Here is a 121,896-nt window from a genome sequence, read left to right as displayed (position 1 = left end):
GGAGCAGGCCTGTAATCCCTAGCACTAGGGAGACAGGCAGGATCAGGAGTTTCAGGCCAGCCTGGGATGCCAAACTCAAAGTGAAGGGCTAATATGGCTCAGTGGCACAGAACTTGCCTAACATGCAAGACAGGAATTGATAACTACAACTGTGTCTTCTGCCCCAAATTGAAACATGGGAACTCGAGTGCATTCAGTGCCAGGCTACTTGCTTAGAATTTAGCATAGACAGGATTGGTAAGGGTGGCTAAGCTGCTGCTTGAGAACCCCTAAGGCATCCTTGTGTGAGAATGAAACCAAGAGCACAGGGAGACAGAAGATTCCATCCCCTCCCTCCTCTGTTCCGCTCACCCTTTGGCCAGGAAATGGAGACTGGAGACAAAGGTCAATGCCGTGCCTTGTGACAGAGCTCCTGGAGGTCTGAGGAACTCCTTGGACTGGACTGGATCTGAGGAGGATGAGAGCCTTGAACCTTGGCCTGGGGTGAATATGGCAGCCTCCTTGGAAAACTTCACTAGGAGGTACCCGAGATGAGATTCTCAGTTCTCGTGCAGAAGTGCAACTGGCTGAGCATCCTCCCTGCTGACCCATAATTCAGATGCTTTGACTTCACAGTAGCCTCACAGAGGAGAGCTGCCACCTGAGTACCGTGGAGCAGACCGGGAGGCCACACGCCCATGTTGGTTCCGCTTCTCTATTCCAGCTCTGCTTCCTAGTGGTCAGCCCAGCTCCTACACCAGTCTCGGTATTCACTTAGTCCCTGCTGCTCAGCAGTAGCAGTCTGGAGTCACAGCTCTCACGGCACTGAGAAAGTCTTAGAAAAAGGGCCAGTGCCCAAAAAGATCAGGGGCCTTAAAAATTAAGATCTTCATTTTCAATCCAAAGAATGCAGCTCCTTTGGATTCCAGGAAGACACTGGGGATATACACTTGCACAATCATTAAATCTTTTATTTACATATAGAAATTAGTAAAACTTAAAACCAAATGCAACTTGTACAGAAATCCTTTAATTTTCTTTATTTTCACACATTAAAAAATGAAACACACTATACAAATGGTTTCCATAGCAGATTACACGTGGGTCCATTCAGACTTGCTCTCATGTGCTGCCCCGGACGACAGCGTTAACCAGGGAGCCAATGTATTGATTTAAGTGCAGTAGCATGCAGCCTCAGCATGGAAGGTTCGGTTCCCCTTTGTCCGTAAGTTAGGGGAAAATGGCGTTGGCGTCTGTTTACAGACTGAAATGTGTCAGTCCTGAGCAGTCCGGCTGTAGCCTGAGACCAGCTGGTGGGAACTGTGGTCTCAGCTTTAAAAAGGGAGGTCCAAATGGCGGCAGGCTGGCTGCTATGAACTTGAGTTGTTTCCATTCTAGTCACTGGAACTATATGCTGTGGGTCGCAGACCCTTTTAGAAGGGTTAGGCCAAGTAACTGTAGGTGTCCTTCTCACCATCGACTCGCTCCAAATACTCCTTTTCGATGAGAATATCAATGCATTTCTAGACATTATTTTAGGAGGAAGAGGGAATGAAGGGGGAAAGAAACACAAACAGCCATCAGGACAGAGGTGCCAGCCACCCTCCACTGAGCTCAGCAGGGAGCAAATTCACCTTCTGCTTCGGAGGAACCTCACTGTTTCCTGCGTGCAGTCCTTCAGTAACTCCCGCTAAGACAGCAGCCAAGTGCTACAGCATATCTAGGCTACAATCTCCTTTCCTAACAAAGCCTAACTGCCTTTGGTCAAGGTTCTGTGCCTTCATGGGACATCAGAAGCAGGACCCGAAGGACATACTAGCATTGTGCTAATAGGTCCCTCAGATATTTTGGGCCTCCTGACTGTTGAGGACTCACCATCTACTTCCACCCTTTGAGGCTCTCCAATGGCTGAGGCTTACTCAAGTAGTTCAGGAAAGGAAAGACCTGCAGATTATGGCCAGCAGAAACTAGGCAGGTGAGATTATCAATGCCCTAGATACAGGGTAGTACATTCATACACCACAATCCCTGCACAGCAGCAGATGAACAAGCCTTTCCTAATAATGCAACCTGGCCCTCCTCCTGCCAGCAGTCTCTCAGCAGTACGGCAGAGAGCACCCTCTCTCCACTACTTCCTAGCGAGCAAACCAGCCAAGGCTGAATTCTGGCTCACAAACTGGGATAGCTAATTGCCACAGAAATGTAGGCATAGGGGAGGACTTCTTTTTCCTTATTAGGGTGTCCACTACAAAGGTGTACTCATTGACCCATACACCTCTCTATATATTTATTTCAAGAAGAAAGATAGGCTGACTTTCCTTTGTTGAAGTTTCTTGTTGAGTAAGCCACCAGTTCCCATTTTCATGAAACAGTGATTACTTCTTTTGCTCCATCTTTCCTAACATGAGAAGGGATAGCACTGTAATTCCTGTACCTTGATCACTGGGACCCGAGGTTTGAACCTGGAGGAGAGCTGAGTGAGGACTTCGCCAAGTAACTGCTGGTGTTTCAGGACCTTCCTCATTTTCATGATTCTCACGATGGCCGCCTATGCAATCAACAAGGAAACATGTCTTAGGGCTTTAGCAAGCTGGAAAGTTAAAGGCAGCCTGTACACAGGCCGCTTCAGCCCTACTTCCATGCATAACAAGTAACAAGTACCCTACAGGCGAGAGGATGCAAGCAATCAGCTCTGCCCACATTTCAATCCTAAGAGAACAAACATGAAAATGGTTTAGCCACGGGGCTAGAGTGATGGCTCAGTGCTTAAGAGCGGGTTGGGTTGCCAGCACCTCCAGAGCTCACAATGCTCCAGATCCTGGAGATCCAGCACCCTCTTCTGACCTCTAGGGGCACCAGTCACACACATATCCTAATATCATATAGACAAAACACACATTTAAAATAAACACACATCTTTAAAAAATGTTTTGGCCAACAGCACTAAAAAATAAAAAAAGTTCTCTCTCTGAGGCTACGGAAGCTACCCACCCTTGCCCTTGGCTCTGCTATTCTCTTCCTTCTTCAATCTGCCAAATTTATCTGTGCCCCCGTATTTAGGCAGGAAGATAAGATTATTTTCTTTGGGTAAATAAAATATTCCATTCCCAGAGAGCCATGTCCTGGTTTCAGGTGTTGTCATCTTTGGCGATCACGAGCCCTGTGTCATCCTGGCAGCACTGCCAATCAGAGCACATGCCATGCAACACATCTCTCTAAGTGTACAGTACAGACATGGTTCAGTCACCTGAATCAGGAGTTTGCGGTCCTCCTCTATATTTTTGTGTGTGGTTTCTTGTTCCTGCTTCTGTTCCGTTTTCATTGGTACATTGATATTAACCCTTAATTTCTTACTGTCAAGACAACAGAGGAAATAGGTCACTGAAAAGTCTACTCCCCCTCTTTCAGCACTGGACGTTTTGTTTCCCTGGACTGGGGCAGAAGGTGGTTCACACCCATCTCTTCTGCGACACTGCTACCAGTCACCTGGGAACTGACCCTCCACCAATGCTTTGTAACCACACAGAGCTGAGACTGAAGTGACATTCGATCCCTAACCTTGGTCAAGTTAAAAACACCAAAATAATTAGACATAAAGGTCTAAACATTATTCTTTAAGAGTCACCCAAGAAGACTTACTTTCAAAATAAAGAGAAAACCAAAACAGCATCAAACAAAGCAACACAGAGGACTGGCAGGCAGCCACCAAGCCCCAGATTCCAGCTTCCCTGGTGTGTGCTGATCCTGAAGTATGCCCGATGCCAGGGGAGAAAATCAACAGCTATCTATTAGATTTTTCTTACTTTTTATAACCAAGGTATAACTTTATTAGGGTGTCTGGCTTCAATTCCACCTCATCAACATTTGCATTTTCATCTTCCAAGACCTAGAAAAAAATAACTGTTACTAGGCACATCCCAGGGAAAGGCTTTCTTTTAGCTTAATACAAAGTACACAAACATACCAGCAACTTTGACTTCAGTAAAATCTGTAGGACTTGTGCCAAAATGTCCTGCAATGAGACAGAAAGATGGTAAGCAAGAAGGAAGAACACTTCTCTCCAGGGGCTGTTTCAGAGACTCAGCTCACTGTCTACAGGATCGGGCCTCACCCCAAAGCAGAACCCACCCAGAGAAAGTAGCATGGCTTCTTCCTGGAGCTTCTTAATGACTTAGATGACCAATCATCAAAGGCATTAATAGTTTCCCATAAACACGGGACACAATTAAACCTACAGGAAATTATTCACTCCTTCAATGTTTGAAGGCTTACAAGAAATTTCTGTGGTGCTGGGGATCAAACCCACGGCTTTGTGCATGCCAGATAAGTAAGTGTTCTACCACTGAACTAAACCCATGAACGCGCAAATACAACATCAAGAAGCCCCAGCAGAACCAAAGCTATACTGCATTCATGAGCATGCAGGGGTTCCGAGCCTTAGCGAACGCTGCATCATGTGACTGCTCAGCTGGAGGAGGTCTGGAGATTTCCAGCACCATCAGCCCCATGGGCACTCACTACCTAACCCGGACTCTTAACCGACATTAGACAGAGTTCTGCCCTCTTCATAATGGCACCCATGCTGCCTGAGGCTATGCAGGTAGTTTTGTCAGAGAAGCGGCTGCTACAAGCTGGAGCTTGAAGGAGGGCAGCTCGAGTCCCACAAGTGTATTCTAATAGTACAAAAGAACAGAAAGACTGGTGTGACCTTGAGGAAAAGGCCGTGTAGAGACCAGAGAGTCAGACCTATCAGCCCTTCCAACCAGTAACAAAGGATAAAAGGCTTTATTAAAATAAATATGTGCACAGTGGTGCTGACAACTATGGCCATCAGTGTGACATGTGTCAACTAAAACACAAAACGAGCCTGGGATGACAGCTTAGTTGGAGGAGCGCTTGTCCAGCACGCACAAGGCCCTAGACTCGATCCCCAGTGCTGCATGGAAACAGGCACGGGGAGCATGCATGCCAGTAATCTGGTACTCAAGAATGTGTGGATAGAGGTGAAAGGACATTAAATTCAAGGCTATTCTCTGTCTACTTAGTGAGTCTGGATCATCCTGGACTAAAGGAGATCCTGTCTCAAAAACCAAACCAACCCAAACCCTCAGCCAAACAAAAACTAACGTGAATGGGCAAAGTTTGAAATCATGTATCTGCTCCCAGCGCTCATGTAAAAGCTTAGCCTCGGAGCTGCAGGGATAGCTGAACCCCCTGGGGCTTACTGGCCATGTGGCCTAGCCAAATGAAGAAGTTCCAGATTCAGTGAGATGCTGCCTCAAAATGATAGGGTGGAAATGGCTCAACAGCAACAGCTGCCTTCTAGTCTCCAACACACATGCACACAGTGCACATACACACACGCACACATGCAAACAAAGTACTGACACCTGCAAACCTTGTAGGCAGAATATACTTAGTAAAATAAGGCAAGCACAAAAAGACACTTCTATGCTTGGTCCAGAAAAGAGTCCACTGAGATTAATGGGTGTCAGGTGCCCCCCCCTCGTGCGCGCATGCGCGAGCGTGCACACACACACACACACACACACACACACACACACACACACACACACACACACACCAGAGAGACAGGCAGACAGAGTCAGTGACTGACTGAAAAGAGCGCTCCGTAACGCTCTTCCAGTGCTGGCATAAAAGTCTGTAGGAATTCAGCTAGAATTGGTCCCCATCATCACCATGCCTGCCGGAGCACCCATCTGTTTCCTCCAAAACATTTCCTCACAAACTTATATAGTCAAAAAAGCATTACAGTGGCGCATGCAGCTTCACAACCTCTAGCACCAGGAATGTCCCACGCATGAGCTTGAGATAAGTCAGGTTAACTTTTGGCCCAGATGAACCCTGCCTGTTATATAAACGTCCTTGACACAAACCATGAGTATACACTGGTCTTGCTGCCACCCAAGGTATGTCCAGAGGTCCCCGTGAAGAGCCCTCTGTGGATCTGGCCTGGTCCTTGGTGCCTTGTGGCCAGAGAAAGTTTGCTATTTTGGGGGATTTCTTTTATCTTTTCATGCAGCAAACATGTATTAAGTCAAAGACACCCATGCCCTCTACTCTTTCTGCAACACCCTGACGAATACAGAAATGGCGGCCTGCAAGCACAAAGCGAGAGGACGCGACAGGCTACCATTTTAATCTGCGTGCTGTCGGTCAGCTGCTGCACGGTGTAGGCGTCTTCTGTGTTGTACTGCAGCAGGATCGCCATCTGGAATGTGGATGCCTTCAAGGACCCCAGACAAGAGAGAAATGTAAAAACGGGGAAAGGTCTCACAAGACAGTCTTCCAACAGACGCAGAACAGAGAAGGGAACACGAAGCCTCACAAGGCCGGGGTAATGTAGTCTTCTTAAAGTCACCTTGGGAACACTGAGGGACTTCCTGTTTTCTGCTGAAACGTGTCCTCTATACAAAGATAACTACATAAGCATCTCCATCCTTGTGCAAATCCACACCAGGTCTAAGACATTAATTATGAATTATATTTTTATATACAGTAGAATAAAAATGTTTTTGTGGTATACACCATGTATATATTATGTGCGTGTGTTCAAGTTGATAGAGACCTCCAGACCAGGGATAACGGCTGCCTCATCAATGCAAGAGTTGAAAGGTTAAACTAGTGCAGTTCGAGTCACCATTCTAATGCTCAAAACTCCAAGAAATACTTGCCCCCAGGCCAAAGAATACGAGCTCAGCTCACGTGACCATGACAAGCATGCTTTACTTTCTACACTGCTTTGTCAGAGGATGGATTCCATCTCACTGCCTGAGTTATCTACCAGGATTTCTATAATTTGTCTTAATATCATTTAGTACTAAAGTACCCCTCCCCCATTAAAAGATGATTTTACCTGCAAAGTGTATCTGTTTTTGAAGCAATTGGTGACTAGTTCCCCTTTGGATAGTTGATACAACCATGTCAGTTTTCTGCCACTGTGACGGCTGGCGTAGAAAGCTGTAAATCGCTGATAACTGCGCTCCAGCTGGATGAAAGAAAGGCGCTGCATGGCATCGATGGCTCTACATTCTACAGTCAGCATTTCTAAAGAAAGCTCCCTGCCCCAAGTTCTGAGAACAAAATTAGTGCTCACAGAGAAGTGAGCTACAGCTGTCGGGTGCAACTGTCTCGTGAGCACTGGAAGGCGCTGGAGAACAGAACCAAGCAGGGCTCTGCTTCAGCTCAGTAGGGACCAGAGAATTTACATTGACCAGCAGTCAGTGAGAGTCCCCACTTTACAGGAGGTGACCAGTCTTCCACTACCCAACCCAGCTCCATTTCACATTCTTTATGAACACTGCCCTGACTGCTTAGCAGAGAACTGCAGTCAGCACACCCACGGCCAGGCTGCCCCTCTCCACCCAGCTGAAAGAGACCAGGTAACAACTCTTACCTCTGACGGCAAGGCGAATGTGCAAGACTGCTGAAAGGGCCACGACCCGGAACTAAGGACCTGAATGCTGAAGTCCACTGCAGGTGGGAACACATTTAATTAATCTTACAAATTTAAAAATCCTCGTTTCACACACACAGGAAATGGTCAAAATTAAAAAAAATACATTAGAAGGCTTGCTTAAATATAAAATTAAGATCTGAACATAGAGTTTCAACTTATCCAGCTAAAATTAGTAAAAATGGAAGCCTAATGTGGAGGTGCACACTTGTAATCCCAGCATCAGCCACAGGAGACCCATAGTCCCAGGCTTATAGGCTACACAGCCAGATGCTCTGTATCAGAAACTCTAACTGGAAGTTGAGCAGGAAGCTGCTTTCCTCCAGGACAACAGTTTCCACTTCATTGTCAAGTTAGAGTTCCAATCAAGTCTGCCTTGTTCAATTTCTCCCCCGCCCCCCTTGATATTAAGTTCACCCTGCTCAAGCCGTGTGTGGTGACCAGGAACGTGGTGACCAAACACAAGGACATGGAAAGCTCCACAGCGAACAACTACATACATCAGAGCTGTGCAGCCTCACTGCTGTGAAGACAGGAGACGTATAAGCTAAGAGTTGGGGCAACTTCATCTTACAGACAACCTTGATGTTCACTAGCAAAACTGTTAAGCTTAATGATGACAGAAGTTCTGATTTGGGAAAAATAAAATTCTCAAACTTTCATCAAAAACATGAGAGAAGAAAATAATCAGAAATGTATTCAAACTAAGGTTCAAAAGAAGACTAGACAAAACAACTGCACACATCAGCAAAGCCCAGGTCAGAACTGTGACGTCTGATCCTGACAAAAGCTGCCACCCTACCATCCTGGGAGTTAGAAAACTCCTGCCTCTCTGGAATTCTGACACCATCCACCACCCTCACTCCGTACCGTCACTGCTCTCATCTCATGGAGAGCCCCAAAAAGTCCGTCTATGAGCACTCAATACTCACAGTCCAGTGGTTCTGAATTCGTTAGGTGCTTTTTGAACTGCTCATTCAGATCTTTGCTTACACCAATGTCTTGAAACATTCGCTGAAGTTTGGAGGTGTACTCAAAACCACAAGCTTGCTGAAATGAACCCAGGCAACTGTCTCATTAACTCTTACATAGACACGAATGTATACAATGTATTAGGATCAAGTCACATCATGGCTAAAACCCCTTCAATTACTTTTAAAACTTCTTTTTTAATTAAACTTTTTCATAAAATATATTCTGATCATGGTTTCCCCTCCTTCATCTCCATAAGCGAAGTTTTAGAGAAATCACAGTACAATATATCTTAGTTGTATGAAACTACTATTAGTGCTTAATCGCATCTTATGGTATAAATATCAAAATTAGCATGTCATAAAAAGATTAAAAATTGAACAATTATGTTTTCAATATACAGTAAGCATACTGCAACATTTAAAGCAAAGTGTTCTACCACTGCAACAGACTACAACTAGGCCATGATTAGAACCAGGTGCAGTGATGTGCATCTGAAAGCCCAGTACTCAGGATGTGGAGGCAAAAGGACCACACATTTGAGGCTAGCTTAGGCTGTCTTAAATGTCTCAAACCACCCCTTCTTTGTCCCAAATAATCTGTTTGTCCCTTATCCTACTAACGAACTGTCTCCTCTAGAATGTGCCTGAAGTTTAAACCTCTGGGCTGGAGGTGTTTGGAGGTGGGCCCTTGTGAGTGATGAGCGGATGCTGCCCATGAGTACTCTGCTAGGTGAAGAGGTTGACTGCGAGACAGAAAGACAGCCCTCTTCAGGAACAAGACCTGATACCCCAATTTTAGATTTCTTAGCCCCCAGAATGGAGACTTAATTTCTGTGCCTAAGTTACCTGGTTCATGGCATTTTGTTTTGGCAGCCTGAGCTAAGAAAGTCACTAAGCATCCACTCAAAGTCAACAAAGCTGAGTGTACGGGAAACAGGTGAGGATAAGGAGATGGGGAGCAGAGCCCAGCCAAAGGGCCACGTAAAACAGAAGGGTCCCAAGACAGGGTTGCAAAGCAAAGAAAGCATTGCAGGCGTGGCTGGGAAGCAGGGCTCACACACAGAAACTCCTCGTCCACTGACAGCATGGAGAGACTAATAACCACACCAATAAAGCCCGACAAGTTGGAGTTCTGCAGGAAAAGAGCAGCACCTTTAACTTGGAGATCATGCTTGCTTCAGCATCATCACTAGCACTGTTCTGATGCACCAGTCTCTTGGCAAGCATCTTTGCATAGAACTTCTGAAACACATCTTTGTCCTCGATGTACTTGAAGACCACCATCTGGCAAAGCCAGAGAAAGAACACATTAGTGAAATAAACTCTCAAGCAGATTATCTCTGGCTACCACCAGGAGCCAAGGATTGCTTGGTTTTGGGTGGGCCTGTGCACTCTCCTGTAGTCAGCATAAATTCGCCTCAAAATGTTTATAATAAGTACTGCCATCCCTTCCTTGAATCCCAGTTGATTAAACTAGACTTGGTAGCAAGAAGCAAAGTACTAGGGCTGGAGAGATGGCTCAGTGGATTAGAGTACTTGCTGTTCATACAGAGGACCTGACGTCCCTTCTTAGCACACAGCGGCACACAACCATCTCTAATTTCAGTTCCAGGGAATTGGACACTAGATACACATGTGGTGAATAAACATGTGCAGGCAAAATACTCATACACATATAATAAAATACATCAATCTTTGAAAAATTAAGTGAAACAAAAAAGGAAGCAAGGTACCAACACTGAAACTAGTAACTCAATTTTAGGAGTAAAGCCATAAATTCAAGATCAATGCCTTTCCTCTCCACATGTCAGGCTCCAGGTAAGCAGCCTCACAAAGGGCAATGGGTGCCCAAGAAGCACCTTACCACTTGATTGAGGGTGTCTTCTAGTTCTGCCTCTTCTGGGTTCTTGGAACTGAAATGTAAAAGGCAGGATGTTTACAAACAAGCCACAGATGTGCACACACACTGCTCTGCCAAACTGGCAGGGCTACATGCGGTTTCAATGATGAGCTGTCAGATCAGCTGCTGAGCAAGGGGAGGTCACTTTCCTATGGCAACTTGGCAGTCTCACACTGTATCCGATCATGGAAGAGATTATAAATAGTCATGATATCTAAGATGAAAATCAACAGAATTATCAAGTTTTTCTTTAAGATACCCATTTAATTGTCAGTAAATGAGCTTCATTCTTACAACTGCTCCCTACAATCTCTATACTTTTATTTTTAAAAAATGAAAATAACACATGGTTTCTGTTTAATTGCCAAATAATTAAAGACAATAAAAGGTATGAGCCATGGGTGAGGTATGCTTTCATCTGTGGTCATATCTTTAAAACTGATTAATTTAGTCTATGGATATAATAATTACACAAAGGTGAATTAACTAAGAGTAAATTGGTCTTTAAAAAAATTGTGAGTTCGAGACCAGCCTGGTCTACAGAGCTAGTTCCAGGACAGGCTCCAAAGCCACAGAGAAACCCTGTCTCGAAAAACAAACAAACAAAAAAAAACCCAAACAAAAAAAAAATTTGGTAGAAAGATCCTGTGAAATGAACTGGTTTGCCTCAACTCTAGACAAAGAACTTCAGACCAATAAAGGATGTAAAGAGCCAAGAACAACACCAGTTGGTTATCTAATACCAAATGCCCAGCCCTGAAATCATATACATATCTGTAACATTATACAGACTGAGCAGGGTGTAGCTTTAGGAACACAGCCACAGCCATCACCCCACCACCAAACAACAACAACAAACAACAATAATTAAAGAAAAAGAAGCCATTAAATTTGAAATTGTGTGGGTGGGGGTATAATGTGGAAGGGGGTTTGGAAGGAGGAAAAGGTAATTATAATATAATCTCAAAAAACAAGAAAACAACAAAAAACCCAACTCAAACAAAAAAAAATGAGCTGGTCACTAAACAATCTCTAATCAATGTGATCTGTTGCTGTTTTCAGACCCCTCCCGACTATCATCCAACTCATGGAAATCCTCCTGCCTCAGCCTGAGTGCTGGAATGACAGGTGTGCACTGTCATGCACACTATGAAAAGGGGGTTCTTAAGAGATGTGGCTCAGCAAACCTGGCCCTGTCCTGTCTTGGCAAGTCAGGTAGTTGTTCTCTCCTTGTGGCTCAATGCCAACTAGACTTTGCTCACCAACACACGCTCGCTAAAGGAGCTCTCTGGAATGTCGTTACCATTCAGTTTTAATAGCCATAACTAATTGGTTGAAGACAATTATGGGCACACAATTGTTCTGTTACACAAACTGAAGGCCTCATGGAGTAGCTCTGAATTTAAGTCACTTAATCATCTACAACGGCCTGAGAAGCAGAATCAGGTCCGAAGAGGCACAAGTGTAAACTCCTTTCCCCAAACCAGCAAGATGGCGTTTCTCGCCAAGACTGATGACCTGAATTTGATGCCAATATTTAACATTGTAGGAGAGAACTGATTCTGCAAGTTGTCCTCTGACCTCTACAGATGCACCGTGACACACAGCCCCCAAAATAAGTAAATAAAACATAATATAAAATTTAAAGTCCCTTTTCCTCAATGGAAAGAATAAATAATAAGTGCATCTGACTAGAATAATGTATCAGGCCAGCATGACAATACACAGAAAGATAATAAAATACTCAAGTTCCCACTTGCTCTGAGAGGACAGCTTTCTGGCAAAGCTAAAAGCAACGGCTATTATAAAGTAATTAATTTTTAAAAATAGAGATAGCAAGTGACCTTTACTCAATGTTTGCCCACCAAGTACCAAGCAGACAGCACAGACACCACTGGGCCACCATCACAGTCCAAAGATGCTGTTCATTTGTTACCTTAGAAAAAAAATTTGTGCATGTGTGTGTGCCTGGTTGTCTGTATGAGCATTATATACCCACAGGAGCCCACGGAGGCCAAAAGAGGCCACATTCTCTGGAACTACAATTATAAGTGTTTGTGAGCTGCCCAATGTGGACACTAAGAACTGAATTCAGGTCCTCTGCAGGAGCAGGAAGTGTCCTTAACAACTGAGCCATCTCTCTGGCCCTGATAGTGAGACTGTCTCTGCTCACATCGGCATTTGTGGGTGTTCTCTTAAGCCTTAGAGAGCTTTTAAAAATACAATATATTGGCACTATAACCAGGGGGTCTGTGTCCCCTGCATAGCATTTGGCGATATGGCATGTGGGACACTGAGGCAACCTTGAACATTTTTGGACCAAAAGAAACTGTGATAGGGAGAGAAGCAGAGAGAATCAAGGCATACACAAGTAGGGGAACATAACACAGAGGAGGAAGCCATGCCTGACCACACCTCCTCCATCTCAGAACACAGGTAAGAAGATTAGGAAAAGTGTCAGGTAAGACATAAAGTGACTGAAAAATACACAGCACAACAAACGAACAAAGAAAAACAAACTTTAAAGTATGCAGATGGCCAGACATGGTGGTTCACTCCGTAAACCCAGTATGTGGAAGCTGTGCATAGGACTGGTGGGAGTTGAGGCTAGCCTGTGCTACCCAGCAGCTCTGTCAAAAGCCAAGTTTGTAGACCAAAACATAAAGCGAGTCATAGCATTCAGGCTTCTGCTGTTCAGAGCCAGTGGGAGCTGATGCAGGGTTCAACAAATGTGATGCATCGCAAGCAAATGCAAGACAAATATTGATTCCTCGTATAAAAATTGAGGTTTAAATAGGGGTACACAAAAAACACAAAACCAAGCCAGTACCTTTTCTTCAACAAGGAGTCACAGTACCGAGCAAGCAGCTCAGGAGATTTACTAGATGACTGTGCCATTTTGGTAACCGCATTGTTGTTTATGAAGCGACCGCAAGCCTGTGTTATAGAAAAGACAGTTAGAGGAAAGGTGTCTTGTTCATACACACTGAGCAGGCAGCACAGCGACATGTTACTGCTTACCTTATCAAGTGCAGCCACGAAGCCAGCGTCATTGTTGAATGCTGACATCACCAGGGCATTGTATTTCTTATGAACATCCAGAACGGTCTGCACATACATCTTCGGGTCCTTGGTCGAAGGGAAAACCGGAAACACACAGGAATTAAAGTGCATATTCTGCTGCTACTGTAAAACATTCTCCAAGTTTTAACTATATCTTCAAAGAAGTTAGTAAGATCAGAATGCCTTTGGTTCCACCACTGAAACACACAGGACATCATATTTATGTATAAAACAAAACAATTCTCCAGATTAAAAATTAAATACCTTTAAAAATAATGGAAAAGATCATGAAAATATTTTCTCTTTCAAAATGACAGCAGGTCTGAACACAGGTAGGGGATGCACAACGGCAACTGTGCCACCAAGGCAAGGGACAAGCACTGGGAACGTGGTGGTGGGCAACAGAAACTCTTTAGACAAAAGAGCATAGTGGAAGATTAGTCCCCAGGGAGAGCGTGTTGCATGCTAAAGGAGACAAACAGTACTGGTGGAAAATAAAGGCGATGGACGATGGAGGAATCGCACGGTATCAAGTGTTGATCAGCAGTCAATGTTTGCAGGCCAAGGCAGGTACCGCTTCTAATGCCTATTTTAGATGGTTCGCTAAGGTACACTTCTTACTGAGTAAGTGGCAGCAGAGCCAAGCAGGGACTCAGGTAGATGACTCCTGAATCTGACATGTTCTCTTCATGTCAGTTTTCAGAATGGAAAAGGCCCAGCTAATGAACACATGGCAGAAAGGTCTTTGACTAGCTCTTCTAACACTGGAGCTACCGGTACAGAAGTGAGCTGTTCTAGCAATGCCTCCAAATTCCCCATGTGTCACTTCACAGTTGATACTTAGGAGACAGTATTTCTCTATGTAGCGCAGACTGATCACAGACCTGTGATCTTGTTGCTTCCCCTGCTGGGATTACAGGTATATCACTGTGTCCAGACCCCAGTTCCTGACACACTCTCATGTACAATTCAGAAATGAGAAAAGAGAAACCCTTGAATACAAATTACTTTACATTTTTGTAAAATTTGTTAAAATTAATGACTGGTAAAACCAGAACTATATTATGCAATTATTCTCTATAAGTAGCAGGTATGTATTGTTTAAAATACAATAAATGCAAAATTATAATAAAAATATATAGTGTGGTAATATAATTTCACTGAGATAGAAAGATAGTCTTTTCCTGATATAGTCATATAACCTGGCCCCTGTCTCATGACAACTATTCCTGTGTGTTGCACAGATGGTACAATTCTAAAGAAAGCATCCAAGAGCACCTACAAGCTAAGTATGTATGCACCTTACTTCATATGGGTTTTTATTTTTTAAGCAATGCATTTTTTCCTTCGCTTGATTTAATTTTGGTTTGTCATTAAAGCCCATATTCCTTTGGTGGATTCAGGTTTTACATTGCTTTCTGATCTCACATCAAATTCCTACAACACTCACACACTCTTCCCTTACAATCTCTACAGTTACTCATTTTACAAAGAACTCTCTCCTACAGTGAGCATCCAAACAGGAAAATGCAGTAACCACTATTGGACCACTCAGATTCCATATGGAGGTTAGCATCCTTGCTAAGAACCAACTGAATACCAAAACTGCCAATTTAAAGACTCAAGATTGCTTATAAAACCTGTTACTTTGGGTACTACCACTCACAGAATTCATAAAAGGAATATTATGTATATAGACGTTCTAGAACTTAAACGAACGACTCAAGCTTAGCAGTGGAGGGTTGATAAGCTCATTTATTGAGAAGGCAGATGATGAGACTGCATAGTGCCTTTACCACGAGCTCTCGCCTCTCACTGTGGCTCCTACAAGAGCTGGCTTTAGTCTTCCCCCCAGGAACCAGCTCTCCTACTTGACTACAGATAGATTCCTGGACACCAGTGCTGACTCTACATTCACCGTAACGTGCTAGGAGAATTACAACCCTTACTTTGGCTTTTCCCTTTAAATTTTTCTCTTGGATTCGGAATTCAGGAACAAGTTTTTCAGTAAATGCCCGGAAGAAATTCCCATATGGAGATGCAAAGCTTTGCAAAGAATAAAGCAGCTTGCAGACTGAGTCTAGATTCTTCATAATAGAGAAGACCCAGCAGAGTAGGCTGACATAGTGAAATTGACAGGAACCCTCAAAATAATGTGCCAAGATAGAAGTCCCGGAAAAGCAGCTTTAATAATTCCATTATTATTGTGTGTACGCATGACATGCTGGAATATCAACATAGCACCAGCGTGGAATGCAGATGACAACTTTTTGGGGTCAGTTCCTTTCTTTCATTGTGGACCCGAGGAATCAAACTCAAGATGTCAGGCCTTTGGCCTCCTTCCCATCAAGCCATCACGCTAGTCCTGGGTTTTGTTTTTTGTTTTTGTCTTTTTGGGGGGCAGGATCTCAATATTCAGGTTATTTGCCTATGACTACATAGCCAAGGGTAGCCTTCCTGCCTCTGCCTCCTGAGTGGAAGACTTACAGACATGTGCCGCCACATGTCTTTGAGGAAAAAAATTAGGTTTAGGTGGTGCACGCTTTAATCCCAACACTTGGGAGGGAGATGATGGCAAATGGATCTCTGTGACTTCAAGGCCAGCCTGGTCTACAAAGTGAGTTCCAGGACAGCCAGGGCTACAGAGAAACCCTGTCTCAGAAAACAAACAAACAAAAAACAAAAAGAAAAAACAACCCCAAAACAACAACAAAACCCAAAATGAACATAATAGTGCTAAGACTAGTTCACATCCATAGTAGTACATGAGAGGATTCTTTTTCATATAAGAAAAATAACTTCTCTCAGTCCCAAAGGACCTTATTCAATGTCCATGATTCTAAAAGCTGTTATTACATCCATGACTGCCACATCTAACATCTAGATCACAGTCCCCACCAACTTTGCACAAATTGCCCTTCAGAGCCCTTGTGATCGTCTATTTCCTAAGCTAAAACTAACGGACTGTCCCCGTCACTGTCATTCCATCTTAGTTGTTTCAACAGAGCCTATTGCCATTCTTACAGCCACTCTTATTAATTTCAACCACTTTCTAGATGAAGTAATGTTCTGAATACAAATTCGGTCTATCAAGTGCATGGTTATTAATAACACCCTTAGCAGCTTTCCTTGTGCCCTTAGGGTGGAGTTGACATTTACATGCTTGCAAGTTCTCCCAACATCTGCTCAGCCATCTCTACCTTCCCAGTCTCTCTTTTATCCTCTGTTTTACCTCTTAGACTGTGCTTGTCTGGCATAGGTGACTGAAGACAGTCCGCATTGACCTTTGGCCTCTACATCCATCTCTACATACACGTGTAAATACCCCCAGCTCGAATGCACACACAAGGTGGACCAACAACACTGGTCTTCCAAAAGGCCTGAGTCAGGCATTGGGGCATCATAGTAAGATGACCTGAGACAAGAGGAGGCTACCCTAGTCTGTATAGTAAGACTCAAGACGCCACATCTGAGGATCAGCTGTGATACTAAATACTATAACACGCAATTCCTTTGGAACCAGAATACTGTTAAAAAAGTAAACTGGGATTCTACAGGTTTTTAAAGAAACATTTCTCACTATTTCTACGTATAAATTTGTGTTCTCAACATCTTTTCAACCTAAGCCTAGAGCCACCTTGAAGGGCAAAGTTTGCACCTGCATTTCTCACAGGGCTACGGGCTAATGAGAGCCAACTGTTACATGAGTTTTTCTGTCACAAAGCAGTTAACCATACACTACAGGATACATGGATCCATCCTCAACACTGACCTTACCTCTGGATAATTTGCCTTTGGGAAGTTAGGGGAAAGAAATCAACCTTTGTTCCCAGGAAAAAGCAAACACATCATATAAACATCTGGGGGCAAATGTGTGACCCTTCTCCATAAGCACCTGGTATTCAGCCTAACTTTGCCTCCATATAAATCATCTATCACAGCATAAAGCCGAAGTCTCAGAAACACTATCATATAAATCATATATAAATCATCTATCACAGCATAAAGCCGAAGTCTCAGAAACACTCTCACCGCAAACCATCAACTGCAGAGAAAGGAACAACAGGCTGTTTGCAGCACACACACTATATGCTTAACCCCGAATTTCCTTTCTCTATCAGCCACCAAGACACCCCACGACCATGAGTGTTCAGGAATATAAATTTTTTCTTTCCTTTCTCTCTTTCTTTCCTGCTTTCCTTCTTTACTTTCCTTTATTCCACCTAAGACAGATTCTACACAGCTCTGGCTGTCCTGAAATTCAATGTGTAGACCAGGCAGGCCCTGAACTCAGAGATCCATCTGCTCTGTCTCTTGGGTGCTGGGATTAAAAGTGTGTTACCATGCCTATCTATAATTAATTTTGATATTAACTAATTGGGAAAGAAAAGGGAAATAAACATGTGACTTAGCACAAACTTATATTTTCTTAATGGACTGTTTTTCCTTTGACCAATAAGCAGAAATAAGACTGCATGTGGCGTGAAGTCTGAAAGAGAGACAAACGCCAGTGCTTTAAGATGCTCTACCTCATCTTATTATTACAACCTCTGTTTGCTCCTTTTTGCTCCAAACATTTATGCCTGGCCTTTGAACAGTCAGCTCTAAGTTCCAGACATAATGAACAACTTCTGGGTTTGTTTGTTAAGATATGGTCTTATTCTATAACCTAGGCTGGTCTAAAACTGACCAGGTAGCTTAGGATTCCCTTGAATTCATGGCCCATCCGATCAAAGATGGCAGCAACAAACAACTTCAGTGACAGATTTCTAGCTGGCCTTGAACCAACCGGGGCTCACTTTAGTACTGCCACTGCACAGCACAGTGTACATTAGAATTTACTTTGATGTGGTATAAAGACTGACTTGGGAATGAACTGTTTCCACAGTCAGTTTGCTTATAGAAGCGTTAAAATCTTTCTTTTGTTGGGGAAAAAAATGAGTATCCTGGATATAAAATGATAGCTTTGGTCAGGTTAGATTAAAAATAATACTGTATATTTTTCTTTTTTTGTTTCATGGCAAAGAAAACAAAGTTAAAATATTCTTGTTCACCTGCGGTCACAGACCTATCACACACAACCTTAAGGTAAGCAATGGCCCAGTATAACGCCCTCTTCTGGCTGCTCTGGACACTGTACCTAGGAATATAAACCCACTTTTGACACAGTGAAAAACACATAACAAAATGAACAAACAAATAAACAAAATGAACAAACAAATAAAAAATAAGAAGCTAGAGAGATCACTCAGTGGTTAAGCTCACTGGTTGGCCCTTCCAGAGGATCAGGTGGTCAGTTCCCAGCATAATGGCTCACAACCATTCTTAACTGCAGTTCCAGGGAGGTCCGCAGGCCCCTCTATTGACCTCCTCAGGCATACAAACACTCAGGCAGAAACACTCATACATACTAAAACAAGGAAAATAAAACAGGAGATTATTAATTCTTATAAAGGTGCTGGAGAGGGCTGGTGTTGGTTGTGTAAGCCTTTAATCCCAGCACTCAGGAGGCAAAAACAAAGAGGCAGGTGGATCTCTGTAAATTCAAGTCCAGCATGAGCTACACAATGAAATCCTGTCTTTAAAGGGGAAAAAAGATGCTAGAATAATTTAAGGATTTCGAGAACTTCCTACTTTCAAAAGTCAAAACAGGCTCTGTGGGCATGTCAGTAAAATCTTAACTACAAAGATGCACGGCATACATCTGCAGTTGGCATGTGAAAATAATGGGCTCAACTGCATTCAGTCAGGCACTACTTACATTTAAAGCAGCTTCTCCACACTTCTCAATTGCTGCAAGACCCTGATTATGAATATGTGTCTCTAGAAGTTTTTTCAATTCTCCTAGGCCATCCTGAATTCTAGATACAAGATTATACATGCGGCCCAAATCTGAAAGAAAAAAGGAGCCAATTTTATGCATGGAAACCAACTGTGCATACCTGTTCTGCTTATTACAAGCTTATATCAAGTGAAGATACTGAGAAACAAGAAACCAGCTAGATCTGGTGTGTTTTGTTAAATCTGACAATGGAGTCAGGCTATTAGAAGTTTATTTCTCCTTTACCATGAGAATCCACTAATGTAACAACAGAGAAAAAGTACTCATTACCTTCTAAAACCCTAATGAGATACTGTGTTCCAAAAGGCACTAAAATTGTTTTTAAGTTAAATAAGCTTAATATAGATACCCATTTCAACTATAAGTAATGGAGGGATCCCCCAAATAGTCACTTCATGTATGTGTTCAATCTATGATGGTTAAAGATGGGAAATCCTAAATCCCACAGCAACGTGACCAAACCACTAACAGTTCCCACTAGCATAGAAGGAACAATTAAGGGAGGTGAAAACATCTTTTCATTTTGTCAAAGGAAGAGTACTCAAAAGAACAAAACAAAAAATCTGTCCACCATTTAGTAGTTCCAACAAAAGCATAGGAACAAATTATATTCACCTTCATTCTTGTCAGCATCCAACAAATTCTGGAACTCTGTGTGGAAGATTTCCAAGTGTTTTTCGATGAGGACCTGCTCACACTTCCGTGCTAACTCATCCTGCGTGCTTTCATGGAGGTAAACTTGCACTCTCCGCTGTTCCTCAAGCAAACGAGCCTCAGCCTGCAGAGAATTCCATCAAACCATTCATGGTTTGGATTACTTTTAAAGAATTATTACGTGAACAACGACACATTAAATTGACAAATATGCTCTAGTAAAGTATGATTAAGAAAGGGGGAAAGGACTTCAGACCACAGGGTGGCTGACAACTGACTGTTATACCTCTGGTATGCTCTACTCTCTTTGCAATGCAGGCTCTAATCCTTCAAGTGCCCTAAGAACATTATTTAAATTCATAGTTCAACTGTCTTCATACCATTTTTCTTTGGGTAAGTGGTATTTCACATTTTGTGACCACAAGAGAAACCTACAGGTCTATCCACATGTGGACACTGAATTAAGAAGTACTACTTTGGTCTGAAAGCTGTTTGAAGGAAAGGGTCACACCAATATAATCTCAGAAATGACCACTCAGGAATAATAATCAGCAGTAATGAGGAAAAAAAAAAAAGGAAGGAAGGAGAGGGAAGAAGAAGGGGGGGGAGAGAGAATATGGATATAGATATTGTGTTTCTCTTGCCAATTACTGAACATGTGCCTCAAAAGTCCACTTGGCCACTTAAGAATCTCAACTTCTTGGATTTCTCTTCAAGGAAAAGAGGCTAACAGACAATATAACGCAACAGAAACCCAGGTAAAAGACAGTGTACTTTAGAATCTGTCACCAGAAATGTGTGTGGCGCAGAGTCACTGAGAACTAACATGATCAGAGTAAGCTAGAAATGTCAATGACAATCTCGAATTATTCAGGTAACCTGAATAAAAAAAGACAAAAGCTTATTTTACTCTCCACAGAGACCTCTCAGATTTGGTATAACTGTGGATAAATCTGGAGAATTATCATTGGAATTGAATAAACATTCAATACCAAGAAACAACTGAATAGGCAGAGCTTGGATCATCAAAAGTAGGTAGTTATTAAAGCACAGGAAAGCTAGAGCCGCAGCATACACTCACACACACTTGGCAGAGTAAATTTAAACACAACAAACTGCATATGTATCACAAAGCCTCAACACAGAATGACCTCTAACCTCTAACCAAGTATAAGTACAGCAAAAAAGTCAGGACAAGGGAAAAGATAAGCCACAAAGAAAATGAAAGTTTTGAAGTTAGTAAATTTCTAGTGAGAAACTTAGTTAAAATTCAATATATACTAAAATAATTTATAGCACACTATAAATGAAATATCCACTAAAATATACTAAACCATTAATGCTTAAATTCAAACAAAACAAAGAAAACAGCCACTACCAGTATCCCCAAAAGAGCCTGCAGCAACATTCCAGTCTACTAAGTATCCCAGGCTTGTGGGTTTGTCATTGCATATTTCACAGAGTCTTTAATTTGTATTTTTGTTTCTACAGAGTTCTTTCTTCTGGAACAATAAATTCCAGGTTCAAGCTCCGCTAATGGGGTTCATTCCATTTGATAGTGAAGAGCAAGAGCAGACACACTGAAGCACCGCTCTTCCTGTTTTAAGTTACACCCGTTTCTTGGAAGAACGCAGGCCATCCTGTCCAGGAACACCAAGCTTTTACTCCTGCTCAAAAGGCTAGGCTTTGATGTCCTTGGGGGTTGGTAAGCAAACTAATGAGGTAAATTATCTTATGTGAAAGAGTGTTCAGGCTCCATGTATGTACACTATGTATTCACAGAGGCCAGAAGGTTGCTGGATCCTTTAGAACTATGGTTACAGATGGCCGTGAGCTACCATGTAGGTCCTCTGCAAGAGCAACACCTATTCTTTTAACTGTTGACCAATCTCTCCAGCCCATATTATTTTTAAATAATAAAAAATAATAGGAATATAGAATATTCAAACAAGTCCATTTTTTTGTTTTTAATAGGTCAGATTAGTCTCAATTACATGAGATATATTTTAAAGTGTTAAATGGCTTGTAGCTATTTAGCCATCAAAGCCATCCTTAGATGGACCATCAACTGTTTGCACTAAAATACTCCTGATGACAGCAAACTAACAGAGACCCAACACACACAGAGACTGTGAACACCTAGCCACACACAGAGACTGTGAACACCTAGCCCAAATAGGCTGTTGAAAGCAGGGCATTTCCTGAAAGCTCATTTTTACCTAAGTATTATTCTACTGAGATGTTCTGTACTTGATTGTTTTAATATTGTACTTGTGTTATAACTGCAGAAGTGAACAGTGGCAGAGGAGAGAGCATGCAAAGCCTAAAGGTATTCACTGCCTGGCACTGCATAACAGAAAGCTTGCTGACTCCTGACAGTCACTCCTCGGACACTACATTCAGAAGAAAGAGCAAAGAAAAATCTTAGAAGTTCATAGAAAAATAATCCCATAGTAAAATAATGCATGGAGGACACACAGCTCTACCTTGGTCTTCTCCAAAGTTAGAATCTAGATCCTCCTTCCTAATATAATCTAGATCCTAACATAATCTAGATCCTCCTTCCTAATATAATCTAGATCCTCCTTCCTAATATAATCTAGATCCTCCTTCCTAATATAATCCAGATCCTAATATAATCTAGATCCTCCTTCCTAATATAATCTTCAAGACTAAGCTACAGAATATTAAGGAATATTTAAGAGAAAAGCAGAACAAACAAACAAATAGCAAGTCTGGGAATATCTGCTTAATATTTTCTCACTGACAAATTTTGAGGGCCACTCAAGAGGTGATAATTCAGAACATGAAAGGCATGCACAAAGGGAACACACACTCATGGTTTTCAATTTGTAAAAGTCTCTCGGAGAGTTATAGGAGTTAAACCTGCTGGACACAGTGTGACTCGGTGCCAAGTCTGATTTGTAAAGGAACATTGCACTGCCAAGAACTCACTGAAGGAGCAATGACTGAGTTACATACTATGTTTAAGCTTACCTTTTTCATATATTCAGTTACTGGGTTCTGCTGCAAGAATTCAGTACTTTCTCTGGTATAAAATCTCTCTGTGTCAGCCAAAAATTGAGATTCAAAGGATTCTTTATACACTGTTAACGTAGGCCCCTTTGCAAATGCGTCATCTTCATTCAGTCCCAATTCCACTAGAAAAAAATATGAGCTATATTTCAATTATCCTATTTTTTGTTATTATGTCACAGATAATACTTTGGTGTAGCATTTGGTTTAAGTTACACTTGAAAGATCAATGTGAAATGGAGGGTTATATGGTAACTGTTATTCACTAGTATTGAAATATACTTGTTTCGATAAAAGAAAAACAAAACAAAACAATAAACTCCAAGATGTATAGCAACAAATCACCTCTATCTAGGCCAGGGATACTGCAAAATTACCACAAGTTCAGCCAGAAAAAGTTCATTTCCAAAAGTGATCTAAATATTGCACTTTCACAAAAATGCAAACCCACTAGGACTTGAACAACATGTCATTTAATCAGTGTCTCAACCTCAATTTTTCAAGCTGATAGATTTCTGGTTATTATTTAGGTCCAAGACAATCACATTAAATATAAGTATTTACTCATGAAAGCAGCAAAGAAAATAGTTCAATTTTATCAATAAAAATTACCTTAAAGTACAGAGATTAAATAGCTATGATTTATAAAATTATTGCTTAAAAGTACTTAAAAATGGAATAACATTCTTGATATTTAAATGTTTTTAAACGAATGTTAGAGAGCTATCATAGTTGCCATGTGATATGAAAACTGAATAAAGACAAATTATTTACCATAAGATTGTACAACTCCACTAATTAGTCTTGTATTGATGGTTTCTCCATTTCTTTCCTTTTCAATCAGTTTTAAAACAGCATTTGTGACCTTTAAGAATATAGAAAACATATTAGGTAGACACAATGTACCTTACATATCCTTTAAACATTTAGAGCCATTAACTAATACAAGGTAACAAATATTTTAGGGGGATGGGTATGCACATGCTCAAGCACTGCTCCTCAGGAGTAATCTCAGGGATCGGTCTGATCCTGCTCTCCAGGGCTGGACTCACTGGTGGGCATCGTATACCTGCTCTCTATGGGTGCTGGGGATCTACCCACCCCAGGCCCTCATGCTTACATGGCAAGCACTTCCCTGACTGAGCCATATCCCCAGCCCAACAAATACTCTTTAGATAGTCAAAGGCTTGAGAATCAAGACAGAAGTGGGAAATATTTTTAAAACAAAACACACAACATTTCACAGTAGATACCTGTTTATTCAATGGCCTGAACAAACAATCTCTCCATGTCACCAATGCAAGCTGGATGAAAAGGGGAAAAAGATGTATTAAATAACTGTATTTCACCATGGTTCCCAAAAACTGGTCAAACGGTAATTTGAATTCTTAATTTTACAAAAATTCCTAGATTACAACGTAGTAAAAAATCTATTATCACAATGAAATCAGAGCCACCCTTTCAAGTTAATCACTTTGTACAGATGTTTACCAGCTCACATTTAACTGTCAAGTTCTAAAAGAACATTCTGATTTAAGGTGCACATTGTATCAGCTTAAAAACCAGTAGTAGACTCACCCTATCAATGTTTTCCCTGGATCAAACAATTTCAACTAGATACACCTGATAAAAGTAATTCCAGTTACTAACACGGTTTCCTAATACATCAAGATAAACAACAGAGAATATAAAAATCTTCCAACTTTTATATCTGGATTGTGTATTTTTAGTGCAGTTTCTTGTACATAACTTACTAAAACCTCCTATTGTACTTATGTCTTCACGCGACTGTGTAAGACATACATTTTTATGTGTACATGGTATATGCTTGCATGTATCTATGGATACACACACAAATGGAGACTCAAGTGTTCCTGAGCCATCTTATCTCCTCAGCCCCTCCTGATAGAAGCATTTTAATGCGAATATGTAAATACCATGGTCCATTTTTACATTCTTAATTTTTTCACAAGTGTTATACTAAGATTAATTACTGCAAAAATGGTTCCTGAAAGAAGAAAGAATTCATACATGATTTTTAAACTGTTGGGAGAGGTTTAGAAAGTTAAAACAGAACTGAAATTTACAACACTTTAACACAAACAAGAAATTAATTAAACAAAAATGTCATTAGTCTCCTTCCCAATTTAACTAGAGATAAAATTAAGCTTGTAAAAATATGTATTTTTGAAAATATTACATACAAATTTAATCTATGAAAAGTATTTCCTAAGTAGTGTCTCCAAAAAAATGAATTCCATAAAAGCAATATTTAAATTTTTTGTTTGCCTGTTTTCCCTCCCTATGTAAGTAAGCACTGGCTATGTATGTAGATCAAGCTGGCCTCATAGAGATCTGCCTGCCTCTGCATCCTAGAGCTGGGATTAAAGGTGTGTGCCACCAAGCCCAGAATTATTAGGAATTCTTGACTGTGGTCTGCCAAAGGGCTTAGAAGACTGAGCCTCACTGTCTAGAAGAGAAGCAATTTGCAGATGTATGCTTAACCCTAACCCTTCTCTCCCTGCCTCTTCAGTCCTCAGGTAGGAGTAAGGCAGCAGTGAAAATACAAGGCTGTGGTTATCAGCTTCTAACAGAGCCCCACACTTTAAAAAATAATTTGTTCCAGCTATTTTCTAAATTACCAACCACATCCTTAGACAGACATAACCCAGCTCTGGATGATTGTCACTTCAAAGGAAGGAAGTCAAAGAGCAAAAGAAGGCAAAGAGGCAAACCAAAGAAATTTCAGAATAGGTTGGCATAACAAGTCTTGGTGTCAGACTTCAACATATTAACAATGAAATCAACTTGGATTCCCTGGGTGATTTGGAAGGAAACCAATAACTTTCTCTATTTAAAAGAATTAATTACGAAAAAAAAAAAAGAGAGACTCTGGGCCTAAAATAAAACCAGAGGCTGAAACCATAGGCTGTAACTGGCCCACTGAGCTTTGATACAAACTAGCAAATGACTGGAGTAGGCTCTTGAAGCAGTGCACTTGGGACACAGATAGGAATACTATAATACTATTTTTAGGTGGGGGCGGTGACTGTCCTCTGCTAGAATTTATGGCGGGGTACTGCATTTCCAAACACTAGCTACACTATGTGATGATACAGAAACTGTGGGGTTTGAAAACAGATTTAAAACATAATGACAGTGGCTGATTCTTGTCTAACGGGGCTGGCTGGCCTGCAATTCAAGAGATAACCTACTGCCTCTGCCTTCCTAGTACTGAGATTAAAGGCATGTACCACCGAGTCTGGCTGAATCTTAAAGAAACATTATATAGCTTAGTACTTTTTATTTAAGCTTGTTTTAAATGTTGAACAAAGTAGATGCAAAGTGAAAAAGCAGGAATGAGCCTCAGGAGTCTGTGATGCTGCTGCAGAGCACACACAAGAACTTTAGGTCAAGCGGTGTCCAAAGGAAACAGACGAGAACCATGCAGAGTCGTCCTGCAATTCTGAGACAAGGAAAGCACACCAGCCATCCCTTGATGGACAGGGTTCAAAACATGTTCAATGGGATAAACATAATTTTTTAAATATATTAAAAAGAAAAACACAAAAAGCTCAACTCAGAAAACTGAGCCTAGAAAATGTGATTAAAATCATGTAACTAACCAGGTGTGATCCCAGACCTTGGGAACAGTCAGGCATTTCAGCTTGATGCCAGTCTGGTCTCGCAGTGAGTTTCCAGCCAGCCAAGGTTACAGTGATACTCTGTTTCAAACAACCAGAACCTCAAACAAAAGCCTATGTAACCACACAATAAAGTGTCACTGTGAAGCACAGCTGGGGCACAGAAACTGAGCTCTGTAAGTGCTAAAAGTCCTGCATTTGAGCTGTTTTTTTTGTCTAATTAAATTTGTCAAAAGCAAAGAAACAAAATATTGCCATCATCAGAATTTTTGGCTCCAGGGATCTGCCTGTGTCTGTCTCTTGAGCACTGGGATTAAAAACATCCTCTTTTCACATAGGTTCTGGGCGATCATCTCAGGTCCTTGTGTTTACAAGGCAAATACTTTGTTGACTGAGCTATCACCCCAATTTTGTGGAGTTTTTTATCTTTATTTCTTATTCTTTTTCAGACAGGGTCTCATTTAGCTCAAGTTGGCCAGGAATGTGTCATATAGCAGAGAATGACTCGAATTTGATTCATTTTCCTCTATTTCCCAAGTGCTGCGATTACAGGTGTGCCTAGTACATAGACTGAATCCAGGACTTCATACACATTAGGCACTCTCCTAACTGCTTGCCCTGCCCCCACCTGTAGCCCATTTCAATTTCCAAGTTTAGAAGGAGGCCTGAGAATCTGCATCCCTATCGTGTTCCCAGGTGACGTGGATGACACAAATTTAGGAGTCATACTCTGAGAAACCAGAGGGCCTAAAACAAAAACCCCGAAGACTAACAAAAATATTTAATTCAGGGTCCGCTCTCAAATACAGAGCTCTCAGACCAAGAAAGTGCATCAAAGTCCAGTTAAGAGCTTAATCCTTAGATAAGGTACCTGATTATAGTGCTAAAACTCAAGCAGTTCCAGGCAAAGTATGGTAAGTGGTCAATTAATTGAAGATAGTTTAAAAGTAAACGCAGAACTGTTTGTTTAACTGTGTTTATTTTATAGCTCCAATTTCTCACCTCTCTGCTTTCTTGCCACAACATATTTTGTTTTTTATTCTTTTTTTTTTTAAACTTACTGAATAGATTTCATATATTCCTTTTCGTCCTTCATCACATTCGCGGCGAACCCAATGTCTATTGAGGTAGGCACAGATTCCATTCAGCACTTTGCTGGAGAATCGGTAATCTTCCCACTGCTGAGTGTAGAACTTCAGTACACTCTCATCCATTAGATCTTCTCCATCCTAAAAACAAGTACACTAAAGCTTTAATGTGACTTGGTTTGTCATATAAGCAAGACAAAACTTACTGAAAAAGCTACCACATCAAAATACACTAACACATATGGCTATAATGGGATCTTTTTATTGCTGTGTATGAAAACATGCTAATGTAAATTCTCACAGAACACAAAAAAGTTCACTATCAAATTAAACTGGAACTTTCATTGGTTGAATACGCACATGCAGTCACAGAGTACACCCTAAGTTTTCAGAATGTAAGTGTGATTTTTCTTTCTTTCATGCTTTTTCTTTAGTAACTGAACCTAGGGGTGGGTCTAGTGCTAGGCAACTGTTGTACTTTTAATTCAAGACAGGGTCTTGCTAAGTTGCCCAGACTGCGCTTAAATTCAAGTGTGCAGCCCAAGTACACCTAGAACCTGTGATCCTCTTGAAACCCTGGGATTTTGGGTGTGTCCACCACACCCAGTATGTTCTCCTGTTTTCCAAGGTTGCCCTTGAACTTTTTTCTGTTCCTCTGCCTCCACCCACTGAAAGCCAGGATTATAGGCCAGTGCTGGAATTATAGGTATATACACCTCCGTATCTTGCTTTGTTTAGTTTTTAAGCAATTTCTTCTTAAGGAATCTACCTCCACAGCATCTCTATGTTTGACATTTTTCTAGTTTAAAAAAAAAATGAAACAAAAACAAAAAAACCTATCCTCTTAATTATAATGGAAGCTAATATACTTATTTTTTAAAATTGAGCTGATTCACAAACTTGTAAACCTACAAAAATATTCATATTAATTGTGACATTCTTAGGTATTAATGACATCTCCATTTAGAAGTGCTACACCGTGTGTGCCAAAGAGGTAGAGGAAAGCCAGTGGGAGCCTGCCCTACACTCCTGCCTCGGTGTGTCTTCATGTGGAAAGCCACAGCCCAGTAGACCTGTATTCTACAAGTAGCAACATTCAAGTGACCCAACCATCTATGTAAACATCTGGACACACCCCAACACAACCAAAGGTTTTGTTTATGTAAATGATGTGAATTTTAAAATGCAAAGCTGGCCTATTCCACATGTAAAATGCAAATGTGTTGCTGATGGAGCCACTACTGAAAACAGAACATACTTCGCTTACAAGTGCTGCAAATTCAAAAAACAGGGGCTATACAGCAAGACAGTTCAAGTTTAAGAACTTTAAAGTAGAATATTAGTTATAACTTGTCAGTCAACTACAATCTGTTATAATGCTTCCACTTAGCTTGTAAAATAATGAAGAAAAAAGCATTGTGCAGCATGCAGAAAACACTCTATACCCTCTTCATAAATTAAAAAACAAAAAAACCTATATACACAGAAGAGACTCAGAACTTTCCCGGGTAGAGTAGCAATCCTACACTGACTGAGTCTTATGTACAACAGCAGATGAGGGAGCTACCTGCCCACCCAATGGCTGAGTGTAAGGCAGCCTACTTCCTTTGTTACAGAACAGACCAAAGGCAGAAGGCTAAGAAAAAGATTCATCATTGACAAACAATTGTTTGAGCTAATGCTTTTAAATCACAGGATGTGGGTAGTTGTATCAATGGCCAATCCAGTCTAGGCCTAGTGTCAGGACACACATGATAGTCATGGCAAAATTGCTGTACTTAAAATAAACGAGGCGGTTCTGGCGCACACCTTTAATTCCAGCCAGCACTTGGGAGGCAGAGGCGGGTGGATCTCTGTGAGTTTGAGGCCAGCCTGGTCTACAGAGTTAGTTCTAGAACAGGTTCCAAAACTACAAAGAAACCCTGTCCCCAAAAACCATAAAAAGAGAAAAAGAAAGAAAAATTAAAACAAAGTATTTTTATATGTTTTGTATATCAGTGAGACATCTTACCTTGAGAAGATTTGTCAAGTAATTCTTCAAAAACTCTTTCAATCGCTTGTATAACTCCAAGCCAACAAACTGGGCTCCCCCAGGAGTCTGCCCCTTTTTTGACTTGGAAGGAGGGACTCCAGCTCCCCGCGCTTGGTTGGACTGATGCACACTAGTGCAGTAGTTATAGACATGACTTGGACAAAGTTAAGGAGATGACATATACCTTAGATGCTAACAGTGATTAACATGAACATATTTCCTTCTGTTTATGTATATTCTCAATATATTGATCAAAACCTGCTAAAAGCTCTTCTGGTCTGTATGGGCTCCTGCATGTACATGGTAAACATATACTTACTCAGGTTCATGCCCACATATATAATAAAACAGTATCTTTTTAAAAAAAATGAAGACAATCCACAAAGTAGAAAATATTGTTAAGCTATAATCCAAGAAAGGACCATAAGTAGAATATATAAAGAACTCTTAAAACATAGTAACAGGACAAATAATTCAATTGAACATAAGCAAAAAAGATCTAAAAGATATATTAATGTCAATAAACACACAAAAAGATCCTTAATACCATTAACCTCCAGAGGAATGCAAATCAAACCACAATGACTAATTCATATTCACTAAGATGGCTAAAGTTAAAAATAAAATAAGGATTGGCCAGAATGGGAAAAAAACAGAGCTGCCGTACATTGTTAGTGGGTAAGCAAACTGATGCAGCCGCTTTATCAAAGTCAGTTTGGTAACTGTATCAACATAGACACAGATGCACACACAGAGCTGCACTATTCATAATAGCCAAAAAAGAAAACAACCCAAATGCCTACCAACTCTTGGAAAAACAAAATGTGATCTAGTCACATATATTGAAATAATTCTATTATAAAAACAAATGAAATGCTTATACATGGGATAAAACGGAAGGTATCTAAAAATACACTAAGAAGGGCAGAGCTAGTCATAGGTATTTTAAATCAAAAATAAAGTACAATGTGACAAAAAATGAAACACAAGAATAAAGAAGAAGTATATTTAGCAGTAGAAATAAAAAAAAAAATCTAAAACGCAATAGATAGCTGCCGACAATGGGTTGATGACGCATACTAAGTCAGACACAGACCATAACAAATTCACACGCTGACTTTTAAACACTGAATCTTTCCCAAGGACCCCCTCAAAGTTTCTTTGGCAGGGAAGCTGGCTGGAAGCTAAGCAGTGATCTAGGATTTTCTTCTCTCACATCTGTTGGGATTTCCTACTAGCAGTGGTAGGAAATGCTCTGAGACAGTGTGGTTATGTTACAGCGCCAAGTTGGAGTCAGGCTCCGAAAATGACCCCCCAACTCTCCCAACATCAGTGAAATGACTCATTTTCTACAAGTTCTTCGGGCTTAACAGGAATGAAAGTCTGTAGCAAGATCCTGTTGGTGGCTCTTGCACAGGCACTCCCGGAGCAGCTGCCCTGCCAGGCCTGGTGAAAAATCCCACCTCAAAGTTCATCTCCAACCACTCACTCGTTACCTAAGAGAGAGGATGCTGCAATGTTTTCCCCACGGTCATCAATGCTGAGGACCCAGGCTGCCTCAAATGGCTGCTACCCACAGCATTGAGATCATTTCTATTTTCTAAGGCAAAGTCTAACTAAAACAACAAAGCTAAACAGAGCCACTTTCCATCCACTTTTTCCCCAACTACAACTTAAAAGTGAAAAGCTGAACTACACCTCCTGTTGAGCTGGCAAAGGAGACCCTGGGTTCAAGTCCTAGCACCACAAACCGACCAGAACCAGCTTCCTGCCCTCATCAGCTAGTAGAATGCTTTTACAAAATAACAACAGCAAGAGGCAGAATATCATTGGTATAATCAGACTGACAAGTCATAAAACAGCTCTCTCTGGTCTGCAATTATATACATTTCTGAAAAGATATATCCCACCAAAGCAAGTAATACACCTCATGGCATATTTCAAAGGCAAAGGCTACTTGCAATTAAGTGTGACAAAGTACATAATTTTTCTTTTTAAGGATTAATTTATTTTTTTATGAGTATGTGTGAGTGCCTAAATGTTGTCTATGTACCCAGTCTATGCCTGGTGCTTACAGACGAAAGTACTGAGTCCCTAGAACAAGAGCTCTGGGTAGTTGTGAGCCACTATGTGGCACCAGGAATCAAACCCAGATTCTCGGAAGATCAGTCAGTGCTCTTAACCACTGAGTCATCATTCCGGAAACCCATTTTATAATGTTTAATCTGAATATATACACCATGCATCAAGTTTGGAAGAATAGTGAACATACCATATTTACACTAATAAAAAACAAAAAAGTCATGAAGCAATTTCTGTGGAGTATATATCAAGAGTTAAATAAGAAAAATAAAAATTTACCTTCAAATGCATGTTTATACTGAAAGGAAGAGAACTGTTTAAAAACCAGCTCCAACTCCAACACACAACCAGAGCCTCTCTCCACACAGCACAACATGTTTATCACCTGTTTCTAAAGTAGAAGAGTTTATATAAGGTATCATATGAGCATTATATAAGGTATCATATGAGCATTATTCCAAATCAATTAACAATCTTCAGGGCACTCTGGGTAGCTGGGCCTGTCCCTACTACTGAGGTGCACATCCTTACACATTTATTACACATCTGGTAACTAAATATACAGATAAGACCAAGGCTGTTTTCTGCTGTTTCTTATTACCAAATACAAAGAGCCTTGAGCACATAATTTAAATACAACTATTTCTTCAAGGTAGAGTTAAAAGTTAAAAAGCAAATAAATTGGTGAACCATTGTGTACTTTTATCTTTTGAGAAACGGGCTTCTAAATTTCTATCCAGAAATATCATAGCAATACTTCCACCGGCACTGTGGGAGCTTAGCCCACTTTCTCCCTAATATCCCTAACACTGGCTATCAGTTCTTTTCAACTACTTTCCACCTTTAATCCCTTATTTCTTTAGAAGTCACAAGGTTGAGTATTTTTCCATATTTTTACTAGCTACATTTCTTTATTTAAACTAGTTACTTCCTTTAGAACCTTAATTTATATTTGCAGCACTGGAATTAATCCAAGACCTCATATGCTAGGCAAGTGCCACACCATTCACCATTCACTGTGCTGTATATCTTCAGCTCCTTTCTTTCTTTCTCTTTCTTCTTTCTTTCTTTCTTTCTTTCTTTCTTTCTTTCTTTCTTTCTTTCTTTCTTTCTTTCTTTCTTTTTGTTTTTCCGAGACAGGGTTTCTCCGCAGCTTTTGGTTCCTGTCCTGGAACTAGCTCTTGTAGACCAGGCTGGCCTCGAACTCACAGAGATCCACCTGCCTCTGCCTCCCGAGTGCTGGGATTAAAGGCGTTCGCTACCACCGCCCGGCTCTTCAGCTCCTTTCTGTTTACTTCACTTAGTTGCCGAGGCTGGCTTTGAACCTGCCTCTGTAGTCCAAGGAGGACTTAAACCTGTAAGGACCCTAGCCTCAGCTTCCAGAGCAACTAGAATCAGACATCTGTGGTGTAGACTTGGATGAGGATGAGGCATATTCTAAAACTTTGGACAAATGCAGACCAAGCAAAATAGATCACATTTGATAAAGTTCTAAAAACGTTCCTGTGTTTAGGTTCATCTGATGTAAGACATGCTAATAGGTGAGCAAAGACTCCTAAAGTACAAGATGAAACATCCAAATATATTTATTGGTTTAGACAGTTATACCAAAAAGGATGTAGATCATCAACAATCCGTTTTGAAAACAATCTGCTATTTATTCTTTTTGATCTACTTTTATGTAATTATTTTCTACAGAAGGAAACAGAAATCTGCATTAGGCAGGCAGAAATAGGAAGCGTCACCTGCAATACTTCCCACCCCAGTATCTACTGAAGAGAATGCAGGGAAAACTGCAGATCTGAGTAGAAAACAGCAGCCAACAGTGAGGAGACAACTGCCAGGTGCTGCAGCATTGGGGACAAGCGTGCTGTAGGTATAAGAGCTAAGCACACTGGCTGGGTAAGGATTCTAGCCCAAGCGGTATAAATTCTATGCCATTACAAGACACATGCTTAAGTTCTGACTTGCTGAGATAAACGGTCAAGGCTGAACATGGATGAGACCCTTACAGGATTGCTGGGAAAAAGAAGACGCTGGGAAAACTAGTTTACAGCACTACTGAGAGAAAATAGAAGGGTGGAGTTTTGAGAATTCATTCACCAGCATGAATGCTGCCTCACGTGACGGAGCTCAGGAAGCCTGACTGCTTTGTCATGAGGCTTTCTTCCCTGAGGACTGGACAAAGGATAGAAGTGGAAACAGCAGAATTCTGGGCAAAAGCTTTGATTGCTCTACCTAATGAAAAACAAATTGTGTAAACATAATCTTTTTTTTTTTTTTGTCATGCTTGGAATCAAACTCAGAGGCTTGGGCACCTGCATAGACAAGCACGCTACCACCGGGCCCCACTTTCTACTTCAAGGGCCAGCCTGAAACCTACGAGTGGCTGCACTGGTAGAAACAGCCGGACAGTTACGATGTTCTACTGATTCCTTTATTTTAATTACCTTTCATACATGTAATATTAGCAGACAATGAAATGTTGCTGAGGGTCTCATGAAGAAAGGCCCAATTTATGAGTGAGGAAATTTTCTCCTCTGCGTCAAAGGCCTTTCTTGAAATGTGGATCTATTACTCCAGTTTTGTTTCTTGGTTGTTCCACCTGACTCTAGCACTCAGAATGATTTTTACTAAGCTAACCTCTTCCTTCTGGAATGGAGAGAGAACCCAACAGCAGCTGTTCACACTGAAGCAGCCAAGTACAGAGCAAGTGGCTTCTTCTGCGATGTGATCTTTGGATGAATGCTTCTAATACTTCCACTGCCTGCTGATGTTCTCTGCTGGAAAATAAACTTTGAGTGTTTTTTTGATTTTTTTTTAAACATTAGAATTTTTTAAAAACTAAAAATTTCCTGAGCCGAGCATAGGGTATGTAATAACCTTGAGAAGTGAATACAAAATTTCATTACTTAATTGAAGTTCAAAAGGAAAGAACTCTATTATTTACTCACCTCCCTAGAAAATACTTCCTATTTCTTTAAGAATAGAAAGTTTCTACTTTCTCACAGCTCTATAAAACAAAATAATCGACCTAATTTTGTGAAAAACTACATATTAAAGAAATTTTGGGCTGCTGAAGTTTACATAAAAACTTGTCAACTTGAATTTGACCTTAAAATCCACATAAAGATAGATGGAAAGAAGTACCTCCATGAGGTTTTCTTCTGCACACCATGAAAAGAACTCCTTCCCCCCTACCATGCATGCACACTCACACAAATTAAACAATCAATTTAAAAAAAAATTTCCCAGGGCCAGGCATCACAACCCTATAATCCTAGCACTTGGCAGACTGAGGCAGGAGGATCAAATTTAAGGTTAGTCTGTATTGTAATAGTGAGTCCATCTCAAAAAGGAAAATACTTTAAAAATTAGACACACACACACACAAAAGGATAAGCAGTGGAATTTCCTTGGTCACCAAAGTAATGCTGGTCTGCTTTTGTGCATAACAGAAACCCCACCAGGTCTCCTGCCTCACCGCTGAAACCTGCCTTTTAGTCTACTACAAGTCAGTCAGCCACTAGTCAGACCTAGCAAGCCAAATCCTGTGAGACATACTATCCACTCATTTGGCAAAGACTCCATTTTTCTTAAACGTACACAACATATCTATGATTCAGCAATTTCTCTCACAGGCATCTACCCAAGAGAATGAGAGAACATATGGTCACTCAACAACTAGTACATGATGTTCATAACAGTGCACCTAACAGCAAACACATGGGAATAACAAAGATCACTGATGGATATGCACAATGTAAAATATCCATACAGTCATGAAGGAAATGAAGCTCTGATTAACACTGAAGGACGAAGGTTCTGATCATTACTCTAAGTGAAAGATATCAGACACAAAACCATATACTGTATAATTATTTACAGGAAAAGTCTAGAATAAACAAATTAATAGAAACTAGAAGTGGCTGCCAGAGATGGTGGTGGTGGTATATGTGGATTCAACTGCTAATGAGAACAAGGAGTCTTTCTGGGGCGATGAAAATACCCTATGAGGACTGGAGAGTTAGCTCAGTGGTGTACCAGCTGCTCTTCCAAAGGACCTGGTTTCTATTCCTAGCACTCATATGGCAGCTCATAGCTGTCTGTAAAACCAGCTGCAGGGGATCTGGGACATATACATACATATAAAACACATAAATATATATATCTTAAACATTAAATATACTGAACACTGCACTGTACACTTCTGAAATGAGTTAATTTTTTAAGTGATGAATACTTCAATTAAGCTAATACTACTTAAAAATTTTTTTAAAGATTGTATTATTTGCGGGGTGGTGGTGGCACACACCTTTAATCACAGCACTCGGGAGACAGAGACAGTAGGATCTCTGTGATTTTCGAGATTTTGATCTTCTCATCAATAGAGCGAGTTCCAGGACAGCCAAGGCCGTTATACAGAAAACAAACAAACAAACAAACACAAAACAAAAAAAAAAACCCTGTCTTGAAAAACCAAAAAAAATAGGGGCTGGAGAGATGGCTCAGTGGTTAAGAGCACTGGCTGCTCTTCTAGAAGATCCAGGTTCAATTCCAAGCACCCACATGGCAGTTTACAGCTATCTGTAACTCCAATTCCAGGGGATCTGACACCTTCACAGCAATGCACATAAAATAAAGTCAATAAATTATAAAAAAGAAAAACCAAAATATAAATAAGCAAATAAATAAAAGTACATTATTTGTATGTGTGTGCCCAAGGAGGTCAGAGGAAGGTATTGGGATCCCCTGGACCTGGAGATACAGGCTGCTGTGAACTGCCCAGTATGGATGCTGGGAACTAAACTCAGGTTCTTCAGAAGAGCAGAAAGTGCTCTTAACTACTAAGCCATCTATCTCTCTAGCTCCAAGCTTTTATTTAATTTTATTTTTTGAGGTAGGGTCTCACCCTATGGCCCTGTCTGGCTTGGAATTGGTAGGTAGGCCAGGCTGGCCTTAAACTCAGAGGTCAGCCTGCCTCTGCCTACTGAGTACTGGGATTAAAGGTGTGCACATCACCACATCTGGCAGCCCCATATGCTAACCAATTATTTTATGTATATTTTCGGGGGTGGGGTGGCACATATGCCCCAGTGTGCCTGTAGAGGTCAGAGGGCAACTTGCAGCAGTTGGTTCTTAACTTCTACCATGTAGGATCCGGGGACTGAACTCAGTGTGGGGCTTGGTAGCAAGGGCCTTTACCAACTAAACCACTTTGACAGCCCAAAATTGTTTTTATTTTTTTAACTTATTTTTAATTATGTATATGCCTCTGTCTATGTGTATGTGTACGTGAGTGGGATTGCCTGAGAAGACAAGAAGAGTCCAAGTCTCTGAAGCTGGTTACAGGCAGTTGAGAGCCACCAACATGGGTGCTGGGAACGCAGGTTCTCTACAAGACATGATGTACTCTTAAGTTAGGGCATCTATCTCCCCCCAGCTCCTCAAAGTTGCTATTTTTTAAAAAGTTCTAGAGTAAAAATATATTTAAATATGAAAACAGATATATACTATGCATATACATTCAATTTAGTTTAAATATAGTTTCATTTATCTGTTAATGTTTTAATATTCTAAAATTAAAATATTTGAAATGTTATATAACCTATTTTGATAAATACTGATATTACTAAAGTTTTAAACTTACATCTCCATTAAATGAGCAACTTTAAAGTCCTGGAATCAGTACCAATCTGCTCAGTTAGCTGAGCTCCATTCATTCATTCATTCACTCATTCATTTTTAGAAGGGCTCAAGTAGCTGAAGCTGGCCTTGAACTTGCTATGTTGAGGATGGCCTTGAACTCCTGACCATCCTGGCTCTATCATCCTGGTTACAGACCTGAGTCACCAAATCTGGCTGGTGAGTTCTAATTTCAATTTTATATCTGTATAGAATCAAGAAACTACAAAGTAGCCGGGCAGTGATGGCACATGCCTTTAATCCCAGCACTTGGAAGGCAGAGGCAGGTGAGTTTGAGGCCAGCCTGGTCTACAAGGGCTAGTTCCAGGACAGGACAGGCTCCAAAGTTACAGAGAAACCCTGTATTGAAAAACCAAGAAAAGGGGGGAGGGAGGGGAGGAGACAGACAGACAGACACACACACAGAGACAGACAGACAGACTGACTAACTACAAGTTAAAAGCTGGAAAAATGGCTTAGTTGTATAGAACACTGGTGGCTCTTGCAGAGGCTCAGGGTTCAGTTCTCAATCATCCATAATTCCAGTTCCAGGAGATCCGATGTCCTCTTTGGGTCTCCTCAGGCACCAGGGATGGGTGTGATATACATGACATATATGCAGGTAAGACACTCATACACAGTAAATAAAAATAAATCTTTATAAAAATACAAATATAACTGGGTCTGAGTGCTGTAACAGTAGGAACTATGCCTTTTATAATCTCATAACCTTTGCAAGAGACAGCATAGTCCTTCATACACATTATGGACCAAAGACCAATGAAAAGTTTTTTGTGATGTTATCAATTGTGGAGTTGCTGGGGGCTCAGGATCGCCTATAAGGAACACCTCTGGGTGTGTGTGAGGGAATTCAGAAAGAGGATTAACCTGGGGTGTGAGCTGCACCACTCATGGCAGCACAGCATCTCTGGACTACAGGGAGAGAGGAGCAAGAAGAACACAAGAACTCATTGCCTGCTTGCTGTGGGCACACTGCCTTTAGCAGCTGCACATTCCTGCTACCATAAGGAATGTGTCTCTCTGGCTGTGATGAACTGTGCCTGTGAACTATAAACACATTTAAATCCTTCTTCCCCTAAACTGTTCTGTGAGAACAGCCAGAAAAGTAGCTACTGTACTCTTAGTACCGCATTTGTAAGACAAAACCATAATCATCAAGCTTTTGTTGTATGTGAGCCCTTTAAAATTGGTAAGCAGTTTTTACCTGGTAAAGAGCAAATAGAAAATATTTTAGGACTTTCTGGACCAGATTTTCTGATACAACTACCATATTCTCCTGTGAAATGAAGGCAGTCACAATGATTTAAACCACTTAGGTCAATACTGCCCACAAAACTTTCTATAATCTAGTCAGTCTATTGAACATCTAGAAATATGGTTATTATTGCTAAGGACCTGAATTTTAAAACTAAAGTTACTTCTCAGTGTTTACAGGTGTGGCTCTCATGGGCTCATATTTCAATGTTTGTTCAATAGTTGATGAAACTGTTTCTGAAGGACTAGGAGGTGTGTCATTGGGAATGGGCTTTGAGGATTCAAAAGCTCACACCTTCCTTCCCCACAACCCATGGGAGCCTCAGTCACTGCCTCAGCACCATGCTTCTCTGCCTGCTGCTATGTTCCCCAACATGATGGTCATGAACTCACCCTCTGAAACTCTAAGAAAGTTCCTACTGAATGTTTTTTATAAGTTGCTTTGGCCATGGCATCTCATCATGGCAACAGAAAAAATGAAAAGCAACTAATACAAGAGGATCTCCCCAAGGGGGCATCTAAATTATTAGATTATAAATAATGACAATATATTTGCATACAATTCATCTGTATCCTCATACTTTAAATCACCTCTGGATTACTTAAAATGCCTAATAAAATACAATACAAAATGCCTATACAACAGTTGTTATACTGCTCAGAGAATGATGATCAAACAAGGTCTACATGTTTAATAAAGAGCCTTTTTTTTCAAATAGTTTTCAATCGGTAATTGTTGAATCTATCAATGTAGAACCTGCTGATATAAAGGGAGGCTATAAGGTTGGCAAGAGGCTCAGCAGGTAGAAGGGTTTGCTGCCAAGCCTAAAGTTGTAAGTTCAATCCCCAGACCCAGACTGTGCTGGCAGGAGAGAATTGACTCTTACAAGTTATCCTCTAACCTCCACATGTGCACTGTAAACACTTGCGTGCACAAACACATACATGTGCACAGTCCCTGCTAAAAAGCAGGGGCGCGGGGGGGGGGGGGGGGGGTAAGTTTCAAATGTAAACATCTGCAGGCACTAGTCAGCACCACCTTAACTAATCTGAAAACAGAAAGGTAAAAAAACAAATTTTTGATTTTATTGCAGATAAGAAATATGACATAACATTTCTAATAATTAAAAGAACATACCACTACACAGTCACGACTCTAGACACACCAACCACAGCTCAAGCAAGAGGATACGTGTAGAGCTCCATGTATCTGGACTTCGCCATGCTTTGTCTGGTGTACACTTGCTGAATCCCAGCTCTGAGGTCATCCCAGATCTGGTCAAGCCCGATCTGCTTCAGTCCATGGGGATTCTGACTCCTGTTTGATGACATTATGAGGGATGTTCTGAAGTTGTCCAGTACAGCAACCTTTGTAAAGACACAGCTAATTCTCCATTAGTTGAAAATAGACAGTATCATTCCAAATTTATTCACAGCAGCTCAGAAAGAATGTTCTTTAAGTGTAGAGAGTAAAATCTCATTGCAGGCAAACCTGAAAAGAAAATAAAGAAAAACTGATCAATTCTAACTTTCTGGGGTAGGTAACAGGGCAGCCCAATCCAACAATCTGTGGGTGTCCAAATAATAGGTCTGAATGTAAAATATGCTTAGACATTTCATCCAAAATCATTGAAAAAAGTTGAGAAAAAGAAGCAAAAAGAGACTGCTGTCATTCTTTATCTTCTAAAGTCATTTAAGGCTGAAACACAGCACTGGACTTTACAACAGACAAACTCTAAAGAAGACATGCTTGGGAATTCCCAGAAAAAAACAGGAAGAGTTAGCTAACTAGTAGGAAAAGTAGCACAGTCTCACTAGTTGCCTTTAAGTTTTAGGAATTCTTTACTCAGCACCTGGCAGAAAAGCTAACATTGAAAAAAGTGAAGATGAACACAGGGCTTTCTTTTAGTAAGGGAATTTGGTAAGAATTATCAAAACATACAATGTACCTTGGATTCAGGAATCCTGATAGTAGATGCTTACCAAATGGCTGTGGTATTATTAATATGGTAATATTGCAATAATATGGTTATTATTTCTAAATGTATGACACTATTTCAAAAACAATCAGTAAAGCTCAAGGACCTTATAAAATACCACACTGTATTTAATTGGTACTTCACAATGCACACATACTTTAGAATTGTTTATGCACGCAACATTAAAATGTAGAGGTTTAAAAAAGTACTTCTAAGTGCAAATGTTAAAAAACATTGAGCTCTCTTAATGGCTTCACGAAATACAGCACAGGCTGCCATTCTACAAATCGAAGCTTGAGATACCTCAAGTCATTCAGCACACCGTATCTCCTGATCAACATCATGAAGCTCCACACAATACAAGGCCCGTTTAAGGCCTTCCAGGTAGTGCATATGGATTAAGTTTTGACTACTGAAACTTCAATTATTCTAACATTTATAATGTGAGCTATAGCACTAAATATTTTATGAAACCAAACTATCATTTCTACCCTAAAAGTATTTTATTTCATACATCCAAACATGTTCAAATGTGAATTATAACCAATGCAATATAAGACTCCTTTAAATATAAAGAAAGCAACAACTCAGCAAATGTTTCCTACATAGTTTCAATCTTCCTTTTATTCACCTTGGCGGAATCACAGTAACACCACACTTGATAATAATCAGCATTTGGGCTGGTGCTGCCACCTACGAACATCAACTTTACACATACCTCCCCCATCACTTCTTTCCTCATTCCCCATGGGGAACTTAAATTCATCAAAACTAGAGTCAACAATGCAGTTGAGTTGTTCCTGATTGCTACCAGCAATGGAGGAAGCTATTCTCTACCACCTGAATCTAGCCCAACTCAGAACATGGTGAAGCCGTATCCACCGTTCAGGACTCTTGGGAGGATTTTGATACAGAGTGCTATTGATGCTGTCAAGGACCCGTCACATCGATTAGTTCTCTGTTGTTTCCTCCTCCAGTGATCATCACCATTTCTCTAAACTGGACTCTCACACATCTGTCCACTTGGATCAGGCCATTGTCCCTTTTCAAAGCAGCAGAGCCTGAAACTGTCATCCTAATTCCTAATAAATGGTCAATCTCCAGGACCACATGGTCCCGCAAGCTGTCCTCTGACATCTTCTATACACTTGCATAAACAACATTTTCCATCCCAGCATAAGCAATATGCTTGCCACATACATACCCTATGCAGTGTTTTCTACTGTCCCCTTTTTGTATACTGTGCCTTAATTTCTAACCACCTGCTCCCTTTTCTCTGGTTAACCATACTGAGTATCTAAAACTCAAAAATAATCAGAGGTTCTCAAGGATTTCCAAGTCAGTACATACATAAATGGGCAACTTCAAAGAACAAACTTATCTTACATTTTATATATCCTCCAGAGAGCCTCACACCAGCTTGTTGTAACTAATGGACAGAGGAATCCAAGCCTAAGTAAGAATGGAACTGTTAGACAGAAGCACTGCAGAGATGTCTGGAGGGCAGACTGCAAGCTGCTACAGTCCACAGTGTAGGCAGAACAGTTTTCATAAGTTATAGGCATTTGTGAAATAAAAAGTAGAAAGTCAACTGGGCTAAGAAGGTATTTGTGATTCAGGCTATAAAACTCAAGGTCAACCAAGGAGCAAACTCTGTCACTGCTTCACTGGGTCTCCAAACTTGCAGGGACCAGGACACGCAGGGCAGGCAGCTTGTAGCTAAAGCCGATCCTATATTCACTATCTCTGAGCAGTCCCTCTACACAGGACACCTCAGCAAGTTAGGGTTGTCCACCAACCGCTCCAATAGCCTGGAGAAGATGAGGCTTCAGTTTGCCAGTCTAGGTCACGTGTGTGCCTCCACAGCACCCAACGCTGGGGAGATGAACTGACTGTAAAACTAGAGCAGTAAAGCAGAATATTGGTATCCATAAATGACTGGTTATTGTCACTGCTGATTTTTCAGAAATATACTATTTTACCAGTTACACATCCTCCATCTTATAACTAAGCCATCAAAAAAAAAAAAAAACCCAAAAAACAAAAAACAAAAAAACAACCCTGAAAATTTCAGCAGATTTTCTAAGACAGAACTCAGGTAGTTTTAACTAAGAAGTAAAAAGTTCCTTAACTTAGCCCACAACCAGAAGGCTAGAAAATGTTCCAAAACTCAGTTAATTTCAACAAAATCTTAACAAGACTACTTAGAAAATCGAGTCACAGTGACAAAAGTTCCCCAAGCTCTAGAGAACACAGCATTTGCGGATCCACTACTTCACAATTTGGGAGTGTGGTCCAAGTAGCCTGAAGATTAAGTTGCCAATGAGAGAACTGATGCCAACTAAGGCAGCTAAGGATCCCCTGACTTCAGTGTTCTCTAGGAGCCCCAGCCATACAGGCTCCTTCCAATTCCTGGACGATGCACAGGTCACATATTCCTGACAGGCAACAAAGGCATAAAAGATCACCAACTAAGGATAGACAGATGGCAGAACCAGTTGTGGCCACTGGCACATGAAACCTGTGAATTACAACAGCTTCCAGTCTTCACGTTTCCTTACAGTGTGGCACATACTTATGAAATGTACAGTAAAATTATTCAGACCTAGAGAAACTCCTGCATGTGTAAAACAGACTTTGGGGAGGACAAGCAGAATTCACAAATAAGCTATGGGATAGCTAATGAATTAGTTACTTATTTCATTCCTATGACAAAATACCTGACATAATTTAAAAGAAAAAGAATTTGTGCTAGTCAGTTTCAGGGATCCATCAGGCATCACGGCAGGTAAATGTGGCTGAATGTTGATCACCTTCAGGAGTGGTCATCTCCCCTTGCATAATCCTCCTGGAAAAGCCCTCAAAGATACAGAAGTGTATTTTACTAATGTGTCAGGTACTTCTCAACCCAATTAAACTGACAATCAAGATTAGCCATCACATGACTGACTACTCCTTATCAACCTGACACCCAAAACTATCTCCTTAAATTAGAACAGTTAGACAGTCCATCTCTGGCACGCAAAACACTCAAACTCATCTCATAACGCAAAACGCATTCAGTCCTTCTCCAAGATTATCCAAAAGCCTTCACAGTTCCAACACTATTCAAAGTCCAAGTTCAAAGACTCCTCTGACCCTCAAGACAAATGCAACTGTGAATCCCTGAAAACCTAAAAATCAAAACCAAGTCATACAATTCTAGGATACAATGGCACAGAACACTCCAGGCAAGAAATGGAGACATAGAAAAGGATAAGACAAGAGGAAGCAAATCTGAGCCACGTGCAGTATCTAGGGGTGTCCTGTGTCAAAGGGTTTCAGCAGCTGTGTCTGGATGACCTTCCTATGGTAGGCCACCTGACCTGTTAGTCTGGTTTTTATCTGACTGCAGCCTACAGGTTTCCTTGAAATGTTCCAGGTGCCTGGCATCTTCAGCAGGTTAGATCTCACCTGCAAGTTTTATGCATTGCAGGAGCTAACTGAAGGGTCTTCTCATTCTGTCATTGGCTGCCTGGCCTTCCAAGCTTTACTTTGAGGTCTAGGTGAGTTCTCTATGATCTCATACTCCAGGGCATTTTCCATGTCTGAAAAGCCCGCACCATGCAGTCAAAGTCTGTCAGCTCAAGCAGCAGACTGGGGCCTTCAAGATAAAAGTCACATTGGCCTTGGAGTAAGGCATTGGTGAGTCCTGGGGAAATTCTAAAGTGTCCTTGTGGAAGCAGGGTTCCCCTGTTAGTATTCTTCTCAAGGGAAAGCCAACCAAATTCACTCCTTTCCACCCTTGAGTCTGTGATGGGTAGTAGGTATCTAGCTAATTCTTATGCTTGCAAAGTATTTTTCCTACTGTGCCATGTGAAGTTCTTAGCTTACTTTTAATATCACATTTTCCTTTGGCCTCTATTTATCGTCACTTCTTTTTTGAAAAAAACTACAAAATTTTCAAACATCTGCACTCTACTTTTTACTGACAGCTTGTAGCACAATAAGAAAAACCCAGTAGCAGATATTGGGAATCAAGCTGAAGATCAGAATAACAAAGCAGCCAAGCCACTAGAAAGTTCTCGCCTCTACCAACGCTCAGACAAACAAAGGAGCCATCCTGTCCTCTGTGTGACTTTAGAATGCTATGCTCTCCAAACCTTAAGACTATCTCCTTCCCCTTATATACCTCTCTCTGCCCAGCCATATCTCTCCTGTCTCCACCTCCTTAGTGCTGGGATTAAAGGCGTGTGACCCCAAATTCTGGGATCACCTTTGTGTGAGCTCTGCTTCTTTTGTAGACAGATTCAATCTTGTGTAGTCCAGATCTCTCCGCCTCTATCTCCAGTGTCCTGGGATTAAAGGTATGTGCGACTACTCCCTGGTCTCTAGTGGCTTAGCTCTGCACTCTGATATTCAAGCAAGCTTTTTGTTAAAACATAAACAAAATATCACTACAACAGTTCTCTGTTTATTTGGCTCAAAGCAACCAGCAATAACTCAGACACAGCTTAAAAGGGGCCTACCTAATATTTGGTCACCATTATACTTAGTATCCCAGTCTCAGAACAAATAAAAATGCAGGCAACTTCACTGCAAAAGTCCTATCTGAAACTTCCTAAGAGCCTTTCCTTCCTTCTTTCTGATGGGTCTTCTTCTACCTGACTTTTCCTTAGCTCAAAACTGGGAGAGCACAGTTTCTCCTTAAAGTACTTACACATCACACCCTTCATTTTCTCCCCGGACCCTGAGAAGGAAGGGTTTCTTTTACAAGCCAAGTCTAGCCTTATGACTCATCTCTCCACTTTCAAACAAATATCCTTTATTTCCCACCTTGGTAAGAGAAATGGCTTTGATTCCTCTTGCTCTTATCCAAACAAACAAAAAAAATCAGTTTTATTAATTTTAACTTTGCCATTATTTCTTAAATCCAGTCAGTCTCTTTATATCCAGGACTACTAGAGACTGGACATTATCTCCCTCTGGGTCAGCACCATTAAAAGGTCTTCACTGCTCTCACTGGCACCAACCCTGCCCTTCTAGTCATTTTCCACACTGCTGCTCCAGGAAATCTCTTTAGTACAGACACACACATTTTGTTAAATTAATTAATTAATCCCAGTGATTTTCTATAGCCTGCTTTTGATATACCATTCCAACATGTAGAACTGTCCCATGTCCACTTATCAACCACAGAAGGAAATAAACTAATATTCACTATAGGGCATTCCACTAGACTGACCCAAACAGCACCTTTTGTTTTGTTTCAGAGGCAGGGTCTTGCTGTGTTGCCCTATACTCAAGAGCCTCCTGAGAAGCAGGGTTTGCAGCTGTGCATCACCATACTTGCTCTGACAGAAGCTGCTTCAGCTAACTTAATCCTTAAATAACTATTCTCTGCATGGCACTATCTCCACCTTGAAAACAAAGAAACAGGCTCAGAGACATTACATATTTGTCCAAACTCAGTATTACTGAGTGGTAAGGATTTCAACTTAAAGACTTGAAATTCTGCAATCTATTTTCTATCCTGTCACAAGTTGTTTCCTTAGGAAGGTGGGGCCTCTTATTCCACTTCCTCCAAGAGTCTGTTTCCAAGAGTTCCTCTAAATTCAATATTACAGCAGGTGCTCCCAAAAGAACCATGCAAAAGACAGCTGAAAAGCTTCATGGTGCAGGTGTGATGACAACTCTACTGTTGCTACCAAGTGAGGTCAGAAAGAGCTAGTAATTGTACAACCTTGACTTTCACTGGTACATTGAAACCTACACAAAGCTTCTGTTTGAATCTTCATTAATAAGTTATTTCTAATCTTCACCGCTTTTGTAAATCCATGTAAGCACACCAGAAAAGAAACTGGTATGTTGTAAATATAACCTGTATATTAAAAAATCACCATTCTTTTTGTACATAACATTTACTGTTTTATGCAAAGCTACATAATTTCAGTACTGAAATTTAAGGCTCACAAAACTCACTTAAAATTTAGATTATCTCTTTTAAATACAAAGTGAAAGGAACTTCTAATCAAACTACGATTTGACAAGAAACACATGAAAATTAAATCAGGACTGACACTGTGGTTCAATGGTAGAATGCTACATATTATCCCCAGCACATATAATTTTTAATTAAATTCCTAATAAAGGTTTACTACAGATATTAGTCAAGCTTATCTATACTTCTTTAGGCCATTTCAAGGTTTTAAGTCAATGGCTCTGAGAGGAGAAACAAATATGTGTCCAAAGGAGAATAAAGTCTGCTTCCTGAACAACCAAAATCAACTCCTCAAGTCCCAGGGATATCATAAGAAGTATTTATATCTCTTTCCAAGTCAGCAAATATCTACAGAACTTAAGTTAGTTAAAGCAAATTTAGCATGTGGTTCATCAATTCCAGTAAGTTATCTAGCCCCAATTTAAAAAAAAAAACAACACAAAAATGTTTATACCAATGTCTGTGGCACATTATTTATAAAGCCAAAAAGTCTAACAATTCAAATGACCATTGATCAACAAGTAAATAATAAGCAAAATACAAGGCAGTTCTACTATTAAATATTACTAATAATGTAAAAACATGAAGTACTAGGGGCTGGAGAAATGGCTCAGTGGTTAACAGCACCTGCTGCTCTTGCAAGAGGACTCAGGTTTGGTTCTTGGCATCCACAGAGCAGCTCACAACTACCCGTAATTCCAGTTCCAAGTGATCCAATGTCCCGTTCTGGCCTCCAGGGACAATGTAATATATGTGGTACACACACATAAATACAAGCAAAATACCCACACGTAAACTTTTTTTAAAAAAAAATAAAGTACTGATACAACACAGATGAACCCTAAAAATATATCAATCAAGTGGGTGCTAGGTACAAAACACCACACATCACACAAGTAATTTTTGTATTGTATGAAATGCCCAGAAGAAGCATCCCTAGACAGAACTAGATTAGTGGTTGCCTAGAGCAGGGTGGGAATGACTACAAATAAGCACAGGAAATCTTATAGGCTGTAGAAACATTCTGAACTGGATATGTATGCATAACTCTAACTTTCCTAGAGCTAAATTATTTGTAAATTTAAACAAGTATATTTTAAGATATATAACACCTAAACAAAGCCATTTAAAGGGAAAGGGGACTAGAGAGATGGCTCAGCAGTTAAGAGCATGGGCTACTCATCTATAGGACCTGGGATTAGGTCTCAGCACCCACATGGCTCTCACAACCATCCTTAACTCTAGTTCCAAGGCATTCAGTGCCCTCTTCCAGCATCCCTGGGTACCAAGCATACATACAGAAAAAAACACTCATACACTTAAAAAAAAATCCTATGTGGTGGGGGTCAGGCAAAGATGGATGGGGAACGACCGCACTTAAACATGTTAGTTTTAAGTTTTTATGCATTTCATTTAGTTCATTCATAGGTATGAAAACATTGCCAGAAGATGACTTGAGTTCTATATATATATGTGTGTGTGCTTTTAAACTAACATTAGGATTAGTGACATTACTGAACACTCTAATTTAAAGCTTACCCTATCAGCAGAGATGTTGATCCCTGCCCTATGTAAACAGGAAAATACATAAACAGAAAAAAAATACAATTTCAAAGCACAGGTATATATATGTATATATGTATATAATTTATCATCCTACTAATAAAGACATAGATAACAATGGAGACACAAGTTCAGAAGGGAAACAAGTCTTGTCTGCCCATAATGATGGCCACAACGATCAAGAAGAAGGTTTTCAAACAATGATTTTATCTTTCAGCAAGGGTGACCAATATCTCAACAGCAGAAGTACAAACAGGAAAGAACAGTGAATGGGATATAGCAGGCAAGGTTAACCAGGCGGTGGCGGCACATGTCTTTAATCCCAGTAGAGGCAGGCAGATCTCTGTCAGTTCGAGGCCAGCCTGGTCTAGAAGAGGTAGTTCCAGGACAGGCTCCAAAGCTACAGAGAAACCCTGTATCAAACGCCCCCCCCCCGCCCCAACCGCCCAAAAGCAGGCAAGATTGAGGGACAAATGTGTACAAAAAGCTTGAGAGGCAGGGAGGGCACATTGTACCAAGTGTATACAGGCCTTTAGTCTGTAGCTATGAGCAGAAAAGAGTTCTACTAACCTGAGTCTATAAATGTTAGTCTGGCAACGTGTGAACTTTACCCTGAGGAGGACACAGCAGCGTCCTAATAGGAACTTGAACAAGAGAACTGAGATAATGAACGGCTCAGTACCCACAACAATAATGGAAAACAAAGGCCAGATGAGAAAAACAATTCAAAGTAAGCATTATGGTCAATGACCCGACTGTGTAGGAGTGCCACAAAGAAGGAAAGAGGGCAACAGCTGTCTCAGATTTGTACTTGCAAACCTCCATTCCAGGACAGACAATAACATTATTAAAATTCAAGGGGCTGGAAAGAGGGCTCCGCTGTTAGGAATATTTGGGGCTCTTGCAGAGGACCAGAGTTCCCAGCACAAATGTCAGGCAGCTCACAACTACTTGTAACTTAAACTCCAGATGTGACAATGTCTTTTCTGGATTTGGCGGCAACCTGTATGCACACACGTGCACATACCTCTCCCTATATATACAAAACTTGAAATAAAAATCTTTTAAAAAAATCAACCTAGTTATAACTCATAGAACTGTTCATTGATACAAGTTGGCTTTTTTTCCCCCTAAAAATAGAAACATTTACCCTTCCACCCTGAAGTCCACTTCTAGGGTCTTTCCCACAAATAAATAGGCCAAAGTCACAAGACGTTGTAAATTCAAGTTTGGTCACTGCAAAGTACTAGTAGTAATTGGTCAAAAAAATCCACCAACAGAGGACAAGAAGACCTCAGTTTGGTATGTCCACACCTTGGTGGCCTGTGCAATTATGCAAAGGAATGAGGAGGGCCTGTGGGTACTGACCACACAGGATTTCTCAGCAGACATTAGCTGATCAAAGCAGGAGACCATCTGTGTATGGGGAAGAGCAAATATCAACAGACATTAAGTATATTTGTTTTCAGGAAGGTAAATTAAAAATAAGAAATAGCTACCTTCAAAGGAGGAAGGGCACTGGAGGGAAGCTAGGTGAAGTGAGGGACCTCCATGGGCTCTGTGGGTAGCACTCAGGGGCATTAGGCTGATTAGGCTGATGAAGGAGTTCAGTGGTAAAGTGCTTATGTGAAAGCTGATCCTGATGGCAGTTCCGGGAAAGAGAGAACTGACCCCTGAAAGCAATCCTCTGACTTCCATATGAACACACTTGCACCCTCGCACACTCATACATGGACAGATAAATCCAGGGACACTGTGAATGATGAAAGAAAAATGACATCTTTATTTTCACTAGCCTGTCTGGAATGTGACAATCCCCTGATCATGAATGCTAGCAATAGACCAGAGCATTTTCTAGTGCTCTTCTTCAGGAAGTCAGGTGGTGGTGGCGCACGCCTTTAACCCCAGAACTCAGGACACAGAGGCAGGCGGATCTCTGTGAGTTTGAAGCCTGGTCTACAGAGTGAGTTCCAGGACAGCCAACTAGAGAGAAACCCTGTTTGAAAACAAAAAAACAAACAAAAAAGAATGAAAGAAATTAAGAAAGGAAGGGAGGGAAGGAGGGAGGAAGGGAGGGAGGGAGGCAGGCAGGCAAAGAAATTGCAGTGATTTTCATTGTCCGGTGACAGTTACTGCCAGCACCATTTATACCCACCACTCCTGAGATTACAATAGTTAAGAATCCACTCATTGGCTTTTAAATGGGAAGTAAATGTTAAGCCTCAGATGGACAGGTCTGTTAAATTTGAACATCCTCATGGTCCAAAAATAAAACAAAACAAAACACAGAAATTGGACTGGAGAGATAGTTCAGTAGTTAAGAGTACTGACTGTTCTTTCATAGGACCCGAGTTTCATTCCCAGAACCCATATAGTAGCTCATAACCATGTAAAACTTCAGTTCCAGGGGATCCAACATCCTCTCTAACCTCCTCAAGCACCAGGCACAACTGTGGTGAACACACATACATGCAGGCAAAACACCAAACACATAAATTTTAAAAATTAAATTAAAATGTATATTGTAAGAGCGATAAAAACAGCTGCCTGTATGATCTCAGCCAATGATTCCCTGTTCAGGCAGGCAATCACCTAACAACATATTGTAAACAAAGATGGAGTTCAAAAGTGTGTTATTTCACAACTAGACAAGCTAAATGATCAGTTAGACACCTATCAGCAGGTTTCTGTGAAACTTAGGTACTAAATTCAACACTTAAAAGTTTTTATGCTATAAGACCTCAAAAGTAAGCCGGGCGGTTGTGGCGCACGCCTTTAATCCCAGCCCTCAAAAGTAAAGAAGTCTGATACGACATATGGCTAATAAGTTATGTGAAGGAGCATGACTCGAGAAGGGAGATAAGAGGGCTTAATTTTACATATGTTAACTTTGAAAAAAAACCACAAAAATGAAAATGCCCAGGTGGACAGCTTTTAAAATTATAAACCTTGGCCAGCGAGACAGCTCAGTGGGTAAAGGTCCTTGCGTAAGCATCATGACCTAAATTTGACCACCTGTGCTCTTATGATGAAAGGAGAGAGCCAATTCCTGAAAGCTGCCCTCTGACCTCCAGTGTGTTATGATGTGCATGCCTGCCCCCTGATAAATGTTAATATTAAATAAATGTAAAAGAATAGAACACAAAACTCAAGCTCAAAGGAAACCACACCTCAAGAAATAAGCAGACATATACAAGTACAGGTATCAGCCTGGATAATATCCTCAAAGTATAAAAAAGGAGAGATGGGGACTGGCACTTATAACAGCCACTGAGACATAGGCTCTTCTGTCTCACTGGACACAGAAAACCCAAAATACAGACCAAAGGAGAAGAGGTAATGTGATGAGTGCAACAGCAGAAAGGCTATCAATGAAAAGATCTATTCTGAAAGTCACTGACTGTGTATTAAGTGTGTAGAGATTGGGAATCTTAAAAAATGTTGCTGCAGATGAAGAGCCAGTGGTAGAGTGCTTTGTACCCCCGACACCATGGGGCAGGCAGGGGTCTCTGCTAGACGGGGAAGCAAGGAAACCAGCGCACTCAAAACAATTGTGAGAAGAGATGGCAGACTCTGCTGCTAACATACACAGGCACTGCCTTTCCTGATCCTGCTGTCACAGCTGCATCCCCAGGACACCTGAGCTGGGAGAGCTTTTCCCCACTCCCCATTACACTAGAATGAGTTAAGTTCTGAAGCTAGAATGCAAGTCTAACTTACAAATGTCTGGGCAGATACGACAACTATCATGCCTCAGTTACCAAAATTAAATCACATACCTTACTCAAAAACATAATCCACCTTTTCCGCATGTCTCAGACTGAATTTATGTGACCATGGATTCACAACCAGATACAAAGCAGACCACCATCTCTGCAGCATGTTTGTGTCTCTGCCTTCTACTCCTTTAAACAAGTCCTTTTGGCAACCTCAACACTATGACCCCCAACTCAGCTCACCACCAGATGGCATTGAATAAACAAACCAATTGCTGCCAAGAAGAAATAAACAAAGCAAACGTTAAGTGTGACTAGCTTGTGACTAGCGCATTCACCTAGAAGTCAACAGTACCCAACTAACTGACCTGTTCCATACTGACAGTCTGAACTGTGTTAATTCATGTTAAAATAATCCTTAAAAAATAAATACAGGGCATGGGGAGCATTGTTCAGGGGATTCGGGTTTAGTTTTATCAGATGCATAAGCTCTGGAGAGCTACTGCACAGTGTAGTTCCTAGAGTTAATAACATATTGTATACATGCCGGAAAATAAAAGAAAAATGCTAAGAAGAAATCCTGAAGGTTCTTGCAAAAGGATAAATATGTGAGGTTATTGAAACTGTTTATAGTTTGATCTCATCCTCTATTAGCATTTAGAGGACCAGAAGTATAATATCTCAGCAGTAAGAGCTCAGGTCTAGGCCTTGGCCTCCAACCCTGCTACCAAAAAGGTAAAGAACAGCTATCTTATTGTATGTCATAAATATAAAAAAGTTTCACCTCAACAAGGTAAAGGAGGGAAGTGAAACAATAGATTCCCAGAACTGTTGTAAGGATTAAGACACTCTAGGTGGAAATATAGCTGGGACATAGTAGGACCCCTCCCAGCAAGTGACTGCGTTCTTCCTTCTAAAACCCAGAGTGGCAGAAGATGTTCCTTAAAACCCATGAGCTTCTAAATCATATGCATTTACTAGAAAAGGGTTACAATCCATTAAAAACAAGTCTAGGATAATGAACTTATTCATGTAGTATTTGCAAAACTTTCCTTAAAAAGGAGACTAGATGTTGTTGATTTGTATACTGCACTTGTGAAACATACTTATAGACAACAAAACAGAAAACACTAGTAATCAAAAGATACCATTTAATATTAAATGTTATACTTACTTTCTTTACTTAATTTGAAATTAGGCTTTCTTAATAGTCATTGCTATTTGGGTAATCAGTGCTTTATTAAGTAGGTTTTACATTAAATACCCTGACAATAGAACTTAAGGGAGGAAGGCTTTATTTCGTATCACTTTAAGGGTGCAGACCATCGCGAAAGGGAAGGTAAGGTGGCAGGAGTATAAGGCAGCTGGCCACATTGTATCCACAGTCAGGAAGCAGAAGCTGATGAAAGACTATGCTCAGGTAGCTTTTTTCTTTTTATTGAGTTCACGATTCTAGCTGGAGGAATGGTATTGCCCATCCCAACCTACTCTAGATAATTCCTCAGAGATGTGCCAGAGATTTGTTTCTATGGTGATCATAGAAACATCACTTTGACATGTGTATATATAATGACTATCTGTAAACAGAAAATCTCACCCTCTTAGAGATTTCAAGAGCAAAACCACTGATCCACAGGCCCATGGTTCTATGGCTGGAGCTGGTGCGTGGTTGACAGCTCAATCTTCAGCACCCAACAGCATCTGGCACAATGCAGATGTTCTAGCAACACTGGTTAGCTACGCACTGTAAATCCTTTGACAACACGACTCACACTCTGCAGAGGACCCTGTTCAGCACCACGTCCCGACTCACAGCCTTCTAACTCCAGTTCCAGGGGTTCATCGCTTTCTTCTGGCCACTGCCATCTAGCACACACAACACACACACACACGTGGGCAAGTACTCATAAAAATAAACCATTTAAAATTTCGGGAGAAAGGTAGTTATTTAAACAAGCTGTACAAACTATAATACTGATGTTTTAAGTTAAGAAAGAAGACCATGACTCCCAATCCTGGCGGACCAAGAGCAAACATCACAGCTCCGACCTGCCCCCACTCTCTGAAAGCTAGCTAAGCTCGGGAACCAGATCCTCAAATTTTTACAAAATGAATTCAGCAGCCTTCTCCTTTTGTCATCCTTGTTCTCATTCTGATTGTAGAATATAAATATTTACAGTCATTCTCTCAAACATGTTTTCAACTACAGGAAATCTCAGATAACAAAGTATAGAATTTTCTCATAGGAATGAACATCTAGCAATTAGTAAATAATTTTTGTTCTCTTAGAACTGGTACCAGAACAATTATTAGAAGACTATCTCTATTAAGCCTAAATATCTATAAAGCATTAAAAATACTAAAATTACTTCATACTGAAGTTTAGCTCAGCCAACCTCTGTACCTTTTCTACTTTAATTATTACGACTCCAGGAGGATACCATGAACACTTAGAAAACTTGAAAATTTGCCAAGAAATATAAGCACATGAGACTCCAAAGGTGTCATATAGAACTGACCTGTTTGTCAAAATCTAGTTTAAAATCTAGTTTTTTTAAAAATTGTATTTATTTACTTGTGAGGTGAAGGAAGCTTGAGAGACAGAGGTGGGGGGTAGAAGGTCAAAGGACAGTCTGCAGGTGTTGGTTCTCCTCTTCCACGCGTGCATTCAACCTCAGGTGGTCAGGTTTGGTTGCAGGCACTTTTACCTGTGCTAAGACATCTCATCAGCCCCCAAATAGTCTAGTTTTAACTACTAAGAACTAAATTCCAATTTTCAGTTTCAGGACAATACTTTCCCTTAATAATCTAGTTGAATCTTATTTCTTCAAAAATATATACTGGTAATCTTATGTATTTTGTTGCTAAGCATTTTCCTTTAAAATAAGGAAAAATGAAATTGTATTTTTCCTCATCATCCATCTATAGCATACATGTTGTTCAAACTAAGAGACATAATCCATTATTCCTGTATAGATCAGGAAATCAATTTAGTAAATAGCAACTGGGGCTATTTTTTAAAGACTAACAAAGAAAACAAATGAACTTCATAGGACCTAACAAGGTATGTATTACAGATGGAGTATTCCTTATCCAAATGCTCAGAGCCAGAAGTTTTTTTTTTTTCCTCTTAGAGACTTTGGAATGTCATAAGCATATATAAGATATCTTGGATATGCAATTCAAATCTAAACATCAACTTCATTTATGTTCTACACATACTTTACAAAACAGAGGCTGAAATGAAGGTAAACTCATTGAGCATTTTTTGACAGTGGCAAGTCACATAAAATTTGGTGTGGAATTTCCCACTTGGAATATTGAGCTGGTCCTCAAAAAGTTCCTGATTTTAAGCATTTCAGATGCTTGCTGTACTATAGAAACACTACAAGGATATTTTGAGGCAAACGTGTAAGCATTTTGGTACTTGAAATCCTCACTTCACAACTCACTAGAGATCTCGTCACTGCTCTTTCATTGTCTATAGGGAGACAATACTAGTTTTCCAGTCAAAATGAAGTAATAAATCCTGCCTGTAAATTTCCCAATACCTCTGATATGATGATACAAAGGCAGTAGTGCCCCCAAACTCACACTAAAGTGTTCCCAGCAAAAGTGTATGATAATGGTCCCTTGTTTCTTTCCCTCTCTGAGGCTTGTGCATGAGAACTGCTTTGGCTAAGATGTAGTATGCCATGATTGAGGCCATGAAATCTACTTCAACTCATAGTTCCCATAGTCCTACTCAGTCAATTTCCATGTTTCATGTGCACAGTGACCACTTTGTCCTGTGGTCAGTGAGTACTAAGGCCTGAAAAACTACCTGCTCAATAAGAGTCTGAAAGTGGCACATCTTGAGGACATGCATCTAGCTATTTATCACCTCATCAGGATTTTCAATTAAAGACAGAACAACCCCTCTCCTTTCTTCTATTCTGCTAAAATAACTCAGATGCCCTGAGTTGAAAACTCATCAGGGGTCTCCTTAGTTAAGCTAACATTCAAGCATACTTCCTCCTACTCTACTACATAAATTAGCTGAAGAGAAACACGCACTTCTTTTATTTCAATTCTTTCATGTTTTGGGGAGGGGGGTCATGAACACTAGGCAAGCACTGTATCACACGGCTGCATCCTTATTTTTCACTTTGAGGCAGGTCACTAGGTTGTCAGGGCTAACCTGATCCACGATCTTCCTACACTGGCCTGCTGTGTAGCAGAGGTTCTAGATCTTCACACCAGTCCCAGAGTTTTACACTGTTTGATCTGAAGAAAATTTACTACTGTACTGACCTCAAACAAAGAAATGAGGGGTTAAGTGCATGCTCCATTCTCATGAGATCCTCGACATGAAGAGAAATCCTGGAAGTACCCAAGAGTTCAGAGTAAGCTCGATGTCACCTCCTGTTGCCATCCCTGTTCTGGGCGTATGGTCATGCTACATTTCCAAAAAGTCATCCCGTCCATGTGTAGGTGTATGCATTCATGTGCAAGCATGTGTGCACATGTATGTGCATTCTAGAGGCCAACCTTAGGGGTTCCTCTTATGCCATCCACCTGCTTTGGGTTTTGTTTGCTTTTGGATGATCTCTCACATTCTGCAATATTAACTTCCCCTTAGAAGACTGTTTTCAAACAGATAAGCCTCCAGCACTTTGTACATGCTGGAGATTTTTCTTGAACTGACTGCTCCCAATTAAGATGTGTGGCTTTCTTCTCAATAACAAAATCATCTTCACAGCTTGCATAACTTGCTTTTCTTTTTTTTTTTTTTTTTTTTCAAAATATAAGAGTGGTTACTAGGGTTTCTAGCTTTTGCCTTCACATCTGGACCCAGGTTGACCTATCCTCCTGGGCTCCAATGCCCCTCCCACCTACGGCTCTCCAGAGGCTGCCATCACAAGAAGTGTTAAAGGGCAGAAGAGACAGACACATTAGCAGCTTACCTGCAATAATTGAGTCTGGCCCTACATTCAATCCCCAGTACTAAAAACCACTAAAGCCTGCTGTCTGTATATTAATAAGCACACCCCCATGCAGAGATGCTCACAACGTCTATCCTTACACCAGACAGTGTAAGTTGTACGACTGGTGTTGTACGGAGCCACACACTGTCCTTACTGCTGCACTTGGTTAGTGGATGCAGCCTCAGAACAAAACGCTCATGACTGGAACTAATAATACAGACCTCTAATTCCAGCTACTAAGGCAGCCAGGCAAAAGTTCCCAAATCTAAGGCTAACCTAAGCTGCAGAGACAGTTCAAGGCCAACCCAGACAACTTCTAAAGATCTTGTCAAAACAGAACGAAAAAAAAATCCAAAAGGGCTGGAGATAAATTACAGCTCAATAGCCATTTGCTTACCATATCCAAGACCCCAATACACCTAACAACAAAACTACCATGGTGTCATAATTTTACTGTTACATAACTTGCTTCACTTATTTGGGTATTGCTCAAGAAAGATTTCTAAGCTTATCTTCAAGCAGCTTATTTTGAAAGCCATTATTTATGCTTTCAGGTAAAAATACACTTTTTAAGTTAAGGAACACTGAAATTACAAAATCCAGATTTTCTCCCATAGCCTTTTTTTTTTTTTCCGAGACAGGGTTTCTCTGTAGCTTTGGAGCCTGTCCTGGAACTGGCTCTTGTAGACCAGGCTGGCCTCAAACTGACAGAGATCCGCCTGCCTCTGCCTCCCGAGTGTTGGGATTAAAAGTGTGCACCACCACCACCCGCCTTCTCTCATCGTTTTAACAGCACTGTAATTTTATATATGAGGGGCTGGTGAGATGTCTCAGCAGAGGAAGGCACTTGCCTGATGATCTGAGTTAGATTTTCAAGTCCACAAGAGAAAACCAACTCCTCGAAGTTGTCCTCTAACCTTCACATGTGTGCTATGCCCTTGTGTATGCAGGCAGACACTCACACAGAAGAATGTTTTTTAATTCTGAAAAACAGTTAATAGGTAGAATGAGTCTATTCATTATAAATATTAGGATTGAAATAAATCACAACTTTGGAATAGCCAAAGCGGTCTCATAAATTAAAAACAAAAGAAAAGGGGCTGAAGAGATGGCTCAGCAGTTAAGAGGATTTGTTGCTCTTCCAGGACTCAAGCCCAGTCCCCAGCACTCACATGGTGGCTCACAAACAGCTGTTAACTCTAGTTCCAGGGAATCTGACATGCTCTCCTGGCCTCCTCTAACACCAGGCATATATATTGTCTTAGTCACTGTTCTATTGCTGTGAAGAGTCACCATGACAAAGGCAACTCTTACACAATAAAGCCTTTAACCAGGGGGCTTGCTTACAGTTTCAGAGGTTTAGTCCATTTATCATTATGTCAGGGAGCATGGTAGAAGGCAGGAGTGGTGTGGTAGAAATACCTAAGAGCTACATCTTGATCCACAGGCAGACAGACAAGAGACAGAAACAGAGAGAGACAGACAGAGAGCGAGATCGCCTGGTCTTAGTGTGGGCTTACTCCCAGTAGCAACACACTTCCTCCAAGGCCATACCTACTTCAACAAAGCCATACCTCCTAACCCTTCTCAAATAATGCAAATAGCCAAATCAATTATACCCAAAGCATCCTATCACACAAGAAGCATTCAAGTTGAATTTCAGTAGACTAGCTGATGGATAGCATCATTTCTGTGAGATGATGCCAAAGTCTAGTTTCAACCAGAACAGCAAAGATGGACTTCTTCCAGGTAAGGCATCTGTAAGAAGGAGAAAGCTGAGAAGCGGCAACCAGTAAGTCAAAAAGTACATATTCAGCAAGTCTTTGGCACAAACTTAGTGCTGAACACCAGTGTTCCTGTAACATTAACCTGTAAGTAAAGCACTTAAAGACTTTAAACTTTAAGATGGGAGGAGTCTGTCATCCTGTACTCCCTTTGGTCTCTCTCCCAAACCATTCTTACACTTCCCAAAGGTAAGCCTGGCATCTGCACCCATTCCTAAGATTCCATTTAGGACTTAGGAGTCTGTCTGCCCCACGGCTTACCAACCTCAAGCTCATGCAGGATTCCAAACCTTTCCTTCTAGACTGACCAGAGCAAGCCTCTTTCCAACTCCCAGGAAGGAAGATCTAAATTCTCACCTTTTCTGCACGTTGTGAGTTTAAGATGTCTATCAGGTACAAATAACTATTTTAGTTTCCCCCTTGATACCTGGTGAGAGTTTCTATGCATTTTATGCACATTTCTGTGTACCTATCTTCTCTTAATCCCCACAATTATTTCTAATTTAGAGTATCTTTTTTTTAGATAACTGATAAAAATAAAACTTTCAGTTTTCCAAAGCATAAACTGTGTCAAGTAATTTTTCCTAATTTTTAGTTAGGTTTATTACTATACATGAAGGTATTATAGTTTCAACATTCAACTTAAAATGTATCTACTATTATTAGGAGTTATGAACTAAGCAAAACAGGATGGAATGTTCAGTTATCACCAAGAAAAAGGAAAACTCAGCTAGCTGTCCAGATGGCTCAGCAGAGAAAGGCAGCTGCCTCCAGGTCTGGTGACTGGAGCTTGATCGCAAGAACCCACAAGGTAGAAGAAAAGAACTGAGTGCTACAAGTTTGTCCTGACTTCCACATAGGCTACCGCATGCCTATGTACATACTTGTGTAGACATACACTTTTTTTAAAGAAAGGGAAATAAAAAAGGAAACATCTGCTATGACGGCTCTTTTAAATAAACAGTAAGATATCAAAACACGGTGAGCTTCATGAGACTAAGACAGTTTAATGGAAGGGACCTGGAGCATGTGAAGGATGATGAGACAAGGGAATGAATGAGAACAGACAGAACCTGACCAAAGAATCAGGCTACTCATTAACCTACTCATTAACGCATGGAAAGGAGGGGCAGGGAACTCAAATACCAACTCATTTCTGCACTGAATAAGCAAAATGATCTTCCTTGGCAGTGGTTCTTCAATTACTATTTTCTTAAGATTTATGCTTTTGAAAATTATCTCACTGTGCTGGGAATGAAACTCAGTGGTGGAGGGCTTGCTTAGCATACAGAGTTTGAGGCTCTACTGGGTTCCATTACCATCACCTTGACCCCAAAAGATTCCAAAGAAGAACCAATCCACTATATTACATTTTTAGCTGTCTATTTGCACTATAAAAATTAGCACAAAAAACTAAAATGAACCACTTCTTAAAGATAATCACTATTACCTTTATCGTGCAGTTATCTTCCAAAAATACATACACTCACACAACTCTATATATTACAAATTAATTTTTATTATTTTTGCAACTTAATACTCAATACAGTATTACAAAAATGCAAAGATTTACCTTAACCATGCTCAAATAGTTATCAACAATAACCCCAAACTGAAAATGAATGCACAATTAAGAAGGCATTAAGCCAGGTGGTGGTGGTAAACACCTATAATTCTAGCACTTGAGAGGCAGAGGCAGGCAGATCTCTGAGTTCCAGGCCAGCCTGGTCTACAGAGCAACTTCCATGACAGTCAAAAGCTACACAGAGAAACTCTTTCCGGGTGTGTGTGTGCACATTAAGTCACATGGGGGGGGGTCATTAGTCTATTACCACTTTTTATATGAATAAAAAACTTAAAATTAGGCAAGTTATATCAAATTATATATCATTTCAAAAGTTCCTGTTACACAGCTTGTTCTTGAAAAACTGTATTTAGTTGGGGCTCAAGAGATGGCTCAGCAGTTAAGAGCATTTCCTGAGCTGTCAGGATCAGTTTCCAGCACCAACACAGTGGCTTGTAGCCAGTTCTAGGAGATCCAGTGCTCTCTTCTAGCCTCTGTGGTCACCAGGTCTGCTCTCTGGGCACCAGGCACACATATGGCACATACACATATATGCCTGCAAACATCCATACAGGAAAAAATATTTTAAATTATATTTACTTATACTCTTTCTATCAACAAGTAGGCATACTTCTCCACCTTCTCAACAGAAGTGGCTTATTTGAAAACAGCTCAGATGTCCACTTCTGGGAACACTGCTGGTGAAGCTGAAGACTTCTTGGTTTTCTACCCTAGTTTGTCTTTTTTTCCATGTGAAGAAATCTTTCTTTCCCATTAGTTTACAAGCTCTCTTTGATAGTCTAAAAAATAAATTTGCTTATAAAAACATTCTTGTTTGTGATTTGCCGTTTATCATAAGGAAGTTTTATAATTCCAAAGTAGTTGTACTATCTTCTTTAAAGTCTGTATTTTTGGTATTATGGTATTATTTAAGTTTCTCCACCTGAGACTTGAAATTGTTATTTTTTGGTTATTAATCTTTTTTCTAAAAAATATTTTAAAAGCACACAAGTTCACCTAAAATCACCATTTTACAACTTTAATTACTTATACCAGCACATACTTTATACAGAGTTAAATTGACAGCCTGTTTTCTAAAGTATTTTCTGACACAGGCCTTTTTAAAAAATGTAGCTTATTAACTGGTTTTAAGAACATAACACCAACTTACAACAGCCCCGAAGTCCCACAACTGCCCCTGCCTACACCAGCCGTGCCTAAGTACTCTCCAGTGTTTTCTGAAGGACCAGGAAGAATAAACTCACTCCTGGGAGCCAACCATTGTTATGTATGATACATTCTGTTGTAAAGGTCAGACATCAACACTTAAAGATGCTCTCACTTTAGTCTCTACTAATCTTCCTCTATTTCATATATATCAGACTTTCAGGGTGAGCCCTTGGTTAAAAGTTAATGGTAAGCTCGAGGATTACCATCTTGTTCTAACCTCCCACCTGGGTGGGGCATTACATCTTCTTAGCCTTGATAGAAACTATTCAGTCCAGGAACCTTTTTTCTACAAGGAAGGTTAAACGTCAGTACTTACACTTCACAGGGCTTTGCAGAAATGGAAGGATGTACATGAATATTGGCATGAGCATTGTGCTAGGTACTAGGGTCAGATCTGTTCCACCCTGTCCTTGGGTAAAGGTCAGTTTAGTGGAAGAAACCACCAAGTGTCATCAGAAGGTTAAGCACTGAGATAATACCATAGACAGGACATCATGAGGACCAGGGAAAGCTCCTAGACAGCATGGCAGCTTTCCTGAGATGGAGATGCCTGAGAAGTGGTAAGAAGGAAAAGAAAGACGCGGAGATCACTAAACGGAACAGAATTGCAATCAAGCTGAAGCGTGAGTGAAAGCGGAGATCAGAGTATCTTTCCTCTGTCCAGGCTTCCCAAAGGAGAAAGTAAATACAATCAAACCCGGGCTTTTTATAATTCTGGTGGTCATACACAAATGGTATGTTATGCTCTACAAGGTAGTTCTCCAATGCCCACTGCTCGTGTTTAAAAGTTATGACATTCTCATGGAATTCACATAGTTTAAGGGATTAAAGAAAACTTAGATGATATCACTTAAAAACCACCTTAGGTACTTGCTGCCAAGACTAAGGAATTGAGTTTGGTCTCTGGGGCCCAAAAGATAGAGAACAGACTACTGAAGTCCACCTTCTGGCTTCCACATGCACATGAAGCATGCATGCTTACACACATTAGAAAATGAACTTAGAGCTGTCCCTTAAAATAGATGGCTAACAGCTTTTTCTCCAGGGATATCTAAAAGACAATCCTCAAAGACAGTTCACCCTATTATTTCATTGGTAAGGGCAGAAAGACTGTGCTTTGGGGCTTACATCGGGCTAAGGAATTAATGATTCTGGGGGGTCTAACAAATTAAATCTGAAGAATACCAAGTAACGTTGCTTGACTTAAAGCGTGTTCACTTTAACTTCATTTCCATACTGAAATGAAGGCATGATACCCTATATCTTCCCACAGAAACTTTTGGTACAACTGGGCTGACCTATCTTCCTAGTAGGAAACAGCCTTAAATACTAACCTGCTGTACATCAAAGGCAAAGAGATAAAAACAAGTTTGTTTCAATTAATAACAAAAAAAGTCTAAATATTGACCCCTTGAACTAGATTTATTTCACACTATTTGGATTTCCACAACTAAAGAAACCCTCAACATTTTTCCCCTAGGACATAGTAACTAGCTATGGAGGCGGAGGAAGAGACACAAAGATGACAATTTCATTCTAAAGAGGCATGCAACATAATAATAAAGTTTGCCCTCTTACCCAGCTCAACAGCAGTCATCATGACTGTTTTCTGCAGCCAAAATTAGGGGGAGTAGTAAAACCCTAGGATTAATTTAGTTAGTTCAAAAAATTTATTCAAGGTACCACAAAGATCATGTTCTATGTTATTTGAGGGAAACAAAGGACTTATTCCCTTGTCTTCAATGATCTCATAGTCAAAATGTATGGCACTGGCAAAATTAAACAGAGCAACAAGGAGGAGGAGTTCCTGAGAACAACACTCTACAGTGTCTAAAGACACCTGGCCAGATCAGCTCAAATGTATGCAGCATGGAGGAATTCAGGCCCAGGAAAGACACATTTTTACAAACTGATGAAGCATCCTAGCACATCTAAAGTTGGTTGGCTTTTTTTTAAAGAAGATACCAATGAGGGGAAAAGGGAAGAGGTTAACATTTTTAGAAAGTACTTCAGTCTTTTCTCCCAGGTTTTGTAAGTGCTCCCCCAAAACCTCCAAAAATGGGGATAATAGAAGATAAAACAAGCCAGTTTTGTGTTTGCATACTCAGAATTTAAAATGAGATGTAACTTTTTTAACTTACTATGGGAAGCAATAAATACAGGTTTTAAGTAAAAATTAAATAACTGCTTGAAACCTTTTCAAACAGAGAAAAAAAACCCTCATATCCTTATTTTCTTAAACTACACTCGCTTCTTCAATGTGTTAGATTTAGGTCCTAGAAACTTAAAGTAAAAAGGTTGGTTCCTCTTGTCACCCCAATAAGCACCTTTCTAAAACAGTGATCATTTATTCCGCACTTAGCTTTAGGCTGTTTTATCGCTCCTCCAGCAAAGAGTAAGTACACACAGAGCAACTAAAACCGCTTGAACAACTTGACAGCCTTTCAGTCTGTGCCCTTACCACAGACCCCCAACGACTGCGAACTAACTCTACAAGCCCCGACAGTGACCTCGTCGGGAAGGGGAATCATTTTGGCTCCCTTAACTTCGGAGATTAGGCTCAAGGAATGAATGTGCGTGCGTTCCTTGCTTTCTGAATTAGCTCGTGTGTCTCACGGTGCACAGGTGACAGGAAGAGAGGGCTTTCAGAGCCACGCGGGACTTAAGAATAGAGAAGCGCGAGCCACAGGCCACGGGACCCCGACTCGGTCCTCCTGGCCCGGCGCCCGGTTACCTTTGGGGTCAGAGCGCGCGCTCCCGCCGGGCCCGGGGGCGCGCTGAGGCCGCCGCGCTGGGCCCAGCCCGACTCGAGAGGGCTGGCGGACGCCCCGGGGCTCCGTGCGTTTGGAAAAGCACACCGCATCCCTGCGCGCCTGCCCGGCCACGCTCACGGAGAGAACGGAGCCCCGGGCACCACTGTTACCCAATAATCATGCCCCGCACCGTCGCAACAATGCGAGCCCCCGGTTCTCCGAGAGCACGAGTCCCCGGGTTCACAGGCGCCCCGGCCGAGCGGAACCCGCAGGGCCGAGGGCAAGGGAGGGCTGGGTGGCGCGTGAGGTGCGGAGGCCGGCGCCACAGGCCGCGCCGAGTCCGGCTTTTTCCCAGTGCGTAGCCGGGGCCTGGCCCTGCGAGTCCTGGCCCAGGCCGAGCCCGGCCGACCGGGTGACTCAGGCAGGGCCTGCCGGCTCCGCTCCGCCCTCGGCGTCCTCCGCCCACGACTTCCCCGGCCCGGCCGCCATTCCGCCTGGCCGCGGAGCGGCGCCTCAGGCCTCGCCGGCAGCCCGGGCTCGCCCGCCGCAGCCCGAGTCACTGCGACGCCGCGGCTCCGCCGGGGGCCTGCGCTGCCTCCCGCCGCCGCGGCCCGAGCCGCTACTCACCCGCATCTCCAGGCGCCCCCCGACGCTCGGGCGACGGCGTGTAGTGCTCGCGGGGCCCGCCGAGGTCTGGCCGCGTCCCTCAGCGCCCGGGCTGCCCCGCCTGGAGCTGCGTGCGACACGGCGCCCGCTCCTCCTCCTCCTCCCCAGCCCGCCTGCCGGCCCTCCTCCTCCCGCCGCCGCCGCCGCCGCCGCCGCCTGCACCACGCAACCTCCGCCCTCTCGCCGTCCCTCCGCCGCTCCCCGCCCTCCCGGCTTCACCGGCTCTGGCGACCGCGGGGCGAAGCTGTGGGGGAGGGAGGGCCGGAACGCGCCGCCATCGGCGTCCGGGGCGGGGGAGCCAAGAAACCGTCGCCGCCATCGCCCAGCCAGCGGCGGCGCGGGAGGGGCACTGAAACCGCCCGCCCGCAGGCCCCGGCCGCCCCTCCGTGGCGAGGCCCCGCTTGGTGCGGGCATTTCTACCTGCGACCCATGGCCCCTGCTTCCCGAACGCTGAGCCGGGCACTGCCGGACGCGCCGGATCCTCCGCCAGGTTTTCCCGCCGCCCTCGCGTCGGGGCGGCCTCTCAAGTCTCGGCTTCCCGCCACTTCGGACTCCTCGTGGGGGCTGAGCTGAGGTTGGGGGCTCTGGCCACAGAAACTTCCGGAAGCAGCTGTGGGAGAAGGGCTCCGACGCCCCCTGCCCCTCAGCTGCGCACATCTCCCGGGAGCTGACGTGACCGCAACACCACCGGTCCTGGAGGTGAACCAGAGGCAATATCCCCGACCGCCAGATGAGAAAGTCAGATGGGCAGGCAGCCCCCAAATCAGCGCAGACTCCAGAGAAACGTGCCTCTCCGACCCCCTTCCTACTTGTAGGCCTTGGGGATCCCCCTGCCGAAAGTACCAGCTTGCCCACATACCGTGTGTGGTGTGTGTGTCTGTGTGTTTGTTTATCTCCCTCTTTAATATTTTTTCCAAACTAAAGTAGGCTTCCTTCCCTCTTTAGGTCCAAAAAAATTAAAAAAGATTAAAATCTCTGTGAGGTTTCAATTTTGGACTCAATTGGAGTTTGCGACTCCAAGCTGGGATGGCATGAAACAATATTGTTTTTACATCTAGAATAATCTCGTCCGTAGAAATCAGCTCTTGTGTTTGTAATATTCAATTGTAAATTTGATAATACCCCCCTAGCCACAGGTGAAAACTAGCGAAAGGTAGATTGACCCCCACACCTACCTAGAGGTGGCTGTTTTAAAATCCAGGTTCAGATCTACCCATCTGATTCCCGGAACAAGCAAGGAAAGATTTTCAGTTAGCCCATCATCTGGGCTAAAGATGTCTTTGGTGTAACTTTATGTTTTGAGCAAACTAGAATACTGCAGATGCTAATGTACCACTTCGGGGCAGAAATCCTCAGCCAACCTGCCGGTCCTGTGTGCACAGCTTCAGAGCCTTTCCAAAGGAATGGCCCACTGGTATGCTGCTGTGTTTAGTCCCTTTTATTGAGCTGAAGCCTTTTGTCATCTATTAAATATTTTTAGAAGTGTTTTTATATGTGTATCCCAAATTATGTTATTTTCGTTTGTCTTGAGCAACCCCTCGATAACTTAGTCTAAAGAAACTTAGATGTATTTATTTAGTAACTTCTTTTGTAGACACGATAAAGGTGAAGATTAAAAATGTAGGTTTGTCCCATGTATGTTTTGGCTTTCATTTTAAACTGAATTCCTGTGTCTTCAAAGATAACAGTTTACCTCCTCTTCATACTCTCTAATCTGGTGCCTTCCATCTCGTTCTGTATGTGTTCCTGTGATTTCCCACCTCAAGATAAGAGTTGCATGCATCAACTTTGAGGGTTTCCTCCAATGGGTTTGGCCTTAAATACAAGTGTTTAGTGCCCCCGAGTTCACTCCCCATCTCTCACAGGCTCCAGTCTGATGGAGGCGGGTCTTGTATCTTATCTGTTGCTTTCATTGGTTAACAAAGAAAAATGCTTTGCCTGATAGGACAGAAAATTAGGTAGACAGAGAAGACAGAACAGAATGCTGGGAGAAAGAAGCCGACTCAAGCAGTTGCCATGATTCTCCCACCTGACACAGCCGCAGGTTAAGATCTTCTCTGGTAAGCCACCTTGTGGGCTACACAGATTATTAGAAATGGGTTAGATCAATATGTAAGAGCTAGCTAATAAGAGGCTGGAACTAATGGGCCAGGCAGAGTTCAAAAGAATACAGTTTCCGTGTAATTATTTCGGATAAAGCTAGCCATGCAGGCAGCCGGGTGCCAGGAAAGTAGCCCTCCGCTCCTATTACAACAGAGTGGCGCCCAACGTGATGGACTAATCCACTTATTTTAAACATAAAAGGCTTAAAAATAAGAAAAGGAGAGTTTAACGCGGCTTTTTTGCTGTTTGTGGGTGGCATGCTGCAGTGAGAAATTGTCCTGACTCAGCAACAGGAAAAAACTGGCTCTTTTAAAATGCCGGCTCTGGGCTATGCCGCCATTGTGATCTCTGTCTGGCTCCTGCGGGAGACAGAGCTTTTGAGTGGAGCATTTGGAGTAAAATGCTACGGCTTGCTTGATGGCAATGTGGACTGCTGTGTGCCTGGAACTGTGTGTGGCTCAGGGGCACCAAATGGCTCTGAAGCAGGAGCTGCTCAGCTCCACCATGCTGAACTGTGCTGGTCTCAGGCAGGAACTCCCGTAATTACCATAATAACAGCGCAGTTAAGGTTTAGACTGGCAGTAAACAGGCGGTACCTTATTACTCCTACGTGGTGCAACAAGTTTTTAAGAAGTGCTTAGCATTTTAAGAAATGCTCCTGGATAGTAAAAAAAATTACAGATTCACAATAAAACAGATTCAGACAGACCACTAAATGAGTCACAGTGTTGGATGAATGTATGTAGGCTTGGGAGAGAGAAGAAAAAGAATATAAAGAATAAAGTTAATGTCTTAAAAAAAGGGTAAAGTCTTTAAAGAGACAGTACAGATATTTATAGATTAAGAAAAATAAAGAGCCTTCATTTTCTACTGTCAATGCTGTCATCTTCAGTGGCTGGACATGTTCATTCACCTGTGTCCCCTTTGTAGCCAGATTGCATCTGTTCTGAGCAATGGTAACTGCTGCTCAAAATCCCCTTCATCTTCTCTGTCTCAGCAAACCTGGTGTCATCCAGGATGAGCCACGTGGAAAGACCGTGACACCAGAATCAAAGTTCAAAACAGTCTCACAAGGCTTTAGCCGGCCAAAGTCAGTGTGATTAAAATACAGCTTCGTCAATTAGAAACAATAATATAGTTGGAAAAGCTCAGTTCTAGGTTTAAACAGCTGTTTTTTAAATACCTCATTGCCAGCTTCCCATATGTCCCTCGGGCGTGCCTTGAAGACAGGGATTATTTCTTAAAGTTTGCCAGTTCCTTCAGCATTGTACTGGACGAATACTGAAGCCTGCCCAAAGCTTGTATACGACTCCTCAAATGGAGGAGCACTGAGTCGCTTGGATGGTCTTAGGAACTATTATTTCTAAGACTTGGGTAAGAGCTAGCCATCTGTGCAACGTAGATTTCACAAGTTGGTTTCCAAACTGACTTGGCGTCAGATTTACCCGGGATATAATTACTAATTCAGGGGCCCCTTCCAGATCCAAGAACCAAACGTGAGGAAAAGAGCAAAACCAGATTCTGAAACTAGCAGAGTTTACGTTTTGTCTTAACCATCATTAGCTGGGTAGGTTTGAGCAACTCATCTTCATCTGATATGGGAATGATAATAATAGTAACTCATATGGAATTGTAAGCTAAACACTGACAGATATTACTGATGATGAAAATGCTCTACATACCAGTGCCTGAGTTTGGGAACCACAGATTTAATGAACCATTCCTGCTCTGTCCAAGTTTCAAATGTTAAAACCCTAAAATTTTCACTATTAAGCTTTACAATATATTCTAATAAATCGCATTTGTTTTGGGGCAATGTAATTTTAATTTTTTATGCATATGAGTGTGTTGCCTGCACATATGTGTAGGCAACATATGTGCCTGTGCTATCTGTGCATGCCTGGTGCTGAGGGAATCCAGAAGATGTTCCAGTTCCTCTGGAACTGGAATTACAAATATTTTTGAGCTACCATGTAGGTTCTGGGAATCGAACCCTTGTCCTCTGCAAAAATAAATGCTCTTAACCTCCTGAACCATCTTTCCAGCCTTCCAAATAGTTGTTATAAAAGGAATAGGCTGGGCATAGTGGTAAATGCCCTTAATCCTGCCACTCCAGAGGCAGAGAACGTGTATCTCTGAGTTTAAGGCCAGCCTGGTATACATAGTTCCAGGCCAGATAGGGCCACAGACTGAAACTGTCTGATGTGGGATGTCCTCTGTATATGTGTTGCTTTTATTGGTTGATGAATAAAGCTGTTTCAGTCAATGACTTAGAGTAAAGCCAGGCAGGAAATCGGAAGAGATCTATGTATAGAGAGAAGGCAGAGTCAAAGAGACGCACACCATATATCACCAAAGTAGTAACATGCCGGCATCGATAAGCCACAGCCTGATGGCAATACGCAGATTAATAGAAATGGGTTAGCTTAAAATGTAAGAACTAGCCAGGAATATGCCTGAGCCATTGGCCAAACAGTGTTTTAATTAATATAATTTTTGTGTGATTATTTGGGTCTGGGTAGCTGGAAAACCAAATCAGAGTCTCAGTTTACAACCTTTTTTAAAAAAGAAAGGGATCAGTCAAATAAATCAGATTTTTTTAAGTGTTTTAATTGTGTGTACAATTTTGAAGACTTTATGACATGTATATGTGTTGAGGGGATATGAGTACGTGTATGTGAGAGCAAGTATCTGTGGAGGTCAGAGGAGTCTAAGCTCCTGGGGCTGGTTACATGTTGTTGTGAGCAGCCCAATGTGGGTGCTGGGGACTAAACGTGGGTCCTCTTCCAAAGTAGTATGGTTCAGGGGCCTGGAGATGGCTCAGTGGTTAAGAGCACTGGCTGGTCTTCTAAAGGACCCAGGTTCAATTCTCAGTACCCATATGGCAGCTTACATCTGAAACTCCAGTTCCAGGGGATCCTACACCCTCAAACTGATATACATACAGGCAAAACACCAATACACATGAAGTCCTTTTTTTTTTTTTTTTTTAGAAAAGCAGTGAATGCTCTTAACTGATGAGCTATTGGTGCTTTAAAAACAAGGTTATATCACGAATTCTAATTGTTCTTAACAAAAACCCAGAGTCAGATATAGGGGATAAAAGCTGAGAGATCAGAGAAGCAGTGCAGTCAGCCACTAGAGAGACCTTTTACCTCTGCCAAATCCTCAGACCAAAGGGGCAATCCTGTCCTCAGACTGCATCTCCAGACTACTTCCTCAGACTGCACTGAGCTTCTGTCTCCTCCGCCTTACATTCCTATCTGCCCAGCCATATCACTCCTGTCTCCACCTCCCTAGTGCTGGGATTAAAGACGTGGGGTCCTTTTTAAGTGTTGGGATCACCTTTGTGTGATCTCCGTTTCTCTTTCAGACTGGCTCAATCTTGTGTAGCCCAAGGTAGCCTGGAAATAACAGAGATTGTCTACATCTGTCTCCAGAGTCCTGGGATTAAAGATGGGAGCCACCACTCCCTGGCCTCTAGTGGCTTAGCTCTGTACTCTGATCTTCAGGCAAGCTTTATTTGTTCAAACATAATATCACTACACAATAATCTCATTATGTTGTTCAGGCTAATAATCCCCCACCCCCGTGCTCTTAGTCTCCTGCCTCCATCTTCCAAGTAGTTGGGAGCCCACCGTTCACAGGTACTTACCACTGGTCACCTCAGATTTTTAAAATTTACAAATCCTATCTCAAAAATTAACAAAAACTACAAATGCAACTTTCTCAAAAATTCAAAATGTCTTACTGGTGCTACTTTGTAGAGTGAGTGTTGTGTAAGAAATGGAAAAGGCCACCAAAGAGGAGCAGCCAATGACAGAAGCTGCAGTCTCTGTAGCCCTCACAGAGCTACAACCTCTATTGTCTTTTAAGTATTTTCAGAGTCTTACCAGCTCTGCAAAAATCTGTATAGTTTTAATACTGAAACTATTGTTGAGCTATATGAAGTCCCTTTCTTAATAAAACAATCACCTAAACAGCACGCATGCTCCTCACACCAGCACAGGACAGGCAGCCTTCTGTTCATCTCTCCCTCCTCCTTTTTTCCACTCCTCTATTCCACTCCTCCTTTTCCTCCTCCTTGCTGCTTCTGTCCTTGGCACCTGTCCATGTTTCTCTTTAGCTTAGCTATGTTCTGTTCATCTGGTTATTTTTGGCTAATTATTCAGACCACATTTCACCCTCTTTTTGGAGTATTCCCAATGGAGGGGCCTAAATATTTGCTTTTTATCTTTGGATAACGTTCAGAGCAAAACAGGAAGAAGAGGGTGGTAGTCTGTTGTGAAGGTTAGGAATCTTTTTTCCTGATTATCTTTGGGAGGTGTATAACTTTTATTTCTGGCATAGTGTTGTAGTTACTTTTCTATTGCTGAAAGAGACACCAGATCAAGGTGACTTATCAAAGAAAGCATTTAACTGGGGACTTGCTTATAGTTTTTGAGGATGAGTCCATGACCATCATGGTGGGTAACATAGTAACAGGCAGGCATGATGCTGAAGCAGTAGCTGGGAGCTTACATCTAATCCACAAGCCTAAGATAGAGAGCAATGACCAGGCTTTTGAAATATCCAAGACCACCCCCAGTACCGCATCTCCTCCAACAAGGTCACACTTCCTAATCCTTCCTAAACAGTTCCACCAACTGGGGACCAAGCATTCAAAAATATGAACCTGTGTGGGCCATTCTCAATCAGACCACCATGCATAGTAAGTTTTGTCGTTTTATTTATTGTTATGTCTTCAACCTTTAGTTTCTCTTTTAAGGACTTTTTTTATGTCTTTATGTGAAATTTCTTTTTGTAGGTCTTTGTGTGACATGTGAGGACAGTTTGCCTCTTGGCTTGTTGGACTCTCCTTTCCCATGATGATAGCATTCTGTGGTGTGAGCTTTAAATCAGAGTCTCAGAAAGGGATCAGGTCTCACAGAAGTGCTGCCTTTGGAGTGATCCAGCATGAGCTAGCCTGTGCATTTTTCTGCATTCCTTTGTTTTCTGTGTGTGTGTGTGTGTGTGTGTGTGTGTGTGTGTGTGTGTGTGTGTACACCCCGCATGCATGCAGAAGGTCAGAAGAGGGTATTGAATCCTCTGTGACTGGATACCGGCACTTGTGAGTCAGCATGTTGGTACTAGGAACTGAATTCCGATTCTCTGCAAGATCAATCTGTGCTCTTAACTATAGAGCCACTCCAGCCCTTCAAGGTTTTAAAATTAAGTTTATTTTAGCCAAATTGTGAAAGATACATTATCCATGTTATTTTTTTAAGAAAAATGGTTCCTCTTAGAAGAAAAAAATTGCCATATATATGCTGTATCTATTCAGACCAATTCAGCCAGAGAGGTATCGGAAGGAAGCAGAAAAGTGATTAAATATCACGATTTCTTCCACTCCAAACAGTCTTACGCTTGTTGAAGAAGCAGGTTTTTCAATCTCCTACATGAAATAGAGTTCATAGCTTGTGTTGGTTCATCAACTGTCAGTAAAGAGAGATTTTTTGTTATGTTTAAAGGTAACAAAGTGAAATACAAAGCCGATAAAAAACAGAGTCATAAAAAACAGAATTAATTTTTCTCTACCTCCTTCTCTGGGTCTTTCTCTTTCCCAGGAGAGTTCCTGGCTCAGCTTCCTAAGAAGCCGACACTAGCTGTGTGCCACTGAGCACACAACCTAACTCCTCATTCAGGAAAATATGTGAAGGCCTTATTTCCCCAGCCTAAAATTGCACTAATGATTCCTAAGCACCATTTCTCAGAGATTCAGCGATCAGCCACAGGTCCATATTAACTAGCTAAATGGCAGCACCTGAAGGTAAAATGTTTTGGGCAAATCAGGTTTGGCAAAAACACCAATTGTCTCAGAGAGGCTGAAGGCCTTGCCCGAAGGGGTCTGGAGAGAGGATACAAACAAGAAGGGAATGAAGCTGGGCTCCTAAAATCCCAGCGCTGAGGGGACTGAGGCAGAAAGCTTGGCTATGACTTGGAGGCCATCCTGGGCCACAGAGTGAGACCCTGTCTCTTAAAAGAAAAGGAAAAGATTTCAAACCTTTGTGTGTTCAGTTTGGGGTTTTGTGCATTGTCAGTCCCATGACCTCGTGTTTTCAGCCCCTGAAAAACGCTGCTGGAAAGCTGTCGTTTTGAAATCTGCCATTTTAAGGAAGGCAACTAATTGTCATAACATTATTAATCGAATTTATGAAATTTCATTTTAAAGTGATTCAGCCTAGTCTCTGTGAGAAATTGAGTTCCAGAACAATGTCCTGAAATCACTTCAAACAGGATGCTTTATGACCCTCTATGGTTGGGTCACCAACCAGCTTCCAAATCACAACACAGAGACTTATTATTAATTATGAATGCTTAGCTTTATCTTAACTCTTTTTAAAATCTGTTTCTCTTTATCTACATTTTGTTTCAAGGATTTTTACCTTTCTTTCATTCTGTATATCTTCCTGTTTCCTTTGTGTCTGGCTGACTAGTGGTTGCCTGACTTCTGGCCCCAGAAGTCTCCCTTTCTTTCTCTCTCATTCTCTCCTCCTTCTCTCGTTCCCCTCTCTCATCTCTCCTCCTACTTATTCTCTCTGCCTACGAGCCCTGCCTATCCTTATACTGCCTAGCTATTGGCTGTTCAACTTTTTATTAGACCAATCAGGTGCCTTAGGCAGGCAAAGTGAAACAGCAATACTTCTTTACAGAATTAAACAAATATTCCACAACACCATTGCTCTTTAAGTCAGACACCATTTTTCTACGGTTTTCTTGTGTTGGATTCATTGGAATAGTAACCGTCTTTGTTCAGACTCTGCTGGTGAGTGTTAATCTTATCCAACAAACAAGCAAACGAAAACCACCCTCATGGAAACATATCAAGTAATATTTGGCCAAATATCTAGGCACTGTCATGAAAAGTTAGTCATCGTAAGAACTAAACAGAATGCTCTAGACATAACATAGTAAACAGAACTTGATTTCTCTATAAATAGATGGGCTGGAGTCAGGTGGTGGTGGTGGTACAGGCCTTTAACCCCAGCACTGGGAGGCAGAAGCAGTTGGATCTCTGAGTTCAAGGTCAAGCCTAGATGACAGAGGGAGTTTCAGGACAGCCAGGGCTGTTGCTGTTATACAGAGAAACCCTGTCTCAAAAAAACAAAACAAAACAAACAAAAGGATGGGTTGTGGGTATAATTCCTTTGATAGTATGCTTGACAAACATGCATGAATCTCTAGGTAGATCCTGAGTACTGAACAGAACATGATATCCCATTCCTATAATCCCAGTATTTAGTATATGGAGACAGGAGGATCAGAAATTCAAAGTCATCCTAGGCTAGAGGTTACAACCAGTCTAGGTTACACAAGACCCTGTCTCCAAAAATCAAAAATAGAACAACAGCAAAAAAGAATATATACTCAAAGTTTCAAATTTGTTCCCTCCTATTGACTCCAACTGAGACCTATACAGCTATTGAGTTTGACATTTTCTCATCTCTATGTAATATGATGTGATAATCCCAAATCATCTTGTAACTTCTCATTCCTTGGTGGCCAAACTCTTGCATTCCTGTGGCTTCTCCCGCTGATGAAATTTTCTTCCTCTGGCTCCTCTCAACCTACATTTAAATCTCAAGTCCTCATTATCTTTTTGTATTCTATTCCCTTATCATGTGACCTGGTTGATGTCAACGATCTATACCAACCTGTCACCTCCAACTCTGTCCACAGACGCATGTAAGACTTGTGGAATTTGGATTTTGTACAGTTTAGGGGTGGGTTCTCGCTAATAAAATAGCAATAATTTACTTATGCATAAAAACTTCATGGATACTACACATGAAACTCAAACTATATTATATTCTTAGCTCAGGCCAAACAGGTCACCTAAACATGCCTTGCCAAATACCTAGAGAATTCCAATGATCCATCCCAGAAAGGAGGAGAAAGCTGGGGTGGAGTTAGGCACTGTGACCAAGCCTGAATTCTAGCGTGAGATGGGATCACAGCAGTTGAGATGCTTACTACAAATTCAAGGCCAGCTCTGTCTACCTGCTGAGTTCCAGGCCAACTCCGAGCTATATAGGGGGACCTTGTCTCAGAAAGGCAAAAGTAAAACAGCTGGAAACAGCAACAAACAAAACCAAAACAATTTGTGGTGGGGAAAAGGTAAGATTTTTAGTTCTAGTCAACTACAGTTAAGATGACCTACTTTTTATATACTTTTATCAAAACCTTAAAAAATAAACAAAACAAAATGACCTTGCAGTATATTGCTAAGGTCCCTGCCAGAGGCTTGCAAGAGCAGAAGCAATAGGTTCAGGCCTTCTTTCAAGTAGCTCCTTCCCATGTTCAGGTCTGCTCTCCAGGCTTCTCTCCTTGAATGGTCTTTGTATTTCAGAGTGTCAGAGACCACGATTTCTTCTTCTCATTCCATCCCTCCATTTTTAGCTTAATTATTGGTCTCACCACCCTCCTTGTCAGTCAGGTGGAAGCCTCTGGTGTTCTTAATCTCACTCTCACCTGCTCTGAGCACTGAAGATCAAACTTCAGGCTTTGCACACGCTATGGAAGCACACTGCCACTTAGTGACATCAGCTTTCCTCCCACATCTCCTGTAACATCCTGGCCAGTTCAGACCTGTTTAGCTTTCATTTGGATGGCTTCACAGGTCTCCCTGCTTCTAGCTTGCCCTCTGATTCACCTTCCAAAGAACCACAATATTTTCTGCAACATATAATGACTTCTGAGAGAAGCAAGGGCTAAAATGTCTCTATCACATTGGACCTTGAAGGACATTAGTTCATCTGCTTTAGTCTCTTCATCTATAAAATGGAAATGGTACACACTTCATAGGACAGTGTTAAGAAAGAAATCATAGCAATAAATTCACTGTGTCCTGGAATTTTCCATAAATATTAGATGCAAGACCTCTGAAAAACTCCCTCACCCTGAATTTCCTCTACCAATTGCCAGAAGGTGAGTTTCAGTTTGAAACCACTAATGTCCCCTGCATACACCCATGAAACACTTGTGTAGTACATCCTGGAATATTGGCTTTTATTGGTGGATATTGGAAAGGACATTCTAGACATAAGTAATGTTATGTTTTCCAGGATATAGCACATTTAAGCCAGGAAAAACTTGATAGCCCATTGTGGTGGCTTGAATGAGACGTCTTCCATATTCTTGGGGATTTGAATACTTTGACTGAAATTGGTGTCTCTGTTTAGGAGAGGGTAGGAGGTGTGGCTTTGCTGTCAGAAGTGCATCACTGGGGGCGGACTTTGACATTTCAAAACCTCCTAGCATCCCCAAATCACTTGCTCTGTTTCCTGCTTGAGGTTAAGATGGGAACTGTCAGCTGTCCCTGCTACCATGCCTGGTACTTGTTGCCACGGTGCCCTGCTGTGATGGTGTTGGTCTTGTCCCTCTGAAACAGTAAGCCCTAAATACTTTCTTTCGTCTCTAAGATGCCTTGGGTGAAGTGTTTTTATCACAGCAATAGAAATGTAACTAATCATTCATCACCACTATTTGCTTGTATGTTTTAAAGAATGGCTTTACTATTTAGAGAATATACACAGAGAATTCAAGATATTTCCATGACTTGAATTTCTTGGTCTATACAGTCAATTGCTTTTAACTCTGTAATTGCTTTAGGGATAGAAAAATAAGACTCAAGGAGCCTGAAGACAGGGTCCTCAATAATCCAAGACTAAACCAAATAAATACAGTGCTCAAAAATAAATTTTCTGCTTATGGCAATAAAAAGACCTCTTTGGAATTTGTTGTTTTCTCTCACCATTTTTAAAAGAATGTGTATGTAATTCAGAGTTATTAATATGTAGAATATATAATTAAAGAATGTGTATTCTAATTCAGAGTTATTAATATATAGAATAAATAAAGAATGTGTATTCTAATTCAGTTAGTTCTGTTGAGTGAACTCAGAAGTTAAACTATTCTTGTACTATGAGTGCTACATATTATTTTGCTGATAATGTCACAGAAATTTAGAATTATGTCATTAACTACTCTCCATCTCAGCAATAGCAAGGTTGTTGGCATGGGTTGGTTTCTCTAAGCATGAAGATGCCTTAGCTCTGCCTTTGTGAACATCAGGAATTAAACATCCAAGGGAAATGAAAGCTAGGAATAAGCATTGCAAATGTTCCCTGTGAATAACTTGGTAGGTGAAGTGAGAGATAAGAGGTCGGTAGAAGCTGTAGAAGCTGGTCGTGGTGACACACACCTTGAATCCCAGCACTCAAGAAGTAGAGGCAGAAGTAGAGCCTGGTCTACAGAATGAGTTCCAGGGCAACCAGGGTTACACAGAGAAACTCTGTCTCTAAAACCCCAAAAAAGAGAGAAAGAGAGAGAGCTAGGTAGAAGGTCAGCAACTCAATACCCAGAGCACAAAAACTTTGTTTCTAGTTGGTAAACTTTCCCATTCTTCTCTGTTGTATGTCCTCAGCCCCTCTGTGCTAGGTACTTCTCTCATTGTTGTGACATTTTGCAAGAAGCAACTTAAGGAAGTGATATGGGATTCCCCTCTGCATGTTGTGAACACCATTCACAGCATATTATTGGTTAACAAAGAAGCTGTTTGGGGTCTGTGATAGAGTAGAGCAGAGCAGGTGGGGAAAACTAAACTGAATGCTGGGAGAAAGAAGGCAGATTGAGAAACTATGTAGCCCTGCCAGAGACAGATGCTAGAACATCTGTCTGATAAGTGACAGCCTTGTGGTGATACACAAATTAATAGAGATGGGTTAAATTAATATGAAAGAGCTAGGCAATAAGAAGCTAGAGCTAATAGGCCAAGCAGTGATTTAATTAATTACAGTTTCTGTGTGATTATTTTGGGTTTAAGCAGCTAGGCACTAACTAGCAGCCTCTTACAACAAATTGGCACTCCAACGTGTGCTAGCTAAATCCACATAAAACCTGAAAGGACACTAAAAAACAAAGTTTAGCCTCATTTTTTTTTTCTGAATGGCCTTTGCTTGCTGGCGGCATGCTGTGGCCCCTTTAAGAGAGATCTTCCTGATTCAGCAGTAGCAGAAAAAAAGCCATGTGGATTTGAAACAATGGTTTTCTGGGCGGTGCTTCCAGCATGAACTCTGGCTCTTTCAGGAGGCCAAGCATTTAAATAGGGTTTGTAAGCAGCTTGCTGGTAGTTATTTGGTGGCAGCGTGGGCCAACTGGTTACCAGAGTTGAGGTGGTAAGGACAACTTCCACCCAGCAGTCTCAGAGACAGTAAGGAGACCTCTGCCATGACAGACTGGGTGGAGCCAAAAGGCAAAGCAGACTTAGAAGTGCTTAGCATTTTAAGAAGCACTCTTGGATAGAAAAGAATTACAGATACACAATGGAACAAATATAGACATAAAAGACCTCTAATGAGACACAGTGTGTTTAAAAAATGTATGTAGGCTTGGGAGAGAGAAGAAAAAGAGTAAAGAAACAATAAATGTAATATAAAAATGTACAGACAGTCATAGGTTAAAGGAGTAAAGATATTAAAATAAATATTAAACTTGTAGAAAAAGTAATAGGAGTAAAGAAAAATAAGCCACGTAAAGATGGAATATACACAGAGAGTCTGGATTATGTATATTAATGTGTTTTCTTTGAATTTTTTGACTGTGAATGAGCTAACTACAAAGAGATTTGATTGTGTGGGCTGCTAAGATAAACCAATATAAAGGTATCTTGACTTTAAAATTTGTGTCTAAGGATATGTTGCTTTGAAAAAGAGGTTCTTCTTTTGTTTCCACAGAAGATGAAAACCTGTGGAATCCTTCCAGACTAGTGTGGTTTGGTTAACCAAGACCCTCTGAAAGGTTGCCTTGAATAATACTCCTCAAAAAATTACTTCACCCAACAAAAGGTAGGAAGCAGTTTGGGAGAACTATGCCCTAAATAATTGTTTATAAATGTTTATTTGCATTTAAAGCAGGATATGCTATAGAGATTTCCATTGGTATGGATTTTGGATTATTGATACAAATTTAAGGTCGATTTTGTTATATGTCTATTTCTGCTCTTGATTAAGGTATTATGTTTGTGCAGCTCACTTGGTTAAAAAATATAAGTTAATAGTCATCTATAATAGTCAAACTTGTAGTCATGTTAGTTAGGTTTGCTAGATGTACAGAGATATATTTCAGATGGATAGGTATTCTTCAAATCTTTCAAAGACCTTCAAAATATGGCATTTAAAATGTTTTAACAACTTAGGACTTTTCATGACAGTGAGACGCATCTGCTCCTGGCAGCACCAATTGCTTCAAGAGGAAGATGGGTATCAAAGAAGCTCCTTATAGAGTTGCTAGCCTTCTGGGCAAGAAACTGCTCTTGCCTAGACTGCTTGATGTTATGCTGTATGAAATAGACATGCAGGCCCCACAGAGAAATGACTGCTGGGTTTGTCTAAAAGTGAGATGGTTCTTGGGGTTCCTGTTTCAAGGAAGAGCCTGCTAGATATCCTGCAGGACACAGAAGAAAGTGACTGACAAACTGCCAATATTGGTGGAACTGTCTTTGAAATTTCCTGCTTCATGGAAAAGTCTGCCAGATACTATGGGCCTGTAGGCTGAAGATGGATGCCCCAACAGTACAGAAGAACTTTGGGTGACTGTCCAGGTAGTGAGGTGTCTTTGTCAATGGAGATGGGTTAAATTAATATGTAAGAGCTATTCAATAAGAAGCTAGTGCTTATAGGCTGCACAGTGGTTTAATTAATAGTTTCTGTGTGATTAGCAGCCTCTTACAACAAGGAAGGATTTATTTAGTTTTACAGTTCAAGGACATACAGTCCAAAATAGTGAGGAAGTCCTGGTAGCAGGAGCTTGAGGGAGCTGGTTACAAAGCATCCACAAACAGGAAGTTCTGCATCTCACCTAAGTCTCCTTTTTATTTAGTATAAGATCCTAGCTCATGAAATGGAACTATGCATAGTTAGAGTGGATATTGCCATTTTAATGAACCTAATCTAGATAATCTCTCACAGAGGCTAACTTAATCTAGGTCATCTCTCACCCGGTGTGTCCAGAGGCTTGTCTCCTAGGTGGTTTAAATCCTGTCCTGTTTACAACCAATAGTAACCATCACACTCTTCCTACCTATTTTTCCCCTGTGTTGGCATTCAAACCCAGGGTCTTTTATATGTTCTATCACTGTGTGACACCCCCAACCCTTGACTTTAGTTAAAAGATTGGCACTAGGTAATCATCCAGCTGCCTAGGCCCTAGCTGTTAAAAGATTACTGACTCAGTTTCCTTATACTGTTTGCTTGAATACTGCAAAAGGACTACCCATGACATTAGAGGAAAATGGCAACTGGTTAAAGTTTACTTTGAGTCACAGATGCTTAGGACACAAGTCCTCTTGACCGAATTAAGGGAGTGGATATAGAGAGTAAATATAAAACTTCAAGATTTTTTTTTTATCCCAGGATGTCTCTGTATTCCTTCTGAGGGACAGACATAAAGTAACACCCAGTCCCTTGTGGTAGTTTGGATGTAATTAGCTCCATAATCTCCAAGGGAGAGCCACTATTAGGAGGTATGGCTTCACTGGAATGCATATGGCTTTGTGGAGAAAACGTGTAACTATGGGGGTGGGTGTTGAGGTTTCCTATGCTCAGGATACCACCCAGTGTCTCAGTCAACTTCCTGTTGCCTACAAGATGTAGCAATCTCAGCTCCAGCACCACATTTACCTGCACGCTGTCATGCTCCCTGTCATGATGATGGTGGACTGAAGTGAACCTCTGAAATTATAAGCCACCACCCCAATTAAATGTTTCCTTTATAAGAGTTGCCAGGGTCATGGTGCCTGAATCTATCCTGCCTTGCCATAGGCCAAATCAGCTTTATTTATCAACCAATGAGAACAACACATATTAACAGCATACAGGATCCCACAGCATAACCCCACCAAGGTTGTGCTTCAAATCAGCCCTTTGAGCTGTGTACGTAGTATGAGATGGAAGAGGCTCCATGGGACAAAGATGGGCTAGGGTAACCTTCCTTACACCCTACAGAGAAGACAGCACAGCTCCTTTCGACCCTCCCCCCTCAGGCTCTGTGTGGAGCAATGGGCATCTTTCAGCATGGCCCCTAACCAAACAAGTCCCTGCTCCAGAATGTCCAGAGACCATACGTGTCAGCGATGTCTGCACCTCTTATGGTATTAAATGTTTTCTCAGTCAACTGTTTTGGAGCGGGTCTATGGCTCCAGTGTTAGTTTCGTAATTTTCCTCTGGTCTCCTTTCCTTGGCTCTTCTCCCACACACTGTCACCTGCACTGGACAGGGCACCTTAACAATAGCACGCTATGCACTTTCCCTCCTTGGAGGTTTGCTCATTCTGTTTTGCTTTCTCTCTACCCTCCTGAGTCTCTCCAACCACTGCACCTCCTTGTCCTTCAGATCTTAGGTCACTTCTCACCTTGTCAGACTTTGAAGAGTCCCTAGGTGAATGGGACTTTCATCTTCCTTTTTATGCCTGGCGTACATTATCTGGACCTCTGTGAGAGTCTTGTCTGTATTTCTGTTTTGCTACTCACTAGACTTCTTGTCTGTTCCTCTTATATGGTCTTCTGCAGTGTGAAGAGTTTTAATTTTGGTAATGTCCATTTTGTCCAGCTTGTTCTCTTACTCTGTCAAGTCTAAGAACTGTTTTCACCCTAGACATTGTAGATGTTCTCCTAAAATTTTTCCTAAATATGCTTTACTTTTTCACTTATTTATTTACATGTGTGTGTATGCACATACATTTGCATGTGCCACCTCACACCTGTGGAGGTCAGAGAAAGACTTGCAGAGTCAGTTATCTCCTTCGACCGTGTGTGTCCTGGTGACCAAACTTAGGTCATTCAGTTTGGCCACAAGTCCCTTTATCTGCTGAGCTATGTTCCCAGCCCTTTAGTTTTATGTTTTATATTTGCCTGTGGGAACCATTTTGAGTAAATTCTTTAATGTAGGGTGTGGGGTTTAGGTCAAAGTTTGTTTGATTGTGAGTATCTGATTGCTGCATCAACATTTGTTGGAAAAGCTGTCTCTCCATTGGATGTTCTTTGGAACTTTGTCAAAAAAAATGAGACAAGAACAGTCGAACATATTTATGAGCTATTGTTTCTGTTTTCTAGTCTGTGCCACTGATCTGTGTATAAGGGCTTTCAGGACCAGATCTCTGTCTTCTCTTTCATAATGACTTTGTTATATTGCCTTGCAAATAATAGCATCTGACTCAATGCCTGCCACATAGTGCTTAATCATTTGTTGTTGTTGTTAAAAGACAATATTCAAAGACAAAAGACATTGTATGATTACTGAGTAGCTTTTAAGATTCTGAAAAGCAGACTTTGATGTCTGTATCATCAACCTGGGAATGACCTTTCCTGGGATCTTTTAATACAGAAACTAGAGCCCACACAAGTCCTGCATGTAGCCTGATGACCGGAATAAATGACAGAGAAGACCTTTATAAAAAGGAAGGAGAGATTTCTCAGGAATTTACAAGTTTATCATGAAGCTTTGCCTAGCCTTTAACTTTCCAATACTTAGGTCTTTTCATACAAATTTAATAGGCAGTCATTCAATATGCTAATAGGAAGTTCCAAGTAACAATACAATATGATATTGTTTTGAGATTTTCTCGCAAATCATTACATAATATATATAAAAATCACTTTAGTGGGGCTCTTTGAAAACAGCTCTTAGCTAGGAAATGGATTTTATGAGCATGTCTATTTCTCACTCTAACCTGTATTAACAAAAATATGCAAAGAAGTTTTGCTTATGTCTTAGTTCTGTTGCCTTGAGACACTATGACCAAGACAATTTCTAAGAAAAAGCATTTATTTGTGGTTTGCTTACAATTTCGGGTGTTAGTTTTGGGTGTTAGTATATCATCATTATGATAGGGTGCATAGTGGCAGGCAAGCAGGCCTGGTACTGGAGAAGTAGCTGAATTCACATTTGTTCCAAAGTTGCAGGCAGTGGGGGTGGGGGAGACTGGGCTTGGTATGGGCTTTTTTAAAGCCCACTCCTAGTGACATACCTCCTCCAACAAGGCCATACCTCTAACCTTCCCAAACAGTTCCACCAGCCGGGGATGAAGCGTTTAAATATATGAGCCTATGGAGTCCATCTTTGTTCAAATCACCACAGCTTATTTGTCGAATTTTAAAGTCTGCAATAATATGGGAAGACAGCAATCCCAGTAAAAAGCTAGACTTCCCCTTGTGACCATCATGTCCACTTCACTCTGCTGACTAGGAAGTTACCAAGAACACATTCAGAGGAAAAGGAGAGAAAAGAAAAGAAGCAAACATTGGACTTCACTTAACAATGAGGCGTCCATGTGTTAAAGCTGCCATAAAGAATGTTCCACTTGAACTGCTGCTGTGCTTTCGAGGCGGGGCCTCTGTGAGCATGCTGCAGACAGGCTGGATCATTGTGTGCTTAAAGGATAACAGCTGACTTTAGCCTAGCTCATGACCATGTATGGTCATAAAGTCCCGAGTTCCAGGGATCAGCTTGTGGACATCTTTGGATATTCATTATTTTGCCTACCACAGCCATGGTTATTCACAGTCCAAAGTGCAGTCCCAATGGCTCATGGGCCTCACCTACATGCAGAACAACACTCCTATAAATCTAAGGGACTTCTTTTTCTCTATTTTTTAATTACATTTATTTAATTGTGTGTGTGTGTGTGTGCACGCACACACACGCCCACGTCCATGCTATGGCACACTTGTAGAGGTCTGAGGAAAACTTGTAGGTGTGACAACGGGCACCTTTACCTGCTAAGCCATCTTACCGGCCTCCAAGAGACTTCCTGTGTTCTCTTTGCCCACATGCTCTTCCTCATTGGAAAACACTGTGATAATAATAATATAAGTCTGCTGATGTGACAAGCTCCTGATAAAAACAAAAGAAGAAAGATTTATTTTGGTTCATAGTTTGTGTCCATCAGGGACCAAGCCTTCAACACACAAGCAGTGGTGGGTGGGAGATAACTTTGAATAAGTCTCTTTTTATTGTGTTACAAGTAATTACACCAGAGAACATATGGACACTCTTAAAGTTGAATAGAAAGTCAGTGTGGCTGTCAGGTGATCAAATGGGGAACTTGCCCAAATCATAAAGCTCCAAGACTCCTGTTCTCCTTTTATACACAAAACGACGTCCTGGTTGGCGCACTTCTATTAGCAAGAACAGTTAGTGGTTACAGGGCCCCAGACCTAGCATGACTGACTTCATGATGGAAGTGCCATTCAGGCTATAAAACTCAGCACATAGACAGTACCTCCTGCCAAAATGAAGATTAAAGGCCTAAACCATCCAATCCACAGTTCTGGAAAAGTCTCTCAATGTACTGACCTTGCCTTTTGGCTCCTGTAGTTCTGTTTCTAGATAACTGATCTTGTTAACTGAAGTATGCCAACCTAGGATTTTTTTTTTTGTGTGTGTGTGTGCTTAAAAGTTCACCTTGAGAAAGGCTCAGGTCTACACTGGGACCTCAACACCAGTCAGCTAATAAAGACTTTTTGGCTTTAACCCATGTCCGGGCAGTCTTCTCTGATGGCTACCCTACAGCATAGTGAGATTTGAAATTACAGGAGTCAAATAAAAACAAAAAGCAAGGTTAGTACACCTCAGGACTTTTCAGGATCCTGAAACTATGAACTAGGTCTCTGATGGACTAGGTCTTTGGTCCTGTTTTAGCAGGTGTTGGGTACTACATAGTGGATTCTAAGGTCAGAATGGTATCTTTAACAAGGCGAAAGTTGTGTTAAGGTCTCAGGACCTGTTACATTCCCTACTGGTTTTATGGGCATGAGTCAAACTGTGTACTCATCTTGGTGCAGGGAGTGGGGTCTTTCTTCCCCTCAGTATTAACAATTTAACAGAATTTATTCTCGGTTTCACATAGTTAAATAGGTAGTTGAGAAAGCAGAATCCTATGGTGAGGGCTGGGAACAAAAAGATTAATGGCCCAGTAAATGGTTACAAGTATAGTTAACCAGGGGGACCAGGAATACAAGGATCAATATCAGTTATCAATTCTTATCATCTCTTTTCTCTTTAGAGACCTCCTTGTGTCACAAAGAGAGGTCCAGACCTCTTCAATTCTGAACAGCAACTTTGGCTAAGGCTCTAGACAGGATGTAGGATTTTTCCCAATGGTCTGTGTTTACTTGAGCACTGAGTTCCTTGAAGCTTTTATTCCCCACAATTAGAGCTGAAGTTCCAACTGCTGTGGAGCCTGTGATGCTTGCCCCCACCAACAAGGGAAAAGAATGGAGACAGTTTACATGGCAAAGGGAAGCCCAGTATCTAGACTTAGTAGGTTCTGAATTATAGATGAACACCTGTGGTATCATGCAAAGGACCTGGTTTTCCTTCATTGCATACAACTCAGAAGATGAACACTTGGGTAAGCCATTAGTGTAAACAAGCCAGGCTGTTTCAGGAGTCTGGAAATACACTTGACTATCATTCCTGGTTTTAACCTGCTGTACATGGCTGTAGGAATATGTATAGTGAGAACTACCTAGGGGGTACCTTGGGGGATGTTAAGCAGGCTCCCTTTCTCTGTAGAACCCCACGCTAAGCTTAGGTTGGTCCTATTTACAGTTGTCGATATTAGTGGAACTTATTGTTTGATTAGTTCAAATCCCAACATAATATGGGGGTTGGAATCCAGGCATAGCCAGCAGTCTTACCTAAATCGAGTTGAGAATGGTTTAGGAACTGATAAACTTCTAGCATGCTAAACACTCAGGGTCTGGCTTCTGCTGCCACCTTTTCACCCCCATAGTTACCTAAGGAATTCCTGGGAAAATTGGAGTTTGGGGGCTTACCACCTTAAGGGGACTTGTATTCCAGAGATACCAAGATGAGCTTGTTTGGACCAATTGGCTGGATAACCCTAGTTGAGACTGTCTTTTGATAGTTTGTTAATAAACTGCCTGGTTTCAACTATTCACATACAACCTGGTTCTTCAGGTTCTGCTAGTTTCCCAATAATGACCTTAAGTTTCCTACCAGGATTTAACCTGCACAGATAGGAGATAGCATTGCCCAAGACTACCAAAATAATAGGTGGATTGTGATGGCTTTCTCTCTAGGACTACGAAGGAGTCAATGTGCCTCTAGGAGGAATTGGTTTTGCAGCCCCACTGAGCACAGTGGTGTTTGTCTGGCTCTTGGCAGTTTGGAGGGCCATCAGCAGGGCAGATATAGTATTGGGTAGATAGTACACCCACAACCCCAGGAGCATGCTCTTTGCACCCTCTTCCCCCAGTAGCCTCTGGATGCAATATTTTACTGAAGTCCGCCTGGAAGGTAGATTGGGTCTCAGTGAATAGATTAGCTATAAACTCCCTAGATTTTAGTTTTTCTTAATTCCCGTGGGTATGGTTTCTCAATGTGGTGATTTGACTCCTTGTTGGAGTAAGTGTGGTCTTGTTGGAGGAAGTGTGTTCCTGAGAATGGGCTTTGAGTTTTCTGGAGTAATCTGAATGTAATTGGCCCCCATAATCTCACAGGGCGTGGCACCATTAGGAGGTGTGGCTTTGTTGGAGTAGGTATAGCCTTATTGGAGGAAGTGTGTCACTGTGGGGGCAGGCTTTGAGGTTTCCTATGCTCAGGATACTGTCCAGTGTCTTCAGTTGACTTTCTATTGCCTGCAAGATTTAAGACACTCAGCACCACATCTGCCTGCGTGCTCCCCATCATGATGATAATGGACTGAACCTCTAAAGCTGTAAGCAAGCACCTCATTTAAATGTTTTCTTTATAAGAGTTCCCATAGTCATGGTATCTTTTCACAACAATAGAAATTCTAACTAAGATAGTTTCTTTCTTTTTTTTAATTAATTAATTAATTTATTAAAGATTTCTGCCTCCTCCCCGCCAAAAGCCCATTCAGGCCTAGTCTCTCTCTCTCTCTCTCTCTCTCTCTCTCTCTCTCTCTCTCTCTCTCTGCCTATGGATTAAAATGTAACCCTCGATGCCCATTTCAGGCTAGGCTCTCTCTCTACCTGTGGATCAAGATGGAGCTCTCAGCTACTGTTCCAGTGCCTGCCTACATGTCACCATGTTTCCTGCCATCATGATAAATGGACTAGACCTCTGAAACTATAAGCAAATCTCTAAGTGTCTTGACTAGTTTATTGTCAACTTGACATAAGCTAGAGTCATCTGAAAGGAGAGACCTCAATTGAGAAAATTCCTTCATAAGATTGGACTATAGGGGGCTGGAGAGATGGCTCAGTGGTTAAGAGCATTGCCTGCTCTTCCAAAGGTCATGAGTTCAATTCCACATGGTGGCTCACAACCATCTGTAATGAGGTCTGCTGCCCTCTTCTGGTCTGCAGACATACACACAGACAGAATACTGTATACATAATAAAGAAAGAAAGAAAGAAAGAAAGAAAGAAAGAAAGAAAGAAAGAAAGAAAGAAAGAAAGAAAGATTGGACTATAGGCAAACCTACAGAGCATTTTCTTTATTATTAATTGATATAGGATGACCCAGTCCATTGTGGATGGGTAATGCTAACCATAGGCTGGTGGTTCTAGAAGAAAGCAGGCTGAGCAAGCCATGATGAGCAAGTCAGTGAGCACCACCACTCCATTGCCTCTGCATCAGCTTCTGTGTCTAGGTTCCCTCCCTGTTTGAGTTTCTGTCCTGGCTCCCTTCAGTGATGGACTATAATGTGGAAGTGTGAGACAAATAGATCCTTTCCTCCTCAACTTGCTTTTCTGTAGTACAACCCCTGCTCTATGTGCCACATGCTATGGTATGCTTCATGAGTCGGGCAAGGGTCTGGAGATTGAAACACACACACACACAGCCACACGGGTAATGCCAAGAATGCCCCAAGAATGCCTCTTTATTGTGTTCCAGGGCAGCTTATATAGGGTCTCCTTGACTAATGGCCACGCCCTAACTCAGCTGCAAGCCCACCAGAAACCACTCCCCTGCCATCAGGAACTCCTGAGGGTCTCATGCTCAGGGCAGCTGCAAGCATAGGAAAACAAGTTGTTTCCTCTGGCAGGCAGGGGTTCACAGGAAATTCAGGTCTGAGAATCCACAGTCCCCAACACTCTTTGGTCACGGTGTTTTATGGCAGCAATGGAAACCACAACTAAGACACCATTTAAACGCTTTCATAAGAGTTGCCTTGGTCGTGGTGTCTCTCTACAGTACTGGAACAGTAACTAAGACACCCAGAGTCTTGCCTTACAGGGGTTTTGGGCCTTTTTCATGGGGAGGCAAAGAAGGTAAAATAGAACAACCGCAGTCATAGGCCCATGTCAGTTTCATCCTTAATGGCTTGCACGAACTAGTGACCGCCCATGTCATTGTCCTCAGTGGCCTCCTTCAGTTGGCCACAGCAGAACCCCAGGGAGGCACTTAAGTGATGAGGAGCACAGGATATGGGCCTTTCCACATTGGTTCCAGGCTCCGGGTTGGAATCTTTATCCACACAAGGTCAGCAGGCTGGAACTTGTGGGCAATGTCACACACAGGTAAAGGCATCGCTTCTTAAGAATAATTCATCTCATGAAAAAATCTCTGAGCTTGTTACAGCGTCTGTGAAGACTTGAGGAGGGAATGGTCAGTAATTTCTGCTTCATGAATATCTCTTAGTTGGGGGGTACTCCCAAATATAATTTCAAATGGGGGCGAAACTCTTGATACAGGGTGTACCTGGCCTTTAAAAGGGAAAATGTTAGCCCAGTTTTCACTGGTTTCAGGGACATTTTAAGTGAAAGTTTCCTTCAAAGTCCTAATCATCTGTTCTGTCTGTCCTGAATTTTAAGGTCTATAGGCACAATGTAGTTTCCAATCCACATTTAGGATCTTTGCCAGATTTTGGGAAGCTTTGACCATGAAGGCTATTGTCAAACCCCAGTAAAAAGGACATTCAAAACTTAGGAATCAGTGGAGGAGTGGGTTTCTTGGTTACCATTGAGGCCAACTCTGTTGTGGAACTTTTAACTATATAAAGATGTGTTACATTTGGTTATGCTATATTTGTTTAATTGTCAAAAGATGTGCTGCTGTTTCACCTTGCCTGCCTAAGGCACCTAATAAAAAACTGAATGGCCAGTAGCTAGGCAGGAGGAGGACAGGCGGGGTTGGCAGACAGACAGAATAAGTAGGAGGAGAAATCTAGGCTCAAGGAAGAACAAAGAGAATGAGGGAGAAAAAGAGGAAGACATCTGGGGTTAGTGGGCCAGGCAGTCGCCAGACAGCTAAATGAGTAGAACATAAAGAAAGAAGAGGCAAAAGACCCCAAGGCAAAACACAGATGAAGGAAAACAGGCTAATTTAATTAAAAAAAAAAAGCTAGCCAGAAACAAGCCTAAACTAAGGCTGAGCATTCAAAACTAATAAGTCTCTGTGTCATGATTTGGAAGCTGATTGGTGGCCCAAAAGAAAAAGCCTGGTGCATGTGTCCGTTCAGGTGGGTAGTCTTCTACCCATCCAGAAATGATATCTATAAAATTATATATATTTACATAGCATATCCAGTATATACCCAAGAACTGTGGGTTTTATCTCGGTAAATTCTACTTCCTAGTGTTCTGGGGGGTGCTTCCTTGGGCGCAGATCCCTCCTGGGGGCTTCTCTTCCCCCTTTGGGCTTCACTTGTACACAGGTGGAACACCTGAACACAATGTCTTTGACAAGATTGTTTAATTGAGGGATGTAATATGTATGCCTGAGTAATTCAAAAGGTTTAGAGGTCCCTAAGTGGGTGGCCTGGTGGAGTTTGACAACCGTTTGTCTTCTGAGAGCAGCTGGAAATAGGTGTCTCTCAAGGCAAAAACCACTGCCCATTGGTGTTCTGCTTGGTTTCTTCTTTTTCTGCTCTTTTAGTTTCTTCCTGTGTTTAGCTTGAGAGTTTGAGCAATTTGGGTTTAGGCAAGGTGACCACGATTTGTTGATGCCCTGCTGGTTCTAGGACTGCCTCTGGGGTGGCTAAATCTGTTGTCCTGTTTCTTTGGGCCTCTGGGGATTCCCCTTTTTGATACCCATTTGCAGTGGACAATGGTTGGCTTTTGTGGCAACCGTACAGCCCCTAGTAGGCCAGGAGTTGTTCTTTGTTTTCAATGGTCTTTCCAGCCGAGGGGAGGAGTTTCCTCTCCCTATAGAGAACCCCATGGACGTGGGCTGTGGCAAATGCATACTGACCATCTATGTACACAGAAATGGCTTTGCCACCCACACCCACATTCGTGCCAAGTGCCTGGGTTAATGCCAGAAGGTCAGTCCTTTGTGCTGATATCCCTCAGCTGGGCCCAAACTGGGCTGTCCAAGGTGACAGCTGTCACCTCAGCATACCTGAGTCCATTCTGAACAAAACGGCTCCATCAGTCTATAGTAACTCTTCCACTTTTAGCGGCAGGCCATCTGTTAGGTCAGGTCTGACTGATTGAGCCACTTCCAGGCAATTGGGGACTCCGTAGAATCAGTTACAGGGTTGGTCTCAGCTTGATAATGTGTTATTCACACCTAGGGACATCCTTCTCTCTGGGGTCCCCTCTCAGGAGGGGGTTCAGGGTGGTTAGAACAGTCCCTGGTCCAAAGTCAGCTTGTCGGCTTCTTTTATTAGTATGGCTGTAATGGAAATTACCCAATAAGCCGATCAGCTCTTAGAAACAATATCAAGTCTTTTGGATAAGTAAGACATTGGCCTCTTCCAAGGCACCAGTATCTGGGCAATTTTTGTGATACTCTGGTTCTCACTCACATCCAAGAACTTAGAGATATCTGGGGAAGGGGAGGTTAGGGCTGGTGCAGAGACGAAAGCCTTCTTCAAGGATTCAAAAACTCTCTGTTTAGAATCAGTCCACTGGAGCAGCTGGATGCTACCAGTACTAACATACAATGACTTAGTAAGCGCTGCCATCCTGGGTATACATAAGTGGCATTATCCAGTTGCCCCAGAAATTTCTGTGCCCATTTCTTTGTCTCAGGCATAGGGATCCATAGAATTTCTGAGATTCAGCTTTGGGACAGCATTCAGTTTTCCTCCTTTCAAGTTGTACTCCAGGTAGGAGTTGAGGTACACACAGATGCACACAAATGGGTGTTCTTCACTGAGACTCATGCCCTGAGGCCTATAGTGCCTCTAACAGGCCCTTGGTGGTCTTCTTACATCCCTCCTCTCTGAAGCTATAGGAGGTCATCCACGTAACATAACAGGGTGCTCTCTGGATACTTTTGCTGGAAAGTCAGGAGGTCAGCACCCAAGGCCTCATAAAAGAGGCTGAAAGAGCTTTTGAATCCTTGTGGTAATCTCGTTCAGGTCAGTTGCCTCAAAAATCATTCCTTGGGATCTGTCCAAAACAAAAATAGGTAGACTTATAGGTGCCAGCCAGAGGCAAAAGAAGGTGTCCTTTGAGTACAGACTGTGTATACTTGTTTCTCTGGAGGCAGGGAACTCAGGAAAGTTTAGGAATTAGGACCTGGAGACGGATGGCTTCTACCATTTTGTTGATCTCTGAGATCCCGCATCCTGGGTGCCCAGTTTTAGGACCTGGAACATGGGAGCTTTCAAAGGGGGGTGGCGAGGAATAAGGATCCCTGCTTTCTTCAGTCTGTTAATGTGTTTAGCAGTCTCCTGCTTGGCTTCCAGCTCATAGGATGTTTGACCTGAACTGGGGTATCAGTACTTAGTAACTAGATGACAACTGGCACTTGGTGGCTGACAATTCTGGTGGGTTGTTCTTAGCCCAGACCCCAGGGTTCAAATTCTGCAGGTGTCCTGAAGTTTCAGTGTCATTTTCAGGTGCTGGACTTGGTTGAAGGAAGTATTCCACCCACTGGAGGCAGGTCACAAAAATACTGGCTGGTGACTAAGTAGGATTCAAAGTGGTGGTGTCCCCAAAGGATATGGTTGCTCATAGTTTTTGCAAAAAAATCTCTCCCAATTAGGGGATAGGGCAATCTGGAATGGCTAAGGAGTGGGTCGAGTACCTTGTCCCAAATCCACCATCTAGGAGGTTCTTTGTCCATTGAGACATCACTGGTCCAAGTGGTTCTGACTGAATGGGCCTCTCCTGTGTCTACCAGGGATTTAACAGATGTTTCTCCTACTTCTAATGTTACCCTGAGTTCCTGGGGGCTCAGTGGAATGGAGCTCCAGCCCTGTCAGTTTCCACCCAAGAGAAGGCTAAGGCGTCCTTATTCTGCCTTCTGATTTTCCTGTTCATTCTTTCAGTGATCATTTTGCTAACAATAAGCACATTGGTCTTTCTCTGGCCTCCTCCTTTCCTGGTGTCTCTGGCTTCCCTCTCTGGGAGCTCTCATTGTTCCCTGAGAACTGCCACTGCTTCTTAGGTCAATGTTTTATTCTGTTTCACTTCTGCAGAGTCATGGTTATTACAAACCTTCTGAGCAAGCTCCCATAATTGGGACCTTCCCATACCCTCAAACCCTTCTAACTTCTGAAGTTACTTTCTAATATCTGGGGCTGACTACATAACAAAAGCAATATTGGCCACTTAATGGGTTTCTGGTACATCTGGCTCTATGGGAATTAACTACCAGTAAGCCTTGCAGAGGTGCTCCAACAACCTGCTCAAAGCAGGTGATTCTTGACTCGTGTATTTTTTCCCCCGAGATAGGGTTTCTTTGTATAGTGATGGCTGACCTGGAACTGGTTATGTAGACCAGGTTGGCCTCAATCTCACAGAGATCTGTCTACCTCTGCCTTCTGAATACTGGAATTAAAGTTATCCCACCACCACCTGGCTTGGGATTCTTGTATTACCTCACTCACTTTAGGGAGATTGTTAGGTTTTCTTGCTGCTACTTTCAAACCTCCTAAATTTGCCAGGGCCTGGCAAAAATTGTCCAGAGGTTCTTTTACCTTAGTGTTAGGGTCCCAGTCAGGTCAGGCAGAGGGGGAAATCTGATCAATTCAGGCTGTAGCATCTGGCAGCAAACAGAGTAGTCTATCTGAAATAATGTTGTTACCAAGAAGCTGCATTTGGCTCCCATTTTTGTGGGCCTGGAAGCCTTTTTTTTAAAAAAAAATACTTTCTTAGACCTGACATGGAAATTCTTGCCCCACACTGACATGCCAATCTGTAGTCGGAGGTAGCTTGTTCATTTCCCAGCCACCCAAAATAATCATTCAGAAACTATATTAATTATAACAGTGTTTGGCCTATTAGTTATGCATATTTATAGCTCACTCTTATATCTTAAATCAACCCATTTCTATTATTTTATATTTTACCATAGGCTCATGCCTTACCAGCAAGATTCCAGCTGGTGGCTTGCGTCTTTCTCCTCTGACTTCCATGGCTTCTCCCCGACTCTGCCTTCTTTCTCCCAGCATTCAGTTTAGTTTTCCCACCTAGCTCTATTCTGCCAAGCCACTAGCCAAATCAGCTTTATTCATTAACCAATAAAAGCAACATAGATACAGAAGGACTTCCACACCAGGTCATTACCCACAGGTTGAGACCCACTGAGTTAGCGAGATGCAAAAGTACACAAGTCAAAATGCAAGGTAGTACATTTAGGGACTTTCCCAGATCCTGGAACAACAGACTAGGTGTCTGGTGCATTTGTTCTTTGTTCCTGTTTTGGCAAATGTCAGGGACTACATGGGTTCTAAGGTCAGAATGGTGTCTCTAACTTGGGGGTCTGTTGTAATCTCAAGGGTCTGTTAACAATTGAAACTTGAATCATTTCAAGATTGCTTATACCAAAATTTTCAGTTTTCTGTTCTGACCATAGCATGGAAAAAAGATCTCCTGCATTGTCTGGCCTTGGGGTTGACATGTCCAAGCTGTTTGACTTTGTGTTGCATAGTGTCTATCAACTTGACCCAAACCTAATGCATCTGGGAAGAAGGGTTCTCAGCTTAGGAATTGGCTCCATTATATCAACCCATAGGCAAGTCTGTGGGAGCATTTTCTTGATTAGTGGTTGATATGAGAGGGCTCAGCTCACTGAGGGTGGTGCCGTCCCTGTGAAGATGGTACTAGGTTGTGTCAGGGAACAGACTGAGCAAGCTACAAACAAACAAGAGGTAAGTCACACTCTACCATGGTTCCTGCTTCAGTTCTAGCCTCCAGGTTCCTGCCTTAGCGTTTGTCAGAAGACTGTGACTTGGGATATGGAAGCCAGATAAACCTTTTCTTCCAGAGTTGCCTCTGGTCATGGTTGTTTTCTCACAGCACTAGAAAGCCAACAAGAAAGTCTCTTTGCTCATTGTCATCTTCTCTGGAGAATCAGGACACATCCCCTTGTCTAGTCCTGACATTTATCACTCATGACTGTTATTTTCTGTCTCTTCCCCCAAACTCAGCACTTCTGTTCATTCTCCTATACCTCTTGGGGTCTCTGAGAGCATGAAGGTGAGTTTCCCTGAGCAGTATCCCGAGCTCCTCTTCTCAGCCTCAGTTCCAGTTACGTCACCTTTACTGCTGTGGCTGTTACTTTGGAACTGTCGCTACTCTGGAACTTCATCAAATTACCTAGAGCTGTTTCTCCTAGGAGAGTTAAAAGGATGGTACTCCCTGATCCCATCATAATTCCCATTTCATCCCTCATCCCTACAATATCACATCACTGCCACTAAAGCAACAATAATACTTATTATATTTTCAATGCTTAAAACACCTTCCTTTTCCCCAAAGGTTAAACCAAGAATCAAGTGACTCAGCAGTTCTGGGTGCATTCTCTAAAGAACTGAAAATCAGAGCTCAGACAGACACTTGGCCCTCCTTGTCTACAGCAAAATCATTCATTTTAGCCAACAAAGGACTTGAAGACACAATTGACTGACACATGAATGAAATATGGCCAATCTACAAAGAAAAGAGCAAAGGCCCTGTGACACAGGCTATAACATGATGAACCCTGGAAGACTGTGCTAAGTGAAACAAGTCAGACATAAAATGGCAAATGTCACATGATTCTACTTATGTGAGAGATCTAAAGGGGTCAAGTTTATAGAAACAGAAAGTAAGGTGGGTATTGCCAGGAGATGTAGGAACAAGAAACAGGAAGTTATTAGAGAGTACAGAGTTTCAGTTTGGAAAAATTCAAAGCTCTGATGCTGGTGGCCATGCTGAAACAACATTAATGTATTCTGTGCCAAAATACACATCTAAAATGGTCAAAGTGACAAATTTACACACCTCCCTATTTCTAGGCATATGTCTCCTGTGGTATGGAGCTTGTATTTTTTTTTAATTTGTCTTTTTGTTATTGAGTTGTAAGAGAGATTTATGTTCTATTTTGATTTTGAGACAGGGTTTCACTATGTAGCCCTGGCTGGCCTGAAATTTTCTATGTCACCTATATGCTGGCCTCAAACATAGTGATATTTGCCTGCCTGTGTCCCCTGCATGCTGGGATTAAAGGTGGAGACTATCAAAACCAGTTTATATTTTGGACATAAATACCAGGTATATTTATTGTAAACATTTCCTCTCACTCTGCAGCTTGCATTTGGTAATTTAATTAAATTACTCTAACAATTAATTTATCTGAGATAAAATCTTTCTGTGTTGCCCAGACTGGTTTTAAATTTCTGGAGCTCAAACCCTTCTTTCTCTAAAGCAGCCTCAGTGCCCTCTCACAAGTAGGAAGGAGCACAGGTCCGTATCACCAAACCTAGCTTCCTTTTACTGTTCTAAACATTGTTTCTTGCTTTTTTATTGGTGCAGAAAACCTTCACTAAAATATACCTGACAAAATGAGGTTTTAACTCTCTTAAATGATAACAAAAAAACCCACAAAACATTTCAATTGCAAGAATATAATAAATATGTAACATACATTAAATTTGTGTTTTGTACATGTCATTTTGTTGTTGTTGTTGTTTTTTGTTTTTCGAGACAGGGTTTCTCTGTTAGCTTTGGTGCCTGTCCTGGCACTAGCTCTTGTAGACCAGGCTGGCCTCGAACTCCCAGAGATCCGCCTGCCTCTGCCTCCCGAGTGCTGGGATTAAAGGCATGTGCCACCACCGCCCGGCTACATGTCATTGTTTTAAAACAAATAATTTAGCACTGAGTACATGAATTAGGTTGCTTAGGTTCACCATAGGATAGCCTTTTCATTTTCAAGAAAGGGTCTCACTCTGTAGCCCAGGCTGGCCTTGAGCTCGTGACAGCTATGGTGGTGTGAAAAAGAATGCCTTCCATACATTTATTTATTTGAATGCTTAGGAGTGGCACTAGTTGAAAGGATTAGGAGGTGTGACCTTATTGGAGGAAGTGTGTCACTGGGGTGGGCTTTGAGGTTTCAAAAACCTAAGCCAGGCCCAAGGACTCTCTCTCTTTTCCTACTGCCTGCACAACCAAAGTAGAACTTTCAGTTAATTCTCCAGCACCATGTCTGCCTCCATGATGCATGCTCCCTGCCATGTCCACAATGGATTAAACCTCTGAAACTGTAAGCAAGCTCCAATTAAATGCTTTCTTTTATAAGAATTGTCATGGCAGCCTACAGAATGGGAAAAGATCTTCACTAACCCAACATCAGACAGAGGGATGATCTCCAAAATATACAAAGAACTCAAGAAATTGCTCATCAAAAGAACAAATAATCCAATAAAAAGTGGAATACAGACCTAAACAGAGAACTCTCAACAGAGGAATATAAAATGCTCAACATCCTTAGTCATCAGAGAAATGCAAATCAAAACAACTCTGAGATTCCATCTCACACATGTAAGAATGGCCAAGATCAAAAACACTGATGACAGCTTATGCTGGAGAGGCTGTGGGGTAAACACTCCTGCACTGCTAGTGGGAGTGAAAACTGGTATAGCCCTTTGGGATATCAGTATGGCCATTTCTCAGAAAATTAGGAAACAACCTTCCTCAAGACTCAGCAATACCACTTTTGGGTATATACCTAAAGGATGCTCAATTGTGCCACAAGGACATGTGCTCAACTATATTCATAGCAGCTTTGTTTGTTATAGCCAGAACCCGGAAATAACTTAAATGCCCTCAACCAAAGAATGCATAAGGAAAGTGTGGTAAATTTACACAATGGAGTACTACACAGCAGAAAAAAATGACATCTTGAAATTTGCAGGCAAATGGATAGAGCTAGAAAACATCTTACTGAGTGAGGTAACCCAGACCCAGAAAGACAATTATCACATGTACTCACTCATAAGTAGTTTTTAAACATAAAGCAAAGAAAACTAGCTTACAAATCACAATCCCAGAGAACCTAGACAACAATGAGGACTCTAAGAGAGACATACATGGATCTAATGTACGTGGGAAGTAGAAAAAGACAAGATCTCCTGAGAAAATTGGGAGCATGGGGACCATGGGAGAGGGTAGAAAGGGAGGGGATAGGGGAAAATATATAGCTTAATAAAAACAATTTTAAAAAAGGGTTGCCATGGTCATGGTGCCTCTTTATAACAATAGAACACTAGGTTGGAATCTTTCTACCTTAGTCTTAAGTGTACCACTACCCCAATACAAAATAATTTGCTTTGGGCAGAGTCTCACAATGTAACCCTCACCTAGAATATGTAGATCAGACTAGCCTTAAACTTCCTCTGTGGTTGAGAATGGCCTTCCTGTCTCTGCTCCATGAAAGCTGGGATTATAGGCATGATCTAGAACTATATACCTGGCTCTACAATGCCTTTTTGAAGAACAACTCCCCCAAAATGACAAAGCCTATTTTATTCTTTTTATGAATTCATTTTCCGAAAATGCTCTCACCACAATGCACTCACACCAGCATTATTGGTAGGGGGAGGGGAAATTGAAACATTCATCCATTTCAAGACAAATACTTCAAGGCTAGAACATGAACCTGGGCAGGGGCTTCAGAACACATCCTTGATTGTGGAAGCTCAGGTCAGAGACTCCACTGCTGGAGCAAGAAGAGGTGGGTGGGAAGTACAGAAGAAATGGGCAAAGCTCAGAAAAAAGAGCAAACGGTGGAGCAATGCACCTGCTAGAAGAATGTGTTATGGGAAACTAAGCCCTGTGTGCTGTGGCCACCACCAGCTTTTGCAGTACAGGCCTTTGAGAGGGTGTACCCTACAGTCACTGGTTCTGGAGAACTGACTGGGAGCAGGAAGAATGGGAGAATTTCAGTGTACTTCAGATAATCTTATGTGGCCTGAGCCTATACTGACACATCATTATCACCCAAAGCATCAGGAACCACACTTGCTTGGTCTTGTGCACTCCATGGATTTGGATAAATATGTAATGAAGCCACGGCCCATCTGGTCATCCACCCATAGTCCCTAATTCTCCCCCACCACTCCCTATTTTGTAATTTTTACTTTTTCTAGAATGTTGTACAATGCGTCAGCTTTTCATATTGGTGTCTTCACACATCATGACATGCATTAAATTTTTCTTCTGATCTTCATGTGTTTTTATCATTTTCCTTTATCACAGAATAGCATTTTATTCTCTGGATAGACAATACTTCTTTATCCGGTCACCTAAAATCTTGATTGCTTCCAGTTGTGAAGTGGAGGATATGGGAGGAGTGTGAGAGGGAAGTAGGGAAGGTGAATACAACTGAAATACATTGGATTAATGTAGAAAATATTATAATAAAACAATTAGTCAATGTTTCTTTGATATTGTAGCTCTCTCTCTCTCTCTCTCTCTCTCTCTCTCTCTCTCTCTCTCTCTCTCTCTCTCTCTCTCTCTCTGCCAGAAGAAGACTTGGGGTACCTGCTTGTTCCCTGGAGACAGGGTCTCTCACTGAACCCAGACCTACACTAGGGTTAGTAAGCTCCAGTGATCCTCCTGCCTTCTACACTGCTGAGGTTACAAGCATGTTCTTGGCTACACCAACTTTTTACATGGACGCTGCAGGGGCCACTCTTAGCCACTGGACCATCTTCCCAGGCCAAGAAGTAACAGCTATGACTGAAGTTGCCATCAATCGTCATGGACAGGTTTTGTGTATGCTGAAGGTTTCAGTTCTTTTGTGCAAATACCAGGGAATTTGACAAACTGGATTGTGTGGTATCTACTTAGTTTCAGCTGTCAGTTTGACAGCCCTGAGTCATCTGAGGGAGTCTCAATCAGGAGGTTGCTCAGATCTGATTGGCCTGTTGTGATGTCTGTGAGGAATTGTCTTGATTGATGATTGATGTGAGAGGGCCCAGCCCACAGCAGACAGTGCCACCCATAGATATGTCATCTTGCTTTATGTTTAAAAACCACTTATGAGTGAGTACATATGATAATTGTCTTTCTGGATCTGGGTTACCTCACTCAGTACAATGTTTTCTAGCTCCATCCATTTGCCTGCAAATTTCAAGATGTCATTATTTTTTTTCTGCTGTGTAGTACTCCATTGTGTAAATGTAACATCCTTTCTTTGGTAGAGGGGCATTAAGGTTGTTTCCAGGTTCCTAATTTTCTGAGAAATCGCCATACTGACATTTCAAAGGGATATACCAGTTTTCACCAGCAATTCAAGAGTGTTCCCTTTACCTCACATCTTCTCCAAAATAAGCTGTCATCAGTGCTTTTGATCTTGGCCATTCTTACAGGTATAAGGTGGAATCTCAGAGTTCTCTGTTTGGGTCTGTATCCCATTTTTTTTATTGGATTATTTGTTCTTTTGATGACCAATTTCGTGAGTTCTTTGTATATTTTGGAGGTCATCCCTCTGTCTGATGTGGAGTTGGTGAAGATCTTTTCCCATTCTGTAGGCTGTTGTTTTGTCTTGTTGACTGTGTCCTTTCCTTTACAGCTTTTCTGTTTCAGGAGGTCCCATTTATTAATTGTTTCTATCAGTGTCTTTGCTACTGGGGTTATATTTAGGAAGTGATCTCCTGTGCCAATGCATTCAAGTGTACTTTCCACTTTCTCTTCTATGAGATTCAATGTGGCTGGCTTTATGTTGAGGTCTTTGATCCACTTGGACTTGAATTTTGTGCGTGGTGATAGATATGGATCTATTTTCATTCTTCTACATGTTGATATCCAGTTATGCCAGTTCCATTTGTTAAATATGCCTTCTTTTTGCGTTTTATATTTTCTGCTTCTTTGTCAAAAACTAGGTGTGGTTCATAGGTGTGTGGATTAATATCCAGGTTTTTGATTCAGTTCCATTGGTCCTCCTGTCTGTTCTTCTGCCAATACCAGGCTGTTTTCAGTACTATAGCTCCGTAGTAGAGTTTGAAGTCAGGGATTGTGATGCCTCCAGAAGTTCTTTTATTGTACAGGATTGTTTGGGCTATCCTTGGTTTTTTGCTTTTCCATATGACGTTGAGTACTGTTCTTTTGAGGTCTTTGAAAAATTTTGCTGGGATTTTGATGGGCAATGCATTTAATATGTAGATAACTTTTAGTAAGATTGCCATTTTTCCTATGTTAATTCTACCTACCCAAGAGCATGGGAGATCTTTCCACTTTCTGGTGTCCTCTTCAATTTCTTTCTTCAAGAATTTAAAGTTCTTGCCACTTGTTTGGTTAGAGTTACTCCGAGATATTTTATGCTATTTGTGGTTATCTAAAGGGCTTTTTAGTCATTGTGTTTATTACAATAACAGTCCAAAAATCAGGATTATTAGGTAGACGTCTAAATTAACTCTTCAAGTAACTTCTAGAGTGTCTATTGGAAATTCCTTTTGAAAGCTATTTTTTGTGATTTAAAAATTACTGTTTATGAAACTATTGATTAACCAAGATCACAAAGATATTGGCCAATGGTTCCTTCCAGAAGTTTTATGGTTATCTTTCTTCAGTGATGCATTCTAGCTGTTCATTTTGATAGTTTTGGATTGGGTGTGAGGCTAGAGTCCAGATTTGTTAGTGTTCCATAGGTATATCCAATTTTTGTGGGTACCATTTATAAGCAACAATCCTCCAACGAGTTGCTTTAAGACCAGTCACCCAGTGTGGAGTGTGTCATTGGGCTGCAAGTGTTGCTCGATGTTAAAAAGAATTAGTTAGGACTGGTAAGGTGGGATGGCTCGGAGGGTATGTACACGTACTGCCAAGTCCAGCCGCCTGAGGTTGATACCTGGTACTTGCATGGTAGAAGGAGAGACTTGCTTCTTGCAAGTTGTCCTCTGACTGCCATATGAGGGCTGTGGTAAACACATGCCCACACACAAAATAGACAGACAGACAGATGTGAGATACAACAAATCAGTCAACGTGATTCCCTCCCTTAAAAGATCAGGAACCAAAACAAAACATTTTAATTAATGTAGAAAAAACACTTGACAGAATTCATATCTTTCATGATAAGAACAGCCAAGCAACGGGAACATCCTCTGCGTGAGGAAGCCTGGATGTAAGAAACCCAGAACTGACATTAAACTCCTGGTGAAGAGCTGACAGATTTCCTGCTTGGATGGGAGAGGGATGCCTGCTTTTTCACCTTTCATTTGCCACAGTAATGGAAGGGCTAGCCAGAGCAATCAGATGACAGCTAAAAGCTGTCTGACCTGGAAATGAAGAAGTAAGACTATTTCTATATGCAGATGATGTGGTTTCATAAGTACAAACCCTGAAAACATTACAAAAAAGAGAGATAATAATAAACTTAGTCAAGTTTCAGGATACAAGTCACGTGACCCTACCTACATGATCATGGAGGCCAGAGGGCAACTTTCAGTGTTGTTCCTCAGGAACAATCCAGTGTTTATTTTGTTTTCTTTTCATATATAGACTCACATTGGCCTGGAACTCTCTGAGTAGGCTATACAGGCTGGCCAGTGAGTCTTGGGGATCTGCCCACCTCTCTCTCCATAGTGCTGAGATCACAGTGCATACCCCCATGCCTCATGTTTTTTTTTTTTGATTTTTTTTTTATTGATAAAAGGAGGATAAAGAAAAGAAAAAAAAAACAAATTTTCACCTCCTCCCACCAGCCTCCCATTTCCCTCCCCCTCCTCCCACTCTTCTCCCCCTCCTCCCACTCTTCTCCCCCTCCTCCCACCCCTCTCCCCTTCCCCCCACTCCTCTCCCCCTCCCTTTCCAGTCCAAAGAGCTGTCAGGGTTCCCTATGTGGATTCTGGGGATCAAACTCGGGCCCTCTTGCTTATCCTTATAAGGCACCATGCTGAGCATTGTGCCTCTTCTAGTAGCTCTTGCCATCAGGGTGGGTTGTCTTGCAACTTAGTTTTTCTTTTTGCTATTCTAGACTTTGACTAGCCAAAACTTTTCATATCTCATCATATACTTACAACCTGACTGTTGATTTCTCTAATGCCAACTACAGGGGTTTTGATTTTCTTTTTAATTGCATTTTATTTATTTGTTTGTTTGGCATGCCGTGGTGTATGTGTAGAGGTCAGAGGATGACTTGAGGGTGTTGGTTCTTTTCTTCCACCCTGCAGGTCCCAGGGACCAAAGTCAGATCATCAGGCTTGGCAGCAAGGACACCTCACTGCCCTAAGTGTTGGAATTTTGATTGGAATTTCTTCTCCGTGTTTTGAATCTGTTTGCTTCTCTACGTCTTTACCCCAGTCAACACCCTTAATAGAAGCCGGTATGAATCAGTTACCAGCTGGTCCATCTGCCTTCTCTTTGGAACTTCCCCAATCTCTTATTCACCTGGCACTTGCGGTGCTAGTCTCAAAACACGTATCTGATCATTTCCCCTACTTCAAAGGTGTCTCATTATTCTTGTCAAAATATTTAATGACTATTAGTGCACAGGTACCTGACTCATCAGAACAGGTCAGCATCTTGAAGAGCGTTTTTACCCCTCCCACTATTATGCCGAGCACCACTGCTTTGGCTGCTAATTCATGGGGAAGTGCAGAATGGGGATGAACACCTATGGTGGCAGCTGTGGGTGTGTAGGAGTTTGATGGGCACAATGACACCAGGGTAGCTGAGTTTAACAGCTATCTGCCAACTGTTGTATTAGTTACCTTTCCTATTGGCAATAACCAAATACCTGACAAGAAGCAACCCAATGGACAAAGTTTATTTTGGCTTGTGATGTAAAGAGATACAGTTTATCATGGTGGGAAAGGGTGGAGGTAGGAGCATGAGGCAGCTGGCCACGTTGCCTTCGCAGTCAGGAAGTATAGGATGAACAAAGGTGGATCTAGTATAAACCCTCATGGCCCATCCCCACTGGCCCACTTTCTCTAGTGAGGCTCCATCTCCTAAGGGTTCCATAACCAACTGAGGACCAACTATTTAAACTCATGAGTCTTTGGGGGGACATTTCACATTCTAAACACAGGAATTGACATGGAAACAGGTAACAACATCATTACCACACTGGTACATGTTGGTCATCCTTCAGGCTGCTTCTGTGACCTCTTGTGATTTAGCATCTGTCCACACTTCTAGTTTTGTCTCCCACTCCCACTGCCCCAGTCACACTGGTTTTCTCTGAGTTCCTTGAAAATATTTCACATCTTCTACACAGCCTTGTGTTTTGTTTCCACCCTCAATCTTTTGGCTTGCACTCATCCTTCCTCTCTCTTATCCAAGACTGATTCTTCAATCCTGTGAGTCTCTTAGGAATTTAAACTTGTCCAGTGGTTTTAATCAAAAGCCCTCATGGCCCAGCACCATTCTTCTTTCTAGTAATCATCTCAACTGATGTGTTTCCAAATGTATTTACTCTTTATTCAGCCTACAGAATTATAAAAAATCTTATTTTGTAACCTCAGGTGTTGAGGAGTTATGTCTCTTTGCTTGCCATTGTATCCCTAGTGCCAGTGTAGTGGCTGGCAATATGTGGTTAATAAATACTGATTGAATAAGTGAATAAAAAATAAAATTCAGAGTGTAGGGTGCAGTGACACACAATTATAATGTCAATATTTTGGAGACTGAGGCAAAAGGCATATGAATTTGAAGTCAGCCTGGGCTACATAGTAGCCCTTGTCTCAAAAATAAAAGCAAAACTCCAAACAAATCTATGCCTCAGCCCCCCCCCAAAAAAAACCCAAAGATTTCAGTATTTTCCCTGGCCAGTCCATTTTTTCCAAATTCCCCTTCTTGGTTCACGACATCATCTGCCCAGTCATTCTTGCAAGAGACTGAGAAATCTTCCCAGATTGTCCCTACCTTACTGTACCATTGAGGTGGAGACCAGGTCAGTTCTGCCCTCTCTGTCTATTTCCACCTTAATTCATGTCGCTTCGTTTCTCCTTCAGACCAGAGGAGGCTTCTCCAACCTCTCCTCCTGGATTTGAGTTTGCCTTTGCCAGGTGCGTCTTACTGTCCTTTGGGTAATCCGTTGAGTCTAATCTGGTGACTCTCCATGTAAAATACTTCAGACTCAAGTCCACAATCTCTTATGGTTGATTCTGGTTCACCTGTTTTAGTCAGTTGTCTTGGACTTCTTGCTGGGTATTTCCCGTGTTGTTATATGACTTCTATGAGAACCAACAATCCTGGACACAGGACCCAGGTTTCATTCATTTCTATTCTTAGGACCCAGCCTGGCAATGAGAGCAACTGTTTGTTCCTTGTGCTCATGGGAATCAAAGGGGCCTGTCTGATGCCCTGAAACTGAAATTTAAAGGTGTTTGTAAGCCACGTAGATGCTGAGAATTGAACCCAAATTCTCTTTGAGAGCAACAAGCACAACAAACACTTGGACCATCTGTCCAGCTACAAAAAGTTTATTTAATTTTTTTGTTTGTTTGTTTTTCAAGACAAGGTTCCTCAGTGTAGCTTTGGAGCCTGTCATGGAACTTGCTCTGTAGACCAGGCTGGCCAGATCTGCTTGCCTCTGCCTCCTGAGTGCTGGGATCAAAGGCGCGTGCCACCACTGCTTGACAAAGCTTTGATTCTTAAAGGCGTAGTTGTTTAGTTGTGTGAGAAAGTTACCTATGCAAAAATTACATTTTATGAATCCTTGGGATAACAGGAAAATCTGGTGATGGTTTAAAAATATTCTATTTCTGGAGGTGAAGAAATGGCTTGGAAGTTAAGAGCACTGTCTGCTCACAACTGCCTATACCTACAGTTGTTGGGGATCTGAGACCTTCCTGGCCTCCACAGACACTACATGCATGTGGTACACAAACATATGTGCAGTCAATTATACACACAAACACACACACACCACAAAATAAAATAAATATTTTAAAACAAAGCATTTGATTTTTCTCTGTTTATAGGTGGACAGGGAGATTTAACAGTATTGGCATGCATGGCATAGCCTACCTATTTGTTTATTTTATGAGAGATGGGACAGGGAGAATGTGTGGGTATGTGGCATGGTAGGCTTAGGTCAACTTTGCAGGAGTTGATGTCGTCCTTTCTTTCCATATGGATCCTGGGAATCCATCACCCTTCAGTAGGCTCCGTAAAAAGTACCTTTACGGGCAGAGCCACCTCGCCAGCCCAGGTTTCCCCTTTCCTAAATTCTATATTTATACAAATTCTTCTTGTTCTCCGTATATTGTTATACTAGTACTTTACAGAGTTCTAATTAGGTGTTTTTATTTGCTGTTCCAAGAGACTTTGCTTAGAATGGAAATTAAATTTCAGTGTAATTTAGGGTGTGGCTGGAGAAGCCTGCAGGCAAACATATCTGCAGTTCAACACAAATGGGAAGAAACGAAGTCAGCAGGTACAGAACAGACGCAGACTATTTCAGGGACCAAATTCCCATCTGCTTAAGGCAGCTGACCCAACGAGACTGGGACATAAAAATCGAAAAGAAAGGGCTTCAGATAGTTTAAAGGAGATATAAATCTCCTTTAAACTGGGGGAACTCTAGCCAGAAGCTATTTTAGGGGGGTGTCTAGGGAACGGCTGTAGTATGCAGGCTGTATAAGATGCTATAATTATAGCATTAGTGAGTCTGAGTTTTTCTAATGTGTGGTACGAACAATTAGGATGATTAAGTGATAATTGTTCCTGCTTTCTAACCAGAAAGATGACTTTACCTCCCAAGGTAGGTAGAATGGTTACTGATTTGGCACTGATTTCCATCTTCAGCTTAGAAAGCTCTGCTGGAATTAATGTCTAACCTCAGGCTGTGTCCTCAGAAACAGGTCACCTGTCTTCCAACAATTAGCAGAGGGCACTGGCTCAGCAGGCCACTGTCATCCTTCCTCTCTCTTGCTACTGCTCCTTTTTCCTTCCTTCCTCCCTCCCTCCCTCCCTCCCTCCCTCCCTCCCTCCCTCCCTTCCTTTCTTCCTTCCTTCCTTCCTTTTTTTGAGACAGGGTTTCACTATAATAGGGTCCTGGTTGATTTAGAACTCTCTCTATATAGATCAGGCTGACTTTGAACTCCCAGGGATCAGGGATCTACTTGCTTCTGCTTCCCAAGTTCCGGAATTTTATATTGCTATGAGCAAGGCACCTTATAAAAGAATTCACTTGGATCTTACACTTTCAAAGCATTAGAGTCCATGGCCACCATAGTCTGAAGCGTGGCAGCCGGCAGAAATGGCACTGGCAGTAGCTAGGAGTGCATGTATTGATCCACAAGCCTGAGACAGAAAGAGATAAACAGGAATGGTGGGGGAATTTTGAGACCTCATATCCTACCTCCAGTGACACACCTCCTCCAAAGACACACTTCCTAATCCTTCCCAAACTGTTTTACAAACTGGGGACCAAGTACCAACATATGAGCCTATGGGAGCTATTCTTATTTTAACCACCACATCAATATACCATCTTTGTAAAAATTATTAGAAAGTTGGCTGAGTGGTGGTAGTGCACGCCTTTAATCCCAGCACTTGGAAGGCAGAGGTAGGCAGATGGTCTATGTGAGTTCCAGGCCAGCCTGGCCTACAGAGTGAGTGCCAGGACAGGCTCCAAAGCTACACAGAGAAACCCTGTCTTGAAAAACAAAAACTTACTGAAAAACTAAATTTGCTTTATTAATAAAATTTCGAAGGGAGTAAATGATTTTCAGGCACCCTATGGTATTTAGGTGTCATTTAAATGTTGGCTATCTTGCTTACCAAATCACCATTGTCTTTCATGAAGTAACTTGTAGGAGACAACAAATTGTTATCCTATGTCGATTTTTCTTTTTTTTTCTTTTTTCTTTCTTTCTTTCTTTTTTTTTTTTTTGGCTTTTCGAGACAGGGTTTCTCTGTGGTTTTGGAGCCTGTCCTGGAACTAGCTCTTGTAGACCAGGCTGGTCTCGAACTCACAGAGATCCGCCTGCCTCTGCCTCCCAAGTGCTGGGATTAAAGGCGTGCGCCACCACCGCCCGGCCTCCTATGTGGATTTTTCATGTCGATATACATTTAATGGGTCAGGCAGTGGTGGTGTCTCAAGCCTCTAATCCCAGCACTTGGGAGGCAGAGGCAGGCAGATTTCTGTGAGTTCAAGACCAGCTAGATCTACAGAACAAGTTCCAGAACAGCCAGGGCTATGTAGAGAAACCCTGTTGAAATACTAGGCAAAATAAAGCAAAACAGAAGAAAACGAGACAACCCAAAAAACAAAACAAAACAAACAAACAAGAAATCTACTTTTTAACCTATTGTATATGTTTAATGAAAATGCTCATTACTATTGGGGATAAAATAAATATTAAAAAACCAATAATATGGTTAGCAGGCTAAAACTATATATGTTCGTGGTGCTAGCGGAAGTCAGAAGGGAGTGTCAAATTCTCTAGAACTTGAGTAACAAACAGTTGTGTGTCGCCTCGTGGGTGCTAGGAATAGTATCTAGGTCCTCTGGAAGAACAGCCAGTGCTTTTGCCAATGAACCATCTTTCCAATCCCATATACTTTTTTTTAATATAACAAAGATTTTAACAGTATAACTGTGCCATGATTAAGAATTGTGGAGCGTCAGAGTGTGGGAAGTTAATGCATTGTGAGTTAGTAAGGGCGGACTCGGAGGATGTCTGTCATGTGGATGACGTAGTTTGGATTATGAAGTGTCCCTGAAGCTTAGTGTGTTGAAGGCCTTGTCAGTCAGGCAAAGACGACGTTGGTGCTTTGTGGAAGTAATTGGATCATGAGTGATCTGGCCTAATCAATAAGCACATCCTTTAATGGCTCCATAATTTGATAGCATTATTGGAAGGTGGGTCCCAGTTGGAGGGAGTAGGTCACTGGGGTCACCTCTTTGAAGGGTCTATCTTGTTTCAAGCTCCTTCCCATGGTTCTTTGCTTTCTGACTGCCATGTGGTGGCCCACTTTACTCCAACAGTGCTCCTTGCCCTGATGTTCCGTCTTACTGTCTGCATCCCTACAAGCAGTGAAGCCAAGTGCCACTGGCTGAAACCGGGAGCAGAAATAAGTCTTGTAAGTTGTTTCCTTTGGTTATTTTGTCCCACTGACTAATAACTTTCTAACCTGTGACTCCTGTTCAAGGAGATCTGATGACTTTTCTGACCTTTGAGGGCTCCTGCATATACCTGGTACACATACATACACTTCAGGACAATGTAGGCTTCCATGAATTTACAGAGGATTTTTCTGAATTTATTTTCAGTTACTAATTCTGGTTTTATCATGGGCGCACCATGTCAGAAACAAGGGTGGATGTGTTTGCATCGTTTCAGAGTTTATTTAATAATAATAACTTCACAAGTGACATTGAACTCGTTGGTGATGAATCGCTAACTCACCCTGATTTCACTTGATTGTCTAGCTGTTAGCAGTTGAAGCTTCTCTTTTTCAGTCTTTATTGCTGACGTTCACTCTTAGTTCTGTGGCGGACTTCTCGACGGACAAGAAAGAATGACCACCACATTAGGATTCTACTCAGAACACGCTTTACTGGAGTGCCCTTGATTGATGGGGAGCAGGAAACGAGAGGGCAGGAAAACGAGGGAGGGGAAGGGAAGGGCAGGGAGCGAAGGGGAGAGAGAGCAGGAAGCGAAGGGGAAAAGCGAGAGAGAGAGAGAGAGAGAGAGAGAGAGAGAGAGAGAGAGAGAGAGAGAGAGAGAGAGAGAGAGCTTAAAGCGAAGGGGTGAAGGGCACTTGGGCAGCTGCTTAAATAGGGAATTGGCACACGGGTCGCCCTGTGATTGGCTGCCACCAACAGCTGACACCAGACCGCATCGGGATAGGCTCAAGGATCCTCATCCACCGCGCATGCGGGAAGCGGGGACGCGCAGCTCTCAAAGGCATAGCCAAATATGGAGTTGTTTATTACCAACAAGACAGGATGTTGGCGCCATCTTGTAATGGCGATCCTGTCTGGCTCACTACATAGTTCACTTAGTATGGATCACGTGTTGTATGTATTAAAACAGAGTAGCTGTTCTGAAGGAAGAGGCAGAGAGCTGACAAAGTATCGGTGGAGTTGTTGGAAGGTTGCAGACCTGCTTTAAAGCTTCAAGGTAAAGGTCAGGTAAGGCAGTGAAGTGAGCACAGGGCTGTAGGACTTCCTGGGTGTGGGTACAGGGCAATGGGAATGGGCTACATCCATCTGGGACACCATGTTGAGCTGTAGCTCTAGGAACAGAGGTGAGAGCTCTGGCCACCTGTGAATCTGCTGGCACTGGTCTGATGGTCTGATGTTACCATACCATAGTTTAAGGGGTCATTCCTCTCTTATGATCCAAGTTGAAGGGCTGTAACCTCTGTTGTTCTGCTCTATCTGATAAATTCATTAGCCTATTTTTTCTGATTTTGTGTGTGTGTGTGCACGTGCAAGCATGTGTGAAATTGTGCATCTGTTTCAAACACAAAAGTGATGCCTGCTAAAATCGTGATTGATTTTGAAAGTTGTCAATAAGCAAACTGTGTGATGAGAGAGCAAGAATGTCATTTAACAAATGCCACGTGACCTGCGTCTCCAAGATACTAGTTTTTCCTGAAAATGTGGTTGAAAACAAGGAACGCACAGTTCTGTGCTGTGGGCACAGTTGCCTATTGTGTTTTATTGACTTACGTAAGATGTATCTCTTAATCATGTGCATGTGTGTGTCTGTGTGCATGTGAGTGCAGGTATCCTCAAAGGCCAGGGTGTCAGATCCCCTGGAGTTAGAGTTACAGGAAGTTGTGACCTCGACGCTGGGATGTGAGTGTTAGGCATCAATCTCAGGTCCTATGCAGCAAGAGCATTATACGTTCTTAACCACTGAGCCATCTCTCCATTCATCTTTCTAAAGCACTACATCTTTGGTAATGGTGAGATAGCTTAGCAGGTGAAAGGGGTCAGAAGTTATCCTCTGACCTAAACACACGTTGTGGTATGCACATGTCACCCAATAAAGCAGATACAATGTTTTTAAAAATTAAAGTTTTATACCTTTGGCCTTCTTTCTGAGAAATGACAGAGATTCCATTTAATTAATACTGATTTTTCTCATGTACAGAGTCTAACTGATTTTTAAAGCAGACAATAACAGTAGCATCATTCCAATAATCACATTCATAAAAACTGACATCAGCACCAAGATGGAAGCCTATCTCAAGGAGGCAGATGAGGAGCCAGATTATCTCTCAAAGATTTTATTTTAGCCGGGCGGTGGTGGCACACGCCTTTAATCCCAGCACTTGGGAGGCAGAGGCAGGCGGATCTCTGTGAGTTAGAGACCAGCCTGGTCTACAAGAGCTAGTTCCAGGACAGGCTCCAAAACCACAGAGAAACCCTGTCTCAAAAAAACAAAAAAATTTTTTAGCAAGAACAACACAGGTAAAAGAAACGACATACCTCCCATATTGCAAACATTGAACTATATGACCATAATTTTATAAATTCTATAATTTCATGAATGATAGTGCTTTGTTTTATTTTAGGTTTTTTTGTTTGTTTTGTCTTAAGGCAGGGTCTCATGCAACTCAGGCTTGTTCCACACTCACAATATAGCTGAGGATAACCTTGAATTTCTGATCCTTCAGCCTCCAGCTCCTGAGTACTGGCATTACATGAGCGCACCACCATGCCTAATTTATTCAGTCCTAGGGGTCAAGCTTTGTACTTGCTAGGCTGGTCCTGTATCGATTGAACTACATCCCTATACATAGCTGCTTGCTTTGGAATCACTAAATCTTAGCCTAACTGTACAACCAAAGGCCTATTTAGTAAGATTATTAAATGAACACATGCACCAGAATTTACATCCTAGAACACCAGATTCAACAGGAGATTCTAAGATGAGTAAGAAAGCTCTGCTCCTTTTTAGCATCTGTGAGCGTCTCTCAGTTGACACACTTTTCTCTCACTTTATCTTATATCACTGTCCCCCCAACTCCTTCAAGAATTTGTTTTCTCTTTTTCAGATTTTTAAGGTGATAATCTGAAGAGTTCTCTGATTCCCTTTTTTTAAAAAAAATCTTTATTTTATGTGTATAACCTGCATATATGTTGTGTGCCATGTGCATATCTGGTGCTCCTAGGGGCCAGATGAGAGTGTTAGATGTTCTGGAACTGGGATCAGAGTTGTTAGCTGTCTCTCGAGTCCTGGGACCCAAACCCAGGTCAACTGCAAGATGGCTCACAGTTAATAACAGCAATCTAGCCCTCTCAATTCCATTTTGCTATTTGACAGTTGGGCGTAGAAAAACTGGATTCCCCTGCATATTTATATCCGGCTTTCCTTGATGGGAGCAATGAAGAACTGGTTGCAGAAGCGGAGGAACCCAAACACCTTTCTGGCTCTTGAGAAGCCATCACTTTTTTTTTGTAGGTGTCTGACTGCACCAGTCCTCGCCGTGTTCAAATGAGAGGAAACACAGACCACATTGACTTTCCCATGGAGAGTGCCTTACTGGGCAAGTTCCTCTCTAAGATGGGTTTGAGGTGACCGTGTTTTCCTGTGCTCCTGTCTTACTTTCACAGATTGATAGGTGAGAATACTTTACTTCAGCAAGTAAGTAAAGGTTGGTGCTAGACACATGGTGGTTATTTTCTTGCATAAACAAGGGACAGAGTCATTCTTTCTCAGCATTTGTATTTAAAATGGAGTCAACACTGTTCATAATGATCAGGGCAAAGCAGGCGGAAAGCTGCTGCTCTTTGCACAACGAGGAATGATTTAGAGCAGGGCACAGCCTGGTCTCCACACAGAGGTTCTAATGGGAGCAGCATGTTTGAAGGCCACTGTTCGGGGTCTCAGATGTGGTCCCTAAGCCATTGTGTATTCCCTAACACTTCAGGTTTAAAGTGCCCAAGAGCTGTTACCTCTTGACACCTTAGGGGGTAAGCATATACAAGGTCTCTGTATCTCTCTAATTTTTACAAATTTTTTCTGGAAATAATTTCTTGTAATGATAAAAAAGAAAGCTTTTATTTTGAATGTCCTCAAGCTACAATATAGCCAATTTCTAATGTTCATTAAAATCTTATTTATGAGGGGTATCTTTTTTGCCTATTTAGCATTCAGCCCCCCTTCACTAACAACAGACACCCCCTTTGCAGTATTTGCCACTGAATAGAGTAAGCAGGGACTAACTCACAAGGGCCAACTTGTAAGACATCTTTTCAGAAATTTGAATAGCCTGCTGCCATACATAGTCATTTTTTTTAACACTAAATCATGTGTCTAAATTCACTATTTAAGATAGACATAGTGCCACACACCTGAAATCTCAGGCAGTGAAATTTCAGAAGTTAGAGGGGCTAGAGATGTAGCTGGGTTGGTAGGACGTTTGCCTGATATACACAAAGATCTGGGTTTGGTCCTCAGCAGGGCATAAAGTGCATGTGAAAGCATTTGCCTGAATCTTGTTTGAGAGGGGAAGGCAGAAGCTCAGGGATCCAAAGTCATCTATATTCAATATTCAGCTAAATAGGGAGTGTGAGGCCAGCCTGGGCTACATGAGACTCTGTCTGCCCTCCCCCAAGTTAATATATACTTAGAAGCCACCACTTTCTAGTTATTTTGCTGTATTTTCTTATTTCCCATTGTTGCAAAACTATATAAATTTTCCAGTAAAGTAGAGCTATAACTGGGCACTTTCCTTCCAGCTCAGAAACGACATTGGTAACTTGAAACCTGCCCTCCCCCCCCCCCCCCCCGCAAGATTTACAAGGAAGCAGGCAAGTTTTACAAACGAGGATCTTGTCCCAAGAACATCCTGACAGGCGTTCCCCAGCACACACTTCTCCGTTCATATGGTTCAAATAGTTTGACCACATATTACAGTTCCAGGGTACGCTCATGACCCCTCGGAGCTCACTGAGTAATGGAAGCTGTCAGTAATCTATCATCACAGATCAAGGGGTGACTCAAGATGGAAGCTAACACAGAAGGAAGCAATGTAGACAGATGGAAACGGACTCTTAATAATGTCATTTAACATCTGGGTCTAAGCTCGTCTGAAGCTATTGTACTCTAAAGTTCTTCTGTTACATGAATCAATAATTTGTCCTCTATTTTTGGTCTGTTGCTAAAAACTAATGAGCAATTTTCTACAATTGAAAAAAAACTGGGGTTGTTACTAAGTTATAAAGAAAACAACAAAGCAACAGTATAGTTAGGTGTGGTAGTGAGTGTATGCCTGTCATCCCAGGGGTTTAGAGGCAGGCAGATCTCTGTGAGTTCGAGGCCAGACTGTCTGCATAGTGAGTTGCAGGCCAGCCAAGGCTACACAGTGAGACCCTGTCTCAAATAAAAAAAACAAAAGGCATTTACATTCCCTAGTTTCCCTGGTGGGGTCAAATCCATACACTAAGAGGATCGCTCAATTTGTAGGTTTTTCCCGATTGTCCTGGATGGCAGAATATTTGATTAGATTTGCTTTACCTATCGCCATTCTAATCCTATAGGCACCCCATGAGAAGTTCAAGCTCCCCAGGAAACATCCCTTACGGAGGGACAAGCTGTCACGCAAGCTCAGAGTTCAACGTCCTTAAAAAATTATATGGCTTGAGGCTGAAAGGGTACTTGCAATTTGTGGGAGGAGCCTGGAATACAAGACCAAAGATTGGCTTCCTAACCCAAATTTTTCTGTGATTTTTAAACCAAATGCTTCATGCCCACAGGCGTCAGTATTCTGGAAAGTGAGGAGGCAGATGAAAAGTTCCTGCACCCCGATAAACCCCTCTGCTGACGCGATTATCCGAATCAGACCAAATCAAACCGAATTAGAAAAAGCCCAGGTTTAATGGATACCTGCGCTCCCAGATGGTCTTTTAGCCCCTCAGAGAAGAAACCGGAAAGGACGACCAGAAATCCACGTGTTTGTTCTCTGGGGTGCCCTTTAAATACCCTGTGGGAGTGGTCTTGAGCATCTCTGGGGAGGGGTCATCGTTTGGCGGGCTTTCTCAGGGGTGAAGTCTGGACTGAGGCAACTCCCAAGGGAGGAGGCTTGGGATGGAACTTCACCCAAACATTCCAGGCTCTTCAGATATATGGAAGCCAGGGGCTGGGGTGACTCCTGAACCCAAACAGTGATCACTTTTTCCAAGTCTGAGATTCCACTCTAAGCATTTAAATTACACCCATTTTCTAATCTTCAGAACGTTTACCACAAAGCAAAATGAAATGGTTAGGTTAATCACTACATTTCTAGAAAAAGACTCATTTTCACAGCTCCCCCTCAAGACAGGGTCAATACATACACAGCACTTAGATCAGGCTATCCCCTAGCTCACAGTGACCTGCCTGCCTCCACTTCCCCTGTGCTGGGAATAAAGGTGTGCAGCGCTATGCTGACTCAATTTTCACCTTTTTAATCCCAGGAAGAGGAGTAAACATGACAAACGTCTTAGGACAGGGATTGTGAGGGAGGAGGGATTCTGTAGTCTATGTTTTGGCTCCTCACTCTTGTGTCTGGGACCACAGGCGCTAATTAAATTGATAAAACGGCATTTTGTTAAAACATGTGCCTCGTACCTGCTGTGTCACCAGGTGCAGGCTTCTTGGAATAGTCTCACTACCTAACCTAGAGGGCAGACAGAAAATCACAGCTAGAGGGGCACAGACATTATGTCCCTCATTTATTTTTCCCAGCAAATGTCATCTAATTTGTGGTGACACATTTAGGAAAGCAACCGTTTTGGAGTCAACAATCTCAATTACTTGGGGTGTGACAAGTTTGCTTAATAGTTATTATCAGTACAAGAAATTATACTCTGTCCTCATCCAATTAAGAGCAGGGATGACAAACCAAGAAGTTACAGTTTTTTATGAAAATAAGGACGCTATTACCTCCCCATGAGAATGCTTTTGCTGAATAGACTAGAGGTCACTTCTGGAATTATCTTATTATTTAATTTATTTTTAAAATGTTTGTGCATAGCTGAAAACAACCTGATTTCACTCTTATTTTTTAAAACACTTTTACATATTCTTTGACATTTTCATACATGTATACAATGTATCTTGATCCCTATATCCACCCCATCCCCTGAAACAGCTGCCTCTCCCAACTTTACATCTTTTTTAAAAAATACCCCACTGAGTCCAATTAGTGCTGCCTAAATGAGCATAAGCAACTTACCAGTGGCCATTTACCCATGCTTCCTTATCAACCTTTAGACACAGGACATGTCTTCAGTGACCATTTACCCATGCTTCCTTATCAACCTTTAGACACAGGACATGTCTTCAGGAAAGCTAGAAAGTTTTCTCTTCTATGCACTTGAAGTTGTGGCTTCCATTACAGAATGAGGGTCAATGGCTTTTTCTGAAAAGGACCAGCTGGTGATATTTTATGCTCTGTGAGTTTTGAGCCTCTGTCTGAATGAACTCATTCCGCTATTGTGGTAGGGAAGTATATATGGGCAACACATAGATTAATGCATGTGACCATGTTTCAATAAAATTTTATCAATTAAAAACAGGTATCAGGTTGGTAAAACAATTTTCTTTACCCATTCATCCATAGGTGGGGGCGGGGGAGAGGTAGATTTGTCCTGTATCTTAGCTGTTGTAACCAGAGCAGCAATATAATACTGTATCTAATAGATATATACAATCAGACATTTTTAAATGTTTATCATTATATATTGCAATATGCATTTAATTATCACATTATAGTCCATAAATCTGTACAATTGAAATAATAACAAAAAGGAAAAAAATGGGTAAAGAAGACACTAAGGATAACTGGTGGCTTCCACCTCGGTGGGCAATACAAACAGTAGGAGGGGCATGGAAGATGGCTCAGCAGGTAAAGATGCTGACCGGGCAAACTTGATGTCTGAGTTCAATCTCCAGATCCCCTCCACAAAGCCAGATGTGGCGCACACCTGTAGCCCCAGGACCCCTACAGCAAGATGGGAGGAAAGAGACAGGAGAATTGCTCAGAAGCTCAAAGGCCAGCTAGCATGGCATATCCAGCAAAGCTGCAGAAACAAGAGACACTTCCTCAACAAGGTGGAAGGTGAGAACTGAAGACCTCCACATGCATTTTGGGGCAATCTTGCACATGCAAGCACACACACACACACACACACACACACACACACACACACACACACAGATTTTACAAAAATGAAATTCTTCACTGATAGTATTAATTCTTCCCTTTATTATAAAATTATCAATATGATGTAGAAGAAAACAAATTTGTCTAAGGCTCAGTGAAAGACTAGTCAGTGGCTTTCAGTTGTGTGATTTGTTTGTCAGGTTGACTTTTATTTTGCTCAAGGAAATTCTCATGTCTTGTCTGACCTTGGCAAGACATTGCTAGGTTCAAAGTTCCATGAAGTAAGCATTTATCCTGAAGAGAAAAAAGAATAATAGGTTTCCTCTCTCACATTAACGGCCTGGTATAAGATTTTAATATTTTACTTAATTAAACTGTAAGGTTTCCCTTTCTTCTGTTGGACAGGGAGAAGGGAAACAGGATTATACCAGAAAGCAGCCATGAGCAAAATAACCCCTATGGAACTGTAATAAATGTGTATGGGAATTTTATGTGTCACTAATCTTCTGTACCTTTTTCTTTTGAGTATGAAGGTTTTCTTACGGTTTCACACATCAAATGCAAATACACAAGAATTGAGTCTTCCACAATCCATCTTGCCCAGTCTCCCCTAGATTTTATCTTCCTGTCCTAGCAAAGTCTGTGCCAGGAGAATTGCAATCATATTTTCCGTGGCTGCCAGACTTCTTAAGTGAGACAAGCTAGTCTACGACCTGGCTCTCCATTCTGTTTCCTCTGTTAAGATTCAGTTAGTAGACAGGATGTTACCTGCAAGGTCCTCTTTCAAAGTCCTGGCTGCTTCTCTACTCCCAGACTCCTCATTTTGCAGGTACTAGGAAAGGTACTTAACTCTAATTAAACTCTCAGACATTTCAACTGCATGGAAGTTCTGGTAGAATTCTGCAGTGAAACCATATGGTCCTGGGCTTTTTTTTGGAAGGGAGATTTTTGATAACAGTTTGTAGTTCTTCGCGACTAACAGGTCTATTTAGATTGTTCACCTGGTCTTGGTTTAGCGTTGGTATATGGTACTTATCTAAAAAAAAATGTTCATTTCTTTCGTATTTTCCAGTTTTGTTGCATACAGGCTTTTGTAGTAAGATCTAATGATTCTCTGAATTTCCTCTGTGTCTGTGGTTATGTCCCCCTTTTCATTTCTGATCTTATTTATTTGCGTGTTCTCCTCTGTTGTTTAATTAGTTTGGATAGGGGTTTGTCGATCTTGTTGATTTTCTCCAAGAACCAACTTTTTGTTTCATTGATTCTTTGGACTGTTTTTTGTGTTTCTATTTTGTTGATTTCCGCCCTCAGTTTGATTATTTCCAGTCTTCTGCTCCTCCTGGGCGTGTCTGCTTCTTTTTTTTCTAGAGCTTTCAGGTGGGCTGTTAAGTCCTCAATGTATGCTTTCTCCGTTTTCTTTAAGTGGGCACTTAGTGCTATGAACTTTCCTTTTAGCACTGCTTTCATCGTGTCCCATAGGTTTGAGTATGTTGTCTCTTTATTTTGATTAAATTCAAGGAAGATTTTAATTTCTTTCTTAATTTCTTCCTTGACCCAGGTGTGGTTCAGTAGGTGACTGTTCAGTTTCCATGAGTTTGTCGGCTTTCTGGGGGTAGCATTGTTGTTGCCTTCTAACTTTAATCTGTGGTGATCTGATAAGACACAGGTGGACACTGATATTTTTTTGTATCTTTGGAAGTTTCCTTTGTTTCCAAGTATGTGGTCAATTTTGGAGAAGATTCCATGAGCTGCAGAAAAGAAGGTATATTCTTTCCTATTTGGATGCAGTGTTCTATAGATGTCTGTTAAATCCATTTGCTTCATTACCTCCAATAATTCTCTTAATTCTCTATTAGGTTTCTGTCTGATTGACCTGTCCATTGGAGAGAGAGGTGTATTGAAGTCTCCTACTACTAGTGTGTGTGGTTTGATGTCTGCCTTGAGTTCTAGTAATATTTCTTTTACATAAGTGGGTGCTTTTATATTAGGGGCGTAGATATTCAGGATTGAGACTTCATCCTGATGAATTGTTCCTGTTATGAGTATAAAGTGCCCATCTTGATCTCTTCTGATTGATTTTAGTTTGAAGTCAGTTTTGTTAGAAATTAGTATGGCCACACCTGCTTTTTTCTTAGGACGATTTGCTTGAAACACCCTTTCCCAACCCTTTACTCTGAGTAGATGCCTGTCTTTGTGGTTGAGACCTTCTGGCTTTCATGGTTTTCATAGAGAAGTCAGGTGTAAGTCAGATTGGTTTACCTTTATAAGTTACTTGGCCTTTTTCCCTTGCAGCTCTTAATATTCTTTCTTTAACCTGTGTATTTAGTGTTTTGATTATTATATGGCGAGGGGATGTTTTTCTTTGATCCAGTCTGTTTGGTGTTCTGTATGCTTCTTGAATATTCAAAGGAATATCTTTCTTTATGTTGGGAAAGTTTTCTTCCATAATTTTGTTAAAAATATTTTCTGGGCCTTTGAGCTGTGACTCTTCTCCTTCTTCTATTCCTATTATTCTTAGGTTTGGTCTTTTTATTGTGTCCCATATTTCCTGAATGTTTTGTGATGAGAATTTGTTGGCTTTGCTGTTTTGTTTGATCAGTGCATTTATTTTCTCTATGTTGTTCTCAGAATCTGAGATTCTTTCTTCTATTTCTTGTATTCTATTGATTATGCTTGTTTCTGTAGGCTCTGCTCGTTGACCTAGATTTTCCCTATCCAACTGGTCCTCCGTTTGTGTTTTCTTCCTTGCTTCCATTTCAGTTTTCAATTCTTGAACTGTTTCCATTACCTGTTTGATTGTTTTTTTCTTGGTTTCCCAGGGTATCATGTACGTATTTACTCATTTCTTCAAACTTTTTATTATACTTCTCATCCATTTCTATAAGGGCGTTTTTCACATGTTGTTTAAGGGACTCTATTGCTTTCATAAAGTCAATTTTTTCCCACTTCTTCTGTGTTAGGGTGTCCAAGTCCTTCTGTTGTAAGATCATTGGGTTCTGGTGTTTTCATGTTGTTTTTGAGATTATTGGGTGAATTTTTGCCTTGGCGCCTGCCCATCTCCTCCTATCGATGCTATCTAATGGGTCTTTTAAAACCGGTTCAGGTTTCCCTGCTGGCCAGGGGCTCTTCTTACAAAATGCCCTCATTCTGTTTCCTGGCTCCTGCCGGGGGCCATGATCCCTCTCACCACTCAGAAGGGTCTTCAGGAACAGGACCCGGCTCCTCTTTTGCTAGGGACCTCACCAACCAAAGGTCTACCTCTTTGATTTAATTGTAGTGGGGCGATCTGCTCTTGGTGTTGCGCACCGGTCCCCACCGCCTGCGGCCCCAGTGTCTGCTTGCGCCGTCCGCCTGCGCAGTCCGCCTCGAGAGACACTATTTTAAAATAAGAAAGAGGGCTGGAGAGATGGTTAAGAGCACTGGCTGCTCTTCCAGAGGTCATGAGTTCAATTCCCAGCAACCACATGGTGGCTCCCAACCATCTGTACTGAGATCTGGTGCCCTCTTCTAGCGTGTGGGCATACATGGAGGCAGAATGTTGTATACACAATAAATAAATAAATCTTTAAAAAAATAAATAAAAAATAGGAAAGAAAGTTATAGAGGAAGCTACCTGACATAGACCTCTGGTGCCCACCCCCTTGAAAACGTACATATGTATACCCTACCACCCCCACACACAAATGAAGAACCACGTATATGTATCTACGTATACTTGATCAGTGGCAGCACTGATCAAGTCCTTCAGAAGAAGATGTGTGAGAGGGAGCAGAGAGAAGGGAAGAAACAAAGCAAGCGGTTTTTGTAGAAGGGATGAAGCTCAGGGTGCAGGTAGAGGAGAGCGCTTTAGGAAGAAAGTGTGTCCACTGTGAGGGGATGAAAGTTTTCTTAGGTTTGATAGTGTGAATATGTACATTTTTCATCAAAGGACTTCAAGGGAGAGGCTGTGGGCAGAGTTTGAAGAGAGGATGAATATGTCAAATAACTAGAGGGGGTATTCCAAGAGTAGACTACAGAGAAGCCATGTTGGCTGGCTGCAGGAAGGGTCCACGCGCAGGGCGATTACAGACATGCGGCAGCACCAGTCTCTAAGGTTGTCATTTGATCCCACGTAGAACTTGCAGCCCAGGTAGAGAGAGAAATCAGGAACTTTGGCTCGATACCAACTGAGTTTTGCCAGGTGTCTGGGAAAGTGGGGCGTGAAGATGATAGAACAAGAGAGTTGAGGGTCTGCAAGGGATGAGATAAAAAGGTGGGCCACGAACCTCTGCCGCTGGGGAAAGTGGGAGAGGGCAGATTCACACGCAGCATCTCTGATGGCCTCCTTTGCTCTCGGCAGCTTGCCCTGGGCTTTGTGTTTTCATTTGTAAGTGAGCATCCTGATTAACATCCTTTCCACTTCTCAAATTCCATGCTTCAATTTGGCAGAAGTTTAAGTACTCTCTGGATATGAGTGAGGGACTGTGCCAACTTCTAGTTGCTAGGACTAAACAACCTTCATTCTGCTGAGGAAGCAAATTCCATTGATCTTCCCAGACCATTGATGAAATTCTTAAATTTTTCTTACAACAATATGCAAAATGTGCAAAGCTCTGCCCAGAAACAAAAAATAGGCTTGTTGTAGCTGCCAGCAATCCCAACCCTGTAGGAAGTTTTCCCAATCTGAATTTGGTTCAATCCAACTCAAACCCAAATTACATTTCTGAGTGTCTGCTTCGCTTAAGTTACTGTGGTAGCAGTCATAGGAGATACAGAGACAAGAGAATCCCAGCCTCTGTTCTTTTAGAGTTTAGCCAGAAGATGATGTCGGAGTATGTATGTAAGTGGTAGAAATCTTTGTTCAAGGCAGGTAAGAAATAAAAATTTCTTTTTCTATATCCTTTAATAACCTAATGTCTGTTCTGAGCCCTACATTTTTACCAAATGGAAATAAACGTATTAGTGGTCCCCGCCACTTTGGGTTTGTGGCTAATTCAAGGGCCTAACATAATCTAAAAGATTAGGAAGGTGACTTTCTGGCCCTGACCATCGTGGTCAGCACTACCTGCTGGGCACCCCACCACAAGGTGAGGAAACATATATAGACACAGAGCTTTTGACTTTATTGGCATTTTATGACATAACTTATTTTTAACTGCTGGGTGTTATTCTTTTGGTCTCTGGTCCCTATAAGGGACAAGCCACACCCACTCCCGGCAACCTCTGACCTTTCCTCGCCATCTTGAAGCTCACTTACTGTCCTCTCTCTTGGGGTGTGCACACATGTCTCTCTCTGTCTGCCTCTCTCTCTCTTCTAAGTAATAAAGGTTCAGTTCTGATTCATACTATGTGTCTGTCACATGTCCCTACCCACGTGCCCACTGTTGGGAACTCGCCCCTGCTCAGGTGCCCGCCCCGCTGGGGATCCGCCTGGGCTTGCTGCTGCTCTGTGAGCTCACCCGCATGAAGCGACCAGCCCGCCCGCTTTCTCAGGACTCGCTGCGGGCTGTCTCTGTCCACTAGCCGCCACCAGCTGCTGCCTGGGACACGCAAACATTTTAGGAACATTACTGGGCATCTTCATTGATTTATAAAGGAAGGTACTGAGGCCCTAAAGGGGCAGTAATAC

At 41.7% G+C, this 121,896-nt stretch overlaps 1 protein-coding gene across 2 annotated transcripts; it reads right to left on the bottom strand.

Moving 5' to 3' along the window:
• Positions 1-929: 929 nt before the first annotated feature.
• On the bottom strand, positions 930-65,695 carry Cul1 (cullin 1). Of its 2 annotated transcripts, none has more exons than XM_075955641.1 (22): positions 65,354-65,695; positions 39,924-40,223; positions 29,669-29,843; positions 27,631-27,798; positions 24,179-24,229; positions 23,700-23,790; positions 22,887-23,050; positions 19,851-20,013; positions 19,155-19,285; positions 13,352-13,459; positions 13,161-13,267; positions 10,295-10,343; positions 9,583-9,714; positions 8,389-8,506; positions 7,397-7,473; positions 6,857-6,988; positions 6,134-6,226; positions 3,944-3,991; positions 3,783-3,865; positions 3,227-3,332; positions 2,414-2,527; positions 930-1,502 (listed from the first exon to the last, which is right to left on the bottom strand). In XM_075955641.1, the coding sequence occupies exons 2-22, from the start codon at positions 40,061-40,063 to the stop codon at positions 1,422-1,424; spliced, it is 2,331 nt and encodes a 776-aa protein (XP_075811756.1). In that variant the 5' UTR covers positions 40,064-40,223; positions 65,354-65,695; the 3' UTR covers positions 930-1,421. The 2 variants fall into 2 exon arrangements, with proteins under 2 accessions (XP_075811756.1, XP_075811755.1); XM_075955640.1 differs by lacking the exon at positions 65,354-65,695 and adding an exon at positions 64,895-65,029.
• Between the last annotated feature and the right edge of the window lie 56,201 nt (positions 65,696-121,896).

Source organism: Microtus pennsylvanicus, chromosome 21 (genome assembly GCF_037038515.1).
Source record: "Microtus pennsylvanicus isolate mMicPen1 chromosome 21, mMicPen1.hap1, whole genome shotgun sequence".
Classification (NCBI taxonomy): Eukaryota; Metazoa; Chordata; class Mammalia; order Rodentia; family Cricetidae; genus Microtus; species Microtus pennsylvanicus.
The sequence above is the reverse complement of the archived record's forward strand: the minus strand, read 5'-3'. Positions and strand labels throughout refer to the sequence as shown.

Bases quoted from the DNA above. Each gene is read 5' to 3' on its own strand.
- Cul1 (XM_075955641.1), bottom strand. From the start codon at position 40,063: ATGTCATCAAACAGGAGTCAGAATCCCCATGGACTGAAGCAGATCGGG. The intron at 8,507-9,582 runs GTGCTGCTCTTT...GGTTCATTTCAG, and splicing joins GCATGATCTCCAAGTTAAAG to CAAGCTTGTGGTTTTGAGTA. The intron at 2,528-3,226 runs GTGACTGAACCA...TTGATTGCATAG, and splicing joins ACCGCAAACTCCTGATTCAG to GCGGCCATCGTGAGAATCAT.